The following is a 121,896-nucleotide window of genomic DNA, read 5'->3' on the forward strand; positions in this document are numbered from 1 at the left end:
ACAGCTACAGTATATTACTGCTTTTTACAGTGTACGCAGTGAATACGCTGAATACAGGTTTTTTTTCGAATTAAGGGATTTTGCGATATTTCAAAATGTGCATAAAATCATATGGAAACATGGCTAGTGGCTCCACATTGCTGTTATTTACATTAGCTTTTAGGCTGTCTGGTTCTTAAAAGGTCCTAAAACTGCACATGGAACGTTGGCATTAAAGGGGACATATGGAAATCTGACTTTTTCTATGTTTAACTGCTATATTTGGGTCCCTGTGCTTCTATCAATCTAGAAAATGTGAAAAAGAACAACCCAGTAACTTAGTTTTCTCTGCAAGCATGTGAAAAAATATGCCATTAAAAATTTGGCTCCCCTTGTGATGTCAGGAGGGGATCTTATTATAATAATACAGCCCCTTAATCTGCAGTATCCAATCACGGCACTGCCATTTAGTGCAGAAAGCTCATTTGCTTTTAAAGGACACACCCATAAACGGCAAATTATTGCTCAAACCTACAAAAAGGCAATTTTAACATGTTAAAATAAATAATCTGTGGGGTATTTTGAGCTAAAACTTCACATACGGTCTCTGGGGACACCAAAGATTTATTTTACATCTTGAAAAAGTTGTCTGTGGTCCATTGCAACAGACAATTTTACTTAATTATGAAATAAGAATGAAGTAGTTATATTCTTCTGTTTTTCAGCTGTAAGTTCAGATTTATATTTTTGTCTGTAGTAAATGACACTTGCTGTTTCAGTGAGATAGCATTATGTTCATGTTCATGCTCCTCTTTTCTCTGATGAAGTTAAAACACCTCAGTCAGCAATATAAAATGATCAGACATCAGAATGTTTTATTAATTCATACAAGTTAATAATGAGAAGTAAAAAAACATGAACAGACGAAACCAGCAGACGAATCTGTCACACTCTATCTCTCTCTCTCTCTCTTTTTAATTAAACAGCCCTTACAGTGATCCACTAATGGGAACCGTCATCTCTCTGCTTTTCTAAGAGATAATCTAATAATGGAAGATTTGTAGTTCTTTTTAAATCCTCTCTCAGGAAAATCTTTTAATAAGTGATAAAATCCCATCTCTCACTTTGCCTTGTTGCAATATATTGTCATGGGAAGGCTTAAGATGCCATTTAAATTTAATGCCAATCTTTCTGTATTAATGCAAAGATAATACATCAAAGGCGACTCCTTTTTTTGAGGGCGCACGATGTGAAGTTCCTTACAACATGTATGTAGCCCGTCATGTGTGTGGTTCGTCATTTTAAAATATGTGTTCGTCGCGTCAAGTTAACCTATGTGCATCACGTGTTTTGTCAAAATAAGTGCCTGCCGCAGATGCCTCTGGGTTTATGATAAAAGAGACGCTCGCGTTTGCCAGATACTCGCATAATCTCGTGCGTAATCAGAGTTTACTGTTTACTCTTTTATAATAAACAGTTTTGACGTGTGTGCAGCAGGCACTTATTTAGACAAAACACGTGATGTACATGGTTCACATGACGCAACAAACACATATTTTGAATTTGCGCCCCTCGGAAGAGCAGTCACCAGCCGTCACTGAGGTAGATGTTATTATTTTAAATGACATATATCCATACATACATACATACATATATAACACATAACATAAAATGCCATACATTAAACTTAACAATGGCTTTGTGCTGGCCAATTAAAACAAAACCATATTACGTGCTTTTATGCAACAGGTGAACCGGCTTACATTTTTTCAAATTGAATCAATCCATACAACAGCATGAACCGTCAAAATATTGATGAAAGGTGTTTTTTAAACAATTCCTCATGACAAACAAGAGTCTATCTTGCAATCAAATGCAGCCATTAAGGCTTGTATCGATTTCTGCGGGGTGATGCGTTTCTCTAAGTGGAGGGAATTTGAGCACTTTTGCCAGAAATGTTCTCTGTCTATTTAATGAAGGCCGAATAAAATGATTGCTTTTAAGACCATTTACACCGTAGGCTCTGTACTAATTCAATCAAACCCATCAGACAACACCCATCCCTCTATAGTCAATGATTGCTTTCAGTTGTATTTTACTTTTACTGGACGAGAAAACCCTTCGGGCAGCTTTCCACAATGAGTATAATCTATCCATCTTCTTACTTACATGACCTTTTTAATGGGTGGTACACTTTTCTGGTTCACAAATACAGTAAGACATTCTTAAAGGTCACATTCTTCCTGATCCCATTTTTCAAACTAAAGTTAGTGTGTAATATTGCTGTTAGAGCATAAAATTATACAGCTCATAGTTCACTGTCAGGCGATATATTTTCTGTAATAGAAGTCCCCTTTCAAAGCCTACAGCGAACGACCGGTTTGGACTTTCCAGGTTGAATGATGTCAATAAAAGGGTTTTTGACTAAACTCTGCCCACAGGAATATGTCAAACTGCACAATCAGAATTTATTACGTATTTCTGAAGGAAGGACTTCACAGAACAAGGAAGACATCAGCCCGTTTTTAGGACAGTGAAAACAGCGCTATAAAGATAAGTAAATTGTGTGAAAAATACTGCCTTTTTTACACTTGAAACATGAACACATGTTATATTGTGCACTGTGAACACAACCAAAGCTTCAAAAACACAGAAAGAACGGGACCTTTAATTTAAGCAAAACATTTAAAAGCTAAAATGAATTCTTGATAACAAGAATGGATGTGAATATAACCTGAGCCTTCAGGTTACTGCAAAACTGTACTTCTTAACCATGGCCAGATGTAGTCTAGTTTCATCTCTCGGACACAGTCAACATGTTCAATATCTGGTATTTTATTAGTTGCTTGTATTAATATGTAAGCTATAATACAATATATTTACAATTACATATAATAAATATACAAAGATGAGCAAATTACAACAGCATACAAATCTTAGCACTTTGTAACAGGTTTTGTTTTCATGATTCTTTAAAGATTGGAAAAACAGCAAGTCCCTGGTTGCATGAAGCACTGTTAAAGCGTTGACTGTTTATATAAAAATATGCAGATAAGAAGTGTTCAATGAAGCATATCGACTGTGGAATATTTCTGTACACAAATTAAGTGGGACACCTGTTAAACAATTACAAACATCTGCATGCCCAAAAATGTTAAAACATATCATGCGGTTTCATACTGTACATACTGTTTCAACAACATTCTGACTATACTGTACAGGAGAAATGTATAATAACACCATCAAACAGACCGTCACCTTTTCCAGGCCCATCTTCATAATCCTTTTAGCATCTGAATGTGGCATCTATAACGATGAATTATGTTACAATTTTAAACTCTGGGATCTGTTGACGCTGCAGCAATCCGAGGGTCGGTCTTTTTAGAGTCACCTTGTTACATGCCCCCTTTTAAAAGTCACATTTGTAGTCAAGGAATACGGATGTCTCTCCTATCTGATTAAACCTGAAAACCTTGTTACCGACCAAATCCTCAACCACAGGGCTGCCAACTATAGGGCTGATTGAGCCATTGCCCCAGGGGCTTTTATATCCAGAGATTGTTGGATACCCAGTGTTCTGTTTAATTAACAAAGTGTCTTAATAGCTTACAGTTTGCTATTGATGGCACTTCAGTAATTAGGTAATGCAGACGTGGACTTTGTTAGCTGTGGAGACATTTGTGTGATGCCCTGGAAATTTTAATGGGGAAAGTGAAGTTGTGGAGCTGCTAAGACAAGAAAGAAACTCAGACAGATGTATCAGATGTGACAGATGGATCCTGTCTAGCCAGCTGTTGAGTCAGTTTCTCCCTGCTTTTACTGCTTACATTATGCTCTCTTGCATTTCTCAATGCCGTGTAGTGACACACCTATATGGTATGTTTGTGATCCTGAAGAAGTGGTCCAGGGGGGTGTGCAGGTTGTCTGACATGCTCTTTTTGGTGGCACTTGATTCTGGCATGGGTCATTGCTCAACCCTCTATCACTCCCAGTCTCTCTCAAGCAAAAAGGCAAGGGAAAATGTAATACTGGATATTTTTGATATGGTGTCTGATGAAAGGATTTGCTCATAGGTGGAGTCATTCAAGCAGACAATAACAATGCTATGTGGAGCGACACATCCAGCAGATATAAGCCATTCTGATTGATCTGCGGGGTTTAACAGTTGGACCGTTACTGAATGACAACCCCTAAACAACCATGGATGAAATGATAGTAGGTGAAAAGCAAACTTTTACATTGCATTTAAAGGAAAACTACAATATTTTACTATGTTCTTACCTTAACTTAGACGAAATAATACATCCCTGTCTTTTTTCAATGCGTGCACTAGCACTTCAACTTTGTACAGCACGTTGTGAATGTGTTAGCATTTAGTCTAGCCCTATTCATTCCTATGGCTCCAAACAGGGATGAATTTAGAAGCAACTAAACACTTCTATATTTTCCCTATTTAAAGACTGTTACATGAATAAGTGGTACAAAACAAAACGTGGGATTTTTATTTTTTACTGCGCCAGAGCTCGAAGTGCTGCAAACTAAGTGCTCTTCTGCCATACAATATAGTTCTCTTTTTTTTATCCACTTAAAAAATGCCACGTTTTATTTTGCGCCACCACACTCACTCGTGTAACTACTCATGTAACAGTCTTTAACCTCTTGAAAAGCACCCCCACTAGCCCAAACCATGAAAAGACCTACTTTCACTAAAATGGTTGTTTTTACTAAACCATTTAGAGTATAAGCATAACTATGGTATTTTTAGAGAGGAGACACCTTGAGCTTCATTTTTCAGGTTCCAACATTAAGTAAAAAATTTAAAAAGTTGGAGAGGCTGAAGTACTTTGGAGTAAAACTTTTTTTGCATAACATCTTTTTTATTACTAAAAAACATAATGATAAATATGTGTTTGAAACCTAGAAATGCCATGATCCCAAAGCCACAAGTCTAAAGAAGTTATGTTTCAAGTTTGAGGTCAATAGGCCCAAAAATGTGGTTTTTGCAAGGGTTTTTGTAAGACTAGTGCCTTTTCTAAGTGCCAGTCAGCCCCAAAATAAAAGTATTTTGTACATGCATACACGTTCGTTATTATTATTTCCACGAAATAAAACGTCACACAAAGATCGTTGGATTCGTTATCTAATTGGCTACATGTTCTGTCTATCATTATTTTCCATTAAGTCATTGGAGGAACGAGCAAGTCAGATGACGTCACGATATTTGACAGCGCTGTTTGGATATTATGTATTATACTCTACTTTTAGAAACAAAGTTTGACCTTGGGTTTATGTGTTTAGCGGAACCTAAAGCGTAATCTCATGTACAGTGTTACGACGCAAATAGTCCTCAGATTGTATATTACATTCTATTACAAGATGTTCATGCGAAATCTGATGTAAACAACAGACTATATATATATATTTCATTGATTATACGCATTTGTGGACAAAAATGGTCATTGGATGTATTCTATTTGACCATTTTCATGGGTTATTCACACATCTGAAACAGACTGGATTCGACTTTCGATCATTATATCAACACAAAGGTAAGAAGTCATGTTCATATTTTGCATGTTGTCATCTGGACTTCTGTCACAAAATACTACATTTATGATGCTAGAGCATCTGTATCTCAAAACAGAGACCATGCACTGATGCTAAACCCGTAGACGTTTTAAACAATGTAATGTTAATATTTTTAATGTTTGTAAACAGTAGGCTATATAGATATTGTTAGCAGCGTTAAAAAAACTGACGTCATCCCGCACACGAACTAGTGCACGTCGAGAGGTTAAATAGGGAAAACACGGTAGTGTTTGGTTGCTTCTAAATTCATCCTTGTTTGGATCCTAAGGAATGCATGGGGCTAGGCTAAATGCTAACACATTCACAACGTGCTGTACAAAAATTAAGTGCACGCACTGAAAAAAGACAGGGATGTATTATTTTGTTTAAATTGTGGTAAGAACATAGTAAAATATTGAAAAGCAGTGTAGTTTTCCTTTAAATTATATTTTGGTTTACCCCAACCAACAGACAGTATTTTAAAGAACAATGGAAGTATTCAAAAAGATGATTTAAAACAAACACTGTAAAAATAAATTTTGATTGATTACTTGAATTATTTAGCAATAAAATAACATACTAGCATGTCTTTTTACTGTAACAATGTTATCCATTTTGAAAGGTTGGTAGGTAATGTGTGTGGGTTGGGTCTGAATGGGTGTTCTCTTCATGGTCTATTGGCTTAAGGACCTCAGAGTTCCTAATCCGTCCCCAGCTACTACCTCTACTTAATGAGTAAATGCCATCTTCAAAAAGCTGAAGCAGGAATATTTCCAAACACTCTGAATTGGTTTCACTCCAGAAGCAGTGAAAAGGCTTGTGCAGCTTTGTGCTTGTGAAGATTTAGAGTTTAGATGGCACAGTGTGCCAAAGCCCTCTCCCCTAAAAGTTACACAGATGCATATTTCATGCTGGCAAAACGTGAGTTTGTATTAAAATAACATTAATGTTTTTATTTCGTGCCACATTGTAGTAACATCATACAAGCAATGTATGATATAAAACACACAATAAGCAAATAGAGAAACACTGTCAGTAACATTCAATAATCATTACACAATAATATTGTATTTTTTTACCTGTATCATTTTATCCATCCAATGAAGTAAGCCAAAGTAATGGTTATGTTTGTAGATATCAAAGCACCTGTCTTGTCAAGACCCATAGTTCCCAATGCTAACATCTAACAAACAAATACACTGTCAAATGTCTCACTAAAATGCTGTCAAAACACACTGTGACAAGTTACACATTTTCTGCACTTTCACAAAAATCACAGTTCATGACAACCATTAACCAGTAGCACATTTCAACAAAGTCTTGCTTGCTTTCTTCTAATGCTTATTCACATTTCCGCCATGTCTCATAGACGCATTAAGCAATAAGCAACAAGCAGCAATGATAATATAATTATTTCATATGTAATTTGAGGTCGTAAACAGGTGGGTGGTTCAGCTTTTATACAAGGTACAGTACATGATGTATATGCATTTTGAAAAACATTCTGTCAAATCACATTTCCAGCACAAGATCCTACATGAACAAGCTTGCTTGCTTGTTCCTGTCTTGATTTTATGCACATAATTGCAAACCGTAATTGAAAGGCTATTGCAACCAGGAGGACATGTTCCCACAGTACACTGGCATGTGTTTCACACAAAAATAACCTTCACAAATGAGTACATTTGTGTCTGTCTAGCAAAGGGGTTTACATTAGAAATGGAGACAACAATAATCATTTATGATAAGAGATTTCTTCTACACCGAAATTCAGGATTATATAAAGCCCAAGATGAAACTGCGGACACGCATAAACATGAGATGAAATAGCATGTGACAGTTTGGACAGTTGCCATATCCCCTGACTCACTCTTCATATAGGAACATTCAATTTTTCATTGTCTCTGTCAGCTGATGACCTTTTTCTCGACAGAACCCTTCTCACATTCAGTAGTACATTTATGAGTCAGAAGAGATCCTCAGGCATTGTCATCAGTGTCACAACTAAAATCTGTTCTCTTACAGCGAACTGCTTTATGCTTATAAGGATTCACAGTCACCATAATCCTCAGAAATTCAATCCGAAATGATCTTTTGCTTATTACAATCAGTATGTCAACTGTTCTGCAAGAGAACTTTAAGTCTTTTTTTGACGTCTTGCTACTGCCAAGCTGGTTAATGAGTAAAATTGTTAAGTGGGTAATTTTACCAGTCATTTTAAAATGTGAACATGCCATTAACAAACTGCCGTCATATCACTACCTGGAAGGAGAGAATATACAATTGTATGCCCAGTTTAAGTTCCTTATTCAGGCACTTCAGTTAGTATGAGATGTGGCTTAGTACAGACGTTTAATGTTTTTCACAGAAATATCCATGTTGGTTGTTGCCATGGCATTGTGGGTTATTTTTTATGAAGCTCACAATTTATTCCTTGGGTTAGGCAGGGTGAATAGATATGACATCCTAAAAATGGCAGTGGGATTAATTGGGCAGTCAGTAAGATGTCATTCTCATCTTGCCAATATCTTTAAAATGTCCTTTTTTGTTTATCACGCATGAAGTTTTAAAGCCTTCAGCTCAAACAGCCTGTCTGGCATGATTATTGTCTTAAAATGTGAAATTTCAAGTGAGAAAAGCACATTTTCCGCAGAGATAAAAAAGAAGGAAATAGAAGATGAAAGATGAACTCTTAAAACTTCACGATGTCCTTCCAGCAATAAATCGGTCAAAGAGAAGGAAACATATTTTGCCTTTCATGAGCATCATCTAATTGCACAAGCTTTGACCATGAGGCCATCGAGCTTCTATACATCATACATAACCTGTGAAAAAATAGAAACAGTGGTTATATTTATGCCACAGTCCTTTAATTTACAGTATTGTCTTCACCAGTGGCGGCCGGTGACTTTTTTCGAAGGCGCTCGATTCGAAGTTTGGAAACCCGAACTGAGCCCGATGGGACCCAACGGTACCCGACGGGCCGGGTTCGGATAGATATTTAGAAACTATGTTCGGGTTCAGGTCGGGCTCTGCGCAATAAGGCATTTAACATTTGAAATTTAAAACAGCTTATTATAATATGTAGGTAGCCAATGAGCCTGTTTAAAACGATAGTTCATCTTAAAATGAAACACGCGCATTCACATCACCTTCTTATTCATCTAATGTTTAATAGCGGGTTGCGAAACAACTTCATACTGCCACTGCTCTCTGTGGATAGTGTTGTATTAGAGGTAAAAAATGATATAAATAATGTTCGGTTTCTCGCACAAACTGATCGTTTCATGTCTTAGGACATCGATGTGTCGTCACGAGCCGCAGGTTTAATTTGGATTTGTCTGTGCATGTTTTTTTTTTCGATTTTGTTACCATCCACTTCCATTATACAACTGACAGACTTAAATGGTTGGAGTTAAAAATCTACATTTGTGTTGTACTGAAGAAACAAAGTCACCTACCTCTTGGATGGCCTGGGGGTAAGCTGAGTTTCATTTTAAGATGAACTATCGCCATCCATCTTCGTGTGTGCGGAAATGTGTTTATGTTACTGTGACAATGCGACTTTTAACAGGGCTCGGGTCGGGCTCGGACATAAATATTAATGCCTGTCGGGTTACGGTCCGGTTCAGTTACTGCCCTGTCGGATGCGGGCCGGGCTCGGACAGAAAATGCATCCAGATCCGCACTCTAGTATGTAGCCCGTCATGTGTGTGGTTTCTTTTTTCAAAGTATGTGTTCTGCGCATCGAGGGATCCTATGTGCATCACATTTCTTGTCAAAATAAGTGCCTGCTGCAGACGCGTCTGAGGGGTTTGTGATAGAAGGGACGCTTGTGTTTGCCAGATACTCGCATAATCTCATGCGTAATCAGAGTTTACTATTAAAGGAGTGTCTTGCGTGTATTTTGTGAACGTGAGCGTCTCTTTGGTCATGAACAGTTTTGACGCGTGTGCAGCAGGCACTTGTTTTGACAAGACACGTGATGCACATGGTTTACATGACCCAACAAAAACATATTTTGAAAACGCAAGCAACACACATGAAACCCCGAACACTGTTTTTGAATTAGCGCCCCTCGGATGAGCAGTCACGAGCCGCCACTGGGGCCTCATTTATAAAACTATGCATAGGATCCTTACTAAAAGTCTACGTACGCACAAAAGCCGAAAATGGCATACGGCAAAAAATATTACGAATTATTAAACAAAGCAGTGTTCCCTTTATAAATCACAGATCACCTGCAAGTGTGCGTACATGAATCATCCTTAGATCCCACCCTGCAAGCCCATTCTCTTATCAAGTTTGTTTTTTATAGATCACAACCTTTGCGTGAGAACTGGTGTACGCACGTTTTCAGCCCCGTTTTGTGCGTACACACGCTTTATAAATGAGGCCACTGGTCTTCACATACAATAGCATGCATCCTGAAGCCACTTTTTCGTAATTTCACACTTTAGTATTAGAAACCCTTGTAGACGACTATGTAGGCTCATCTTTGTTCACACCATGGCAAACGAAAATACTTACGATTACGTTTTTTTTACCTGATGGAGGGGTTCTAGTAGACCAATCACAGCGCTTGCGGTACGCGTAGAACTGACGTGTTCTTAAAAAAACTGGGTGAGGTGCACGTCAGGCTACGCAGAGGCTACGGATAACCTACACACCTCACGCACGATTATAAAGTGGACTTAAAGGGATAGTTCGGCCAAGCACCGCCATCTTAAGCCGAAAGTATACTAGGGACGTCCGCGTATCCGCGCCGTCTGCATGACGTCATTTTCGTCATCAGGAGAGTCCGCGGCTGGACAGTGCGCGTACAGTCCGCGTACAACAGCGCATGCGCGTGAAAATATTTAGACAGGACACTCCAATATAAACAATACAAACAGCATTTGCACACACACTATCGTTTTTCTTCTTTAACTTTTACTTCTTCCAAAAACAGAAAGCTGTGGAGCATGTTTGTTACCATAATGTTTGATTCCTGTTCTTTGTTTTCTTGTTGTTTGTTCTAAACTGTGTTTGCAATGGTGGATCGGTTACTTTTCTTCACCTATCCTAATGTTTTAATGTAATGTAAATGTCACCAAATCAGTGGTGCCCTGACGGCCTGGTAGAGTAATAATTTGAATAAGAAATCATTTGTATTGCGTGTAGTGTCGAACGCGTGCACGCGCGAGCCGGACGCAGAAAAAAGGTATACCCTGGCCTTTAGACTCCTCTGTATTCAGGAGAGAGTATTAGCGTAGTGTACGCACTTTTCTTAGTGATGTATGACAAATTCGGAGGGCGGGGGCACAGAGCAGAGTAACCTCCGTACGCTGTGTAAAGCTCTGATCTTGAATGCAGACACGAGTAAGATGGGGGCATTACCGGAGTTATTTTGGTTTATAAAGTTTTAAATGTGGATATTTCTACAACGAAACTGCACAGATTACCCTCATAGGGACTTTGTTTGTCATCGTGGAGCCGTTTGGATTTGTTTTGTGAAGGATGGATGCTGATTTTTGGACTTGGGGGTCGTGGACCCCGTGGCTTCACATTTTATTGGCTGAGGGATCTAAAACATTTTCTAAAATAACTGAAAACGTCATCATCTGAAAACTGATGGACATATTAATCTCGGAGGGGTTCGGGGTGAGTAAATCATGGGTTTAATATCATTTTTGGCCAAACTATCCCTTTAAGAGGGCAAGAGCCAAGGTCTGCCCTGCTGCCGTTTTCATATGAAATTTAAAGGGAACTGAAGCAATCATGAATCCATGTACAGTTTATGGAACTAACAACAAAATTCTAGTGGGGGTAAAGACCCCCTAAAATGGCCTACGGACACCCCTGCACCAGAGCAATCAAGCCATGGTTAAGTAACAACAACCCAGATATTGGATTAAAACAACCAAGCATTGGGTCATTTTCAACTCGGCGGTGTGTTCTGTTCAATTTTGACCTAGCCTTGGGTTAAAAACAACCCAGCACTTTTCAGAGTATGGTTAGGTGAAATAAGAGATACATTTATCACATTTATAAAAAAATGTCTGAAGCCAAAGGTTGAATTGTCATCAGAAATATTGCATGATATAAAAACAATGATTCTCTAATGCACAAACCTTTTCCAGATCTTCCATGATCAGATCCTGTTCTTTTGTGTTTTCCTTGCCCGAAGATTGGCTGCTTTCACCAAGACTTCTCCCATTCCCCACCATCACCAGACCTTGGATAACACTTTGTCCTGCCCGAGGAGCTCCAGCCTCCCCCACAGCCTCTTTGGTCAGAGGCAAGTTGGCAGGTAATACAGCATTGCCCTGCAGTCGATGTGAGTAGGTCCACCTCTTTCCCGAATGGGCTGAGCAGAGCTGAAGTTTAAAGGCCGCCTTGAAACCTTTGCGAAAGTTCTCATTGAAAAACCCATAGACTATAGGATTGACGCTGCTGTTACAGAACGCCAACCAGTGGGCCAGAGGGTAAACATAGATATTAATAACCCGATGTTGATGTTCGCTCAAGCTGGCGTAGTCGCTTAGCATCATGAGTGCCCATAATGGCAACCACGAGAGGATAAACAACAAGGCGACGACAAGCAACATTTTAATTACCCGCTTCTTTTTCCGTGACACCATCTGACGGCTTTCGTATCTGCTTTGCTTTCCAGAGCCCGAGGTCTCAGTTTGGCTCGCAGAAGCCGGCATTGATGTCTTGAACAATGTGATCCCGATCCGGGCGTACATGATGACAATGAGGGTAAGAGGTGCCAGATAAATGTTAGCGAAGAGCACTGTGGTGTAAATCTTGCGCATTTCTTGGTTAGGCCAGTTTTCGCGGCACCAGTAGAAGGGTTGGGTGGTGTTAGATGCGCTTAGCAAGATGGCGACGCGGTGTTCTTTGGTGACCTGTAACATGACACCCGATGGGCACATGATGGAGATGGCCAGAACCCAGATGATGACAATGATGAGGGTAGAGGTGGAGATAGTGAGCTTTTGTTTGAAAGGGTAGACAATGCAGCGGAATCTGACATTTATGTATGAAAAGAAAGAGAGTGAGAGGGTAGGACGACACAGACAGAGGAGTATGTTAAATGAATGCATCACAGAAAACAGAGGTGCAGATGATGTTAGACGACACATAACACAGTTTAAGAAACAAAGTAAGATATTTTGTCAGTAAAAATAAAAAAGTGGTAAAAGTAAAAAATGCAGTAAAAAATAAGTAATTCCAGAATGTTGTGTTGCAAATTAAACACGAACGTGTAAATATATTATATCTATATATGATAGAAAAATAAATGTATTACTAAGAATTATATTTAAAAGGTTTAAAACGTTTATGTATTAATGCATACATGCAAATGTTTAGGATTATATTGCCAGCACTTTTTTTCATTATGCCATGATAAAGAACAATGACTTGTATTTTCTAGTACAATTCCAGAATGAATGTGTAATAAAACTTCTTGAAACTGACATACATCTTACTACCGAGCCCCTAAGGTGACATTGGAGTAAAAAAATTGAAAGTTTAGTTTTGCGTGCTCATGTGAAACTTTCGCGCGTGCACATGAAACTTTCACGTGCGCACGTAAAAGCAAATGTTTCACGTGCGCATGCAAAAGTTTCACGTGAGCACGCGAAACTAAACGCAGTAGTTTCACATATGCGCACGCGATAGTTTCACATGAGCACGCTGTACTTTCACGTGTGTGCACGCAATAGTTTCACGTGAGCACGCGGTAGTTTCACATGAGCACGCGGTAGTTTCATGTGCGCATGTGAAACTAAACTTTATTTCATTTTTGCTCTATGTCCCCTCACGTGAAACTTTCGCTTTCACGTGCGCATGCTGTACTTTCACGTGTGCACACAATAGTTTCACGTGAGCACGCGACAGTTTCAGCATCCATCATCAGAAAAAAAAAACATTCTCACAACACATTTACTTACAATACCTTTTTACCCACCTGTCCACAGCGATGGCCACCAATGTGAAGACAGAGGCAGATACCGATATTCCCTGCACCATCCCGCTCAGCTTACACACCAAGCTGCCGAAAGGCCAACCTACCAATGAAAAATGACACTGACAGCAGGCAAAAAATGCCTATAAATCACACACCATCTTAACATGCTAAAACAACCTCAGCAAAGAAATGTGTATTGTTCACAAAGGTATATGTGTATTTTATTGTCCACATTCGGAGCATTTCACCTGTAGAAACATTAATCTTTATTGAAAGTGTGTCATATTTGTAGGCGAAATGTAACATACATTTCGAATTTGGTGCCTATTTGACCGAGAAAAGGGGGATTTGTAGTCTCAAACCCTCAACAAAGATATTGGACTTCCTGCTTTCAATGATGCAAAATGATGGTAAATGGACTGCATTTATATAGCGCTTTCATAGACCAATGGCCATCCAAAGCGCTTTACATTCACCCATTCACTCACACATTCATACACTGACGTCGGTGTCAGCCATGCAAGGCGCCATCCAGCTCGTCGGTAGCAGCTGGGGTGAGGTGTCTTGCTCAAGGACACCTTGACACTTGGTCCGGTGGAGCCGGGGATTGAACCACCAACCTTTCGATTTGTAGACAACCTACATGAACCACTCAACCACTGCCGCCCCATGATGATTTTTACATTATTGAAAAAAGGAAGTGCAACACTGAAATCTGTATTTCTCCTGTCTTAGCGGCAACTGAGGAAATGATGCATGACCATTCAAAAACATGACTGGGGTTCTAACTATACAAAGCTTAATGCAAATGGGTGAAGTGTCCCTTTAACAAAACCATGTGTCTAAATTTCAAAGCACAACTGGTGGATAGTTATTAAGAAGGATCACCACTCTTAAAATGCCAAAGGATTAAAAACTAAAAATGTAATAAAGTGTATTATAAATGCATGTCTGTTTAGGCTGGTCTTTTAATCAGCGGTAATCACACATTAACCACGTATGTACAATACCGGATGTCAATGGTTAATGGAATCCAAATGGCAAACCTCACAATCATTCTAGTTATAATCTCTTTATTCCCTTATGTTCTCACTTAATATTCTTGTTTTCTTTAAATTGCTGTTTTTCAATTGTTGACACCATTTTAACCCAATCCCATGACTCTTCTGGCTTACAAAGTGTGGCTGGCATTTTGTGCGTTAAGTGGTGCTATCTGAGGGGATTATAGAGTAAGATGAAGAGAAGATCAACACTCAGCCATTCTGGGACCTGTTGTTTTTGTTCACCTTCTGTGAACGAACCTGGAAAATCCCCTTAAGAGGGCACTGATTTAATTTGGAGATATTGTGAGGCATCTGCTTTATGTGTGGGTTTGAATAATGATGTGATAGAAGAGAAGGATTTCATGAAGCAGATGGAGGAGAAAATTAGCTAGAGGAAGAAGGAAAGTGAGAGAATGATTGATTTATCTCTCTGTCTCTCTCTCTATATATATATTTTTTATTGGATTTACATTGGCTACTGTAGGCAGATACATAAGTCTGGATCATCATATCAGTGATTTGATTCAGTAATTTTTTGCTTCAGCTGCCAACAATTTTTTATGGAAGGGTAGTTGAATTTTGTTCAGAAACACTTTTTGTTATGCTGGTTGAAAATATCTAAACATCCAGATAGCAATCACTAAGTGGTGTAAATATATTTATACAGGGAGTGCAGAATTATTAGGCAAGTTGTATTTTTGAGGATTACTTTTGTTATTGTACACTTTCTTCAAGCAGTGGTACAGGAAGAAATCTGCATCTTTCAATAAGACTTTTTTATGCAAGACAACGCTTCAGCACATGCATCAAAGTACTCAACTGAGTGGCTGGCCAGTAAAGGCCTTAAAGGTGAAAAACTAATGACATGGCCCACTTCTTCACCTGACTTAAATCCTATTGGGACCTTTTGATCCCTTCTTAAGCGGGACGTTTGCAGTGGGGGTGGACCGTGCACCTCTCTGGGCAGTGTCTGGGGGGCTGTGGTTGCGGCTGCACAAAATGTTGGTTCAGACCAGATCAAGAAACTGACTGAATCCGTGAATGGAAGGCTTGTGACTGTTATCGAAAAGAAGGGTGGCTGTGTTGGTCACTGAGTCTATATTTTTTTTTGTTTTTTGTTGTTTTGTTGTTTTTTTTTGTAGATGTAGAGTTTGTTTGTTGTTCTCACTTTAACGGGTGAAGGAGGGACATGTGAGATGGTGGAGTCTTTGTTTTTCATTTGGTTGCCTGGTAGTTCTGCACACTAGTGGTTGCCTAGTGATGATTTACATAGAAATGTTCTCTTGGGGAAGCCGGAATTTCACTTTTACTGCTTGGATGTTCAGGTTTGAGGGTTTGTTAACATTTTGAATTGACCAAGAGCACTGTAGTTGTACAGTAGCAAAAGTAATCCTCAAGGGTACAACTTGCCTAGTGGTTCTGCACTCCCTGTATGAATATGTATCATCTGTGGAAGGCGCAGGACCATAACATGTTCGTCCAATTATTGCATTTAGTCCAAATGTAATGATAAGATGTCCTACTTGCCTGTTAAACTACGTACGTATTTGCATACCTCAGCACACCTTGCTCATACGTACAATCTCCTGTCGGAACTGAACTTTTTTCCATAGGTTAAATCAGTCAGCTGTCCGCTGTTTATCAGTTGTCAATCTAAAGGTAGGATGATTTTATTTATGATGGAAGGCAAACAGCAACTACATTACATTCCTCCTGAACCGACAAAACATGGCACAGAAGGCGTAAAAAACAATGACAGTATTAGAAATGGTTATAAAGAAGAAACGTCTAGATCAGTGGCAGGGCCTGAGTGGGACTCATTTTCAGCTCTGGAGTTTCATGCCTAACCGTGCGTATACCGTGCCTAGTTTGCTGCTTGAACAGTTTGAATGCAATCGCGCATGTAGACCGAAGTAGACACGCGGAAAAAACAAGCATTTGACGCGCGTCAGAGGCAAAATCCGCTTCTTGTGGGAGGGGCAAGTGCTATGCGGTTGTTTGTTTGCAAGATGACTGATGTTGATTTTTATCGAGAGAGTTACCGGTTTGTATTTGGTAACCTTACTATAGGGTGAACATAAACGGCACGGGTCGATAATCGTCACGTGACTTAAAAGTGAAATGTGTATTACAACTTACCAGGTTGCCCGATGTCCTCACTGACACTCTTCCAAGCAAGGTCCTTTTTATTCCTGTCTCTATAGAAATAAGAACTTTGTATAGCTCCGGGCGGGGCTGCCTCCACAGCAGCAAGCAGGCTCCTGATTGGTTAACGTGGTGCGAAATTCCGCCAAAGTTCATAACCTTCAACTCAGGCGTCAGCCGCAAATTCGCGTGAACCTAAAAAAGCACAAAAAGCACCATTCGCGCGTACCGCGCACAACGGTCAATTTGCGCCTTTCGCGCGAGCTAGATGCTCAAATGAGGCGGAAACGCGTCTTCCGTGTCACGCCAAACGCCTCATCCGCGCCGCGAGACCTCCAGATGCGCGTCAACGCGTCTTCACATTGACTTAACATTGAAATCACTCGCGCTTTATGCCTCTACCGCGGTTGGTGTAAACGCAGCATTAGACTGGCCCACTTTAGTTTATGACTGACTATATTAAAATAATATAATTAAAACCTCAGCAAGTCTGCAATAGTGTACTGTTCCCTGCATCTTTGCAAATTCATGGTTTTTTCAAATATATCATTTTCAAGTCAGTGCAAATACTGTAGCCTAAACAATTATGATTTTTTTTTCCATAATAGTGCAGGCCTGATGAATTAATGCATACCTATCTTTTTTCAATGGGTACACTTAATCTTTGTACAGCACGTCATAATTGTGTTAGCATTTAGCCTAGCCCCATTCATTCCTTAGGATCCAAACAAGGATGAATTTAGAAGCCACCAAACACTTCCATGTTTTCCCTATTTAAAGACTGTTACATGAGTAGTTTCACAAGTAAATATTGTGGCACAAAATAAAACCTGATGATTTTTAAAGCAGATAAAAAATGAGAACTATATTGTATGGTCGAAGAGCACTTAGTTTGCAGCACTTCGACCTCTGCCGCAGTAACATCATTAACACAAACTTATTTCTAAAAATCTGATTCATTGATTCAAATCTTGTCCCAGGGTCAACATAATGTTGCTCTGAGGCCATCAACCACTTGGCAAAATCAGGAGAGCTTCAGTAGAAGCATCATTCACCATAACTTCTGTCATTCATTTAACATTCAAATCTTATTTTACGGTTCAATGGACACCTTCTGTCCTAGGTGCATTTAGCTATCATGTAGCAGCACATCTTGTGGAAATTTCTATGTGACACTTCTAGCCAAATAGTCAAAATGCTGAATCTCGTTCAAATTCTCCACCAGCTTTTTCTTCACCAACAGGACTGCATCACATGAGCTGCTACTAGACAAACCTATTGTCATTCCAAGCCATTGGGAAGCCTGGTGGAAGGTGGTCACACATCCAAGTCAATTGACCCAGACAAAGAAAGAATACATTGCAGCAATTCACCATTGTACCTAGAACTAAAGATAAAAAACATTATACAGGACATCAGCCTGTATCCCAACAACAGATGTACAAAAGTCTCAAAACGTTGTCTGAGTAGTAATAGTTTTAGTTTTCTGTCTCCTGCAGTCGAATATCAAAATACAATATATTCAAAGGACTCCTAATCTCAAGAACATTATCACTTTGTATGGATCAACACAAGCAGTAGACCATAACAGCACCCTAATGGCACTGTTCAAGAGACTTGAAGAAAACCACCTCAAACTCATCTGCAGTAAATGTGACTTTAATACCGCAAGTCCATGCATGAGTTTGTCAGATTTGTGTTCTCAGCAAATTGCATATGCGCCCTTTTCAAATACGGTAATGAGTGTTTCCACAGTTTCTGTCCACAAGGGGTGAACAATATAGATTGAATAATACCTATTTGTTGTCATTTTTTATTTTTAGTTTACTATTTGTTTAAGATAGATGTAAGATAAAATAAAGTTAATTTTATCCCACTATGCCTTGGCATTATCGTGTAATGAGACTATTTTATTTCCGTCCCCAGAAATTGCAGATGTCAGGGTGGGACATTCAGTGCATCTGGATTTTTCCTAAGTCATTTCTTTCATGTCCTTTAATAAAATCCTGAATTTTGGTGTATAACATTTATGTCTTGTGTGTCTTATGTGTGTCTTCTACAAAATACTACTACTAACACTGAAAGTATGATTCTCTTAATCCACCACGATACAATGGAAACATTTACGAACATTTTTTACACCTTCTGTCCAAACAGTTACGAACGTTAAACTAAGGGTGCGTCTTATTTCTCTGTCTTACCCCTTGCCCCTACCCCTCGGTTTTGCACGTTCATGTGAAGCGAAGTGGCATCTCAATTTTCAGTTTGATCAAGGGCTAGGGCCAAGGCGTAGGGATACATAGCCCTTGAAACTAAGTGTGATAAGGACCACACTTGAAAGAGAGGGGTAAACGTTAACGTAGGAATTTCTCCGGAGAGCCGGCATCAAGATTTTTTATGGATCAACGTCGAACTGTCAAGGAGTCGCACACATGAAGTAACATTATTTTCAGCAGTTTAATTGAGATTATATTATGACACTCATGTTTTATGATACTTTGAATAAAATCTTCAAGTGGTTTTAATTGTAATGTTTTTGTTTTGAATCGCTAGTTAAGGCGCTAGCTAGCAGCTAAGATATGCGCTACTTGTTGAGCTCAGCTCAGGCAATCGATACTACAACCTGAGACGACAGCATCTTCTTTGTTTATGTCAACGCTTGTCTGTACGTAGCAGCCAGTTAGCGGCAATGGAAGGTGATGCAAACGGTAATCGAGTGGTTTCTCATTTTTTACCCCTTCACTCAGTTTCGAGGGGCAAAGGGAAGGGGAAGACAAAGGGGAAGGGGTAAGACAGAAAAATGAGATTGGCCCTATGATTCTAAAGGAAACAGAGATATAATTTTCCCAGTAATTCTATTAGTAGCAAAACAATAAAAACATCTTGTGTGGGTAAAATTCTCATATGCATTGCTACATGATATATTGTTAATAAATCGGGATAAAACAACGACAGAGATTTTCTGTCCAAAAATCATAACGCCAATACATTTTATTCTGACGCTAAATTTCCATCTCCTAATGTCTCAACGGTTCTCAAGTCAGATATAAGATTGTCCCAACCACTTATTGGAAGAATTCTTGTATTAGGGTCCATTAACATCTAAAACGCATGGAAATGCAGGACACGCATCTACTTTACAAAGCGCTCGCCTATGAACACAAGTTTTGTTTCAGTCGCGTCTAAATTTGAGTGCGCTTGGCGCGCGTCTAGATTTAAAATACATTTTAGCGCACCTTGATACAAACGGCCTCTAAAAGGAAAAGAATCTACAAATCATATTTTTTTAAATCTGAGTCATAGATGTAACAATGAATTGTCTGTGAATAGTTATTATTCATTGTTTATTGCAAGAGGAACAAAAATCTATTTGATGCAAAACTCTTTTTTCTTTTGGAAAAAAGTAAATTTCATATGAATATGATGTTTTCTCAAGTATAACAAAATTATTAAGTCCATTTATATATTTGTTCTTTTTTTGACACAATATATGCCGACATTATGTTATTTGGCAATATACATGATCTAAGTACTACAAAATTAAGGATTTTTATCTGCATACTTGATAAATCTTGCTTGTGTATTGTATATCAAGGGGTTCCAAACTTTTGCAACCCAACTGGCAATCTCAAGACCCACTATTTTTTTAATAGAAATATATGGGAAAACACACACATGTTTGTTCCCTTTCAGTAGTTTTTGAATAAGTTTACTTGAATAATATTAAAATGTCTTATGTGTGCATCAAGTTTATATGTATATGCAAGTTATTCACAAGTGTATATGCATTACTAACTTAAGATGTATTGGTATGATGGATATTGGATTTCACATTAGTATGCACACGTATTTCATAGGTATTTGCTTAAACATCCAATAGTATACATGTATATGCAAGTGTTTATATGTGTGCATGCTTGCTTTTATATATGTATTCATAAGTGAAGTATTATTTTCTAGCCGCGTGGCCCCTCATAGCGCACAGTAAGTGTATCATGACCTCACATCGTGACCATACTATGAGCCCACAGGGTGTGCCATATCATACCGTCCATTATAACACTGGTATAATTTTGTACATGATAAAAAAGTGTCAATGATTTTAATAATATAGCGATACAATGACGTATGCCGCATTGACGTTACCTAACCCGCACAGCAACAATACGTGAGAGCAAGAGCAGCATGATGAACATTCAGTACCAAAAAAGGGATCTACTTTAACAGTTTGGAAGTGCTTTGGTTACAAGAGGTCAGACCTTGTAAGCTGTTACAGCTAAATGTGGAAACACAACGAACTTGTTTCACCACTTGAAGTAAAAACACACCGTCGAATATAAACAGGCTATGAAGATACGAGATGAGGAGATAGTGGCAATCGGTGATGTGCGTCCCAAAAGTAGCGTTAAACAAATGACTCAACAGAGCATCGTTGGAGTACTTGCCAGTTGCACTCCATATGACAGGAAGAGTAAACAGCTGAACCATATGTCAACCTGACGGTGCACTGCATCGACAATGACATTTATTTTAATGAGAAACGGCTGTCACTTTCCCCCAAAACCAATGAAGAACAAATCTAAAAATCATAATCCTCTCTATTTTAACCCTCTAGCCTCATGTCTATCATAAAAGCAGGCAGTCCCAAAACAATTATTCTCATGGGTCATACTGAGGGAGAGAGAAAAGATGTTTTTGAAATTCAAAAATTGCCAGCGGTTTGCAAGAAAAAAAGATTGTGGCTGCATTTGCTCACAGCTGGAAGCGGCAAAGGGCACTTCGAAATGCTCAAGTGGAAATGGGCTTACCTCAGCACAAATGGGTCACAAAATCTCCCACACGATGGGGATCCAGCGGCTGTTGAAACAGGGTTTTAGCTGCAGACAGGTCAACCAGACATCTGGTGCTAACGTTGCAAGAAGTAGAGGTCCTTGATTATGTAAGTAAAGCTCTAGGTCCTCTCCTTTAATTTTCTGATGCATTCTCTGCTAAAGACTATGTCACCATCTCATGTGATAAGCCTGATATTGAGTTATTCAATAATAACATCCTACAAGCATAGGAGAATGACACAGACTCCACAAAGGTAATCAAGAAGTCTGTACTGGACTACATGAACCGCAGTTACAGAGACACTGTCACTGAGGAATGGATCGATCTGGCAACTCTGCTTGACCCACGTTTCCGCACTGCATACATGACCGAAAGTGAAAGCAAAGCCATTCAAGCCAGAGCAGCTAGTGAGGTGGAATGCCTTCTATCAGCACATACAGCTGCATCTGAACCCCCTCTTGAAACAGCAGAAAACACTCAACTAAATCAAGGTGCCATCAAGAGACCAAAGAAGACCCTTTGAAGCTTTTTCAAGGGTGCAGCAACAGAAAAACCGCTGTGTCTGGATAGAGAAAATCACAGCTGAATCACACAGCTACTTGAACTGCCCAACAGCAGACAGCGAGAGTGATCCTCTTATGTGGTGGAAGACGCATGAGGTGAACTTTTCTCAGATTAGCCATTTAGACAAGAAATACTTATGCATCCCTGCCACCACCGCTGCCTCCGAGAGGTTGTTCAGCACTGGTGAGAATATACAACAGTAACTTGTCAAAGATTAGCTGTTAAGCCAAGGTCAGTGAATATGCTGGTGTTCTTGACCAAGAATCTGAAGCTCTGACTGTGATCCGTCTGCCACATGGATGGCTATTTAACTCAAAGTGTTTACTTGTACAGTTCCATATTGTTCCATATTTCTTTCTATATCATCATAAATATTATTATCAAAAATTTTCAATTTTCGAAAGGCAAAACAGTATTTTATTGCTTTATGAAACCTAATGTTAAGAAAGTACACATGAACACTGCTGAAAGTAGAGCACGTGACCCCATTACAGTGTTGTTGTAGTCAACGATGACGATAACGAAATTATTTCATTGACAAACCTTTTTTATGACAGTAACGTGATGATGACTAGCGAAAAATGGCTCTAAGGTGATGAAAACATGACGAGACGTTTTTGAGTTTTCGTTGACGAGACGGAACGAAAATGATTATAAGTCTGACGTTCACAATGCATGTCAACTCTGCCTATTTGCGTGAAATCTGTCTGTTTTTAGCTAAATGGTATTGGCAATGTTGCCACTTCCAATCCTTGTTTTGGGTATGCCCACAACCCGGCTGCCACCATAGAGACAGAGCGCAGCGCGTCATAACCTGAAAACCACGCCCACCGGGGGGGAAAGCAATCCAACGGTCTCCATTGACTTTGTGTTGCGGGGGGCCGCCTCCTTGTCATTTCTGGCTTATAACAAAAAACTGAATAATGCCTAAAAGCTGCTGTGTGACAATATGTACAGCTAACTAGCCAAAGAACCCATAAATAAGTTTTTGTAGGCTGTCGAGCCGTAAAGCCCAGCCTTTAAGGAGAATAAAGTGGATCGCCGATTGCGTTTCCCCCTATTGGACGCGGTTTTACTAATAGGAGTAGGCCTACTATGAAAAGTTGCCTGTTTCCATTTCTGTGTCTTTAAACGCTCGTTTTTTTAAGTCGACAGCTTATAAAAATTTGTTTTTTTTTGGCTTGTTAGATGTACACCTTGTCACACAGCAGCTTTTAGGTATTATTCTGTTTTTAAGTTTAATCTGTAAATAAGTTTTTATAAGCTGTCGACCCCAAAAAACGAGCATTTAAAGACACAAAAATGGATACAGGCAACTTTTCATAGTACTCCTATTAGTAAAACTGCGTCCACTAGGGGGAAACGTAGTCGGCGATCCACTTTGTTCTCCTTAAAGGCTGGGTTTTACGGCTCGACAGCTTATAAAAACTTATTTCTGGGTTCTTTGGCTTGTTAGCTGTACATATTGTCACACAGCAGCTTTTAGGCATTATTCTGTTTTTGTTATAAGCCAGAAATGACAAGCAATACAAAGTCAATGGAGACGGTTGGATTGCGTTCCTCCCCGGTGGGCGTGGTTTTCAAATTTGCATAACTGCGCTCTGTCTCTATGCCACGCGCGCGCACCAGATTCCACACAACAACAACACACCTGCAGCTGTGGTGAGTTCGAAGGACTGTGGGGGTTAGGCCAATAAACGGAAACGACGAGATGATTTATGGACATACTTTTAGTATAATCCATCAGAAAGAAAACGGAATGCATATTGGGAGATAACCGTTAATGTGGCCACAAACTAGGTGGGAAGAATACCACCAACCCCAAGCAGCACCTGAAGGCTCATCACGCTAATATTTTTTTTTAAAGGTAACTAACAAGTCTCGCTGTTAACATATCATGTACATTCAATTTTTCTCGACAATCGGCTTGTGACACATTTCATGGTAAGCTTAAGGTTTTACATGTATCTACTTGTCAAACCTAAGCCCATTTCCAAAACTTTTTGTGGTGCATTTAAATAACAAGGCCAGGCACGCGCTTCTCAACTTTATAAGCGAGGTCTCAGCGTAACACACAAACTCAACATGAGGGTATATCAGGCTCAACTTTTTTGTTATGACATGTGCAGAAGGCACACCGACTAAAACAATGGCAAGCCCTCAGGGACAACCTTAATGCACATTTTTAGAAAGTATTAAATACACCACACTTTTTAACCTAAATTAATTTGTTAAAGACTACTTGACTAAAACTTTTCTGCGTTTTTATCGACTAAAACTTGACTAAAACCTTTCTGTGTTTTCGTCGACTAAAACTATCAAGTTTATAAGTGACTAAAACTAAAAAGCATTTTCGTCCAAAAGACTAAAACTAAAGGGCTGCCAAAAACAGCACTGCCCCATTACCATAATAATGCATTGCCATTGCGTGTTTCTGTGATGAAAATAATGTAATGTGTAAATAAGAGGTACAGTAAATGAACTTGGGCACAAATGTTCTGCGCATGTGCACAATGTATTTTGGCATCCGATTAAGAAAATATTACGATTCACGTGTTTACATGCATACTTTTCATCTGCTGATCAGATCACAGATCCAACTACACCACCCTTTTCAATACAATCAAAATTTGCATCCGATCAACCTCAATCGTACTTGAGGATTTAAAAGAGGAACTATATTTTATGGCGTAATAGCACTTTTGGGAGTACTTCGACTCGGCGCAGTAACACCCTCCCTCTCCCATTATGAGAGGGAGAAGGGGAGCGGACTTTTCAGGCGAGTCGAAGTACTCCCAAAAGTGCTATTATGCCATAAAATATAGTTTCTCATTTATATCCGCTTAGAAAAGCGCTACATTTTATTTTGTACCACCAAACTTGCTCGTATAACTACTCGTCTTAAATAGGAAAAACGTTGATGTGTTTGGTCACTTCTAACTTTATCTCTAAATGGTACCATTGAATGAATGGGGCTAAGCTAAATGCTATCGAAGTGTCGAAGCACGCTCCAGCGCTTACGTGCACGCACACAGAGATGATAGAGGGATGTATCAACAATTCTTAGTTAAGGTAATAACATAGTTTAATATTGAAAATGAGTAGACTATTCCTTTAATGTTTTTTTTCATGTCTTCAGATGCCACTGAGTGAACTCTTTACAGAACGAAATGCTTCTGAATTTAACAGGTATACAGTTATGTAGAAGAATATGGCAGTTTCAGGCTGTTCCTGAAATTCACTGTACTTGATAGGCTATATAAATTGAACCCAATTTCATGCATGATCACTTGCGTAATATCTGAACACCTACATCCTCTTGAAATCCTCATAAATGAGTGATGGAGCTATGCACACTAATCTGTCATAAACAAGATTAAGTAAGATGCCGTAAGTTTTATCAGAAATGCACACATGTAATATTCAGTCACAACTGCAAGACGACCCTTACCCGTAATGATGTTGTCGACCAGTGTTGTGGGCATGCAGAAGATGCCAACCAGCAGGTCACTGATGGCCAGGTTAAGAATGAAAAGATTGGTGACTGTACGCATGTTCTTGCTCCTTAACACAATGAAACACACCACTCCATTTCCCACCATGCATACAATGAAAATGAGGAGGTAGGACACAATAAAGATAGCGGACACCAAAGGCTCATGCAGGTAAAAGTCCACGTAGGTGACGTTTGGATAACGATATGGACGGGAGGAGCTAGAGTTCACTGAGAAGTTGTGGACATTCTCCACAGCAGAGAAGGCGGCAGATGGTGCAGTGGAGTTGGGATCCGTTAGCTTCAGCGCCATTTTATTCCTGTGGAGAGAGAGAATGAGCTTTAGAGGAGATACATTTAAAGACAAAAGTAGTGATTAGTCTTTGAAATCTCAAGTAACAATTCAGTATGCGATTCTGGTACGATACTGACAAAACAACGTACATTATGTTTTACATTATTGTAAATAAAATTTGTTTTCTAGTTTTTTAGTCAAGTTGGCAGTTCCTAAAATGCTAGAAACCCACTGTATTGTTAGCCATACAGCAGGCAATAGGCTTGAAAATGTACATATAAATTGTCATGCATCAATCATTTATGGTCTGTTGTGAAAGAACATCATCTGCGCTGATAGTCATCTTCACTTCTAAATTACTTTTGTCTTATCTGAGAATTTAAGTAATCCATGTTGCCCTAAATTGTAAAGGACGTAACCACCCCTATCCTCATATACAGTTGTGTTCAAAATTATTCAACCCCCAATGCTGTTAAGGGTTTTAGGGAATTTAGTGTACATTTGTAATTGTATTCAGAATGAAATCCTACAATGACTTCTTAAAGAACCATATGCAACTAAAATGACATCAATTGGTTTTGTAATATAGTAGTAAATGTTTCTTTTGTGAATTCTTCATTGACACAATTATTCAACCCCTTAAAGAACTACCACTCTGAAGAACAGAGGTTCATTGAACTGTTTTCAATCAGGTATTGAAAACACCTATGGATGTCAGGGAACAGCAATAAAGCCTAATAAGCACCAATTAGGCAGCTTTAAAATGACTGTGATACTCAACTCCTTCTAAACATTTACTGGTGTGGTTACAAACATGGTGAAGTCAAAAGAATGGTCCAGGAAGACAAGAGAAGAGGTGATTAATCTTCACAGGAAGGGCAATGGCTATAAGAAGATTGCAAAGATGTTAAACATACCAAGAGCCACCATAGGAAGCATCATTCGCAAATTCAAGGCAAAGGGCACTGTTGAAACGCTTCCTGGTCGTGGCAGAAAAAAGATGCTAACTGCGACTGCTGTTCGCTATCTGAAGCGTAGAGTGGAAAAAAGTCCCCGTGTGACTGCTGAGGAACTGAGAAAAGATTTGTCAGATGTGGGTACTGAAGTTTCTGCTCAGACAATACGGCGCACCCTGCGTACTGAAGGCCTCCATGCCAGAACTCCCAGGCGCACCCCCTTGCTGTCTCCAAAGAATAAGAAGAGTCGACTGCAGTATGCCAAAAGTCATGTGGACAAACCACAGAAGTTTTGGGATAGTGTTCTGTGGAAAATTAGAACTGTTTGGGCCCATGGATCAACGCTATGTTTGGAGGAGGAAAAACAAGGCCTATGAAGAAAATAACACCTTGCCTACTGTGAAGCATGGTGGGGGGGTCAATCATGCTTTGGGGCTGTTTTGCTTCTGCAGGTACAGGGAAACTTCAGCGTGTGCAAGGTACCATGAATTCTCTTCAGTACCAGGAGATATTGGATGACAATTGGTTGCAGTCCGTCACAAACCTGAGGCTTGGGAGACGTTGGACCTTTCAACAGGACAATGATCCCAAGCATACCTCCAAATCCACTAGAGCACAGGCGCGGAGCTATGGGCGGGCCTGGGCGGATTGACAGCTGGCCCGCCCAATCAGAAATGTAAAAAATACTACTCTGTATAGTTAGACATGTATACTACTTTATGTGGTGTAATTTATCTATTGCATGTTATGTTAAAAACAGTAAAATTATAAGTAAGCCTGATAACTATTTAAAAACTATTAAAGCAGTTGAATGTTGCGTTATAATGAAATATTCCCGAGCAGCTTTCAGCCATGATCACTTTGAGAACTTTTTTTGCAAGCAAGTAGAAAAAGTATTTTGAATAACAACACGTTATAAATATGTGCTGCGCGCTTTCCTCTCAATAACATAAACACACAACAAATATGACAGCGGGGTAAAAAATAGAAAGAAAACATCTGATCATAGTGATGTTGTTTGATATAGCGATATAGCAGCACTATAAGTCACGCCACGTTTATTGCTACACTTTATACAATATAGCCTATTGCTTTTAAGCAACAAATAGCCTATCATAACAACCTATAAGCCTACTGTGTAATTGAGACATTCATTTAAGAAATGCATTAAAGCAGAAAGACGTAGGCTGCGGAAATATAGTGGGTTCACTTCAATCCACACCACAGACGTTCTTGGTTTGCTTCTTATTTATTAAATCGAGGCAATTGTTTGATCAAACATTGATTAATATTAAGATACAATTTATACAAAACGAAATTCACTTTAAAGAAAGTCTTTCTACAAAACAAACCTCGCAAAATCGCTTGCCCGACGTCCATTACGGGCTATGGCGAATTCCTGTCGGGCTAAAAAAAATGCTGCGCCTTGGCCGTCGGGCGGAGGAAAAAATATTGTAATGTGTTTGCATTCTCTCAGATTTAGTTAGGTAATTATGTTGTATGTAATTCGGCGTCATCTTGTTAGCCATTACTATCCTCACTAACAAGTGAAACTGTCAATGAAGTGAAAGCATTAAATCCATTATTCCTTTCGTTCACGTCTGATATGCGCGCTCCTCGGCTCCGCTCTTCACGAGTAGGCTTGCTCTTGTGCTCATCAAAAAGTATATTAAATGTTTATTTATTTGTCATTTCGTTTAACCCCAGAGTTTAACATTATTCTAGCAATTCCCTTTTTCTTTCTTTATTTAGTAAGTTAACTTAAATATGTGAGAACGAAAATATATTTTTAGTGATTTGCATGAAGAGAATATGATGTTAGAAGCTTCATTTTAAGCATTTAGTAGCCGTATTTATTTAAACACTTTAATAGGTTATTTAAAAAAGTATAAGGTTTTTTTGGGTTCATTTATATTTCCTGTCACTGTGTGCAGGTTCTTTTTTGTATATGAGGGCCCAATATTTTTTTTACCAAAAAGGCTTAATAAATGTCACGTTGCATTACAATTTAAAGTATCAATAATGTCAAAAATGTGACGTGCAGTTCGGGTGTGTGTGTATGCTGTTTAAATTAGTGTTCTGAAGTTTTGACGAATTTTATAGACTTGTTATAGTTTCTTATTCAAAAGTGACACCCATAGATTCAGGCCCACCCGGACTTAATCCATGCCCACCCATATGTCACGTTCTGCATCCGCCACTGCTAGAGCATGGTTGCAGAAAAAAGGCTGGAACATTTTGAAGTGGCCATCGCAGTCACCAGACTTAAATCCGATTGAGAACCTCTGGTGGGACTTAAAGAAAGCAGTTGCAGTGCGCAAGCCTAAGAATGTGACTGAACTGGAGGCTTTTGCCCATGATGAATGGGCGAAGATACCCGTAGATCGCTGCAAGACACTTGTGTCAAGCTATGCTTCACGTTTAAAAGCTGTTTTAACTGTAAAAGGATGTTGTACTAAGTATTAAGATTGAATGTCACTTGGGGGTTGAATAAAACTGAAAATGATGTGGGCACAGAAAAGACATTTGTGGTTATTTCATTATAAATGTTATGTTATATTTGTCTGACCTACACATGCCTCTTTGATGTAATTGTAAGCAGGATGACTGAATGATCAAAATCAATGTCAAACCGGCCAAAACAATCAATTTCAGTTGGGGTTGAATAATTTTGAACACAACTGTATTAGCTGATAAAGGGAGAAAATAACCACCAATTTATGCATAATGGATCTGGCACTAAAAATTGTCCCCCCATTTCAAGTTTTCTTATTAAAATTATTGCCTTTAGATTAGTCGAACAGCAGATGTGAAAAAAGTAAAAGTTAAATAATAAAAAGCCTGATGAGCATCACTAAACCACTGTAATTTTGTCATTACTTTTACTTGATTCAAGCAAAGCAATACACTCAGATTGATAAATTACTGAAAATGAAAAAAGTTATAAGTGCTGCACAATTCTTTCATCCTATTCAGCTACTATTAAGAATTAGATTCAATATAAATTGGTCACATTTGCCATCATTGGAAGAGACCTTGGAATCTTAATTCATTTTTTCTTCTCATTCATTGTTCACACATTATTGCATTGGTGACATAACAGCAAATGTGTGTGCTATTTAAAATTTGTAAGCATATGTCTGGTTGCATATCTGGTAAACAATAAAGCACTGGTTGATTTGCCTAGCTAAACCCTTTTGCAGGGATATAATTTTTTCAGTAGGCCTTAAACCCCCTTTATGCAACCGTCTGTTCTTGCTTTCAAATGAGGGAAATGAATCATAAGAAAGTTAGAAAAAATATAATAGCACAGAATGTAGCTGAAACATTGTGACACTTTTAAGATTAATGCAAATTAGTGGCAACGGTCTTAGTCATGATAAGCTTAGGCAGGCATGCTCTGTGTGCCAGTTTTACATTATCACATTATCATATATAATACCTTTGCATTCATTTTCCTTTCACATGATTCATGTCTTTCAGTTACTGTAGAAAATTCAGTTGTGTTTGATAAAAATGGAGTAAAGAATAAAGAAAATGACTTGCATAATCATACTCTCTGAAATACCTTCTGAAAAGAAATAGCTAGCTGTGTTATGTGAAATACTTAAACCTAATGAAGTCAACATTACAATGTGGTATTCTTACAAATGCAAAACTCATGAAAACCCATGCATACAAAATCTTTCCAACCACCATTTATACATGCTATAATCTGCTTTCACTAAAGCCATGCACCTGAAGACAAAAAACAAAAACATGAAATTTCCTAAATGCTGGAAATACAATGAAAGTGGATCAGAGTCTCTATATGATTACATCACTGAAGTTAATCTGCTCCTATATTTTATGATTACCTTAAGTTAAGTAACCTTTTTAAGAATCAAATGTGACATAAAAAAGTAGCCTATACAATACAATACTGTACAAAGCCTTACAAGGTGTCTTTATTCGTGTTCCCTGGTTTCAATGACCTTTTATGCTGCTAATGCAATGCTGCCACTGAGCTATACATGAGGACCTTCTTATTGCCTCTCTAAGGATTTCATTTTTATTCTGATGTGGACAGCATTCCGGTACACTTCTGCTTTATTTCTCTCTATATAAAACTCCATGTTTATCAGGTTTTTACTGTATTCACAAACCCTTAAAGAGGTACTAAACCCAATAGCACTGTATTTTAAAGGGCTCATAGCGTGAAAATCTGACTTTTTCCATGTTTAAAGGAACAGTATGTAGGATTGTGGCCAAAACTGGTACTGCAATCACAAAACTTGTGGCTAAAACTGGTACTGCAATCACACAACTGGTGGCCAATACACAACATGACAACATAAACATCAGTTGAGGGCTGCAACTCCACTTTTTAAATGACAATATACTGGCCGGACCACTGTTGTCAGTGATACAAGTATTTGAAATGAAAATGATTTCTTAATGTCTAGTGATATATCAGGGCCATTTTATGATTACTTGATATACATTTCTTACATACTGTTCCTTTAAGTGCTATAATTGGGTCCCCAGTGCTTCTATCAACCTAGAAAATGTAAAAAAAAAACAGTAATATTGTTTGGGTAAGCCATTCTTTGAAAGCATGTGAAAAATTAGGTTGTTCAGATTTCAGATTTTGTGAGCTATGTAGCAAGGCCAATTGCAATAATACCGCCCCTAAATCTGCACTATCCAACCCCGGCCCTGCCATTTAGTGCAGAGAGAAAGCGAGAGAGAGAGAGAGAGAGAGAAATTTACAGCACAATTGCGTTTCAATTTCAACAAAACACCATTATTGCGACCAGTGTTTCCATTTTATCAGCTCATTTGCATTTTAAAGGACACGCCCAAAAACGACACACTTTTGCTGTTATAATTAATTATCTGTGGAGTATTTTGAACTAAAACTTCACATATGCACTCTGAGACACCAAATACTTATTTTACGTCTTTAAAAAAATCCTGTAATATGACCCCTTTAAGGGCATTCTGTCTTGACGCAGCACATTGAGATGTAATAAAATTGAGATGTGCTGCCCCCTACTGGCTATAATGCCCATTTAGCCTGAATGTCACAACATTTTGCATTTTGCTACAGTAGCCTAAGTAAACGCGATTGTTAGAGAAAATGACTGCATATGAAGAGAAGATAATAAAACGAAAACCCATGCCATGTGTATCCCTCCAATTGAGCAGTTTTACTACATAAAAAAACACTGAGTAGACTTATTGTGAGCTTAAATACAGAAACTAACTCTAAAAACATTTACTATAGCAACAATAATATACAGAGCGATATTTTATTATTGCCAATTTGTTTATTCAACTATGAAGAACATCGAATGGTAAACAAAGCTGTAGCATAAAAACTTATATTTTCAATCATATAAAGGTAACGTTATACCAATTCAACAGATCTCAATTGTCTTGTGAAGAAAAATCTTGGAATACATCCCTAAAATGTAAATCCTGTTCGTCTTTAGCATGTGGATTTTAAAAATCACACGTTCCCCTACTGATGAATCTATAGAAATAATGGAAATGCCTCACCTGTTACGCGATAAACTTTTCCACACGTGATTAAAAGGACACTCAAAATTTTCTTGAAGATAATAGTTAGAAAAGTTAAAAATGATAAAAAATCCTAAACCAGATGTAGACACAGTTTCTTATATGAGAAAACTTGGTGCCGTTTTCCTCCGCGCTCGTGTCAGGAAACTGCTGTTAGTGCACGAGATGCGCGTCAACTGTGCAAAACCTAGGGAAAGATTCCCGCCCAGCTGTTCTCCACACGAGCTGCAAATCACCTGAATGAAAAAAGGGAACCATTAAAGCCTTTGCACCTTGGCATTTACAAATAAAACTATTATAATGTATAGCCTATGCGACTTTGTAATGTCCTTAAACAGCTTATAAAATGAAGGCTACTAAGATATAAAACGAAATAAACTAAATAATACAATGTACAGAGAGTGTGCAAATATAAAGGGTGTTTAACCAGTTTTCACCTCTAAAGCTTTGTTTAAAAACATGTACCAACTGCAACCAATTATCTCAATAAATATAGTGGTTTGGTTTTTGTGCACCATCTCAAAATATCTATCAATTAATCAATAAGTAAAAATAGGATAAAATAAAACATGTACATTTTCATGCAAAATAATTTAAGGTTCGTATGTTTGAAGAGTTGACAATGTGGTATAAAGTAACAAATATTTATCCCATTCATTGTGCATTTTCTTTGAGGGCAACTTCAGATGTCCCATCACATTTAAATGAATGGTTAAAACGTTTGTACTACATTTTGAAATATGACAATGCGACCCTGGTACTCTGATTATGGATGGAAAATGAATCCCGGTGTAATCCCCTGCATCCAATTACAGTACATTTGTCTGACTACATAAGCAGAAAGTATTTAGCCTTTTTGTCTGGCTGTGAACAGAAACATGGGGTATGTCACTCAAATGGAGACAGCAGTTTAAATTAAAAGGGTTTCATTCGAAATTGCAAGTCACTACAAATTGAGGACATTGAAGTCCAGACTACACAGTTGAAAACAAACTCATAAGATGGCAAAACATAAAAAGAAAAATCACTTTAAAGATGAAAGGGTTCAAATGAAAGGTATGTTATACAAAATCAGCCACAATGGGTATCTTTGTTACAGTAATGCTTATCATATACAATATAGCTTTATGTGGGCTAAGCAGGTGGACGCTGTTATCCTCTGTGAGGGATGAATACACTGTGTTTCAAGTACTGCACTGAGCTTTCAAATAGAAATGTTGCTTACACGTACTGTCAGACCATCAAGTACATCCTTTGTTATTCTCATGTTACTTTTATATTGTGTTGACACGCAGGAGCTGTACCTAATACCACACATCTTTTTCGTGGCACTTTATGTATTGCTTTCTCAAATTTTTACCATTGTGTCTTGAAGTTGGGGTTAGAATAACTTTGTCACGTTTCAGACATCCAAACCCCAATTCTAACCCCAACTGCAAGCTACCATGATTTAAAAAATATATTTTAAAAAAATCAGGAGAAACCTGTAACCTGAATGTAATCAATAAAGAGTCTTGTGTCCATGGGGTTATGGGCAGTGTGACAATGGCATGGGATATCCATAAGGGCACTAAACCTGACAAATTAACACCTTAACCCAAATCTCAAATTTAACCCAAACCACAAGCGAAGCGACAATGTTTTAAAAAATAGAAATAAAATTGAGAGACCAATACATGGAGTGACACAGAAAGATGCTTGGTATGTGAAATGGAAGGCCTGGCGTAGTCTATCATATCCATCCATGCAAAATTGGACTTTGGCATATATTTTAAAAGCATGCTATTTATATGCAATTTATCCACGCACACTTACAGGAATTGAAAATATGTATGAAATGAAATTCCCTAATTCAGCTTATGGAATTATGCAGTGTGTACATGTGCCAGACAGTACTGTACGTTGACTTTGCTTGTGATTTCTTTTCCATATTCCATGCAATCTATTTTTTCCCCGTTCCATTTCTAGGCCATGTTACAATATTCAAAATAAAAGTTGTAAAAAGAATTTGATCTAGGCAAGCACATCTGCATATAATCACCTACACATCACAATACATTCAAAAGTAGCAGTATCATTATGCAACAACCAGAGGAATTTAATCTCTTGTGTAGGCCTACTCTAGTGTAATCTCTTTGTATCTCTTTTATTCTGTCTTTGTAAGTGTTGTTGAAAATGGATTGGAAATGCATTGTGCATGGAAACGTGGCTTCGTCATTGTTTCCTAATAGATAGTCACACAGTCCTTTGTTTTTCCATGACACCCATGCACCTATAGTATTGTGACAAAACACTTTGAGCACAGCTAGGGGTAGCAAGGTATACAGTAGGATCATAAGCAACCTGCGCAGTCCCCTAAAACTACAAAATCAGCTTGTGCAAAGCCTGGACTGATAAAAAAAAGTATGTTATGACTCCATGCCACCCACATGCATTGAACACATCTGTTAAAGACTAAAGAAAGCATGTTTCATGCCTTAGGAGGTTCGAAGAGAAATTGGGAAAAAATCAAGATCAGAAAACTTAATTGCATAGGGCATTTCACTGCCAGCAACTTTGGTTGAAACACAAAATGTCCATAAATTGATTAGTCATCAGACTCCATAAAATAAACTGCTATGAGGATATTTGAGATAGCAAAAGATAATCGACAGTAATAAAAAATCCTACACTGTAAAAAATGCAGCATGAATTTAAAACAACTTTTACATTTTTTACTATTCTTAAGTTTTGGCATGTGAAAAGTTGACATAATTTATAAAAGTTTTTTTTACAGTGTATAGACTCTCTAGAACCAGACAGGCAAGCAAGTGTTATATAGACTAGAGTATCATCTGGATAATAGAAAATGCACAGCATGAGTACTGCATACTGATTTTATGTCAGGAAGAAAATTAGTATGCAATTACCATTGCCTAGATGGTAGCCTATTTCAAACACATCCTGCTGCTATACTAATTACTAGTTTTCTAAAGATTATAAGTCAGATCAAACACAAATCCTAATGGAAAGATGTATATGGTGGTCATGAGGGGTTGGAAAGTGTATAAAAAAATCAGTGATTAAACCTAAATGCATGATGTATACTCTATCAGTGAGACAGATGTTCATGCTGCAGCTGAAGAATGTGGTTACCCAATTAAAAAATAAAATAAAAATGCTTTAAATAATTTACTATGCTTTACAACATTAAAAATCACACAATTTAATATGATGAATAGATATAAGCAGAGTTGCACAGCACTGAATTCAATAAACAACACATCACACTGGAGCAGCATGAAAGCCGAGTGGAAGAGAAAAGATTTCAGTATAGTGCAGAAACAGTGATAACAGTATTGAACAGTAATAATAGCTTCCTTGTGCTTTCTTGTGCTTTAAGTGGTGGCGAAAGAAGGTCACAACAAAATGGCAGAAAATGAAGATGTTTCCATGAAGTTGTCAAATGTCTGTGAAAATCTATGAATTGAAAACTGCATTTCAATCAACTGACATTGAGACAATTACTTTTAAGCATTTAGCAGACGTTTTTATCCAAAACAACTTACTAAAGTGAGGAAAACAGCAAAGCAATTCATCACATTTTTCATCATAGCAAAAATATGGTTGCCTGTAAAAGGTAAAAATTACACTGTAAGCCCATACAGGTTGATTGAACCTGAAACATTTATGGAAACTCGTTGCCCTAAAAAAGTTGATTTTGCCTGGTTGAAATAACAATTAATTTTAAGTTTAATGTACTTAATGTTTTAATTTCTTCCAATGCACTCTTAACCCAGATTATGACATTACTAGAAATGTGTGAGGAAACCTGTTGCATATAACTTTAGTTTTAATCACTTTATATTACTTTTGATGTTATAAATGGTATTATAACAAAAATTAATGACTGACTTTAAGTCAATCATTGAATAAACGTGATTCTCCACAGAAACACACAAAAAATGTGTTTTGACATACATTGTGAGTACAGTGGAGAGAAATACAATAAAATGTTTTGAACAGGGTTCATGTACGGAAACACTGATCACCTGAATGGTGACTTCACAAAATTATCATTTACAACAAAACAACATCAATAATATAACCTATGACATTTTATTAACAAATATTTGAATAGAGAAAGTTCTTATCAGTTTTTTAATTTGTGAAAAAGCAAAAAATAATCTAAATAGTCAGGCACAAAGGATTATGGGTATTCCTCACAACATGAACTAATAATTTTAAGTTCATTTTACTTAAATGTTTTAGTTTAATAGATTTTGTAAGGTTAACAGTTAAATCAACTAAACTTTTTAAGCTTTGGCTTCAAAACAGAGAATATTAATGATTTTTCCTTGATTGTTTGAGTAAAGACAATTTCTGGTTAACAGTGTAATCCTTGTTTTGTAAGTTTTCCATTTCCCATTTCTTTAACACGATTAAAAAGGGAATTAAAAGTGATTTCATTGTCATGAATAAGAGAGCTAGAGATCGAATTTTAGAGCTTTTTGACTAAGACTGAATCTGTTTATCACTAGCAAATCGGAATACATGTGCATACTTTGATCTGTTTAAAAATAAGATTATGTCATGACATCATTTGTCATCATTTGTCAAATATTTTCCGTTTGTCTGCCTATTTATTCAAATAAACACATCTTTCCTACCACTTTCAGATATTGATTAGAACAAAAAACATGCTACTTGTAAAAAGGAGTGGTTGGCTGACATCAGTTAGTTATGGCTGGTACATTTAGCTTAGCAGGTAGGGTAATTCTGTAAGAAGGCACCAGGTGTCTCAGCAAAGGGCTATTTGAGGGCTTAGCAGGCTATCAAGAGCTGTCTCAGTGGGTGAATAAAATTTTCTCAGCTAGTGGTAAAGCAAATGCCAGGCTGCATCTTTACTGCCAGCTGAGAAAATTTAATATGACTTGAAAACTAGGGGTCTCAGAGAAGTGGTAGAAAGTTTACTGTAGCCTACCTGTTTAAAGGATTTGGTGAAATTTTAACAGGTGTTGGGATTTGCATCTTTCTCTATATAATCTTTTAAGCACCCAAGATGCTCAAGATCAAGTTTTGGATAAACTAATTCTGGCAAATTTCTAAATGCACATTATGAATAAAATAAAATAAAAAAGAATGCAAAATGCAAGCATTTGTAGTAGTGGTCTCAGATTTTGGACCGTATGTGAATCAGCCTTTACAGTGTACAGGGCGGGATATGATCCTGATTCACATACGCAGACTTGCAGGTCATCTGTGATTTATAAAGGGAACTTTGCTTAATGTTCACATTTTGGGACATAGTTCAAACTGGAGTTTACTTGAAGGGATATTATGGGCAGTTAATGAAAGAATCACACCAACATTAATAGGGCTCCTAATGGAAATCTGTTACCAATTCTTGAGTGAGGAGGTGACACATAAATAACAGTGTTCAATGCATGGTCAAGTCTATTAAGAAACAGTTTATTTCTGTACCATAAAACAGCAGATCAATGAAGGTGAAAGGCTGTAATTAATTAGAGCGGACTAACGGCATAATGACCTGCAGTATAGAAGACATTATTTGTATAGGCTATAATTAAAAAGCTTTTAATGTTAACACATAAATGTAAGTTGCATATGCATATACAGTACATGAGTCATACATAGTCTACAATTAGAATGTTATAGAGTTCATGTCGAGCAAACCGAAATCCTTTCGAACACAACACAAGGATACATAAGCGGCTGTTGCCTTCATAATTCAAGCCATTCTTTTTATTCATGTCTTTTAAGTGTTAAATTTGATCAGTTAAGAAGACCAGGCACCATAAAACAGCTCAAGTGCGTGAAGCCATATATTACAAGCCAAACATGTTTATGAACATAAACATGAATTTCCTTTAAAGGGCACCAATTATCCGATTCACAATTTTACTTCCCTTTGTGTGTACTGTGTAAGTGTGTATTAGTACATGTGACGATATGGAAAAGGTACAAATCCCAAAGTAAACGATGACACAATTTATCGTTTCTAAGGTAAATCTCTTTTCTTGGACTACAACAAACATACGGATTGTAGGCAACAGTTTACTTGTAGGCCGGTTGACGTGGACACGAAGATCATTATCATAATTCCTCCCGCTGCTGACATACAGCCTGTTAGTATATGTTTTCATATTTAAAGAATTTACTTCTGACTAAACCATTAGTCAAAGTTTTGAGCAGTGCAGAGTAGGGCTTGTTGTTTGTCGTTTCTACGATCACAAATGCAGGCATGGTTTTGATGTTTTAATATCCTTACCTTACCAATCTGTTACGCCCTGCTCAAGCCGCGCTGTCAAAGTTGATTGATTAATTTGGTCATCTGTATTTTCTGAATCGGATTCGGCTCGTATTGATAAGCTGGTAAAGACGATATTAACTACTGTCAGCATTGCATTGTGAGCTAATCTTGAAAACATGGTGAAAAGTGTCACATTTCCGGCTGACGTCAGTGGTCTTAAGGCCAGTCATGACTTCTGGCCAATCGGAGGACACAACGCTTTTCAGAACGATGAGCTTTGTAGAAAATCAGTGCGTTTGAGGAAGGTAGGGATTAACTCTTTCGCCGCCATTGACGAGATATCTCGTCAATTAAGAGAAAACGCTTCTCCGCCAATGACGTGATTTTCCATCTTTCCACAATACCGCTATTATCCACCAGGTGGCACACTTCCACAACTTATACAACCCGGAAGTAGCGCCTCACGTGAAAGAGAAAGAACTCCGTGTATGTTTTAAAGATCGCTCTGCATCTGATCTCTATCAAAAGTCCTTCACAAAAATGGAATTATCTCAACTTTTTGCTCAAATTTGGGTGTTTTTGAATAAACCTACCAATTTTTGAGAGGTGATTACAAGAGAACTAATGAAGGTAGGATGAAAGTTTTTTTTTTGTTTGAAAAAAACTGTTCTTTCATCTGATATATTGTTTGTTTATATATTTAAATAATAACATTTTCTGGAAGGCATTAAACTTTTGTGAAAATCATGAAAAATGGTGGCGCTGGCTGGCAACTTTTTTTTAAAACGCTGGCGGGAAAAGAGTTAATGGAGCAACACAACACAGTCTCACGGGAAGTCGTGTTATAGTAACGAAAAATTTTGATTGATTTATTTGTGTTTGATTGCACGAATTTCCGCTGTTTTTCGTGTCTCTGGAGACGAGTGTCTTTTTCGTCCTACCCAGCACGAATTTCTATCAATGGCTAATCGTGTCTGTGGCATGACTTTCTTTGTCGTGTCATTTTATATTTTGTTTTCTCATCGTTGTTTCCTATTTTTAAATCATTGTCGCTTGGGGTTAGGGTTAGATCCGGGGTTTGCGTTAGGATGTTATTTTTTGCATTGGTTTCTACATGTTTTTCGTCCACTTTTAAAACTATTCTCGCCTGGAGTTGGGGTTAGAGCTGGGGTTTGGGTTAGGAAGTCGCAGAAAGTGATTCTAACCCAAACCCCAAGCGACAATGGTCAAAAAATAGAAAACAACGACGAGAAAACAAAACATACAATGACACGACACAGAAAGTCGTGACACAGACACGAACAGCCATTGATAGAAATTCGTGCTGGGAAGGACGAAAAAGACACTCGTCTCCAGAGACACGAAAAACAGCGGAAACTCGCGCCATCAAACACGAACAAATCAATCAAAATTTCTCGTCACTATAACACGACCTCCCGTGAGACTGGGTTGAGCAACAATAATATACGGTATGAGGAAAATAATGTTTTTTTAACCATAAACCACGCAAACACATTGTATTATACTGAATACAGAATATAACATTGCTTTTAGCAATGTAATAGATGCTCTTTAATGTATCACTGTTTATGCCGCTAACTGGCCACAGTATGCATGTTTAGGCCATGGTGTAAATTTATCATGAAATAAATCAAATAAACTACAGAGAGATCCAAGTACTTGTGAAAGCCATATATTGCTAAATATGAAAGGTATATTACTAAACATATTACTAAACCCCATTTGTTATTAATTTTAAAAAAAGTTTAAATTCTTAAAACTTATTTTTTGCAATTAGTAAAGTACAACAGTATTCCCAAACCCTGTTCCTGGAGGCACGCTAACACATATTTTCCAACTCTTCCTATTCAAACACACCTGAATCCACTCATCCACTGAATCCACTCATCATCTGATTAGCAAATCTTCCTGCAGGGGGAATCAAACCACTCCGAATGATTCAAATGCAGCAGCTCGACTGGCCGTTCAAGAGCCCAAAAGAGCTCAGTCTCACAATTTTTCATCTTATACCAGCAGATGCACGCATCAAGTTTAAGTCAAGTTTCACACATCAAGTTTACAAGTTCACTATGTGTTGTCTCCAAAGTTTGTTGAAACTTTATAACTTTGTTGCACTTCTCATATTATTGCCTACCTAAGTAGAATTGCTTTATTGTATTTCTTACTGTTGTAAGTCGCTTTGGATATAAACGTCTGCTGAATGCCTAAATGTAAATGAGTAAATCAAAGCTACCGTGACTACATGATACAGTATATGCACACTTGTGACTGCATGAATAAACTTCTAAATTAAGTGCCAAGTATACATATCTACACTACAATATAAGTTAGACTATTGAATTAAATTATTTGGTCTGAGAACTGTTTAATGTGATAATATTGTTGTTTGAAAATTATATTGTCATTCTTTTAGCTTGAACAGTAGCATATGGCACTAAAAATATGGATTGATTCCCATGCATGGGGCTGACATAAACTGATAAACTGTATATATTTAATGCAGTGTAATTGGCTATGGATAAATATGTCTGCTAGATGCATAGCAACTTGGCAGAAGCATTTTAGACAATAAATGAGGAGCTTGGATGCAAAACCCTCTAAGTGCACCTGACATGTTTTCTTGCAAATGAGTAATTTTATCAGGCTCTTATGTTTAGGTTCAGTAATTTTACACTAATGGCCATGAAAAGGTTATTAGTCACTATTTTGCGTCTAAAGGGTTTATGATAAAAGAGACGATTTTATGGGGTGGACATGTGTCTTTATGCAGCTAACAACCTCAAACGGGTGCATCTTAAGATGTGGAGGTGGACATTTTAAAGAAAGACTAACAGGTCTTTAAGGGTCAGAATTCTAGCTGATAGACAGGTGTTCAAATACTTATTTGCAGCTGTAAATCATATATTGTGATTTCTGGATTTTTTTTAGATTATGTCTCTCACAGTGGACATGCACCTCCCTTACGAAAATTAACCATGGTTTTATTGTGGTAAAAGTGTAGTAACCATGGTTTTTTTGGTCTATTGATTACTATCAGCAAAACCATGGTTTTACTACACTAACAATGGTTTAATTATCGTTTTTGAAAACCATGATTGTCAAAACCATGGTTATTTTGTAGTTACTATGGTTTTACTACAGTAACCATGGTTTTTTGGTTTTAACTGTAGTAAAACCATGGTTAAATTTCGTAAGGGCTACAATGACAATTTCAGACCTTTCCATGTGGAGAACTTGCAAAATAGCAGGGTGTTCAAATACTTATTTTCCTCACTGTATATAAGCAGCCAGTACAAACCTCTTTCTGTTTGTTTCTTTAAAAAGAGGAATAAAGATATAGAGTATTCATCCGGACCGTCTAGTGTGGTTCTCTCCAAAAAAACTATCTCTTATCACTACTGGTGCTGAAGGGAAGATGTCCTGAATGCTCTTACAGAATGCTGCAGACCATTTCTCTTGTCACACCTGATATAACCCACATAAACTAAAACCATCAAGGGCTGGCTATGGACCATGTGTAAGATTTGCTTAGTCTAAACCTTTGGATTATTTGCAGGATTTCTACATTAAATATGTTGAATAATTGAATTATTTTAAGGGAAATATTAAAAGTCTTGAATTTCATTTAAACAGGAAAAACATGGCAAGTGGATGTTTTTCTTCATTTGTCATTTATTTGTTTGACATAGATACATAATATTGATTGTTTACCAATCTAAAAAAGCTTTAACCAGGCATACGCATGGAGTGTTCATATTAAAAAATACTGGTAGGTAAAGGGTTAACTTTAATATTAGGCAAAAACATAATGAATTTACTTGATATGAAAGTATAAAATATGTAAAGTTTTGCCTGACATATTTGTATGCTTCAGTGAAAGAAGAACATTGTTTGAAAAAATGTGTCAAGGGACTTTGTCATTAGACAATGAAATTAAAAGAGGGAATGTTCATACTCCTTTGATACGCTATATAAGACATCTGTTACAGTGAGCTTGTAGCAAATTACAAAAGCCCTGAACTTTATTTCTGCAGAACCTAAAGACTCAGAGAGTTTCCTAAATAAAATGGAATGGTAATATATAATTATCTGTTTACCTTTTTTTCAGTAAGCTGTGGCACAGAAAAACTGTATGTCTTTCCAATTGTAAATTGACACAACAATGCATGTACTAAAAATGTTATTGTCTTTCATTAACAGATTAAGTTAACAGAAGACTAAAAACAAACTTCCAAAAGCTCTGTAAAGGAAATATAAACCGCATTATACACACTGCATCAGTTTCAAACATACTGTATTCACAATTGCGTGAATTTCAAACACCAACCTTTTACAGTTTGTCAACATTTAATGCTAATTGGACTCATTTAAATGACTTGGCCTGTCAGGATCCTGGTCATTTGTGATTTTTTTACTGCCTCACATCATATTACCACAGCACAAGACTATATAATTTAAAGTTTTATTCCTCATCAGCAGTTAGTGGATAACTACAGTGACATCAGTGACATTTAACATTCATTAAAGTGCTCTGTGTGTGTGTGAATGAGTAAGAGAGAGAAAAGAGAGAGAACATAGCAAACATGAAAGTGAACATACGTAATAAATGTACAAGGAGACACAGAACAAAAGGACTTCCTATTTATTACCTCATTATTTTAAACATGAATTATAGGTAATGATTTTGCCTTTGGCTTTGACTTTTAAGTCAATTTCACTTTGATGACAATGCCATTAAAATAAGATGAACTAACTTATTACCAGCTATATATGAGCAAGTGAGTGCAAGTGAGTCCAACTCATTTGTAATTTTTGTTCGACTTTAAAAAATTCATGATGTTTGTCCTGTCCACATGAGTGTGTTTTCCCAGAAACCTCTCCTCCATCCTTTGGGCCACATTGTTAACCTGAGCTCGGATGCATTGTGGAAAATGAATCTGCCTGGATGAGAATCATCTTTGTCCAAAAGATTTATAGCACAGAGAATGTTTGTTAGCAGTAAAGGACCAGCAGTGGAACAGATAAAGAAAGAGAGTAAGAGCTCATAAGCAGACTGTCTTAGATTTTAGGATCCTGCGCAGTTAGTTTTAGACTTATAAGTCTCGTTGTTATTCAAATTGAAGGCTTTATACACTCTCAGAAAAAAGGTACAAAAAGGTAAAAAAGTTGTCACTGGAGCAACTTTATAAAAGTACACATTGTACCGTCCTAAAGGTGCATATTGGTACAATGTACACATCTGTACCTTAGAGGTAGGCCTACATACTGGTACCTCAAAACAAAAGTACATATCTGTACCAAAATGGTACATATATAAGGGTCCCTTTTTAAAGGTAACGTCCTAGTGACAACATTTGTACATTTTTTCTGAGAATGTACGTTGTTAAGTGCTTGTGTGTTTGCTATTCATGTGTTCAGATCTAGATTTACGATTGTTTTTCTGAGAACAGGACACATGGGTGCTGATTAAATCGGTGTTGATTTGTGCTTCAAATTTGCAACATCATATCTTCAGTCATACTGAGACAATAAGGATGATCAATATGAAATGAGCTGTTTATGCAGTTGTGGAACTACAGCTCTGCATAAAAATGAAGCTTGTTTGTTAGAAAATGTTGTAGAGCTGGTTACAGATCAGAAACAGAATGTACTGTTACTTGTTGAATTTTTTATAAGACAATAATATTTAAATCTGTGCTGCCCACTAGTGGTCATAAAGCTACATGAACACTTTCTCAGGTTACATTTTCGTTCTTCTTTTTTTCTTTATTCTTCACGCCATTCCAGCCTCAATAGCTATATTCATGGTGAGAACTGGTTAATCCATAAACAGGTTGGGGGAGAGGGCAATTTGATATCTCCAATTCACATAATAACTTCCATGTTTTTGGCCTATGGGAGAAAACCGGAGAACCCAGAGTAAACCCACGCTGACACAGGGAGAACATGCAAACTCCACACAAAAAAGGCCACATTTTACAAGATAAAAATGTGAGAATTAAATTGGCCTTGGTTTAGCATCTTAAAACATTTAAAACATTATTTTTAAGTGACATACAGCACTGCTCATATAACAACAACTTAACGGCTATTGCTTTTTAAAGAAAAAAGGGCCTTTTTTAACAAGGTTTCACATGAACATGTTTTTGTCTAGAGTTTGGGATGCTTTTAAACACTATTGAAGGAGTTTTATGTATTCATGGACCTTATTGGCTGCTTTTTCTGAAGTCATCTATAAAGATATTTATTTTGTAATAGGCTATACTACCAACATTGATTCAAACTTGGTCAGAATAATGTTGAGACACATATGTTTAATTATAAAACTTTAATAATAGTGTTGCCATTATAAAACACATAAAACAAAAATACTATATTCAGGTTGGTAGTGGGGGTTCTGAGTCGTCTTCATACTAAAATGTTGCGTACAGTCACCAAACTTATGTACTGTTGTCATCAACTTTAAAAATCAGTCATAAGCTCGATGCTACAGGAAGTCAACCATTTGAAATATAGTGTGAATTTTTTTTAGGCTTTAATTTTTGCAAAACGTTTTTAAACACTTTGGATTTATGCAATTCTCACCAAATGTTTATCCTCATGCCAAGACATTGAAGATGCTGAATTATAAACATGTCTCTGATTGATAACTCAAACTGTTAAAGGGGACTTTTATAAGACTTTTTTAAGGATATCAAATAAATCTTTTATGTCCCCAGAGTACGTATGTGCAGTTCTAGCTCAAAATACCATATAGATATTGTAACATATTAAAATTGACACTTTGTAGGTGTAAGCAAAAATGTGCCGTTTTTGGTTCTTTCCTGTTAAATGCAAATAAGCTGATCGCTGCACTAAATGGCAGTGCCGTGGTTGGATAGTGCAGATTAAGTAGCGGTATTATCCCCTTCTGACATCACAAGGGGAACCAAATTTCAATGACCTATTTTTTCACATGCTTGCAGAGAATAGTTTACCAAAAGTTACTGGTACTTTTTCACATTTTCTAGGTTGATAGAAGCACTGGAGACCCAATTATAGCACTTAAACATGAAAAAAAGTCATTCTTATGATATGTCCCCTTTAAAATGGCAAGGAACTAAACTACTCATGAAGTAAGGGAAACAGGAAGCGTCATAATGTATCTGCTTGTGGTGTGTTTTATCTTTTAAAAGGTCAAGAGGATGTTTGCAGCTCTGAACTATAAAAACAAAATCTAAATTATTTTGTAAAATGAGCAGCCTTTTTTCATTCCTTGTAAAAAGTTAAATAAGAAGCTTTACAGTATACATATGCTCTACAGTCAATTTAATGTATCAATTTGCACTGTCACATTTTGAAAACAGGTAATTTAACTTTAATTTTTGGCAAAGTTTAGGAAACGACAGGAAAAACCGGTTTGGGACATGACCTAAAGGTGCACATAATAAGGTGTGTTGGAAATCTTTTTTAGCGAAGGCCAGGAGACTTGGCAGTATTGCAGATAGCGATGAGCATAAGTCTTCAAATCCGAGCTTACTACTAGTGGCACAATGCCTTCAGATTACAATATAAACATAAAAGCAAGGTTACAGTCACGCAATAAAGAGACCACTTCTTCATCATAAGGATAAAGAAAAGTTCACACATTGGCCCTAAGATTTAGTCTTGACTCAAGCTATTAATTGAATAATGAACAAAAGGCCACCAACTCACACAATGGAACAAAAGGCATCAGGGGCCAGGATAGCTTTGCTATATTGATTGGTTTAACTCTCAGAAATGATGAACCTAGGCTATATATACGATAAAATAAAGACCATTTCCACAGGTGCTACCCACTAGATGACAGATCTGACACACCAAGATGGTTCTGAGTAAGCATGACAAACACTTCAGAAAAATGTTTCATATTAACTCTTTTTCAGGCATACTGTACCGTAGTATTTGACGTTTATATTTTGTTTTACATTTTTCTGTGATCTTTTTAAAAACCTTTCATTTCTGACAGAATTGTGAAATTGTGGTGTGTTCAACATTACGACAAAGCTCGACTTGTTGGGTGAAAACAGTCAAGCAACACAGGAAGTGTAAGCGCAATAGAGTTGAGCACTGAAAGTTGAGAGAGTTGAGAGGGATGAGCATTAACATGGAAAGAAGAAAAGATAAAACATGAACTTGAAAAATGGCACATGACAGAACAAGTCCGAACCCCAACCTTGTTTTTTGGTAGCGTTCAAATAAGATGTCATGCATGTTTGAAAGCAACTTGTAAAGATATTTGACTAAAAAGTGCCAAGAAATGGGCCAAAGCATGTTTTGCTTAAAGTGAACAGGTTTGTGTTCAGGTTAAGAATGTAGAAAATACCATTAGCCTTGATGTCTATGAGATGCCCTATTAATATAGTAAAATGAACATGCTTGTGTTAGTTTGTGTGTGTGTGTGAGCGCGCGGATGTGTGTGCGCGTGTGCACGTGTTTATGTGTGTGTGTGTGTGTGTGTGTGTGTGTGTGTGTGTGTGTGTGTGTGTGTGTGTGTGTGTGTGTGTGTGTGTTAAAAGAGGTTTCATCAGCACACTCTTTCCTGGTCTTGAGGGCGTTGCAGCTTTTGGCGGATATATAGCACGTACATTCACAGCAAGACAGCAAGATGCAGAGAAAATAGAGAGAGAGGGAGGAATTAACATTTAAGGAAGACACATTCCTGCTTTCTTCTAGACAGGTATGCATGACTTATTAATGACTGTATGAATTCGTTTACACATAACAGTAAATAGTACAGTAGGCTACTGCCTATTCCATTTACAAATATTTGCAAATACAGCATCAATTGCATCAATTGCAAAGTGTACTGAACGTGAAAGCATTTAGCTTTCATACAGAATATGTGTCATTTGAATTGTAAAGGACATTAGGTGACAGATACAAAAACTAAGGAATCCATTGTTCCAAGGTGCAGTATTGGATGTGGAAGGGTTACACTTAATTGTCATTTTGGCTTGACTATATGCAAATTACCACACATGTGGAACACAATGTGTGTTAGGTTTAGTTGCCTGACTCTAAATTAAAGCCTACTTCTGTTTTCAGAGCAGTTTAATATGTGTCAAATCAAGAGTAACACCTTTGCTTTTTCACTAAGCATGATGATTTCCTGTCACCTAAACACAATGACGCAAATACTCTTAAAATACAGAACTGAAACCCATAATTGAAATTCACAGAAATGACATTTTGTTGAACTGTTACGTAAATGTTTTAATGCATTGTTAGTTTGTTTGATGAAACAAATATTTTATTGTTTCATTTATTGTAGGATAGTGAGATCCTATTGGTCTCTGCATGCACACAAAAAAGTTATCCTATGTTTTGGTAGGCAGTCATCTATAAAAATGCTTTTTAGTCATTAATACCTACAGTATATAAAAGTTATTTAACCCTCATAAGCCCTGATTTTCCTGTTTACACTAATGCCGCGTTCACACCAACCGCGTTAAAGGTGTCAAGCGCGAGTGATTTCAATGTTAAGTCAATGTGAAGACGCATTGACGTGCGTCTGGAGGTCTCGCGGCGCGAATGACTGTGGGTTTACACCAGACGCGAGTTCAACGATTTGCGTGAGTAGATTACATACAAAGTCAATGCAAAGACACGATCAGATGTGTCCTCGCTGGGCAATGCAAATGACGCGGTTTGCCGCGAAAAACATGCGCTATTCGTCTCAAGTTGAAAATATTCAACTCGAGCAGAAGATTCGCATGACACGAAGTTAAATCCCGCGAGTAATCTAGAGCGAGTAACGCGATGACCAGCTTTGGTGTGTACGTAGCATAAGGCGTTTCGCGTGGCAGACGCGATTCCACCTCATTCGCGTGTCTAGAGTTGAAAAATTTGAACTTTGGCGGAAAAACGTGCCGCGTTAACAAATCAGGAACTTGCTCTAGTAGTGACGTGATTACAGGAAGCGAGCGGAGTCGCAGAAGCCCCTCCCATGACGTGACTTTCCGCGTGAATGTCTCGATGACTAGAATTTCATGTGCGGCTTTCCCGCGTGAATGAAGCGAGTAAACTCAAAATGTTCAAGCGGCAAACTAGACTGCTGTGAACCCACGAGAAAGGTCCTTGGGGGTCAAATTGATAGAGTGATTACAAAAAATATATAAATATTTAATGATAATAATTATATAAAGGCTATGCAATGACGTCACTTTTCCACATGACCACGCCGGAGCTCACCCTGTTGAGTGGCAAAACGTTCAACAAAATGTCTGGTTTTTATAGCGGCTGTTGCGAAAACGCCAGTAAAACTGACTATTATCAGCTTAAATTGAATTGACCTTAACAGTGACCCTAAGGGGCTGGACACACCAAAACTTTTAAACGCGGCTGAAAACGCCTTGAGGACGCCAAATGCCAGCTGTTTTTCAGCTGAGTGCCAGCTTTCTTCAGCTAAGCGCTTTGGTAGCTCTGATACGTCAGCTGTGAGACGGTTGGTTGCTGTGATACTTGTCCCGCCCATCCTCCACTGTGATTGGACGGCCCCGTGAGAACTGACATTGACGAGCTGAGCTTTTCTTCCAAAGTTGAACATTTCTCAACTCTTGGCGCTCAGCGCTGAGTGCGGAAAAACCGCCAGGCGCCGGTTTTCAGTGCGGAAGAAAACCGCTAGTTGCTGGCTTATTTAAAAAACGCTGAGCTTCCATTGAAAACAATTGAAAACATGCGCCAGCCGCGGGCGTGAAGGCGTTGGTGTGCACGCCCCCTAACAACTTGCCAAACAACCAATAGTCTGTGGACATTGGCATATGGCCAGACATTGCTTTTCCTGACATATATGCTTGTCTTGCCTAACACTATTAAACCATACCACCTTTGTAGAACACAAGGCTCATCATAATGGAATAATGACGGCTCACTGACAAAACTTTACAATTACACAGAATAAGAGTATTCATTGGTGTATTTTTATAGGATTTTTAATCCCAAAACTTTTCATACCTGACATATGGCTACTGTAACTGATTTACTTCTTCTTTGAGTGTTTTTTGCAGTCTGAAAAAGACCGTTCCAAATTTTTGTTGAATCTGTTAGCACAGTCGATCAAACAACTAATTTTCTTATTTAAATTATGATCGAAATTTGATTTAAATAGTTTCTAGATATTGATCTTGATGTTATGTGTTGAATTCAGCCATCTGCTGGTTAGAAAATTACAGTTTAGGAAATAAATCATTTCGCCAGCAGTGGCCCATAGAGACATTTTGTGATTTTATGTATATATAAACATTAGAAAGGACATTTTCAGATTTATTCTGGATGCATTAATATTTTTTGACAAATAAAAAAGGGATTTTCTTTACATTTTCTATGTCCTTGGGGGTCCTTTTGCCCCCAAGGACATCTTTTGTGGGAAAAAAATGACACATCTTCAGAACGACCGAATCAAGCCCAGTTCTTTTAATATGAATATTGACAGTTATGTAGAAATGTAACAAAATCTCATCCCACTGAGATAAAGGAAACCATTTTTTAACTAAAGAAAAGTGGCTTGGGTGTCATTTTGACCCCGAGGGACTTATAAGGGTTAAGAAAACATATGCTATCAAGTGATTAAGAGGTAGAAGAATAGTGGTAAGCGTTTACACTCCCCTTTGTGTTCTATTGTCATGTCATTGTTCAATGTTATATTTTTTGGTTGGAAAATGTTTTACTATTTATTTAAAACAGCAATATCTGCATAAAGATTCACATTTAAATATATTCTGCTGTGCTTGAAGTCCACAGTAACTGTATGTTGTAAATTTTTTAAGGATATCTCTTTCATAGAAGCAGTGGGAGTGGTCCTTCTGTTAGATTTCTTATCTCTTTAAAAATGGTCATTGTGGTTCAACTGGTTTAGCTAAATGCATGTTTATCTTTTTGTTTCATAGTCTTTCACGTAGTTATATGGATGGCAGGTGAGTTTAGACTTTCTTCAATCTCAAATTTATTTCCACTAAATATATTTTGGCTCTATCATGGGATTAGCTAAAACATCTTTGTTACTTTAGGTCTCTTTTATTATCTCAGGGCAGTGAATACAACTACCCAGGAAAAATATCTATTTAAATGTAACTAAAGACAAGGACTATAGTTTTTTAAATGCCAGTTCATTTGGCTTATTTCTGAAAAGTGATAAAAATGTTAAAGTTAAAATTGAAACTTTGTGCACAACAAACTTTGTGTTCTTTCAGGAAGTAGCTTTGAGACCGAGTTCCTACAGACTCACAACACATACCGCAAACAACATGGAGCACCGCCCCTCGCCATAAACAGAAACCTGTGTCGCTCTGCGCAGGCATGGGCGGAGCACCTGCTGTCAATCAAGACCCTCAAACATAGCCAGAAGGACTATGGGGAAAATCTATATTATGCTTGGAGTTCAGGAACCACAAAACTCACAGGTCAGCTTTACAGCTCTGTTTACAAAATCCTTATAACTGTAGCAGGTGCATTTTTCTCCAAAATACTCATGAGAACAGGAGGCAAATCACTTACTTGATCAGTATGTGATCAAGTACACAGAAATAAATGAAATAAATCAAAGTTGTCACTGGATACCCTTTGCAAAATTCCTATGTACCATTTAGGTGCCAATATATACCACTGAGGTACAATGTATCTTTGAATGATTAATATACCCATTATGTACCATGCATTATGCAGGTCTTAAAACACTATTATTTAGTACCAAATTGGACATCTGTACCGTGTGAACCATTCTCATCTTTTAGCAGAATGTAAAATATAACTTTAACTTTGCTTTGTTTAGGACGTGAAGCAGTGGAAAGCTGGTACAAAGAAATCAAGCACTATAATTTTGGCAGACCGGGGTTCAGCTCTGAAACAGGTATTTCCCCCTGAAATTGTTTAAGGTGCCCTTTAAAAAAATATATGTATTTTTGCTCTTACATTTTTAAGTTTAATCAACTAGGATGTACAAGTCATTTTACCTATCTTGACAAGTGATGAGTTGTGGTAACTTAATAAATAAAGTTGAATTTGCTTTAGTTATGTCAACTTTATTTTATACACTACAGCAACTCATCACTAGTCAATACAGTTAAAATAACTTGTAAATCCAAGTTGATTAAACTTAAAAATTTGATTAAACTTAAAAAGTGCCAAAATAATTTTGTTACAGTGTGGTTTACAAAACTTTGCAACACTAACCAACACTAACATCTGATGCTTCTCTAGGTCACTTTACCCAGGTGGTGTGGAAGGACACAAAGGAGCTAGGGATAGGATTGGCCACTGATGGAAACACAACGTTCGTGGTGGGTCAGTACCTTCCTGCTGGAAATATATCCAATGCTGGGTATTTTCAGAGGAATGTCTTACCAGCCGGCTCCCCTGTAGACCTTAAATCTACTGGTACTGGTACAGGTAAGTGGTACTTCACATAGTACAGAAGAAGATTTAATAAAATTAAATAAATTAATAAAGTTTTAATAAAAACGTTCATAAATTCCTAAAATTAAAAGTGGTGTCCAAATTTTATATTATACGTTATATTATAAATGGAAGGGGTGTTGTTGGTTATTACATATATAATAAATATTTAAAATATCTGACATCACTTTTAGCTGACAAAGTGGGACAAGCACATGGTGCATCAAACATGCATTCAGACAGAATTCCTTCACATCCTCGCAATGCAGCAACATCACCACTAGGAGGTAGGAGAGAGCCTTGTGAGAACAGCACCTCCATGGGTAAGACCTAAAAATTAAATGTGTTTCTTATAAATGTTGATGTTGAATAAAAAAGTAGTATTTAAACTATTTATTGCATTATTCTAAATATTACACCATTTAAAGTGTTTACATTTTGTGTTCAGTACTCCAATGGTGTCCTCTTGTATTTATTACTACATAACGTGTATACTAAAAATGCGAAGATCGTGGGAAAACTCACCTTTATTTATCTACCTAGTACCTACCCTAAAAACAAACAAAATATTTTTGTTCATTTCTAGTTCTGTTTCTTTCTAGTCTGGCATTGAAGCTCGTCTTTCACGTTACGCTTTAAAGCATATAACAGATGTATTTTCAACATCCCATTCAGCATTGGATTTGTTTGTCTTTCTGAACATCAAATTCCCTTTTGTGTTTGTCTGTACCAGACAGAAGCTTTGAAACCGAATTCCTACAGACTCACAACACATACCGCAAAAAGCATGGAGCCCCGCCCCTCAACATAAACAGAAACCTGTGTCGCTCTGCACAGAAGTGGGCGGAACATCTGCTGTCAATCAAAACTCTCATGCACAGTACTGGAGAGCATGGAGAAAATATTTACTATGCATGGAGCTCAGCTAGCAAAAAACTTACAGGTTTGTGTCTAGACACTTGTTCTGCTTAATTACTTTCCAGTAGCCTAACCTCTTTATGAAAAACTGGATCTTGGTGGTTTGGTTATTTCGAAGCAATCCATCATCAGCCATTGTCTATTAGTTGACATGTTATTGTGTTTTGAATGTTTGTATGTGACAGGACGTGAGGCGGTGGAAAGCTGGTACAGTGAAATAAAAGACTACAGCTTCAGCAGGCCTGGATTCAGCTCTAAAACAGGTAAATCCACCAATAAGTGATGCTTAAACATTTGCTAGAGTTTCTTTTCTAACACTGCCCTCTGGTGGTTTTTCCAGGTCATTTCACACAGGTGGTGTGGAAGGACACAAAGGAGTTAGGAGTTGGATTGGCCACTGATGGTAACACGACGTTTGTGGTGGGTCAGTACCTCCCTGCAGGAAACATCAGCAATGCTGGTTATTTTGAAAGAAACGTCCTACCAGCAGGTTCCCCTGTAGACCTAAAATCCACCCCGTCTGCTGAGTCTTATGACTATAATAAACTCAGAGAATCTATGTGATATTAAAAATAGAGTACTGAAAAACTGCTGTAAAATAAAATATCAAATATGTTGTAGAGATTGTACAAAGTAAATGCAAAAAAATGCACAAGCAGCGCAAATGCATACTGATAAAATGCATATTGAATGTACTGGATGTACTTTGGATAAAAGCATCTGCATAAATGTATATCTAATTATATGCAAATAGGATTGTTTTGTTCTCTCAATCAGTCTTGACTGACATATTTTGTTGTTTAGCTGACAAAGTTGGACAAGGACTTGCTGCTCTCAGCATCAAATCAAATCTGTTGCCTTCAGCATCTCACGCTTCTGGACCACCAGCACATGATTCACATCCATCTCCAAAGAGCAACAGCCAAAAAGGTAAGACCTCAGACTGGATTAAATTGGAATCGGATTACAAAATTATTTCCATTCTGGTTGAACATCTGTTTCTCTCCATGTGATGAAGGTCACGACTTATCACAGTTTCGCCAGTCTCTCCTTGATGCACAAAACAATTACCGACGGCAACATGGGGCTCGGCCTTTCTCACTTTGCCCCACCCTTTGTAAAGAGGCTCAGGATTGGGCAGCACATCTGATTAGCATAAATACTCTGATGAACAGCGGCAAAGGCCATGGAGAAACGATGTCATACAAATGGACCTCCAACATGGTGCCTCCAACAGGTCGGTTGTACGGTATATCTTCCAAATATTTTTCGAGTATTTAATATACTTTAAGAGTTTAAAGCACTGATGAATGGTATTTTTTATATAAAGGAAAAGAGATTGCTGAATCATGGTACAAGGAAAATACAAAATACAACTTTACAACCCCTGGCTTTCAAAATGGAACTGGTAAGTTATTAATTTTCTATTCATATTGTTAAATAAAAAGGTAAATTATAATAAAGCTGTACAATACAATGACAAATATTTATTTAAAATATAACCAATGTTTTTAATGCTTGTTAATTCTTCATGTGTCATGTGTCTAAAATAAGACGATTTAAAAAAAAATGTAATAATGCATGATTTCAAAAGAAAAAAAATTATCATGTGTGTTTAGGTAACTTTACACAGATGATTTGGAGGTCCTCAGAGCAAGTTGGGATTGGTCTGGGATCAGATGGAAAGGGCAAGTTTATCACTGTGGCCTTTTACAAACCTCCTGGCAACATCACCAACCCTGGCTACTTTCAGGATAATGTCAAACCTGCTGGAAAGTGATCTGCTGAATTCTAAGCGTTTTACACATTTTATTACTAAATTAATTTATTATTTTATCACCCTCACATTTGCAATACCATCTGAATATTACATGAACATATATATTTTTGAATAGTCACCCAAAGAATATTTCAACTGCTTCATGGATTATTTATTTTCAAAAAGCACAAAAAGCTTTATAAAGTATTATAAAGGTAGTCAATGTGACTTGCTTAATATGCCAAGTCTTCTCAAGTCACATTTTTTGTGATAAGTTTTTTGTCATTATTCACTGAGGATGATGATGATGATGATGGCAGCTTTGCATGAAACTTGTGTCTAGCACTTCAAAGCACATCCAGGAAAAAGCACAAAAAAGAAAGGGTTTTTAAAAGTAGCATTTTACTTCTTTGCTGCTCACAAAGCCCTGGAGAGGTTGGGTGGGAATGCAAAACTGGACTTGCATGGTGTCATGTAGCATGAACATCTCTATTTCATTGTGTTGCTACAGACACAATAGTCTCTCTTGATAATCTCCTGAGCTTCTGCCTTTATTATGAATATACACATCCAGAACAACTTAAAAGTTATGCACAACTGTATTACATGCATGTTTACTGTGGTTAAGGACTTGTACTTGTTGAATACACTCTCTGAAAAAAAGGTTACAGAAGGTACAAACGTTGTCACTGGGGTGGTACCTTTTCAAAAGGTACACTTTTTGTACCTAAAAGGTGCACATTGGTACCTCAAAGGTACATACTGGTACTTCAAAGGTACATATTTGTAAAGGTACTGACCCAGTGACAACTTGTGTACCTTTCTTTCTAAGAGTGTATGCATGTAATAGAATAAGAAGTGGCTAACATCTTCTGGAGGCAATGAAAGCCAATGCATTTGTTAAAGCTGTCAAAAAATACAGATTTACATGTGTAACAAGCATATACTTGTTATTCTTAATAAATGTCTGCAAATTACTTTATTGCTGCACTTTATTTCTTGCCAAATTCACTTTTGGCAGGCTCACTTTGGGTTAATAACATTATGTAAAAACTTTATGTAAGTCTGCTTTGATACAACATGGGTTGTGAACAGATAAAATTATGACTTTTTCTTCCATGTGCTTTCAAATAAAATATTTGTGATCAAACCACTATCATTAAAACTGAATGATAAATTTACTTTTTAATTGGAAGTAAAATGCAAAACAATGAACAAGAACAATGCTCCAAACATTAATTTTAAACTACGTTTAAAGTTAAAATAATGAAAGTAATGGTAAAGAAGCTGCCTTTAATCCTAACAGTATTCATCATAAATGTATTAAAATAAAATATTTTTATATTATTATGAAGGGATTTACTGCATGTTTTCCTGCTACATCAAGGCAAAACTTTCTGTACGCACTGTATAGCCCAAACTGCACATGTACAGTACATTATGTTGGATACTCCAAACAGAAAAACAAGTTTTGTTTTGAGTTTCCTGGACACTCTGTATCTTTATGTGTCACTGTGAGCCTCAAATGAGAGGCTTGCACAGGGAAAGTTTCTATAGCACGTTTCTATAGAGCTCTTTGTTGTGCCAATTGAGGGCAATTGAGTTTTTTTTTTCCCGACTGGGTTAACTTTCCTCATAGGAATCACCAGCAACAGTAGGCAAGTAAAAGCAAAGTCAGGCATTATCCACATGCCTTGCCATATGAACTGTACCTGTAAGTCTGGTATAAGAAAAAGCTATAGTGCTCACTATATTTCAGTTCATATTTTGTAATTCTGTTGTTAAATTATACAATATTTATTGTTACTTTGTATAATCTTTTGTTGTCATCAATCATTTAATTTATCACAGAGGCAATTAAGTGTCCCCTTAATATATAGTAAAATTTTGCATGCCCAGCAAGCAATAGCCATTATTTCACCAAATAGGTTAACTTTAGACATGATTGATAGTCTGGTTATAAGTAACTCAGTTACTTCAGATGCTGTGATCAATTACTTTGAAATGTTTTGTATTTTTAACAATATTAAAGGTTGTTTTAGGTCAAGCACTGCTAGAAATGTTGCACCCCAAAGGCCTTTTTCGCCTATTCAAAATTTCTGGCAGGCACCTGCCGTGTGGATCTTTGTGTGCAAAGCAGCTGCTCCCATGTCGGTATTACACTTTGAGTGTTAATCAATAATGTAGTGCATAGTTTTACCTTACACGCTTCCTGCTTTTACACAACAAAACACAGTTAACTATATAAATGTACACAGTCTATCATGTTTGGGCTCCCAACTCCTCACTACCTGAGACATACACTGGTGTGCTATATTTCTGTCCTTCTTTAGTTCAGAGGTGCACAAACTAGGGCCCGCAGGCCAAAGTTGGCCCGCAATGACCTTGAATTTGGCCAGTATGTCACGTGAAATAAGGAAAAAGGATAAACGCAGATGTTTATATTTCTAATTAAACATTTTCTAAAACATTTTCTGTTGCTTATTTACTTTTTAAATATTAGAAAATTATAAATTAGGCCAACTCTAATTTTAATAGAACATAGCAACATTTACTTTTGGCCCATGGCCCTCAGTCAGGCCCTTTTTGGCCATTGGTTGGAAAAAGTTTGGGCACCCCTGCTTTAGTTGAATCAATGAACTTATTACATCTCATAACGTTTTTGGTCTGAAAACCTACTTTTTTGCAATAAGTGGAGAAAACATTGAGATCAGACTTGAGTTAATTCTGAACTATGCATAGAAGATGTTGCCAGGAAATTTTTGATCCTCCAATCAGGATCAGACAAGCCCTAACGTTACGCTTGAAGCTATTTTTTTGAAGAGCTTTTTACTAATATATCTTAAATGTTTTTGCTATGGCTGAATTTATTGTAATGCCTAAAACTGCCTGGGAGCAAGGCTGATCATTAACAGGTCTGCATGTCAACAATTTTCATGATCCAATGTCCTGTAATGTCATTAAGACTCCCTGCTGTTGAAAACCATCCTCCCCTTGCTATTAATCCCATTTTGTTTTATGCTAGCTCATCCTATGTCTGTTCCTATCTGATACATGAACTGAATCCCCCCAAAGTATGACACCTGTGATAAATAATTTACCAGTGTGTTGCATCCCACTTCTGCTGGGACACACAGTGCTTCTGACAGCCCAAAATATATTTGTAATATATTTATAGCAATGTGGATGGGTCATTTTAACAAAATTGTTTTTAAAATATTCATATATTTTGCTTTAGTCTGTCAGTAGAAAATGTTTCAACTGTAATAATTCATTCATGACTTTCTATTAGTGCAAATACAATTGCCATAATAAGCTGATATCCTTGTCAGAATAAAACATTAGCATAGATAAATTATGCCCCAGTGTTTATTTTTAATCATAAAATAATAATACATAATGCATAAAAATACATATTTTGGTTTAAAAAGATAAGATGTGCGTTCGTGTGTTTTCCTAACCAGCAACGACAATAATGAAATGGGAATTTGAGCTGTTGCCCCAACCAAAAGGTAAATCTGTACAAGTAAATAATTTATTGTTCATTTTCAGGACATAGAAGTAAGTAGTCAATTTGCTCTGTAAACATGTAAGTACAAACAATGTTTTTGTTTGTTTGTTTGTTTTTGAAAGACGCTAATACGTTTAAAATTTGACTTATAATTCTCATCAGGAAGTTCATGTGTAATTTAAATCCATTCATCAAGCAAGTCTAAACATGCAATGTACAGTTTAGTGCAGGTGGTGGTGCTTGGTAACACGATTCTCTCTAAAGGTTTATTCAATGATAAACGCGGGTTTGTATGCGTCTCTTGTTACCAATAGAAACGGTTTCTAGCAGGACCTCCAGCAGTTTTGTAACCAGTAGCAACCGATCAAAACACCGCTAACCCAATTAAAATAAGAAACGTCATAAGAACGCGTTTCCTTCAACCAATGAAAAGAACACAATGCGTGATTGACGTCTCCACCAACCACCTGTGTTTGCGTGTGACCGTTAAAACTGAGAACCGTTTTGTGAGTTTCGCATAGTTGGAGTGTGGCAGCAGAGCCAACGGAAAATACTTTTGTTATTTAATTAACGTGACTCTTTTGTTAACTGTTCACCATGAGAGAGATTGTTCACCTGCAGGCTGGTCAATGTGGAAACCAAATCGGTGCCAAAGTAAGTGGAGTTTAAATAACTTTAGCGGTAAATGAAAGGGTGATCGCGAGGGACATTGCTTAACGTAAACGTTGATATTTATTTTAAGCGTGCAACTAATGCAGGGTAGATAAGAAACATAAATAAAACGAGATTAAACTCTCTATAAATAACGTTAGTCGTTGATACAGTGTTGATTTCCTATTATTGTTTATTTAAACACCTGTTGACGGGCAACAGTTGACAGAACTTATCAAATTATTGTATGCTATGTATGTGTATTATTGTATTGTATGTAAACACGTTCGTTTTTGTCTAAACACGTTTTCTTTTTAGTTTTGGGAGGTGATTAGTGATGAGCATGGAATTGATCCTACGGGAACTTATCATGGAGACAGTGATCTGCAGTTGGAGCGGATTAATGTGTATTACAACGAAGCAACTGGTAAATATGAGTTTCCTGTATTTTTATAATAGATTATTGAAATAACAATGGGATAAACAATGCATTTTGTGTGGCAGGTGGAAAGTACGTTCCTCGTGCTGTTCTTGTTGACCTGGAGCCTGGAACCATGGACTCGGTGAGATCTGGACCATTTGGGCAGGTCTTTAGACCCGATAACTTTGTCTTTGGTAAGTCTGCCTTTAAATGTCACTTAAAGTCCTTAAAGGGACACTCCACTTTTTTTAAATAGGCTAATTTTCCAGCTCCCCTAGAGTTAAACACTTGATTTTTACCGTTTTGGAATCCATTCAGCTGATCTTCGGGTCTGGCGCTAGCATTTCTAGCATAGCTTAGCACACTCCATTGAATCTGATTAGACCATTAGCATTGTGCTAAAAAATAACAAAAAATAATAAAAGAGTTTCGATATTTTTCCCATTTAAAACTTGAGTCTTCTGTAGTTACATTGTGTAATGAGACAGACGGAAAATTAAAAGTTGTGATTTTCTTGGCAGATATAGCTAGGAACTATGCTCTCATTCTGGCGCAAAAATCAAGGACTTTGCTGACGTAACATGGCTGCAGTAGGCGTAGTGATATTACGCACTGCTCGAAAATAGTCCCCTGCTATTGAGAGTAACCAAGGGGACTATTTTCGGGCACTACACGTGATGCACACAGTATCTCTCGGCGCAGAACACGTATTTTGAAAAGAGGAACCACACACATGACACTCCGAACTCTTTTTTTTTTTTTAATTAGCACTCCTTGGTTGAGGAGTCATGAGCCATTTATTTACCTTAATATTATGTCTCTTTGGTCAGAGTGGTGCTGGAAATAACTGGGCCAAGGGTCATTACACGGAAGGAGCTGAGCTTGTGGACTCCGTTCTGGATGTGGTCCGAAAAGAGGCAGAAAGCTGTGACTGCCTACAGGGTTTCCAGCTCACACACTCCCTTGGTGGCGGTACCGGGTCCGGCATGGGCACCCTGCTCATCAGCAAAATCCGCGAGGAGTACCCAGACCGCATCATGAACACCTTTAGCGTGGTACCCTCACCCAAAGTCTCAGACACTGTTGTGGAGCCTTACAATGCCACGCTGTCCGTCCACCAGTTAGTGGAGAACACAGATGAAACATACTGCATTGACAATGAAGCCCTGTATGACATTTGCTTCCGTACACTGAAACTCACTACACCCACTTATGGTGATCTTAACCACCTTGTATCTGCCACGATGAGTGGGGTCACCACATGTCTGCGCTTCCCTGGTCAGCTCAACGCCGATCTGCGTAAACTGGCTGTCAATATGGTGCCTTTCCCCCGTCTGCATTTCTTCATGCCAGGCTTTGCCCCTCTCACCAGCAGAGGGAGTCAGCAATACCGGGCCCTTACGGTTCCTGAGCTCACCCAGCAGATGTTCGATGCCAAGAACATGATGGCTGCGTGTGACCCCCGCCACGGCCGCTATCTCACCGTAGCTGCCATTTTCCGAGGCCGCATGTCCATGAAAGAAGTGGATGAGCAAATGCTGAATGTCCAGAACAAGAACAGCAGCTACTTCGTGGAGTGGATTCCTAATAACGTCAAGACCGCCGTCTGTGACATCCCACCTCGTGGCCTTAAAATGGCCGCCACTTTCATCGGCAACAGCACCGCCATCCAGGAGCTGTTTAAGCGCATCTCTGAGCAGTTTACAGCTATGTTCAGGCGCAAGGCTTTCTTGCATTGGTACACCGGAGAGGGAATGGATGAGATGGAGTTTACCGAAGCAGAGAGCAACATGAATGATCTGGTGTCAGAGTACCAACAGTACCAAGATGCCACTGCAGAAGAGGAGGGAGAGTTTGAGGAAGAGGGAGAGGAGGAGCTTGCATAAGGAGATGATTTCTTTGAAAATGTCTGTTTACTGTTATTTATGAAGTTTCTGTTTACTGTCATTTTCCGTACAATTTGTTCGTTGACTTGTCTCTTCTGTCCTCTTTCAGTTTCACAAGCAACATAAAGCAATCTTCTAATAAAGATCTACTTTTGCTTAAAGTGCCTTTTTGTCTATTTCTTACATGAAAATGTAATAGTTTGCTTTGCTGTACAAATGAAGTAAACTTGTCTTTTATGTTAAAAATAGAAATAAAAGTGATTACAGAATGTAAACTGAAAAGTGTATATAATATAAAGGCTGTTTATATAGCTTACCTATCACAGTAATGCACTATATATGCTACACTAGAAGGAAACAATTTAAAATCAATAAATAATTGAACAATTGGGAAAATTAAAAAAGTTGACTTAAGTGAAAAGGCTAATAATAATTATTATACATATTAGACATTGTTTATTGATACTAAAACATCTTTGAATTGTTAAAGGAAGTTGCGTAAATTGTATTTACTCACCACTAGATGACGATAGAGAGTTACAGTAATGGTCACTCGTGACATTTGATCTTCACTACTGTTGCATTTAGTTACACAAATTGGGCTTGGACGTTTGGAAATGTAAAGGTGAGCCAGACTTTCACAGAAAATACACAAAGGTAAATTAAAGGTGTTTGTTTTTCCACATCGAAATTGGTTTTGCTAACTTAACTGTTTTTGTCATATTGTTGAATTGCATTATCTCATAATTGCGAACAACGCGTTTCCACACCCTTTTAATGTAAGAAGAGAATTTATTGAGCATTGATACCATTTAAAATAATAAATCTTGTCATCAAGACAGGCCTAATAATTAACTAGAAAGTCTTTCAATGCAACGGGGATTGCATTAATTAACAATCTGGCCCAATTTCATGGAACATTGCATGAGGGTTGAGAGGGGGAAGCACATTCATTTAATCAACTAAGTTAGCCGTGTTGTGAGTTGAAACAGAGGAGGGCTTCATTTATTGAGTAATGGTTAGCCTACTTAAGTTATTGGTTGTGTTTAGAAACGTCCATGGACAATTTCTGTTGCCTCCCTCTAAATGCACAGTAACATCAACAGTTGACTTTCTGTAAGCTGACAGTACAACAGCGCAACATTGACACACACATGTAGATGTACACATGTGTGTTATGTCAGTTAGACTATCATATTTTTTTAAATTGTATAACATCTGCTTTTAATGTGCTGTGTATATTACATGTTTTGTCATGTAACACAGGGCCGTGCACAGGGGGGTGGCACGGTGGCTACTGCCTTTCTGCCTTCATCGGCTGAGGTACCCTTCTCATCAACCGCCAAGTGTTCTGTTACTACTCTGCTGAAGATCCCGATAATCCACTTCGTGTGTCCGGTCTTTGGAGAGTGGAGACGACAGTTCCCCAAGTTTGTTGCATTCACAGGTAGATTCATTATATTACCTCAGTTGTTGATCAGCTGAATTAGTAATTTGGTCGTTTGTTTTTGTATTTCAGTCAGTAATGATTTGCTCTCTGTCTTCTAAAATTGCTAACAACTTAGCAAGCAAACATGTATGCCTGTAATATTTCTGCTAAAGAGCTGTTTTACATACATTCTAAATCAAAGATTTCTTCAATGTCTATATGACATATTTTAGGAAACGTCTCAGAGACGTATTGCAGATGAGCAAACAATAAAAAAAATTGCAGACATCAAATAGACCTCTCTGAGATGTATGTCCGCTAGTGTTGTAGTTCTCGAGACCGGTCTCGGTCTCAAGACCAGTCTCAAGACCACTTTTTAAAGGTCTTAGTCTTTGTCTTGGAATCAACCGCATTTTTACTCGGTCTCGTCTTGGTCTCAGACAAAGAGGACTCGGAATTTTATTTCAAGACTGGTCAAGACCACAACTGATGGCACACTGCAAAAAATGATTTTCAAGAAAAAAAATTCTTAGTATTTTTGTCTTGTTTTCAGTAAAAATATCTAAAAAATTTTAAATTAAGATGCTTTTTCTTGATGAACAAAACGACTCAAGAAAATAAGTCTAGTTTTTAGACCAAAAATATAAAATTTAAGTGATTTTGTGCATAAAACAAGCAAAAAAATCTGCCAATGGGGTAAGCTAATTTTTCTTGAGTTTTTTATGAATTTAGTGTTTAATAAAAAGGTTCAATATTTTTTGCTTACCCCATTGTCAGCACCACTTCCTGGGGGTCGAGTGTACTGCGCAGACTCAAACTGAGCTTAATGACGTATATGTCACGTGAGCAACCGGTCTGACAATTGTAAGTCTTCTGATAGCCGTGCCAATTTGTCCATTAATTATTTCTAAAGAAACACAAAAATGTATAAAATGCTCCATTACTATGCAGCTTACGTTATGGCCCAGTAGAAGCAGTTTTTGTAAAAATAGGCTACCGATTGCGTCATAACCTGCGACTCTCTGTCGCACAGTAGCGAAATTACCGTATGGACTGGAGGAGAAGCTCATAGGCAATTATTTACTGTCTATGAGGCAATCGGGTGGACGTGGAGACATAAAGTCAAGAAAGAATATTAATCAGAATACTTACCAAAATTTGCTCCTGTTCAAGCTCGCTGTCTCTGCAAGATTCGGTGGGTGATTTAAATTTCTCTTGGCACGGCTATCAGAAGACTTACAATTGTCAGACCGGTTGCTCACGTGACATATACGTCATTAAGCTCAGTTTGAGTTTGCGCAGTACACTTGACCCCCAGGAAGTGCGTCCTTCTAATTGACTTCACTTGTCTCCGTTGAATCCAATTGGGTCGCTGTGTCCCTTTCTTTTACTGTCTATGGTGTGAATGCACAGTTAGTGCCCCTTTTTTTTGGTTTGGGCCACTGCCCCTCAAAATGTCTGTGCATGGCCCTAATGTAACAGTTAGCTGGCTTTGAAGAAATCCTTGCTGAAAACAGCTAGTAACAAACTTAACCTCCCAGTCGGTCAAAGCTGGTATTCTGCTGGTTTTAGCTAGTGGGTCAGCTGGTATTCCAGTGGTTAAAACCCCTCTAAAGCCATCATATTAAACCAGCCGAGCTGACGCCGTTGGTAGACCAGCTACTGCCAGCCTAAGTTGGTTGGCTATTTCTTACAACAGAGACATGGTGCAATGTTTTGTTTTGTGAAGTTCTGTTAAATTTTGTATTTAGTATCTTATTATACTAAGACTTCTTTTATTCTTTTTTCAGCAGTAACAACATAAACACGCGACTTTCATGGTCATCACGTAACTTTCTGTAAACTCAGCGTAGAATAAATAACAACAAAGTCCTTTTAAAGTAGCTTATTTATATGACAAGCAAAATAAACAACACGTAGATTACATAGAAACCCAAAACATTTGTTATTTTCGACGTTTCGGTGTTTGTTTAAGAGTTCATTTTCAGCAACTAGTCAGACCATTAAACAAACAGAAACCGGAAGTAAAGTTCGGACCAGGCGCTTATCACGTCACCGCGCGTGCGCCCGTCTATAGACAGTCTATAGACGGTTTCAGCAGTAATAACATAAACAAATGGCTTTCGTGGAACACACGTAACTTCCGGTAAACTTCCACAAAGAATCAATAGCAACAGAGTCCTTCTAGAGTAGTTTATTTCAGATAACAAGCAAAATAAACAACAAGTAGATTACCTTAGTTCAAATCATAGCTAGAAAATCATATCAAAAACTACACTGAGCTTACGTTACTATGTAAAATGTGTACATAATGTATACAATGTTAACTACAAATAGGCTGCCAAAGCTCCCTTCACATAGCGTTGATCCATGATTGCCATCTCCCCTCATCTTTAGGAAAGCAAAACATTTGTTATTTTCGATGAAGTATTTGTTCCAGAGTTTAGTTTAGCCACTAGCAAGACCATTAAACATCAGAGACCAGAAGTTAAGTTTTGTCCACACGCGTAACAGCGACAAAGCGCCACCCTATAACCCAATAGCACCCTATCCATACCATGGTGTTCAATGTAGAAAAAAGAGATTTAAAGCATACCTATTTTTTATACCAGCTTTTAAACTGTTTAAAACAGATTCTAAAGTCGGATGCTGCGTGCACAAGCACATATGAGAGCTGTGTTTAATGCTTTTGTTGCCTCAGCCTTTACAATCTAATGCATGCATGGTATTCTTTTTAATTGGTTTTGCTGATTTTATGCCATCCATATGGCACTAGAAAAAGCCTCTGTCTGAGCAGCATAAAACATCCTCTCTGTTTTAGCACTACTATGTACACGATGTTGATGAAGCACTCTAAACAGATGATGGATTGCTCCTTAACAGCCAAAGCAACTTCACTGTCACGGGCGCTGGAAAGAGAGACAGGAGAAGAGAGAGAGAAAGAGAGAGAGAGAGATTATGTGCTATGGGATGCAAAGTGTGGCAGCAGAAAGATGTGTGAAACATAAATTAGGATGGTTTTAGGCTGCACAGATGGGCCTTTGCCACTCCATACTGCATACAAACACCTGGAGCCTAAGGTGGACATCTTCATAGAAAGAGATTCAATGAGATTTTGCAGAAATACTAGCTGGTCCTAGATACTGAAACAGAGTTGACAGGATTACAGTTGGGTACATAACAAAAATTTCAACTTTGCTGCAAAGGGCAGCATGAATCTAATCAATTCAGTTAAATGTGACATAAATCAAACATTTTCTGCCAATCTCTTTTCAATACCTATAGAGTAATATTGCATCCTTCATATCTCCAAAGAGTCTTTAGTTTTATCAGATTTATTATAAAAACAAATACAGCTGTACTGCTAACTTTATCCACTATACGTTTGTGTTAATTACATTACATGCACTTATGTGCCTATTGCCAACAAAACACAGACATTTAATGCAGTTTTACTTACCGCCTGTGATCTGTCTCATGACTGGTTCTTGTTTATGAAACATTTATCACCGAAAAGCTAGGAACAAACAAACATACTTGCAATCAATCTGCATTCATTGTTCCCGCTGGCGCTGGTTTTTGGAAGCTGAACGTGGTATTTCCTTCACAACCAACACACTTCTTTTGTGACACTTTTAATGTTGTGATCCAAAAACAAAATGACAACTATTGCCACGTTGCTGACAACTTCCATAACCCAAATGTTTATGGCCGTGCTCTTACCGTGGGTTCACACCAGCCGCATTTGAGGCGACAAATTCGCGTCTAGTTTGCCGCTTTGAGTTTTGAGTTTACTCGCTTCATTCACGCTTGAAATTCTAGTTATTGAGACATTCACGTGGAAATTCACGTCATGGGAGGACTTCTGTGACTCCGCTCGCTTCCTGTAATCACGTCACTACTAGAGCAAGCTCCTGATTGGTTAACCCGGCACGTTTTTCCGGCAAAGTTCACATTTTTTAACTTGTGCGTTTCCTGCGGCAACGCTCAATTCGTGCCATTCGCGCGAACTAGATGCGTGAATGAGGCGGAATTGCGTCTACCGCGTCGTGCTAAACGCCTCATTCGCGCCGCAAGGCCTCTAGATGTGCTTCAACGTGTCTTAACATTGACTTAACATTGAAATCACTCGCACTTGACACCTCTACCCCGGCTGGTCTGAACGCAGCATTACTCTCACTCTGGTTGATGTGTGCATGCGCTCTTTCAGGAGAAATGGCCATAAAAGGAATTTCACCCTTTATGACGTCATACAGGACCACATCCAAAAACTTTTCCGAAACATATACTGACAGAAATACTCTGCCATACTAGGGGTGTAACGGTACGCAAAAATCACTGTTCGATGCTTACCTCAGTTTTGAAGCCACGGTTCGGTTCATTTTCAGTACAGTAAGGGGAAAAATGCATACATTAAACTGCATACACTATACTTTTTTTAACAATTTATTTACACTTTTTATTAAATATATAATAAATAAAATGTATATATATGAAATAAAAAAGAATAATAAATAATAAATAAAAATAAATAAATAAATAAAATACTGCTGCAAAGTTTTCCACTAAATAACATACTTTTTTTACATTATTTTATAATAGTAGGTAAATCTTTTCTTAACCTTCTCTTAAACTTTTTCTACTAAAACCTTGCACTAAAACTAACAAATTCAATTCCTAAATACATTTATGAACTATTAGCATACATTTTTAACACCAAAACATGTGTTGCCAATGTAAGCTGTGACTTAAACTAACGAACCCCTCCGCAGCTGAGTAACAGCTGAGTAAGCCCGGGTTACAGCTCTTCTCTGTCCCGACTAACTAATCGCATTGTGACAATGATATCATAGACGACGTGAGAACTTTTGAAAGAACAAATCAGCGCGTTGACACGCGTTTAACGCGCGCGTTTAGATGCGACACGCAAACATTTACATCAATAATCAAACGAATATACAACTAAGTAAATAAAAATCTTTCTGCAGGCCGAATTATGTTATATGTTTGACAGAAGACTTGCGCTGAACGCGGAGACTTCCGCCACTTAATATGTTCGATTGGAAACACAAAAATTGACCTATGTTCCGCACACAAAAGATTGCATTCGGCCATTCGGTGCACATGTGCACTGTGCCAAAAGCCCTGTACCGAAACGATCCGGTACGAATACACGTACCGTTACACCCCTATGTCATATATCTTTTTTTTAAACTTTGCCCATGTTTAGCTTGAGAATTAAACTCTTTAACAGTGTTAATAAGTCAGAATGCACGTAATAGCATTGGACATCTCCTTTAAGGTTTAATTCAATTAATTTTTTTCATCCAAATTAAAGTCTTTTTTGTGATTGTCTGTTTTGGCTTTGACAAGGGCTATTAAAGCCATATGTGCTAAGTTTACCAGATAAAATTGATCTGGCATAGAGTAAGTAAGGGATAATGAAAGCTGGGAATATCAATTAGAAAACAGACTCATCAACTACAGACTTGTGGTGAAGGTAGCAATGAATCATTTATAAGCACATTAAACAGGACGAGGGTTAGAAGTGTCCTTACAAATACATCTTTTTAAAACATTTAGTTAGAGAAATAAATAAAAACTTAAAAACGATCATACAAATTTGTCAACAAAGCGCACATCTACTGAACTTCAGTAACATGAAATGCACACATTTATGTCAGAGGAGAGGTGATGGTAGAAAAAACTTAAATATTCTACATGCTAAAAAATAGTCCTGATAATAAAGAGCACATATTTCATTGCTAAAAAAACGTTATTTTGTGTATTTGGTATAATACAATGTGTGCGTGTGGTTTACGGTTCAAAAAACACATAATTTTCCACATACCGTACATTTTTGTAGCTCCAGATTTCCCTGTCTTCATGAAACGCACAGATTTTGTTCAAAACTGTCTCTGGCCAGGTAACTGGCCTGAATAACTCTGATGTCAGCCGGAAATGTGACGCTTCTTACCATGTTTGAAAGATTCGGTCACAATGCAATGCTGACAGGAGTTATCTTACAGGCTGTGAGTCCAAGCAGGAGGAATTATGATAATGTCGGTCTTGTCTACATCATCAATCCCAGGAAGTGAACTATTGCCTACAATCCGTGTGTTTGTTGTAGTCCAAGAAAAGAGATTTACATTGGAAACGATAACTCGCGTCATCGTTTACTTTGGGGTTTATACCTTTTGCATACCGTTAACATGTACTAATACACACTTACACACCAAAGAAAATGTAAAATCGTGAATCGGACATTTGGTGCTCTTTAAAGAATTATGAGTGGACAAAGGACTGGGACAAGACATTTAAACTCATATCATAGGTACATACATTTCTTCCTGATGATGCAGCATCACACTTTTTGCTTATCCTTTCCAACACTCACACAGTATCTTTAAAGGCCTGCAATTGTTCCCCAAACTGAGCCGGTTTGGGAAACATTGCAATGCCCTACTTGCTTTGTTCTTGACAGTTAGCTTTGACGTGAGAAGATTGTCCAAGCGGCACTATTTCCTCCCAGTCTCACTCCTCCTTGCCGCAGGCATGAGTGTGTGTGCGTGGAGCTGATGGCTTCCGTTGAGCGGGGTGCCGCACGCGCAAAAGGGGTCCTGTCACTCACTTGGAGCGGCCATATGTGTGCCTGCGTGAGCTCAATGCCAGCGGCAGAGGCTCCCGCCAGAAGACATTAGAGGAGCAGTGGGGCGTCATTACCCAGGCACCATGATTGATTAACCGTGAATCAGGAGCACCAGGGCCCCTCAAAAGCCCCGAGCCGATGGGAGGAGGGAGCCCCCTGCAGATGTGGGGGTGTAATTGCATCAAGGCTTGGCAGGAGGAAAGGCAGACAGGGGAGACAAACACACAGATGAGTGCCCTCATTAGTGGGGGAATGAGATCAGTATTTCTACTAATGCAAGCCGGTTCGGTATGTGTGTGGCACTGACTGAATAAAGCTATTTGATACTTTTGCGAATCAAAAAACTCCAAAATTAAATGAGGCAAAAATATCGGAGGCCTTTAAATGAATTCATTATTTCATCTCTATCTACGTTTTTGGGTCCACATTCACGAGGTGTCAAAAATGAGTCACACTGAGATGCTGAGCTGATCAGAAACTAGTGAAGAATAAGGGAACCTTTTTCCGCTCCGAACACTCTGATTCCTATCGGTAGGGAATCTCGGATGAGATGATGATCCCTTAATGGCCCCCTGCCCTTCATCTTTCCCGCTCTCCCTCACTTCTCCATGTCCCGGAGCCATGCAGCGCATTTGTGTGCTGCGGAGGGGTGACTAATGAAATCCAGCGAGAGGCAGCCAGCCCTGGGAATCGACGCTAATGTTTTGTTTGGTATTAAGATGCGCAAAGGCAACTCAAACACCCACTGACTTGGACGCGAAAACATTTGGAATGGGCTCATCAATCAAGCTCCACCACGCTGGAACTGTCTAATCCTGGGGTGCATCACGAGCCGTGGCAACACGCCGTACACGACACACACACACATTAGATGTCATTCACACATGTATGAATTCAAAGTGGCTGGGGAGTTAAAAAAGTGACTTACAAACTTATATTTGTAGGGACATTTTGGGGGTGTGTGACAAAAATAGCCCCATATTCTAGCATGGAGTCAGCTCCCAGGTGGTGGTAGGTGACTCCTCTCCTAAGATCATGGGACTGGTTTCGATTATGCTTCTTGTATAGGATTGACTTTGTATCTTACTGTATACTGTGACAGTATACAGTATTTTAATATTTTGGAAAAAGTGGCAAAACAGAATTGGGAAGAAACGAGATGATTAAGGGAAAAAAGCAATATCAAAAAGTTTAAATATACAGATGTAAAAGAGAGCAATATTTCTGTCACCAAGGGCAGCAATAAATAAAGAGATTACAATAAATGTAATAATGGTTAGTGTACTAGTAGTCAGTTGAAATAAAAATACTGTAGTTGGGTTGGAGAGGTGATGTACCACACACTTCAACAGCAGGGTGTAATCGAATTTAGCAGCATGGATGTGGTGAGTGGGTTATGGGACAGATATTGTAGTCCACCAGACAAAAAAACTCCAATTAAAAATTCACGTTATGTCAATTACGATCAAGTTTAATACATTGTCGGAAGTATTACATTTTTGACTTTACGGCTTTACATAAGTATCACTTTATAGAGATTTCATTTCAGATTATGCTCTTTGCTTTATTTTTAATAAGATACAGTACTAAATCACCCTGCAGTACTAAACTGTACCTTTTCTGTCGCTATAGGTGGAACCCTCAAAAAATCATTTTGGTACCTTTATGGGAAAAGAACACATTGAAATTTATTTGGGGTAAATATTATACCCTAAGGACATATTGTGTACTTTAAGGGACATTTTTGTACCAGTTAAATTTTAGGGGTACAAAACAGTTAACTTTAAAGGTACACAATAGATCCTTAAAGTAATGTACCCCAAAAGTTAGTTTGTATTATCTTTAGTATACATGTACCACCCCAGCGACAGAAAAGGTACAGTTTTGTACCTTTTTTCTGACCGTGTGTGATGATTATAAAATACATTGTTTGCATTATTGTAAATGTTTAAAAGCCTTAAAATGCCAGTATGACATTTGTGATGGCCTTCTTAAATAGTCCTTTAATATTACAGTCTTAAATTGGTTTGAATGTGACTACTCATCTCATTATTCCCTTATAAAATGGTCTCCTATTAAAACAACAGCTACCATGATGGTGTTATCCACTGGTAAATAACAGCAATGTGGGATAGGTTGAACATTGTCATGTTGAAAGGTTGTTATAACAACTTAAATAGCAATTTAGAATTTGCAAATTACATTTCCCAAACCACTGAGAAATTCATAACAAGTACTAGTCATAGTAAGACTCTTGTATAGTTCAGTGGTAGAGCATTGGATTAGCAGCACAAAAGGTCATGGGTTCGAACCCATGGAACACAAATGCTGATAAAAATGTATACCTTTTCATGCACCGTAAGTCGCTTTGGAGCTTCTGCCAAATGCATAAATGTACAGTAGTAATTTTTTATTTGCTTCACATTCTTATTACATAGTAAGCCAATATGTGACCACAAATACAGTAATTGAGATTTAATATGAAATTTGAATAGACAAACTTTCCATTGATCTATTAGAATAGGACAATGTTTGGTTGAGATACCAAAAAAAACCCTAAATATTTTCATGGAACATGATTATCTTGGAATAAAAAAATTAGGGATGCACCGATAGGATTTTTTGGGCCGATACCAATTTAAACAGACAACTTCTGGCCGATACCGATATTTAACACTTGTATACAATACTATACAGTTAGTCTATTAGCTAGTTTATTTCTGCATCAAATTATTTTTGCTGAACATGGATTGGATCTAATTAACATTCAACTGACCAACATAATAAGAGAGGCACAAATTAAGCTAAAACAAATATAAGAAGACAGCATGACAACCTTCAAAGGTGGTTTTTGCTATTCAGCATTTATTTTATTAACAACATTAACTAATTTTTAACATATATTTCTTTATGCAGTTCATTAATAAACAATCGGTATCGGCCTTTCTTGTGCTATTGACGATATGCCGATGGTTTCAAATTCATCAAAAATTGGCCGATAAATATCGGCAGCCGATACATCGGTGCATCACTAAAAAATCTATTATTTTGACCCATACAATGACTATTGCTACAAATATATCCATGCGCCTTAAAGACCAACTATCGTCCGATTCACGATTTTACATTTCCTTTGGTGTGTAAGTGTGTATAAGTACATGTTAACAATATGCAAAAGGTACAAACCCCAAAGTAAACAATGACACGGTTTATCGTTTCCAAAGTAAATCTTTTTTCTTGGACTACAACAAACACACGGATTGTAGGCAACAGTTTACTTCCTGGGATTGGTGATGTAGACAAGACTAGTGTTTTTTTTGGCAGCCCTTTTAGTTTTCGTTTTAGTCTTTTGGACGAAAATGCTTTTAGTTTTAGTCACATTTTAGTCACTTGTAAAATTTATAGTTTTAGTCAAGTTTTAGTCGACGAAAACGCAAAAAGGTTTTAGTCAAGTTTTAGTCGACGAAAACGCAAAAAGGTTTTAGTCAAGTTTAAGTCAATTTTAGTAAAAAAAGTATTTTTTAACCAATGAATTTAGGTTAAAAAGTGTGGTGTATTTAATACAATTAAAATGTGCATTAAGGTTGTCCCTGAGGGCTTGCCATTGTTTTAGTCGGTGTGCCTTCTGCACATGTCATAAGAAAAAGTTATGAATAAAAAAGTTGAGCCTAATATACCCTGATGTTGAGTTTGTGTGTTACGCTGAGACCTCGCTTCTAAAGTTAAGAAACGCGTGCCTTGCCTTATTTAAATACACCACAAAAAGTATTGGAAAAGGGCTTAGGTTTGACAAGCAGATACATGTAAAACCTTAAGCTTACCATGAAATGTGTCACAAGCCAATTGTCGAGTAAAATTGAATTTATATGATATGTTAACAGCGTGACTTGTTGGTTACCTTTAAAAAATATTAGCGTGATGAGCCTTCAGGTTCCGCTTGAGATTGGTGGTATTCTTCCCACCTAGTTTGTGGCCACATTTACCGTCGTCTCCCAATATGCATTCCGTTTTTCTGTCTGATGGATTATACTGAACGTATGTCCATAAATCATCTCGTCGTTTCCGTTTATTGGCGTCACCACTACGGTCCTTCGGTGGTGGGCGTGAGCGTGAGTGAGATTGTGTTGACCCAAAACAAGGATAGAAAGTGGCAGCATTGCTGATACTTTTGAGCTAAAAACAGACAGATTTCACGCAAAATAGGCAGAAATGACATGCATTATGAACGTCAGACTTATAATCATTTTCGTTCCGTCTCGTTTCGTCAACGAAAACTCGAAAGCGTCTCGTCATGTTTTCGTCAACTTAGAGACATTTTTAGCTAGTCATCGTTGCGTTAGCGTCATAAAAAATATGTGCGTCAACGAAATCATTTCATTATCGTCATCGTTGACGAAAACAACACTGGACAAGACCAACATTATCATAATTCTTCCCGCTTTGATTCACAGCCTGTAAGTAATCTTCTGTCAGCATTGCATTGTGAGCGAATCTTTCAAACATGGTAAATAGCGTCACGGCTCAATCTTTCAAACACGACTGACGTCAGAGGTATTCAGACCAATCACAACGTACAGATTAGCTGGCCAATCAGGGACACTTTTCAGATCGATGAGCTTTGTACAAAACCAGAGCGTTTGAGGAAAACATTATATCTGGAGCTACAAAAATGTACGGTATGTGGAAGATAATGTGTTTTTTAACCATTAACCACGCAAACACATTTTATTATACTAAATACACAAAATAACATTGTTTTTAGCAATGAAATAGGTGCGCTTTAAGTCCAGGGTCACATTTGTGAACGCAATAACGTTTGTAAAATTCCTGAAAGCAATCACTCTCTCAACAGTCCCTGTGCGAAGGCCGGTGCTTCTCTGGAACCTCAGTCAGCTGAGATTAGGGCACGTGATGACAGATTTAGGTAGACTGGAGCACACGGTGTCACACCTCTCTGTGGTGGGCTTAATCAGAACGGTACACATTACTAATGGCATACATTGATTGATGAGAATGCGTTCTCTGGATGCTTGCCCTCCTGATTGTGCCTTGCAAAACAATGCTGACTTTGTGTTTCACAATCTATTCCGCTTTCTTTCACAATGTAGCGTAATGAGGCCATGATTGCGGCGAAGTTCACTTTTGTGAAGTAAAATCATTTAGTTTGCTGCAGTGGACTTGCTTTTTTAGGTGCCTTTGCTTATAAAGGAGGAGTTCACCCAAATTTTAACTTATTCTCACCTACTGTTAATAGCACATCCCTAAGAAATATGCTATTTTCACTTAGTGTATTTAGCATCTATCGCTATTTGCACTAAGTGTAAATAGTATCTAACACTGTTTGCACTTAGTGTAAATAGCCACTGCCTAATATATGTCTTCTGAAGCAAACAATACATTTAAAAGATAAAAAAGGATTGATATTTTGAGCTTATTTGGCGATCAATACATTGTGTGTTATTGTAAACATACAGATCATACAGTGGCATACAGTGTCTAGCTTCGGCTTACTGTGTTAATGCTATATGCATGTTTTGTCACGAGATAAGCAAGAAACAATCATATTCGAACTTATCAACATTTCAAATGCTAATAGACTTAAAATATTAATTGTTTTCTCTCACAAAAATGTAGTTTTTCTCCAAAACATTTATTAACTCCTCTGAGTAATCTGAATTACTTTAATAATGGCTATATGTGTCTTAGGGAGCTAAAAATGTTGTGCCCTGCATGTATAACTTAGTGGTAGAGCCTTGCGATAACAGCGCAAAAGGTTGAATCCAGGAAACACGCATATCGATACATTTTTTTTAAATTGCACTGCAAGTTGCTTTTTATAAAAGCGTCTTCCACATGCATAAATGACAATGTAAATAAAGAGATAACATGACAGCATTTTCTTATAACATCATTTGAATTTGTAAAAAAAGTAAGTCGTACAGTATACATTTGGGACGACATTAGGGTAAATAAGAGAATTTTGATTTTTTTATATTTATATTTTGGGTAAACTGCTACTTTTAAAAACACTCAGAAAATCTGTCCGTTTATGGAGTTAACTGTGTTGTTATTTAACATATGCTGGATTGTATGCTTGCTTAGGTGATGGTTTAGTTTAGGCCATATTTAAAGGGACACCATGAAACTTCTGGCCACTAGGGGGTGCTAGACACGTATTTTTCACTTCTAGCGCCCCTAGAGTCCACAAGCGCCGCAGCACTGTCGCAAAGGAAAGGAACTGGCCAACCTTAAAACTAAACTAAAAACTAAACATTTAAAATGCTAAACGATCAACATTTTGAGACAACAGGGAGAAACGCAGTCATGTTACAACTTTCTGATGAGGAACTCGTCGTGGCAGAAGCCATTTCTCAATCTGAAGGTTGCAGCCTCCGGATGTCGTATTTCTAATACGTCATCAAGACTGTCTTATTTCACAATATTAACAATTACAAAGTTGACTATTATACTTAGTTAATCGTAAATTGTTGCAGTATGCTTATGACTTGCGAATGTAATGCTCAGTTTACCTTAATAAACCAGGCTTGATGACGTGTGCAGCCTGCATATTTGACCTCCGGAGGCTGCAGCCTTCCAATTCAGAAACGACCAGACGTATTTCCTTGCCTTTTTCCAAACAAATATTGTTGCATCCTCTCTCTCTCCCTCTCCACCAGGATTTTCCGCAATGGCGCTCGTTATTCCTCTTTTTTGTGTGAAAATCGCTCCAACTCCAAGTAAACCGATGCGTTTAGGTCTGCCGCTTTGTAATACGTCACGCGAGTGACAGCGGAACGCAGCAAATGAGGAAGAGAGAAGAGAGAAACGCTCGGATCTGATTGGTGAATGAATAGGGTTTGGTTTTACACTGTGAGCAAGTTTGAGTGCTATAGCATCCTGGATTGTAATGTAAATATCATAGACACAGTAAAAAGAAAGGTAAATACGTGAACACAGCATCTGAATACAGGGAACTATATGCAATATAATCGCCGTAATTTATAAAGAACATCGCATTTATGTATGAATCAACAGTTTATATAAAAAATTGCCTTAAAGGGGAATCGAACCCGGGTCGCCCGTGTCATAGGTCCGTGACACTAAAGACTGTGCCACACAATCACATAATAGAAACTGCTCTCTACACTCCTTAAGTAGCCTACAGCAAAATTCACGTTAAAAACAAATTGTGTGGAGGAAGTGACGTATGCCGTAAAGCAGTCGAATTTTGTAGTTTTTTTTGTGCTCTGGTTACTACCACAAACCCTAAGTTTTAAAATACGAGTAAAAGTGATACAGACCCCGTCAGGCTATGGTAGACATGTCATTCAACCTATTTAAAGTCGATGTACTATCACAAGGGTCTTGAAAATGTATTATGAAGGTTGAAAAATTACATGGTATCACTTTAACATAGGAAATGCAATTAATGAAACTTTAACAACACACCATCATGATTGCTTTTCTTTCTAACCCGATTACTGCATGTTAAGCATTTTTACAAATCCATATAATTTGTTATGCTGCCATGATTGATTCATTAAAAAGACAATGGTAGATGCTTAATGGACCCTGATGATACGCATGGCAGCATCATTTCGACCACCAGGAGGCAGCGGCAGGCAGACACTGGAGCGGGCTGTGATAAACTGAGCTGCTGGTGTAAATTAGCCGCTACTAAACACACCTGGAAAATGATCTGTTCTGGGTTGTTTCTCTTTAGCAGGCTCATTTTATAGCTGGAGAAAATTGGTATGTTTGCATGCCAAGAATACTCAATTACACACCGCACACAAAAGGCATATTAAGGCTTGCAAATATTAAACTCATGTTTTTTAAATTTGAAATGCTCACGGCAAGAGAAACCAGTCTGGTATACATCGTATTAATCATGTGAATAGATCAAAGTTAAGGTTTAAGTTAACATGCAATCAATATTGACCCTATTTACTTTTTAATGTAAACATATACTAAATGTATACTATTGAACTAACTTGCTCTTGCTCTTCCATCACAGATCCCTCTTTTTTGGTTTCGCCTCCTTCAACCACATGGCTCCATTTGGTATTTAACTGTTCACAATCCAATCAATTCCCAATGGATGAAATCAAATATCACACCACATTTCTTCTCATTTAATACCTGTTTCACTTTAAATATGTCAGCATCAGATTACATGGCTTAAAGGGACACTTTTTTTGAAATTGTGCTCATTATTCAGCTACCTTAGAGTTAAACATTTGATTTGTACCGTTTTGGAATCTATTTAGCTGATCTCCGGGTCTGGCGCTAGCACTTTTAGCATAGCTTAGCACAATCCATTGAATCTGATTGGACCATTAGCATTGCGCTAAAAAGTGGCCAGAGTTTTGATATTTTTCCTATTTAAAACTTGGCTCTTCTGTGGTTGCATCGTGTACTAGGACCGACATAGAATTAAAAAGTTGCGATTTTCTATGCAGATATGGCTAGGAAATAGGCTATACTCTTATTCTGGCGTAATAATCAAGGACTTTGCTGATGTAACATGGCTGCAGCAGGCGTAGTGATGTTACGCCCTGCCCGAAAATAGTTTCCTGCTATTGAAAGTTACTAAAGGGACTATTTTCGCCTGTTGTGTAAGATCATTCCGCCTCCTGCAGCCATGTTACAGCAGCAAAGTTCTTGATTATTACGCCAGAATGAGAGTATAGTTCCTAGCCATAACAGCCTAGAAAAGCGCAATTTTTAATTTTCTGTCTGTGTTAGTACACGATGTAACTACAGAAGAATCAAGTTTTAAATAGGAAAAATATCGAAACTCTTTGGTTGTTTTTTGGCGCAATGCTAATGGTCTAATCGGATTCGGTGGATTGTGCTGAGCTATGCTAAAAGTGGTAACGCCAGATACAGAGATCAGCTGAATGCATTCCAAAACAGTAAAAATCAAATGTTTAACTCTAGGGGAGCTGGAAAATAAGCATATTTTCAAAAAAAGTGGAGTGTCCCTTTAAATGCAACTTTGCAGCGATACATATTGTAAAAAACACACTGTGAACGTTTTATGCCTGATTAAATAGAAAGTGGCTTGATGTCAGCTCAGTTCAACTTATTCATCCTGATAGCCTAGATGTGTTACCCTAAACAGCTTTCTCAAGGGTCCTTCTTGAATAATGCAAATGGCCGATCTCTGAAAGCTCTCATATAAAGCTGATTCATCTGTACTGTCTACAGACTGTCCAGCAACCGAGACGAAGAGCCTCGTGGGTGAAAATAGAATAAGGGGATTCAGGCATTTGACTTCAATGACATCCTTTAAGATACTGCACCAAAGAAATGTCAGAACAGATTTTATCTGTGTACTGATAAGAGAAGAGCGCCCCCTAGGTAGAGCTCGGCCACTTTTTACTGAAGGTCAGAAAGGGGTCAGGCTGGCAGGGCAAAGGAGATGTGGCAACAGAGGTCCAGCACTGGCCACCCACTGTGTAATATCCAGTTTCAGTGAAGGGATGGGAATGGAGGAGAGACAGACGGGAGAGAAAGAGATCGAGTGTGAGGGGGAGAGTGGGCTCGAATGCCCCCTTTAGTGAGAGATCCTGAAGCATCCCTGTCCTGTATCCATTCACTGAACGCTCTGTTCTGTCTCAATCTCGCTCGCTCTTTTTTTTCTCTCTCTCTCCCACGCTGATTATTTCCTGGTCTGAAGCCCCTGTGGTTTCCAAATGATTTTAAAATGGATTTCATTTCCTGTAGGGGGGGAGGTGGTGATAGCAGTGGGACAAATCCAAATGGTAGTTGTGTGGGAGAAATTAGAAAGGGAGAAGATGGGTATGTGTAAGAGAGAGGGTGCTGCTTTTCCTGAATATGAAGTTTTGGGTTTTGCCCTCAGGCCCTAACACCACGCAGCATTCTGTTACATTGCTCATTTCCTCCTTGAGCACTCGATCAGAGACCTTGGCACCATTCTTCTCTTTTCCTTCTAGTCCCTTTTTCTGTTAAATGCTGGGTTGGTTTTAACCCATTGGACAAAGCACATAAAAATTACCCAATGCTGGGTTGTTGTTACCGAACATGGGTTGTAATTGGAAAAACTAAAAATATTCCCATGCTGCTATTAACTTTTGTTACATCACTTTATATAATAAAGTTGCTCCTGATCCTGTAATTTGCTGGGCCATGCAGAGTTTAAAAAAGGCTGATATTTAGTATAATGAAAATAAATCTAAAAATGTTGTAAGCACAGACCCGGTCATTGTACAAAACAGCAATCATCCCAAATCGGTTAGCAGTATATCATAGTACATGAGCAGTTTGGAAATGGGGCAAGGTTGTATGATTTTGGCTACAGTGTAAAATCATCTGTGCAGTACAACAAAACACTTGCTTTAGTGATGTTGCTTTTTTAAATCCAGGCCAATATCTAAAGCCAATATCTAAAGCCAATGAACCATGGTTTTGTGTCACCTCCATTAAACAAGATGGCGCCAGTGTGTTGGTCGGCTTGCCGTCAGTTTCTATATTTGTTTGTGTTTGTATTGCTATTTACGTTAGATAAGCACTGTTCCGCTGCTACATGGTCTTATGACCGGAATACTTTGCTGGATCTCCGAAATGCATGGGTAACTCCTGCTTTTCGCGACGGATGTCACCCTCCGTTTATTTCTCCAAACGCTGAGTGCGTAATTCGGCCACCCTGCTGTGTTTCTAACCGGAGGAAGCGCCGCAGACGCCGAGGCAAACGTGGAGGCATCAGGGTGAAGATCAGGAGAGGAGCGAGTGTCTTTCATCCACAATTTATTCGCTGCCAGTTCTCTGAGTCTGAAGACATTCTAGGTCGGAAAGATCTCTACTTAGCTCGACGCTCGTGGGACTTGAGGTACGCCTGTCATGTACACATTATGCTGCATCGACCCCAAATGCCCGCTGGCCCGGCTCGACCTAGACTGCGTGTCCGTAGCGGTGGGGTAAACTCGCTGAACATCCGCGCTTTGGATTATTCCCGCTGCCCCCAGACTGCGGTTGTTACAAATGTAAAAGTTGCCTTGGTAAATAGTAGGTCTGTGTCAAACAAGTCTTTTATTCTGAATGACTTTTTTTCTCATCATAAACTGGATTTTCTATTTTTAACCGAGACTTGGATTAACGCTGGACCTGGTCAGTCATCTGTTTTTACTGAACTATGTCCATCTAATTGTTCATTTATTAGCACACCGAGGTGCATTGGAAGAGGTGGCGGTGTAGCTCTTGTTTTTAGGAACAATTTTAAACTTCGGACACTACCTGCACAGAGTTTTGTCACCTTTGAACTGCAATGTGTAATTGTTGAATCCATCACATCACCAGTGGTCTGTTTACTGATCTATAGGCCTCCTAAACCTGACAAAGATTTTATAACTGAATTTTCTGATCTTCTTTCCCATTTTGTGTCACTGTATGATCGTCTCCTTATACTTGGTGATTTTAATATTCATGTTTGTTGTCCAGAAAGATTTATGGTTAGTGAATTCTGTGGTGTGATAGATGCCTTTGGCTTTACACAACATATAGATAAAGCTACTCATAAACTAGGGCATGCACTTGATTTAATTTTATCATATGGATTTAATGTTGATAACATTGTGATTGAGGAGGCAACTTTCTCTGACCATAAACCTATTATATTTGACATTAACCTCCTCGGGCCCCTGCAAACTGTCAGAGTTCAGGATCACTATTCTCGTCATATAAATTCCTTTACAGCAACTAAGTTTTCTGATAGTTTTTTGAGTGGAAATGTTGCATCTATTATTGCAACAGCGGCATCATCATCCTCTACCCCGGATAAATTAGTTACCCTTTTTCATTCTTCTTGTTCTTCTATACTTGATACTGTGGCACCGTTTACATACACTCGCTCTAAATTGAAATCTCAATACTGGTTAGATGACGACACGCGCTCTCTTAGGCACGCTTGTCGAAAAGCTGAAAGGAAATGGAAAAAGGATCATCTCGAGGTTTCTTTTCAAATTTTTACATCTTCATTAATTTCTTTTCAGGCAGCAGCAAAAAAAGCCAGAGTCAAACATCTCTCTGATTTGATCAGCAAGCATTCAAACAGACCAAGAATCCTATTCACTACAATAAACTCTGTTATCAGTCCTTCAAATCTATCGGTTGTTGATGCCTCTGCTGATACCTGTGAGAAATTTCTTAAGTTTTTTACTAATAAAATTGATAGCTACAGATCAGTGTTGATTCCCACATCATCTGCTACTGTGCCTGGCTGTTCAGGGGTATTAGCTACTTTTAACCAATTTCAGCCCATCTGTCTTACTGAATTGAGGAACTTAGTGTCACATATGAAACCCACCACTTCTTTTAATGATTCTATTCCCTCTTTTATTTTAAAGGATGCTTTTGAGGTAGTCGGTCCCTCCATTCTGGTTATTTTAAACTTATGTCTTGTATCTGGCATTGTCCCAACAAGCTTTAAGCATGCAGTTGTCCAACCCCTGCTTAAAAAACATGATCTTAATGTTACATGTTTGAATAACTATCGTCCTATCTCTAAGCTTCCTTTTATTTCTAAAGTGTTGGAAAAAGTGGTTTTATCACAGTTTCTCCCTTTTTTAACCACTCACAAGATATTAGAACCTTTTCAGTCAGGCTTTAGATCACTACATAGTACTGAAACCGCCTTGCTTAAAGTAGTCAATGACCTTCTTCTTACATTAGATTCAGGTGATAATGCCATACTGATATTACTGGATCTAAGTGCCGCTTTCGACACTGTTGATCACAACATTCTCCTTACTCGTCTTGAACAGCAGGTGGGCATTAGGGAGACTGCATTACTTTGGTTCCGTTCTTATCTTAATGATAGGACTTTTTCAGTATCTATGGGCAAGTTCACCTCATCCTCTGCCTCTGTTTTATATGGGGTTCCTCAGGGGTCCATTTTGGGTCCTATGCTTTTTAGTCTGTACATGCTACCATTGGGTGATATTATACGGAAGCATAACATCTCTTTCCATCTTTATGCGGATGATTCACAATTGTATCTGCCGTTAAAATCTAAAGACTCCTTACAATCTCTTCTGGCCTGTCTCGAAGACATCAAAATTTGGATGGCTGATAACTTTCTCCAATTAAATGATGACAAGACAGAGGTGATTGTTTTTGGTTCTCCTACGGCTAGATGCAATGTGGTTCAAAATTTGGGTAATTTCACTTCATTTATAAAACCTTATGCAAGAAACTTGGGTGTTATTTTTGACTCAGAACTCTGTTTCAACAAGCAGATTAGTTCTGTTGTTAAAAATAGCTTCTATCAGCTTAGGATGATTTCTCGCATTAAGTCATTTTTATCTTTTAATGATCTTGAGATAGTTATCCATGCCTTTATAACATCACGGCTGGATTACTGCAATTCGCTCTATTTTGGGCTCTCTCAATCATCAATTAGACGTTTGCAGTTAGTACAGAACGCAGCAGCGCGTCTTTTAACTGGCACTAGGAGGCGCGAGCACATAACCCCCATTTTGGCTTCCTTACATTGGCTCCCTGTACCTTTTAGAATTCAGTTTAAAATTTTACTGTTTGTTTTTAAGGCACTTAATGGGCTTGCCCCCACCTATATTATTGATCTTTTACAGCCATATTCAGTTCGAAGGTCACTAAGATCCTCAAATAAAGGGCTCCTGCTTGTGCCACGTTCACGGCTTAAGCAGAGAGGTGATAGAGCTTTTGCAGTTGCTGCTCCACGTTTGTGGAATCAGCTCCCCCAGGATATCAGATCTGCCCCCTCCATTGATGTATTCAAATCTAGGTTAAAAACTCATCTCTATTCTCTAGCCTTTCTTGTTCCTTAAATTATGATTTTTATTGGTTTTATCTGTGTTGTGTGCTTTGACATGGAAGACTTTAAATTTATTATGTTTTATATAATCATGTTTATTAGCTATGTGTTTTATTTTATTGTTTTAGTTACTCATTGTACAGCACTTTGGTCAGTTTTGCGCTGTGTGTAAATGTGCTTTATAAATTAAACTTACTTACTTACTTACTTACTAATATTTTATTCAACAAGATGTCATTCCAAAAGCAATGCACATTACGCTTTGTTCAAATCACCAATGCATCTTTCATTCCCTTCTTCTCCCATAAGTCCCAGCGAATCAGCATGACACAAGCGCCTTCCCGTGAGGCAGAGGTCGGAAGACAGAAAGAGCGGAGGAAGAGAGAGAGAGAGAGAGACGGGCCTCGATAAGAGCCGCTATCAGAACGCACCCAAACACAGCGTCCGGCTGTTCTCTCTTGTGCACACAGAGGAAAACAGATACCCTTAGCAGGTTTGGGCACTTTTCCATGCTGTCTTTTCCCTCTTTTGTCACCCATTTCAATAGGTAGGACTCAGAAAGGATGTCTGTTAGGATGTTCGTGACAAAGAGTAAATACGGCAATTGTCTTTTGCACAAGAGGCTTTATCGTGTGTGAACCTCTGCAGAGCAAACGAAAGATCTCCGTCCTCTTATGAAAACTGAAAAATAGGGAAATGTTGAAAGGAAATAAAGCTGGTGTTTCTCACGCCAAGTTATGATTGCAATACGATAGCAATGCAATGCGAGTTGATATCGAAAAGTGTCTGCCAAATGCCTAAGTGTAAAGATATGAGCACACCCCTTTCACTTTCATTTATTTTCACCTTTAAAGTCTTCAGATTCAACTAGAGTCTTGTAATGAGCAGAAGCTCTCTCCTAACCTGAGCCACCTACTACCTGTGTCTAACAGCTAATTACCATCGGATTGTCAAAGCTTATGCAGATGAAGCTCACTCAACCCCCCAGGAATAGCACCTCTCACAAACTAGTGTGAAACAAGTCAATGTCAGCGTGTTATGGTAGGAAAGAAAAATCACAAATGAGATCTATTTAATATCTCAATTGTTTTCCAAAACAGCAATGAGTTTAAATTGAGCGCAAATTGAGACGTTTGCTGAAATCTCCTGCCTGCTTCAGAGACTTTTGTCATAGCACTGTGCTGAAATTTCCCAAACTAAATAAGCGCACTCCTTAAATAGTAATAATTGGCTGTTTGCTGAACAACACAAAGCGGAAAACGAGTCTCATTGCTTTCACTTCTCGAGAAAATGTTAACAACAGTATGAACTGATCACAATATCTATAAACTTTTAAGGTATTCAGCTAACCTATAGCTAGTTGTTTGTTGCATTTATTTTATTAGAGTCCAAATGTCAGTGAGAAGTTTAAAATATCAATCTGTATAACTTGAGTTAAACATCTCTATAGGCTATTGACTAAAGCACATACAAAAGACCGTTAATTAAGCGGACGTGGACGTGCTGAAACAGATGAGTCGCAGTTGATTTTTAATGTTTATAATGTTTCTCGCAGATACTGTTGATGAAAAACTTTCATATCTAAATGTCCAGGTAAGAGTCAAGTGTTCAGTCAGTTAATAATAAAGCCACCGGCGTTTTGGGCCGCAGCTCCCTTATTCATGGAGCGGACGCTGTACACAAAGAAAAAAGCCTATAAAGGTTTTTATTTTAAGTGGTTTTAATGCTGGTTAGCAATCAGTTATATTATGGCGCTTTATATTTGTGTTGATCAGTTAAATTAAAGTAATTGAATTTACGCTACAGTTATTCTGTCATCTTAGTTTCACTTTTGCATAGTATTACATTTTGAATAGAAATGTACGAAAAACAAGTTACTCTCTTAACTCTTTCTGTTTTGCCTTTATTGTACATATGATGTGAAAAACAAGAAGGGCATAGCTATATGAATTTAACGTGAAAAGCCCGGTTGTGCGTTACTTGTCATCAATGTTGGGTGTAACTAGTTACTTTTATTTTTCTTGTAATCTAATTACAGTTACTTCTGATGTAACTAAATACTGTGTATGGACTGTAAAACAATTATGCATACTATAATACAATAGTGGATTTAACATGGTTTTAGTTTACAATTGTCACAACTAACTGGTCAATTATTAGCATTATTAATAATTAGATGTTGGCTGTTTATAAAAACTTAATAACACATATTAATGCCTGATTCTGCAAAACCTTATTCTGCATCCTTAACCCTCCCCATTTCTACCAATACTTAAAATGAACAACTTCTTTGGTATTAATATGCAGTAGTTGGAGTATATTGAGGGAAAAGTAGTTCATAGTTAGTTTATAGAGAGAATTAAGTGGGACCAGAATAATTGATGTACTTATATATTATTTCTTCGAGCCATTTCAAGCCTATCCTTGTATAATGTACTAAATAGGATTTCAAAGTAATTAGTAATAAGTAATTAAATACTTTTTGGAGAGAGTATTTGTAAAGTAATCTAATTACATGATTAAAGATGTAATTAGTAACTAGTAATTAATTACTTTTTTTAAATAACTTACCCAACACTGCTTGTCATCCATGCGGTTAAAGGTGACATAGAATAATTGAACGGGGTATTTATCCTTGTTCTGTGATGTGACATGTAGACAAAAAAAAATTTGTTTGGGTCTGTAATGCCTTAGAAGCTTCCTAAAAACCTCTCTCAGATAGCTCTATTAGGGTGGGGGATTTTGCACCTATTTGGCTCCCCTACTGGCTTAAATTGCAATCTCATTACTGATTGGCTGACTTTGTTGCCACTCAAAAAATGTAGCCAATTATTTTAAAGTGGAGCGGCAGTTAGATGCATGTGATGTCATAAGCATCAGTTTTTCAGATTGGGCTGTTTTCTGGCTGCCATTTCTAAAAGAGGAATTTCTATGAGACTGAGATGTTTAGCATGTCTAGAACTTTTTGTATGTTCGTGAATGCGGGTAGACTACCATTATTCAACAAAGACAAGGTAAAAATGTTTTTTCATTCTCTGTTCCCTTTAAGTTTCTCAGTGCTGCTACTCATTGGTTACATAACACTTCCTATTCGACTATGAGGTTCATAGTCGAATCAGACCTCTCTGAATCGAATCCTCGAATCCTCGACTATAAGAAGTCAGCCCTAGTTAATTGTTAATAATTTGGGACAAATATGATGTTATTTAATGTTTAACTATGTGAGTGGCGCTCTGTGGCGGGACAGGGATTTGAGCAACTTCCGGAGTCAAAGCTGGGCGCCGCGGACAGGCGTCACCTGTCGGCGCCGGTATGCATATACTCACAGAACACAATGTGTTCGATTATTTTAGAATGGCGTGGCGCTGAGATGCACATCCGGTGTGCGACCCCCTTGAGGCTCATGCCAGTAGCTCACATTAGTAAACATGTAGTTGGGGCGTACTTCTCGACTGTTAAATCACAGTCAGTTTTATGTTGAGATTGGCCTGTTTGCCTGCGGTCTTTTGCTTGCACAAGGTTCACATAAAAATGAGGAAACAAATGCGTTTGAGGCTCAAGATATGTTATTACCATGTACAGAGCTCTTATTATTCATCTATGCCTAGGTAAATACAGTTTTTTATTCTATGGCACGGTTGGCACCTTTAAATTACACTAAAACAAGGGCAACGTAATAAAGGGTAACCAGCATTTTATATTCTCTAAATCTTTATTTTCATTCTTTGTGGTTTGTCTTAGGGGCTGGACACACCAAAACTTTTAAACGCGGCTGAAAACGCCTTGAGGACGCCGAGTGCCAGCTTTCTTCAGCTGAGTGCTAGCTTTCTTCAGCTGAGCGCTTTGTTAGCTGTGATACTAAAGCTGCGAGCCGGTTGGTTGCTGTGGTAATGTCCCGCCCCTCCTCCACTGTGATTGGACGGCCGCGTGAGAACTGACATTGACGAGCGGAGCTTTTCTTCCAAAGTTGAACATTTCTCAACTCTCGGCGCTCAGCGCTGAGCGCGGAAAAACCGCCGGGCGCCGGCTTATTTGAAAAACGCTGAGCTTCCATTGGAAACAATTGAAAACATGCGCCGGCCGCGGGCGTAAAAGCGTTGGTGTGCACGCCCCCTTAGTGTCTGTCCTTTGTGCCCTTGAAGCATAACAAATTCCTTTGAGTATACCTGGCAAAAAATGTTTGTTCATTCATTTACACAATTTATACCACGGGGCTGTTGAATGCTTTATTCTGATTGGTTTAGAAGTGTTCCATAGTCCATAGTTGTTGATTATTTTTCAATAGCTGCACACCTAACCTTTAAAATGTCTTAAAAATAGGCACCAGAGCAATATTTTTGGTAACAGTGGTATTAGTGGAATAATTGAGTCCGGGGTCCTTTGAATTATAAGAAAATAATGCACCCACGGTGTAACGGCACAACACGAACCACCTTGGGTGTGCATTATTTTCTTATAATTCAACGGCCTGTGCCTGTCGTCAATTATTCCTTACTTATACAATGAACGAAACCTATTAGGCTTACATCTGATGAACCCTGACAAAACAATTGTTGCGCTAATCTTTGACAGAAGAAATCTGACTGTGTTTAGTTAAACTGGGAAAATTCCCTCTGCAATGGCCAAAATTTTGATTTGAAACAGAAAGTACACCAACTGTCCCTCACATCTATAACACAGGAAGTATGGCCACCCTAAAACTGCCTTTCAAACAAATGCAACGAGGGCTATCCACCAGATATTTTTATATGTTGAATTGGAACTTCTGTTGATGGAAGGAAACCCATCTGACATTAAGCGAGTGTGTGAGAGAGAGAGACATAGAGCAAAAGCAGGAGAGAGAGAGACAGCTAATGTCTGACCTTGACCGCCAGCATAAACAGGAGCATCCTGTGAAACCGGATTACATTCACAAACTGTGTTTCAGTGGTCAACCAACAAGAGGTTCACAGGTTCAGCTTTGTTTTTGAAGAATAAAGGGAAACGACACCTTTACTCTTGTGTGACCCATGCCTGATGTTCTTATCAACAGAGATAATGGACGAATGAGTGACTGGTAAACTCCTTTTTCTCGGATTAGTCAAAAAGCAAATGGAGCTACGCGTTCCTTCCTTTAGCGTCCTCAAGGTGGAGCAGGCATTCGAAAGGAGAATCTTGCAAATGCACAAAGATCTCAGTCAGCAAGGATTTAGGGATGGATGTTGGCTGTTAGGATTGGGGGGAGGATGGAGGGTTGGCCTTGGCTGTGCTCGGCGGGGTTTGATCAGCCTGGCTCAGGGCTAATCACACTCGCGTTGATTAACAAGCTGCGCAAACACACAGGGCATGATTGAGCTGCCCGGGTAAAGAAAATAACCGGCAATCTACGAGAAGCCCAGGACACACATGCCTTTCACTCGTCTTTCCTCAGCTCAAAACAGTCTCACACACATTAAAAACAACTCTCTCCCTTCAGATTCCTTTAATACCTTTAGTCAGACTTGCAGAACTCTTTCTGTCCTTCCCAATCACTGTCCGGTTTGCTTTAATGTGACAGGCACAAAGCACTGAGGTAATCTCATTCTCTATACTGTAGTTTATCATTGGCTGCTTTTTGTGTCTTCCTGATGGTCTTCTTGCCTTTATCTCACCATTATTGACCGTGACTTGACTTGTCTAAGCTCACTGCTCATTTTGGACTTTTATACTCTCTCTGTCTTTCTCTCTCTATTTCTCTCCCTCTCACACATACACATACACACACTAGCCAGTTTTTTTGGGGGAAAAAGAGGGTGCACCTTCGCCCCCTCACTCTCCTTCACATCCCCTCCTGCTTTTAGAAGCTGCAAATGAAACCAGATGGACTCATTTATTGCCAATTAGCTCCAACGCTCTAAGTGAAGCCTCACCTATACAATTTAAACTTTTTTATTGGAACCTCCCAGCATCTCTAACACTGCATCTTAATAAGAGTGTCAGACATCTTCATACTTTAAGTTGTCAAAAATCCAGAGAAGAGAGAGGCAAGAATCTTTATTTAGACATTATTACGATTCCAATTAACCTACAGTATGATTTTGCCTTTTATATGTTTGTAAGGCTAAAAAATACTGCGATAATCCGTATTTTCACCCAAGTGTGGGCTTTTTTTAACTGATTCAGGTTTGCATTTTTAATCGAATTTTCTCTAAATTATGTGATTCTAAAAATGAGGCGGCGCTGAAGTAAAAAAAATCTGGTGGGAACTTAACACCAACATTAGCGAGCCAACAGGAAATGGCTAAAGAGGAGTGAACATGTGTCATTTATCCATAGAGCCACACATTTAGAGTTCCCAAGAGGACAATTTCCTATTAACATGACTTTTTAGTCATTTAATATGTACACTCCGTACAGGTCTTGGACACCAATGGTATTTTTTTCATAAATGTAATGATTTTAGGGTTAAATTGTTATTTTTTTGAACATATCTAACACTTGCTTGATCTTTTCTGTGGTTGTCTTAAAGGGATAGTTCACCCTAAAATGAAAATTCTGTCATCATTTTCTCACTGTCATGATGTTACAAACCTGTATACATTTCTTTGTTTTGATGACACAATACTCGTGAGGAAAAAGAATACTATGGAAGTGAATAGAGCTCATGAACGGTTTGGTTACAAACACTCCTCAAATATCTTCCTTTGTGCTCATCAGAACAAAGACATTTATACAAGTTTGTAACATGGGAGTGAGTAAATGATGACAGATTTTTCATTTTTGGGTGAACTATCCCTTTAATTGTGCTGCCTGATCATTTTATTTGTTCGTTTGGCCAGTAGTTTAAATTCTTAAAGAGGGACATATCATGAAAATCTGAAAATGTGAAAAAGATCAAGCCAGTAACTAAGTTTTGGTAAACCATTCTCTGCAAGCATGTGAAAAATAGGTCATTGTAATTTGGCTCCCCCTGTGATGTCAGAAGGGGATAATACCGCCCCTTAATCTGCACTATCCAACCACGACACTGCCATTTAGTACAAAGATCAGCTCATTTGCATTTTAAAGAACACACCCAAAACGGCACATTTTTGCTCACACTTACAAATTGGCAATTTTAACATGTTATAATAAATTATCTATCTATATGGTATTTTGAGCTAAAACTTCACATATGTACTCTGGAGACACCAAAGATTTACATCTTCTGAAATGTCCCCTATATAGGTGCAGTGTGTACATTTTAGCGGCATCTAGTGGTGAGGTTGCGAATTACAACCAACGACTCAGTCCGCGGCTCACCCGTCGCTTTTGAAGCACAAAGAGAAGCTACGGTAGCCGCCACTGGACAAACATGTCATCGTCAGTGACAACTTAGTAAAAAATGTCCTTTAAGGGCTTCTGTAGAAAAATGACAGCACAAAATTGCGACTTCCATGTAAGGGGACCCTCGGTGTATGTAGATAAAAAGGTCTCATTCTAATGTAATAAACACATAATGGTTCATGATGAAAGGTCTTTATACACCCCTGATAATATAGTTTTGTATATTATTTTGCATTTCTGTCAAAAGATCCTTCTAAAAATTACACACTGCACCTTTAAATATGACGGACCAAACAAAAATATCAGTAACTGTTTTACTGACAATGAGTGCGCGCTTACACAACAATGGTTGTACTAAAAAACAGAAATGTTTTTTACTTGACATACTACAAAGGCCCTGTCCCAAATGACGCACATCATGTGGACTTTCAGTCTCGTGGCCTTATTGCGCGTGCTCGCTTAGTCTACGAGTCCGTAGGGTGTCCCATCCATAATTTTTACGCTCCGAAGTGTGCTCATTAGCGCCCCCTTTGCACCCTTGATGCGATCTTTGCACTTTACCAACCCAGAAGTCCTTGCGAAGAGCATTCAGATGAATCAGATGCAACTTATCTTCCTATGTCCCAAAATACGACTCCGGTGCGTCCTCGTGGATTCGCGTCAAGGGTTCCTAAGGTCTGCACTACATGATGTCATCAAAGTGTGGACTCTGAGGAAGTCCACAAGTCCGGAGTGTGCCATTTGGGCAGGGCCAATGTTGTCAAACGATCCTCATCAAAACTAAAAACATTCTGTAATGTGTGCTAGGCCAGTAGTTGGCGATGTTACTTTGTAAAGAAATACTACACGCCTGCACACATACAGTATTCTTCTCTACAGAGTGATAAATACAAACAGTCAATACGACATTTTGTTTGGATAATGACCCTACCTGGACTATAAAGCGACAACATTTTATAAGCTTTGTTGTAGCAGTGGCCCTGTTAACACCTAGTATTAAAGGTCACGTTCTTCCTGATCCCATTTTTTTAAACCCTAGTTAGTGTGTAATGTTGCTATAATAGAATAAATAATACCTGTAAAATGATAAAGCTCAAAGTTCAGTGCCAGGACGATACAGTTTTTTTACAGAATTCCCCTTTCAAAGCCTAAAGCGAACGGCCGGTTTGGACTTCCTGCTTTAATGATGTCAGTAGAACAGTTTTTTGACTAAACTCCGCCCACAGGAATAAGTCAGTCGCCAGCTAAGCTAGCGGCAAGCTAAGCTAACGGCAAGCTAAGCTACTATCGAATCATAACACACTAAACAAGCTTCGCAATCAGAACTCGTTACGTATTTCTGAAGGAGGGACTTCATAGAACAAGGAAGACATCAGCCAGTTTTTTAGGACAGTGAAAACAGCGCTATACAGATAAGTAAATTGTGTGAAAATAATGCAATTTTTTTACACGTGGAACATGAACACATGTAATATTGCGCACTGTAAACACAATCAAAGCTTCGAAAACACAGAAAGAGCAGGACCTTTAAGATGCATTTTGATCTAATTACAAGTGGACGATGCTAAATACATGTAATGCGCATGACATCACTGTTTTAACTGTTTTTGTAGTCTACACTAAAAAGACAAAAAAACTCGCACTTCAAAGGTTTACGTTTTCACGACACCAAAACATCATTGTCGTGTAAAATGTAGTTCTAAACGTAGGTTCGGGAGGAGCCTAAACATTCAGGCCTGTCAATCATCATTATGGGCGTATATAAGGCAGACTTCAGGCCTCTGGGTCCAGCTTCCTCTGTGCAGTTTCTGTTGCTGGGGGTAGAACTTGGGGCTCGAGCCCGGCCTCAGGTTCGCTCTCCCTGAAGATTCAGCGCTCCGTTGCGGAGCTCCCTTCGAGGACAGCAAGCCAAGTTTGTTTATCATTAATCATTAAGACCTGCATGCGCAGGCCAACTAGTAAACAAACAGCCAAAGTGCACAAAAAGTTTCCAGTTTTTGGTTAAAAACGTTGTGTAAATGTGGCCTGAGATTCTGTGGTCCTCACATTAACTGACAAACAACGTCGTCACATTTTTACACAAATGCTGCACTATATTAATGATAGAATTGGACTCCATCTGGACCTGCTTCATACTCTTCAGGTTTTGCTACCTCCAAATCAGAACATCTATTCATGTTCCACATACAATTTAATTAGTTAAACCTGTGAATTCTCACGTCACACATGTCTCATGAGATTAATTAAAGTATTGTGCCAAACCACTCAGACTGACTGTAATACCCACACCCAATCCAGAAATACAAAGCGCTCGCACATTATTTCTCAATCGTTGTCTACATTCTCAACGCGTGTCGATGGACAAGAACCATTAGCCTCATGTTCCATGTGACTTCTCTCTTGTTTTATTTTTCTCTCCGCCCTCTCTAAGCAAAGCCATATGTCTGCTGCCTTGCACGTCACACGGCTCATTGGCACGCAGCCCCGCCCATTAACATGCGCTGCCCCCTCTGCTCTTCTTCAGCGAGTTTGCTGCTAACTCCAGTCCAATGCAGTGAGCATTTGGAAGTCATTATGTCATTTGACTTGACAATGCTGCTGAAGGAGACTTTCTAGATCAGATTCCTAATCAATGGTGTTGGAAAAGCTTTGCAAGTGCTTGAAAAACAACCTACGCTTGAGTGAACTTTGCAGGTGTACTTGTTTTGGTATGAAGGACAGCACAGGGACTAAGCTTTCATGTTATTCATGAACACGATGAGGGGAACATCTCTGCGTGTGTGTGCTCGAAAGGAGCGTGTCGTTTCAGTGGTCTGAAAATGATGAGGAAGAGGTTATTTTCAGAGGTTATATTGAGAGTGGCGCTAATTGTCCCTGCAATGCTAATCAGTTCCGCCAATCCCAAGTGGGCCAGAAAGAGAGACCAATTTTCCTGTTACTGATCTCATGAGAGCACATATGCGTGGCGGAGGGGTATGTGTACGAAAGTATGTGTGCAAATAGTATGCGTGTGTCATTTTACATATAGTAAATGTGTGTGTGTGTTAGTCAAGGAAGTGCAAAGCACCTAAAGTGTTCCTTTGGGAATCTCGGTGTAGGAACATGATTAGATGTAGGTCTAGCTCGTGTGTTAGAGGTGTATGTCATTTTAAATAGGATTTTTTAAATAAAGTCTGTCAGCTGGCGGTGGTGTAATTTAAACACCATTTTACAACCCATTTTAATATCATAAACTAATTCTCAATGGACGATCGGGGATTAACCTGATCTAGGAACTGAATTGCTCTGTGGCGAGTCAAAAAACTGCATTACCAGATGGATCATATTATTTATGTAGTGTTGACAGTTTCTGTTTGAGAGCGGGGCATGGGTGAAACTAACATTAGATATTTTAAATTTGGGTACGCCATAGCAGCAATTTCAATCTGGTCAGCCAGCTGGATTCTCCCTGGAGGATTTAGGACTGCAAGTCCAATTTATGTCTGACAAACTATCACAACACATTACGGGACTACATAGCGCTTTATACACGACACGCCCGATAGCTACTGCACAGATGTTACAATCACAGTGGCGCTTGTATATGTGATATCTGCTTTCAGTCTTTATTAAGTCCCTTGGGACATACCAAGAGGAAGATTCAAGTACGGTATTGGTAGTATGAATGCATAAACCGACATCACATTTGAATCAAACGTGTGGTTTATATATGTGACTCTGTATGTGAAAAGTTATTTAATGTTTTCTACATAAAATCATCCTAAATAAGGTAAAGAACACTCTGTAAAAATATAACCTTGATATTTTTAATATTGACCAGGTCAAAGATCGAAATCATCAACTTTGATGCTACTAATCTCATAATTAGATAGAGACTTTAGCTTTGAAATTACAGACAGGGTTTTATTATGTGGCACATATAACACAGAGGGAAGTAGCAATCACTATAAGGTTGTTTTCCCCACTTTTGGAGAAATAATCAATGTGTTACATAAGCGTTTTGGTTGCCATGCAGAAAAAATCCCTCTTTATTTTTTAGAAAGTCCTTTTTCACCTGGAAACACATAAAAATACAGACAATCTCTCTCGCTCTCTTTGTTATATCACCCTACTTCATTTTAATAAAAGCTGTGAGTACAGGGTGATAGGCAGCTGATGGAAATGAGACCTAGAAAGGCTGATCATTACCAGATGACTGGATATCGTCTCATGAATGTTTTAATCAAGAGCAAAACATAACACATGGTTACTGATGCAAATCATTTGACGCTCGTGGAATCTTTTTGTGTAACGTTACTTCACAGTCGCACTCTTTGGACTTTATTTGAACTTGCTCTTTGTAGTCATAGGATCCTATGGCTTATGTCGTTCAGTTATCTTATGCAATGTGTCTGTACGTTTGTGGATTTACAGTAAGGTAAAGTGCAAGATCTCCTTTATATTCCATAATAAGTGGCTAACAACACTTTTCGGAAGCACACTTTCAGGTCCTGGTATTAAAATCCATAATTTGTTATTGGATTGTGTGAGTATGTATGGGATTTTCTATTCATTTTTATCAAATGTAGCCTATATATTTTTTTGAAGTCACATTTAATTGTTAAAGCTTAAAGAGCAACTATTTCATTGCTAAACAACAACGTTATTATGTGTATTTGGTATAATACAATGTGCTTGCGTGGTTTATGGTTAAAAAAACACATTATTTTCCACATAGCGTACATTTTTGTAGCTCCAGATTTCATGTTTCTTCCTGAAACGCACGGATTTGAAATGCTTTGTGTCCCTGATTGGCCAGCTAATCTGTATGTTGTGATTGGTTTGAATACCTCAGACGTCAGCCGCAAATGTGACATACCATGTTTGAAAGATTTGGTTGCTAACAGGAGTTAGTCCGATGCGGGAAGGATTATGATAATGTCGGTCTTCTCTACATCACCAATCACAGGAAGTAAACCATTGCTTTCAATCCGCGTGTTTGTTGTAGTCCAAGAAAAGGGATTTATGTTGGAGATGATAACTCGCGTCATCGTTTACTTTTGGGTATGTACCTTTTGGATATTGTTAACATGTACTAATACACACCTACACACCAAAGAAAATGAATAATCGTGAATCGGACCATTGGTGCTCTTCAACCCTTAAAGCAACACCAAAGAGTTTTTTTACCTTAAAATAACGCTTCCAAAACAGTTTCAGTCGTTCATCCACTCTAAACAGGGTGAACAGCACTTTCACATTCGCTTTGCAGCCCTCTATGGGCCAAAACCGCACTAAAGAAGTTTCCAACCGTCGGGTAGCGGTCCTGTAGTCCGAGTGAATACTACAAAAACTTGCTTTACGGCAGACCTACAATCCAATCAGAGCCAGCTATGCCTCAGTATTTATGACAGTGGGTAATGGACAATTACGCTTCTAACCTGTAGGGGGAGCAAAGAGCCAAAACTCTTTGGTGTTGCTTTAAACGCTCCTCGTTTTCTGTTTACACTACTGGCCCTTGGGGTCTATATAACCCCAAAATTGAAAGCATAATTGTAAGAAAAATATACGTTTTCAATAATATACATAATATATCTTTTTTTGTTTACTTATCATCTATACAATAAAGCTTTGTTTTTAGAGATTTGAAGGACTTTTATACTTGTTTACCACTAAATTTCTCAACTAGCTTGTCTGAAAAAGATGACATTTTATGAAAATTTACATAAATTATGATCTAAATTGAATTTTAATTGTTTTCAGATATTCATATAGGTGGTAAGTGTTGAATTCAGCCATCTGTTTTTAGAAAAAAAAACATAAAAGAATTACAGTTTAGGAATTAAATCATTTCGACCAGCAGATGCCCATAGAGACCCATTCATTTCACTGGATGTGGCCAACTGCTCAAATCACTACTTTATTAATACATTTTGTGAATTTATGTTTATATAAACATTAGAAAGGACATTAAAAATAAATATTATTTCAAATAGTAATTTTTGTAGTTTTTGATGCATTTTTAAATGTCTGTTTTTACAGAATGCCACAGAAATTTAACTGTGTGTGTGTGTGCGTGTACAAAGATAGGAATACCAGTGTTTTTGTGACCTTGTGGGGACATTTTGATGTCCCCATGAGGAAACAAGCTTATAAATCAAACAAAATGATGTTTCTTGAAAATGTGAAGTAGGAGAAGCGTTTCTGTAATGGTTGGGGTTAGGGAATGGTGTAGGTTAGGGGAATAGAATATACAGTTTGTACAGTATAAAATGCATTGTGTGTGTGTGTGTGTGTGTGTGTGTGTGTGTGTGTGTGTGTGTGTGTGTGTGTGTGTGTGTGTGTGTGTGTGTGTGTGTGCGCGCGCGCGCATGCGTGTGTGTTTGTTTGTGAGTGTACATGTGCGTGCATAGGTCACACCCCTATATATCTTATTATAGTACCAGGCCTTTATTTCTGTGTCAAAATGTTCAGATTTATGCTGCATTTCTTGATATTTATTTTTTGAGAAATTGATTTTTTTTTTCCCCATTCAATTTCAATTGGGGTCATAACCCAGGGTTGGGTCAGTATTGGACAGAACACTGCTGGGTTGTATTAAACTCATTGTTGAGTAACAATAACCCAGCAATTGCGTTAACAACCCAGCAGTTGGGTCATTTTAACCCGGCAGAGTGTCCAGTAGTGACCCAACCCTGGGTTAAAACAACACTTTTAAGAGTGTATTTTGTATGTAGATAGATAAATGGATAGACAGACAGGCAGGCAGGCAGGCAATTAAAAAGACAGGCAGACAGACACAAGACATGCCAACAGTAACCTATTCTGTATCTAGATAGTCGAAAGACTTATAAAAATAAAGGTGCTTAAAAGATTCCCATAGAAGAACCATTTTGGTACCTCAAAGAACCATTTAGTCAAATGTTTTTAGAAGGACCATTTCTTTTATAGATTTTTATAATTTGAAGAACCTTTTTTGAAAAGGGCAAGTTCTTCAGATGTTAAGGGCTCTTTATGGAACCATTTAGATTCGAAAAAAAAATTATTCTATGGCATCATGAACCACCTTTATTTTTAAGAGTGTAGACAGACAGACAGACAGACAGACAGACAGACACGAGACCTGCCAACAGTAGCATATGACGAGTGAGGATATGTAGGATGACAGGAGGGCGTCAGCTGTCTTAATGAACAAATGACTGTAACACTATTGTCAGCTCAGGCCCCTCTCATTAAAACATTCCCCAAACTGCCCACGTCGCCTGTAAAGTCCCCTCTTTATTTTTAGGTGTCTAATTAGGGGCCTTTGGCTTAGCCTTCTTACACTCTGTGTCGACTTTAAAGAGGTAATTAGAGAGATTATGTCTAGGCTGCTGTGAGAGTGTAGGCAAAACAGACCAAATGGACCAAGCTGGAAGTTTGGAGCATGAGGAAAAACATAAGATTTGGTCCCTTTTGTATACCAGTATGGAAGTTCAGATAGGCCTAATGAATGCAAACTCTATGTTTTTCCATTAGAGGAAATATTTTTGTATATTTATTTATTGCTGAAAAGTAGCGAGTAGCAAGCGATGATGTTATTGACGTGCCTTGTGAATGCATAAACGCATTCTATATGCGATCTTGAAAGCGCAATTAGCAAATCCAGTAGAAATTCCTGCCTTGTCTTAAACAGCATGCATGCTGTTTTCAAATACCCAGATAAAAATTCCTTGCAATTTCCTTTAAATTCCCACAGGGATGTCTGTGGAGGTACTCATTACAAACTTATATATGGACGTTTTTTAAGAGACAGCTGAGTCAAGCTAAAATTCGGTGCTAAATAAGAAGTCTGTTTCGTTCGAATTTAAGTCCTCCGAGAATCAAACTATTTATTAAGTAAATTCTGGCTTTGGCTCCGGAATAAAGAAAATCAACACAAGACAGACAGACAGAAAAAACAGGGGTTGATCGGAGAAGGTGGCAATGGACCAACATGGTGTAATGGATTTGGAAGTGACTTTAATTACACATGTGGCTATGTGAGTATGTAAGTGTGAGGTGCGTACAGAGAAAAAGAGACAGAGAGACTCAAATATGAAAGAATCAGCATAATATTACAATACATTTATGAATTTGCCAGACGCTTTCATCCAAAGTGACTTGCGGTGCATTACAAGCTTTTACATTTTATCAGTATGCATGTTCCTTGTGATAAGATCTAATGCAACAAACACTGATAAAATGGCATCACTTATCATTCCAAAGTATAAAAACTGCTTAAAATATTCAGAAACAGAAAGCTTGTGGACAAAAAATGGTTTAGTAGGCAAATAGAAAAGAGGGACGAAGCACAAAAACAGGCAGGGAGAGAGGAGTGCTGCTTGGTGTGGGCCCCGTGCTGTAAATTGCATCTGTTCCTAATTAGGGAGTGCTAATGAAGGCCTGTGTTCGTCCCGGTCCCACTGAGAGACGGGCTGGCTCACAGCCTTCATCACAGAGATTGAAAGCGAGAGAGAGAGAGACCGACTTTAATATCATTCGGTTACTTAACACAGTACCAACTTATTCCAAATGAAAGACTGCAAAATAATGTAGCCGTAACTACGGAAGTGATTAAAATTCAGATCCCGATTCCTGTTTACTTACTCGGTTATCGTGTGTGTTTTGTAGCGAAGACTTACTAGGCATAAAGGCTCACACGCTCGGTTGTGTAGGTGTGTGTGCACGTTTGTAAGCAGCAGGCGTAATTAGCAGGGATTTCTCGGATAACGAGTTTTTCCTCCAGCAGCGGGGGACACTGTAAGGTCAGGCTGAGTCGGACATTCCCACACCCTGTAGTGAATACAGGTGGCCTTCCTCTGCACCACACCCTCCACACACACACAGAGACGCTTGATCATTATTGTTGACCGTGAGCTCATCGCCAACAAAATTTACCATACAGCTTGCGCAAGAAGAAACTTTGAAGACCTGAAGACTTTTACTGCCTGAAAACCAAGAATGCAACCCAGCGTGTAAAGCTATTAGTGTGGCCCGCTCATGGTCCAGAGTAAAGGTATTCAGCTCTGACAAAAGGAACAGCTTGTGCACCTCCCCTCCCAATTACTGACCCTGACAGGGGTAAACAGAGTTCCTCTCCAATCTTTCCTACATCTCCCACCACCCAGGCCAAGCTGCGGCCCTTTGATCAGCCTGGAGCTCATTAATGCTCTTATCTGCTTTAATTAGCTCCCAGGGTCACGCGGCCCCTTTAAAGCTGACCCCAGACCAGCTGTTCAAGCAGTCAGTTTTCTGTATGTCGTAGACAGATATCTGGATGGGAGTTCTCCAAAATATTGAATCGAGATACATTTTTTTAGACTACACTTGTGGTTGAGGTGAAACAGGGCCTAGATCAGAGCACCGTTATTTTTGTACATTTTATTGTATTTAAACATTTTTAAAAAATGCTGGGCAGTTTTCAAGGATTGAACCCAACCCATTGGGTGGTAATTTTAACCTATTGTTTCAACTCAAAATGCTGGGTGGTTTAACCCATTATTGGATCAAATGTAAACATTTTCTGGGTTAATTTAACCCAGTGGCTTTGGATTTGACCCAACACTGGGTGATTGAAAATAACCCAGCATGTTTTGGGTGCAGGGTCAAATGTAATTCCATATACCCAAGTTCATCCTCCTTTTAATTTGACTGCTTTTGTGAAGCATGTGACTAAATACTTGTTAAGGCGTTTTTGGAAGCTTAGCAGAATTTAAAGATTAGGTCATCCCACCCAGCGTTAGCCAACGGCCAAGAGTGCACACTATTAAGTTTCATGAGACATCTCATAATGAGGTCCGTTGCCTGCAAAAGCTTACAAAGTTACTCAAGCGTTCAGCTGCGCCTCTGAACTGAGAAAAATATTTCTGGGATTTTAAATGTGTTGGATTCAAGCATACATGTATGCGAGCATGCGTTGGTCTATTGTTGTAAACAAGCAAACTGCTTTCCACAAGAGAGGGGAAAAAACCATCAAAACCGAAGCAATTAATCCACAGTATGGTCTCATGCTGCTCTGTAGGACAAACTGCCTTTGAGGTAACCCACAAAATTAACTGGATGAATCAGGTCTGGACAGAGCCCACAGACGCAATGGCACAGAGAACTGGGATGACACTACATGGATTGCTTTAAAGGGACACTCCACTTTTTTTTGAAAATATCTTTATTTTCCAGCTCCCCTAGTGTTAAACTTTTGATTCTTACCGTTTTGGAATCCATTCAGCTGATCTCCGGTACTGGCGCTACCACTTTTAGCATGGCTTAACATAATCCATTGAATCTGATTAGACCATTAGCATCACGCCTAAAAAAATAACCAAAGAGTTTTGATATTTTTTTCTATTGACTTCTGTAGTTATATCGTGTACTAAGACCGATGGAAAATTAAAAGTTGCGATTTTCTAGGCAGATATGGCTAGGAACTATACTCTCATTCTGGCGTAATAATCAAGGACTTTGCTGCCATAACATGGCTGCAGGAGGCGCAATGATATTACGTAGTGCCGAAAATAGTCCCCTGCTATTCAAAGATGCTAAGAAGACTATTTTAGGCTGCTGCGTCTGACATGTTTTCTTGTGAATTCGCTTTTTTTATCAGGCTCTTTAAGTTTAGGTTCAGTAATTTCCCTTAAATGCAATGAAAAGGTTATTAGTCAATAACTCAAATGCCTTATTTTCACAAATGTCACTTGAGTCATTTCATGGGTATGACTTGGTATGTCTTTCGCTGCAAAACCCTCTAAATGCATGCACAATTTTTGGCAAAAAAATCCACTTATAACAAAAATCCAGTTGCAAAATCACTAAAGATTGCGAATTATTAAATTCAGAATGTCAAAATTAAGAAACTGAACCACATTGTGGGGGGCATTGTGATCCTTGTGGCTGCCACATTCGGGTTGTATTTAGGTCGTTTCTCATCCCATTGTTGATCCAATTAATCTTCTGTGCACTTAAAAGACTTTGCTAAAAAATAACGTTTAGTGGATTCTGCCAACAAAGCGGTATTTCTGAATGACCTGAGGCCGGAATTAAGCGGATTTGAAGTGAAGGTATTCAATGTAAGGAATAATTGACGACGGACCACTGAATTATAGGAAAATAATGCACACCCTTCGCGTTATTTGAAATTATTTTCAAATAATTCAAAGGAGCGAAGTTAATTATTTCATACCATGGTTAACACAAACTATTTAAACTGCCTATTTTTAAGGCATTTGACAAGTTAGGTGTGCGGTTATCAAAAAATAATGCATACCCATGGAACATTTCTCAACCAATCAGAACACAGCATTCAACAGATCGGTGGTATAAGTGCCAAGAGCATTCGGTTAATATTATCTCATTTTTGATGGAGGTGGCGTTTAGCTGCTTTTGCATTTGAGCTCCTCAAATATTGTCAACACTGCGTGCTTCAACGTGTATCAGAAATCCAATTAAATTTGCAAGTGGAACTATTTAAAGCTGGTGATATGAAATAGATTTATGTACATGCAAACATTTGGCAGACACTTTTATCCAAAGTGACTTTAAGTGCATTCAAGGTATACATTTTTCATCAGTATGCGGTTCCCCGGGAATCAAACCCACAACCTTTGCACTGCTAATGCAAGTGAGCTATAGGATGTAATACCAGAGACTCATTTCTCTCCCGCTTTATATAACCACCACACAGCTATTCAGTCTCTTCATCTTGGGAGTGTAAATGACTGAAATTATCACTCCAGAATTCATAGTGAAATGAATTGTATGCATTTGGCAGATGCTTTTAAATCCAAAGCATCTTAAAGGTCTCGTTCTTTCTGTGTTTTTGAAGCTTTGATTGTGTTTACAGTGCGCAATATAGCATGTGTTCATGTTTTACGTGTAAAAAAGCGTCATTTTTCCACACAATTTACTTATCTGTATACCTCTGTTTTCACTGTCCTAAAAACGGTCTGATGTCTTCCTTGGTCAGTGAAGTCCCTCCTTCAGAAATACGTAACGAGTTCTGATTGTGTAGTTTGTTTAGTGTGTTGTGATTCGATAGGAGCTTAGCTTGCCGTTAGCTTAGCTGGCGACTGAAGTATTCCTGTGGGTGGAGTTTAGTCAAAAACTGTTCTATTGACGTCATTAAAGCAGGAAGTAGAGGGATGTAGTCCAAACCGGTCGTTCGCTGTAGACTTTGAAAGGTGACTTCTGTTAAAGGAAATATATTGCCTGGCCTTGAACTTTGACCTTTATCATTTTGCAGGTATTATTTATGCTCTAACAGCAACATTACACACTAACTAAAGTTTGAAAAAGAATGTGACCTTTAATAATCGATTTTATCAGTATTGTGCTTTCCTTGGGGATCAAATCTGCTACCTATGTGCTACATTATAAACAACGCTGGGTTATTTTCAACCCACTGTTGGGTCAAAGGGGCTAGCCTGTTGGGTTCTAATTTATCCTATGATGGGTTGTTTCATTTTGAAATTAGTTGGGTCACATATAAACATTTTCTGGGTTGATTTATCCCAAAAACAGTAACCAAAAGTAAATGAAAGATGGAGGAACAGCCACAAACACACACACACATATACACGCACTATCACTGAGGTGAGTCTACACTTTGCTCTCAGTATCTGTAAGCACCTGCCACAACTTTGTGACAGTGTATCAATAATGACTCATTTCATTAACAGGAAGACATCTCAGGTACTCGAATATAAACGTGCAGCATGTATACAGAGATATTCGAGAAGCGAAGGTGGGAGGAGGGCTGTTAAAAAAAGTGACGCGACGACCCTCGATGTTGCTAATTCATTTACAGATTTAATTAGATGGATGGAGCCCCTCGCAGTTATTAAAACAGAGGGGAGAAAATGTTGCCAGCACCACAGCACTTTTTAATTATGACTCCAGATCCCTGCTTGCTGACGTCTAGGGAACTGCTTAATTAAAATCCTCATTATTTTACTTTTAATTAGTTCCCCCCTCTTTTGTTTCTTCTCACCATATGGCCATGTTCCATGGTCAAATCAACTTAATTGAGCTAATTTAGCTGATCAGTTTAATTATTCAGAGTCCTCTGATTGGATGGAATTGTTGTCCCTGCACCCCCCTCCCCATCACCCCCAAACCCCTCCCCCTAAGTATTTTTTAATCATTCTCTTCTCCTCTGTTACAACTAGAACTAATGAATTACACTTTGTTCCTGTGGCTCAGTTGAGAGAGCACTGTGTTAGGTTGTGGGTTCGAAACACACACATACTGATAAAGATGCCAATTGGACATCAGTTTTGGCCACTAATGTAAATGTATTTGTGGGCAAGCTGATGGGACGACAGTCTATTTGTGTCTCCCTGATGTGCGATACCACCACATAAATCCCCTGGTACTAAACTGAGCTGCCTACCAAGAGAGTAGCCCATTCAAAGTCTTACAATACTTGTGTCCTGATGTAATCCAGGCTGACCGGCCTGAGTAAAGCAGTTAGCCTTGGTCAGCAAAAGCACGAACCGCTCTTCTAATCTACTAATGAGAACCAATAATGAGGACTGATCTGTCTCTCATTTGTGCCAGTAACACCTCAAACCTTTCTTTGTTCCTCTCCCTTGTTTAGTTTCGAAAAGTTTTGGAGCATTTACCGTGAGGCATTTTCCATTCAGTAGGCTACTCACAAAGACACACTGTACGATCAGCATTCAGGTAGTCTGAACAGATCCCAAAGTTTGGCCGCAGTCTCTTTCTCCCTCTCTCTTTGGTTGCATTAAGCTGTTTGGCACTCGTCTCCACTGCTTCTCTACCAGCGAAGCCAAACAGCTGTGCTGGCAGCCTAAAAACAGAAAGCCAAACAGAGAGGCCTGCCATATGTGTATATAGGCTATATAGGCTTTATTTTTGATATATATGCATGACCTTTAGTATATTACCATTTGATGGTTGGTGTGGTTTTGCAGAAGTCTAAATGGGCTCCCTCGCAATCAGTTAAAAAATATCCCTCCTTCATCTGTTCTGCTTTTTCCTCATCTTCACACAACATGAGGTGAGGAAACAATGTAATTACACCAATTTGCATGTGTTAATTGGATTAATTAGTGAATTTGAAGAAACGAGAATAAAGTCTACACTCGTCCTCGCAGATAAGGGCTTCTCTAAATCAGTGTACTTAAAAATAAAGTTTTCTCCTTCCTTTACAAGTTGGCAAAGCCGTGTGGTAGAGCTCTGATTTGAGAAACCGTTAATTGGCTTTTGAATATGTCAAACTAATTAGAAATGCACAGTTGACGCATGATTGGGCTGAATGCAAAGAGCTCCTTGAATGGCCAAGGGAGTTTTTATTTTATTTTCTGAGATTCACATACCCCTCCTCTTACTTATCAAGATTTAGAGATAATTGCAATTAAGATCATTTGCATAAGTTAATGAATTTTTCAGCCGCTTTCCTTAACAATGTCAGGCCACAGAATATATTTATGGCACGCCAACACTTACACAGTACACAGACTTAATACGTTAATATGCATGTGATCAGAGGTTAGAAACATATAGCTTTGGTCGTTGATGCTGATATAGCTATGGTTTATTCAAAATAAAGCACACCTTTTTATATAGCTCTATAATTATACATACTATCATTAATAAGGTATACATACTATTATCATAAAACCCTCTAAGGGCATCTAACGCGTTTCATTTTGTAAATGAGCATTTTTTTTAATCTTATGTTTAGGTTCCGTAATTTCACTTAAATTGCAATGAAAAGGTTATTAGTCAGTGATTCAAGTGCCTTATTTTCAAAAATATCACTTAAGTTATTTCATTTAGAGGAAAACACTACCATTTTCAATATTTTACTATGTTCTTACCTCAACTTAGACGAATTAATACATACCCATCTTTTTTCAATGCGTGCACTTAATCTTTGTACAGCATGTCGTGAATGTGTTAGCATTTAGCCTAGCCCCATTCATTCCTTAGGATCCAAACAGGGATAAATTTAGAAGGCACCAAACACTTCCATGTTTTTCCTATTTAAAGACTGTTATGGTGCATTCCCAACAGCCGTGGTAGATGCGTCAAAAAAGCGCTATTCGCACGTAGTTGGACGCTTGAACATTTGAAGATTCACTCACTTCCTGTAATCACGTCACTACTACAGCAAGGTCCTGATTGTTTTTGTTTTTTTAAGTTATGTTTTTGTGCCGTTTTTTGCCTTTATTAGATACATACTATGGTAGGAGAGGACAGGAAACTATAGGGTGGAGAGAGGGGTACGGGATCGGCAAAGGACCTCGAGCCGGGATTCGAACTCGGGTCGCCGAAAGTGCGTCTGCACCATATGTCGGAGCACTTGCCCACACCACCATCGGCTCCGACAAGGTCCTGATTGGTTAACATGGCACAGAAATCTGACGAAGTTCAGATTTTTCAACTCGCGTGTATTCCGCGGCAACGCTCAATTTGCACGTTCCGCACGTTTTGTGTCATTCGTGCCGCAGGATGCCTAATCGCGTGCTCCCTGGGATCGAACCTACAACCTTTTTTGCTGCTAACACAATGAAGCTACAGGAACATAGTATCTTACATATACGTATCTTAGTACTATGTATTCTAAAAAACAGTGTTTTTTCTTATGTCTTTATACATTTTACAGTATTTTTAAACAAACTAAACACTTTTTTCAAAATGATCCATCTTCTCTTCTTATAAGATCCAACAAATATACAGTACGCTCTTAATAACGAAGGTGCTTAAAGGTTTCTATACAGCGATTCCATAGAAGAACCATGTTTTTCATACCTTCTTATAGGAACCTTCTTTATGAAACCATTCGAACAAAAAAATTCTTTGCCAATGTAAAGCACATTTATTTGCAAAAGAATCATTTGACTTAGTCACAGCTGGCTTTTACACTTCCAACCCTCCCTCACGCTATATGTACACACTGGCTTACACATATAAACAACCATAATGAGGTATTTTTGGCTTAAATTTCTCTCAGAAAATAAGGGAAACTTTTTTTATTCATCATAAAAGTAAATTGGAAAGGAACACCTTGTGATTGCAGGCCAAAGGTAGTTGAAAAAAAGAGCCACGGGTTTAATTAGCTAATTAAATAAACAAGATATGAGGGAATTTACTGCCAAAAAGCAATTACAGGAACACCATAATGAGAAAACTTCTCAAACCTCAGCAAATCAGATTTAGAGGAAGTTATGAATGCTGTGAGGAGGGCCCAGATAAAAGCAAAAAGCAGGAAAGCATATTGCACATGTGTGTTTTTTTTTGGGTGCAGTTAACGCAGTTGCAGGAGACCTGCTCTGTAAGACCCACAGATTGAAATCAAGGCAGGAGAACGAAAAAGTGCCAGCCCAAATGCCTTTTTATTACTCTCTTTAATGATGCAGATGCAGGGGTTTGTGTTGAAATCTGAAGGGTAATGAACCATGTTTTAGCTGAGAACTAAAACACGTCAAGCCAAAAACAACATATGATGCACAGTGCAATATAGACAAGAAGACTGTATTTGGGATGGTTATAATCATTTAATTAAGTACTTTTCTTTTTACAGATATCTTATAACATTTTTCAGCATCCTTCGTTTGAACGGAGGATGCTAGGAAACAGACCAACCATTTAACACGGTACAACAGCACATAAAAGAAATATATACAATTTTCACTCTCCTTACCAACCCGACCCTACTTTCCCAGCTTTTAAGCAAAACTCTTGGCAGACACTGAATACCAGTCTCTATTAGAGAATATGCATACATACATATAATTTAATCTACAAAACCATTGGAAAAAACATGCCTCTACAGACTATGGCGCTTTCAATAAGAACGCTTCATAAGTCATTAACTTGAGCAGACGAAATAATACATGTTCATGTATTTGTATTGAGCATGTGTATGATTATTATCTAACAGGATGTACATGACAAAGGAGAGAAAACTGGACATGAAACGTTTTGTGGCACTAAAGGTGCCAGAAATTAATTAAAATAAAATAAACTTACACTTAAAGTGAAAAGGGCTAAACAAACAAAACCACCACTCGAACAAAACCTGAACAATCATATGCTTAATGATGGAGTAAACTATGAAGTGATATGAATCATCATCCATACCATCATCCACCAGTCCATACTTGGGTTTCGTCCATCACATCTCGAAGGAAAAACTTCTCGAAGCAAAACAAACCATGTTGAGCATCACCCCCAAGAACTGCTCATTAATAGAGTCTAAGGCTTTTGCGTTACGCAGTACCAGCCATAACCAGGCAGGCCGTATGCGGGTGCGCATCATCCGTTTCTTTCATCAACTTGATTTTGTTTCCCCTAGTCAAGGGTGATTGTCTCGCAAGTGACTCGTAGTACTCGCATAATGTTGTATACTTCTAAGGTGGCTGGATGCATAAAGTGGGGTGAAAGGTCTTGGGTGTGGGGGACGTTCACAATGAGAAGGGCAAATGAGAGGCAGGAGTCAAAGAGACAAGACAGATGAAAAGAAGGCACACTGCAAATTACAAATCCAAGTTTCCTCAGCACACCTGCGTAGAAAGAGATAAAGTAGCCGATCAGTGGACGTTGTGCAATGCACTCATACGGTTGTGTCAAAAGCTTGTATTCTATATCAATTTACATAATAATGTCCTAACCATATGCAACACAAAGTGATCGTTTAAAAGTGACCTTTTCATTTCGTGCTTTTATTTGAACCAACCATTTTTTATGACCAAGGCTTAAAGCTTTTTGTCATAAACGTATTCCATCGTAACAGTATTTATCCAAAATTCAACTTTAAAGGGACACTCCACTCTCATTCTGGCGTAATAATCAAGGACTTGCAGCAGGCGCAATTATATTACGCAGTGCCCGAAAATAGGCCCCTGCTGTTGAAAGCAACCAAGGGGACTATTTTCGGGCACTGCATAATATCCATTGCGCCTGCTGCAAAGTCCTTGATTATTACGCCAGAATGCGAGTATAGTTCCTATAGAAAATCGCAACTTTTAATTTTTTGTCGGTCTTAGTACACGATGTAACTACAGAAGAGTCAAGTTTTAAATAGGAAAATATTGAAACTCTGATTATTTTTCAGCATGATGCTAATGGTCTAATCAGATTCAATGGACCATGCTAAGCTATGCTAAAAGTGGCACCGCCAGACCCAGAGATCGTCTGAATAGATTCCAAAACGGTAAAAATCAAATGTTTAACTCTAGGGGAGCTGTAAATGAGCAAACTGGAGTGTCCCTTTAAATAGCTGTACTGTATATTAAAGGTGCACTGTGTAACTTTTAGGGGGATCTCTCGACAGAAATTCAATATAATGTAACTATATTATCAGTGGTGTATAAAGACCTTAACTTATGAACCATTATGTTTTTATTACCTTAGAATTAGCCGTTTTACTTACATACACCACGGGTCCCCTTACACGGAAGTCGCGGTCACGTTTCTACAGTAGCCCTAAACGGAAAATCTGAGCGTGATTCGTCACTACATTGTCTCAGATGACGACATGTTTGTGCTGTGGCGGCTACCATAGCTTCTCTATTCGTTTCGAAAAGGAGAGGTGAGCCGTGGACTGAGCCATTGTTTGCAATTGGCAATCTCACCGCTAGATGTGACTAGAATCTACACACAGCACCTTTAAACATTATAAAACAGAAACAGCTTGAGTAGTTGATTATGATTAGTTGGTTTGAAGCTCCATAAATGTACACATGTGACTGCATTACATCAGTATTACTGCAGATGTATTGAGCCACTTTGCTGAATTATACAGAACAACACTGCTTGGCGAAAGAATTACGTTTTTATTTTTTAATATCTTTGCATTTTGTTGCTCCATTTAAATTTTTTCTTGGGACTTTCTTTATCAAATATACTCTGGCTATGATTTCCCACATTAACAGCCCTGGTGTACCTTTTGGTCAGGCAGGAGGTTGTTGCTCTGCAGGGGCGTCAGGTGACTACTGAGCAAAGCTCCACCTGGTCGGTCGTGCTCACAAAAGATGGTACCATTAACGTAGTGAAACCGGTCACCGGGCACCAAACGATTTCGACATGTGGCACAAGTGAAACACTGTGAAGAAAAGAATCATTTGTTAAACTGAAAGGAATGCACTACTAACAATGTTGCTCTTTAAGCTCAACTGGTAGTTTGGTGCTAGCAATACCAAGATCATGGATGCTTTTATCTTGAATCCACCGTAAGTCACTTTAGATAAGTGTCTCTCAAAATGTATAGATTCAAGATATTGTCCATTTTATTAAATAGTAAACAACAGATATTTAAAGACAGGCTTTGAATTCGCTTTAAATTATAGGGTTTTGACTCCTGACAGAAAAATTGGAGACAAAGGATACGGTAAATTTGCATTGTTCGAACAACCTATTACACGGCAAGCTCGTATTTCTTCAGAAATTTAGTCAGGATACAGTTTCCCAATTTTGAAAACTTATGCAAACATGGACCACTAGGGAAAGTGAACAGATCCACTCAGCTTAATCAGGGAACGGTTTCCTTTTTCAATCAAATATTATTAAGGCAGGTTGACACCTACACCACTATAATTAAGGAGGAAAGTGTGGCGCAGTTGGGGAAGCTGATGAGTTTCGGTAGACATCTCTTGAGAATATCCTGCTATTCGTGTTCAGCAAACACGAGACATGAACTGTCACAATTCAAAGCGAAACATATTTCCCTAAATACAGGCTAGGTTAGGTGTATACAGATGTTTTCCGTCGAACCAAATGGTGAGAGGCATAAACATATACACTTGAGTCAGAAGTAATTAGGAACGGTCTTTGACTTCTCTTCCAGGATACTTCGGTAGGATAAATTGTCTCATACTTGCAGTGGAAATATGGTTATGAGGGTGGTCCGAGTCAATGTTTTGCAAGACAGTTTGAAATTTCCAGTCGTATGGGAGTAATACAAAGAAATTTCACAAATCTCACAATGATGAAACATGGTCTCAACCTTACATTAAGCAATTCATAGTGGCTTTATCATAGTAAAAAACATGCGTGCCCATGTCAAAAGGAATTAGCTAATTGCTCGTCACCAAAGAATCGCTCATGTTTGGGTATTGGGACATTGTGCAAGCTAGGATAACTGCATAACTGGTTTATTTTCAAACATATCCTAAAGCGCCACAATAGTTTCGTTTATAATAGTTTCCACCTCATGCATTCAAATCCAAATAAATTGTTGTGTTTTCAGCTAATAATTCACCAAGAATGAATTGCACCTGCTGTTATTCCCATTTATTTGCATGAGCTGTGTGTTTTGGTTGTAGTCCCAGAGTCACTAAAAGATGCTTATCATACAAACACACCCTAAAAATATCTTCTCCTCAAATGTTTTTTTATGAAATAGTGCAGAGGTCTGTAAATGATAACATTGCGCTATTTGCTTGGTGCAAGGCACATCTATAAAAGATCTCATTTACATAGAGAGGAGAAATGTTTGCGCCGATAAGAATGACAAAATGACTTAATTTAAATTTTCATAGTGCGGCAATACATCAGCACACTTGGGTGGGTGGTAAGTGAATATGCAGTAATGCATCAGGCAAAAAGTGGCACAACTTTTTACTAAATTTGATTTGTAGTCTTTGTTTGCGTATAGGCATTTATTAAAAGCCTTATGGACATTTTTGCACATATTAAATTTTTTTGGTGAATAAAAATATTCACTTTTTAAGTGTTTTATGACAGCAGACTGCAGCTTTTTACCTTTAGATGGTAAACGTTACCCTGAGCCCTCATCACCATCTCACTAGCAGGGATGGACTGTCCACATGCACTGCAAGCACCACTGTGACCAAACAATCTGCAGAGAAAAGCACAAAAAAAGAAAATTAATGTTAACGATACAATATAATCCATTAAAATCAAAGAGCTTATATGATAAAGGCAACACTAATGCACACAAGCCTTTTTTTATTTCTTGCAGTCTATTAGAAAGCTGTACTTTGTATGTCAAAAGCATAGTTAAGGAGTGTTTCACAAACATAACACAACACTGGTGTGTTAAAAGAGCTTCACATGGCCCCGAATGGCCGGTCACCAAAGCCCCTCTAGCTCTGTGACTGAAGCCTATCAGTTAATCTGAAGTGGCATTGTAATTGGTGGCAATGGGTGGGGGGGTGTGGCTACAGGAGCCTATGATCCCCCCTTGGCTCCTAATTAGGGTGCACTTGATTACTCTGCTGACTGAGCTCGGGGTTGTTATGGGCAATTTTAAGAGGACACTCAAGTCTTGGCTCCTGATGAGCTAAAGAAAAAAAAACATTGACACACACGCACACACTCGGACATATGGAATACACACACTATATAAACAAACTACATGCAACGTACATGCCTCCCACTCACAAACAACTTGTTTTTATTCAGTCACCTTGTCACCGTCATGTTTCAGGAGGAAACATTTCCTCCGCGTGCTCTCTGGGGTCTTTATTGTGATGGTAACCAGACCAGTTTGGCAGCTAATTCCAACCACTTTCTCCCCTTCCATTCCGCCCCTCAACCCCTCCTCCTTCGCTATCACTGTCCCAGCTCTGACTGCTCTCAGTAATGAATTTTTGATCTTAATCCAAACAGTAATTTAATAAGAGAAGGCAGAAAGAAGCCCTGTTCTCCCTAATTAATGCGCCCTGCTTTTATCAGACCTCAGGCTCCATGCTGTGTCATTTGGTAATGAAGCTCTGCCCTTTTGATTAGCTGTATTATACATATTTAATAAGCTGCAGATCTCACAGCACTTCGCGTGGACTCTTAAAGAAAATATCCATAAGACCCCCCTTGACATATTTGCTAAATTACAGTGCTCCATGTTAAAAGATTTGCTTTCCGACTTGGCAAGTTCAGGAAACTAAACATAGGTTGAAAGTAACTGCATAGCTTCACTGTTGAGTAGGCTTGAACGGCTGAGAAATTATTTTTGTTGAATGTTTGAAAAAGCAGGTGGAGATTCACTGAAAGTGTTTGTAAAATGAAAACAAAAATATACAATGCTATCAGGTAGTTGCTATGAAATCACCTCTCACTAGATTATATTGTATATTAGATCTGTGTTACATGGCTATGTTCACACTGCAGCTAAATACGGGCATCGTCTCACAGAAATTCGTAGGTATTTTACTTAGTGGCTAAAGATAGAAGTATAGTCCCATCAGAATAGTATGCGCGCACTGCCAGATTTTTTACCCACGCTTACTTTGTACGTGTAGCTTGCGCATGAATGTATAGACGGTTTCAGCAGTAACAACATAAACAAGCAGCGTCCGTGGTCTACACGTAACTTCTGGTAAACTCCGCTAAGAATAAATACAACAAAGTACTTTAAATGTAGTTTATTTATATAAAAAGCAAAAAACAAGACGTAGGTTACCTAGGAAACCAAAACATGTTATTTTCGACGAGGTATTTGTTCAAGAGTTCAGTTTAGCAAATAGTCAGACCATTAAAAACTGAAACCGGAAGTAAAGGTCGGACTAGACGCGTATCGCGTCACCACACGTGCGTCCGATGAAACGGTCTATAGGAGAATGTCGTATGTAGCCCAGGAGATGCATTGCATTTTGTCACAATACGTATGCATTTGTGTACACGTATGAATCAAATAAACTATGCTTTGCGAGGCTGTGTTCGACCACGCACGTACGTTCCCACATAAATAATTCGTACAAATTATACAAAAAAGTCTAATTAGAAAACATTTTGATTTTAAAGTGAAATCGATCAAAATTAAGTCACAACAACCTCAAACTTCAACTTAAAAAAATATCATCGTCGATTCTGCCACACCCCCATTTCACGTCCGGTCAGGAAAAAAAACAAATGTTAAGTGCTGCGAGCCAATCTCCTCTAACTTAGCTAGCTACAGCCTATCAAAAGATATCATGGCAGATCCAGGAGACACCACGCGAGCTGCTCTTTACATGGGGAACAATGGCATAGCATTTTTTTGCACTTTCAAAAAAAGTAAAAACCGAGAATCAGATCGAATCGTGACATTAGAATCGAAAATGTAACCGAATCGAGGATTTGGAGAATCGTGACACCACTAACGCCTATTCTAATCAAGTGCTGAATCCATTTTAGTCCAAAGCGAAAACACTTTAGAAACCTAAAGCCTAATTTATACTTCTGCATCGGACCTACGCCGTGCCCCTGAATTCTCTAGGCTACGCGTCAGTTTTCATTTATTCTCCGGCATCGTTGTTCGCATTGACATGCTGGCCGCTAGTAGGCAGTGTCGATGGGCTTGTTACTGGTGGAATCTACAGTATCAAAGTAAAATGTCCATCTTTGTTTTTACCATTGCCAGCAGGGAAGCATATAAGAAAATGCAATGCTATATATATATCACTTATTTTTTTACCTGAAGTAGAGATTCTAGCAAAGCAATCGCATCGTTTGCAGCCGTCTAGAATTGATGCATTATTACATTTTTGGAGAGGTACACGTCAGGGTACAGAGTATGGTTTGTGGCTATGCATTGGCTACACTGCACACTCGATGCAGAAGTATAAATTAGGCTTTAGATTTGCAAGTTATGCGAGTTATAAACTGAATTTGGTAATAGACCTCACACAACTGAACTGAGGTAGTGACAATGGCATTTTCATAAAATCCCTGTGGTGGGTACAGATTCAAATTAATCTCTGTCAACAAAGGTTTACAAAAATACAAAACGTTACTATAGCTAGTATCACATGATCATGAAAAATTTTGGAGTTGCTCCTGTACTCTGTAAACAGACATTAAAAACGTTAATGTCATTCCCAAAACTTTCCAGTTGTTTGTGTGGTCTAATATAAATATTCGGTTGGTAGTGGTTGTTTTAAATGCAAAGGCAGGACTACATAGTTTCCATGCGAATTTGTTTTGTTTATAGGCCTGTGAGAGTCTTGAGAGCGGGTAAGGCTGGCACTTCCAAAGCAATCACGGGCAAAGTAACATCTGTTTGGCAATGCCAAATATTCAGACATCCTTGGTTATGGTCCAAACAGACCAGTGCGGGTCTAACAGGCAACAATGCCGTGCCGTCACAGACCGATGCACCAGCGCACATATCCAAACACACAGAGGTCAATTTCAAAGCCTCACCATTTATAAACAAATCTAATCTCTTCACCCCTGGAAACTTCGGCCCAAAATATACAAAGAAACAAGAGGCCAAATTCAATCAAAGAACTATGTAATCATCATACAGGCAAACAAACAACCATAAACCCCTGCTAAAACCGCAGTTATAAAAAAAACGAAAGACTTTTGGAAACATGAAGGTTATGGCTGATTTGTAGACTGGTCAAAATTTATGACAAAATGACAAATCTTAGCTGAGGTCTATTTTGATCACTAGCTATGTGGTTAAACTGTACTTGTAAACCGCCTGATTGAAATAGCCATCAAACACAGGGCAAAAGCTTGAGTCGGCACATGAAAGATTTGTGGGAAGTCTTTGAGGAGTATGGCTGCTCCAGATGTCATGTTACACACACCCACGCCCTTCCTGTCATAATCGGTGTAGTTTTCTTGTTCTGTGTTCATACAGTAAAACATTTCAGCGAGTAGCCTTGAAAAAGGTGGCAATGACAATACGACAGACACGGTTTCACATTACATAATGTCCAGAGAAATGTTCAATCTGCTCGTTTTAGACCAAATTATTTACAGAAATAGAGTACATGATTTGATTTACTTTTTGAAATGACAATTTTAGCCGATTTTTTTTTTAAACAAACCCATGCAAGTTCTTCTAAATATCTGAACCAATTGGATCCTTTGGAACCAATAATATTAAATCAATATTAAATGTATAAATGGAGAAAATATGTGTAAAAGAATATGAAATTAATTTGTTTCATTTGAAATTACTTAAAGGATTTGTCCATTTTCTTTAAAAAAAATGCAGATAATTTACACACCAAAATGTTGATGTCTTTCTTTGTTCAGTCGAGAAGAAATTATGTTTTTTTAGGAAAACATTTCAGGATTTTTCTAATTTTAATGGACTTTAATGGACCCCAACATGTAACAGATTTAATGCAGTTTAAACTTCCAGTTTCAACGGCATTTCAAAAGACTCTAAACGATCCCAAACGAGTCATAAGGGTCTTATCTAGCGAAACGACTGTCATTTTTTACAAGAAAAATAAAAAATATGCACTTCTAAACTACAACTTCTCATCTATCTCCGGTCCTGTGATGCGCCAGCGTGACCTTGCGTAATTGCGTAATGCTGTGGAAAGGTCACAACGCACATTTGCTGACCATTTTAAACAATAAACTGACACAAAGACATTAATTAGTATCATTCGACATACAACAATATCGGAACGGTCCTCTTTCTCCACACTTGTAAACACTGGGGCATAGTTTTGCATTCTTCATCCGTGACCTCTTGATGTGATGACGTATTGCGCAAGGTCGCGCTGGCGCATTACAGGACCGAAGATAAATAAGACCCTTATGCCTCGTTTGGGATTGTTTAGAGTCCTTTGAAAAACAAGTTTAAGCTGCATTAAATCTGTTACGTGTTGGGGTCCATTAAAATGAGAAAATCCTGGAATGTTTTCCTCAAAAAACATAATTTCTTCTCAAATGAACAAAGAAAGACATTTTGGATGACATGGTGGCGAGTAAATTATCTGGATTTTTTTTTGCACTAATCCTTTAAACACAACAGATTGTTGTATTCGTTTTTTACTAAATATCTATTCCGTTGTATTACCTGATGTAATCGTTCCTGCAGAGGATCATGCCTCCTTTGCTGAAGCAGGTACTGCCGATTTCTCCCAGCTGCGCCTGACAGCACGAGCACTTCAGACAGCGTGTGTGCCAGTACCGATCCATGGAGAAGAGCAAGAAGCGATCCGCAATCCGGCCACCACATCCCGCACAGGAGCGCACCGCTCCGCCACCACCTCCTGTTACCGCCACGGCGGAGCTTTCCACTCGGCTGTTCACCATCGCCTGCCTGCGGGGTAAGAGCAGAAAGCTTGTGAATCAGGAGATCTGAACTGTGTTACCCAAAGTATGAAAGACCAAAGTCTATTCCAACAAATCAGCTTTTTGTTAGGATCCTTTGAGAAAGTTTCATTGTAGTATAATGGGACATAAATACTTTCCAGATCCAGATATGGCAACTGTGCTGGTTTTAGTACAATGCAAAATTGTTTGAAAAGTATAACCGAGTGATTTAGGCTTATAGTAATAACAATTTACCTAACTAAATTGAGAATAAAATGTTGGCTAAAACCGGAACTGCAAGAAGTTATTAAAGCTGACAACAAACAGAAGATAAAAACTTTCTTGATTACTTGATGTATTTCTTGGCAGTGTCTTACAACAATAGATGTACATAACTCTTGCCCGGAAACTTAGCAAAAGAGAACCAGGTGGAATTGAAAATAATGAATAATAGATAAAGAAATTGCTTTATGGCCATTAAGTACGTATATAACTTGATAAACAACCCACAATCATCATATTGTTACAAATGTGATATTATTATAGACAACAGTTCAAGGATGCATTAAAGGATCCTTTCTTTTTTTTATTGAAATACAGTTTGTGTAAACATTATGGTGTTAAATATAGCATCTACAGAATATATAACTCGTGCCTTATGCTATAAAAATTAAAAAAAAATTAAAGTTGAGATTTATACAGATATAAAGCTTTCCATTAATGTATGGTTTGTTTGGGATAGGACACTATTTTGCCGAGATATAACAATTTGAAAATCCTTAGCGACTGCATCCACTCACAAAAATAAGGTTTTGATATATTTGCGGTAGGTAATTTACAAAATATCCTCATGAAGCATGATCTTTACATAATATCCTAATGATTTTTGGCATAAAAGAAAAATCTATAATTTACCCAACAATGTATTTTTGGCTTTTGCTAGAAATATACCCGTGCAACTTAAGACTGTTTTTGTGGTCCAGGGTCACATATATGCATTATCAGTTTATATCTACAACTCATTTCCAGAATATTCAATGCAAATACGAGTAGAGATCAAGCCCAGCTGGATACAAGGCTTCTCTAACAGGATCCATATGGATAGCAAATAAGGTCTGTTTCCTTGATCCAGAAACAGTGGTTTTATAAGAGCACTACTTTAGAAACAGCTATCTGAATGGGACTTTAGAAACCTGACCTTGTTTTACCTTGCTTCATGCTGGTAACTGTTATACTTGCAAATTTATACTGCAAGCTTTCCAATAGGGAGCTTTCCATTGTGCATTACTGGTCACCAGCCGTTCCTCTCCAGAAACGAAGAGTGAAACTATACCCGCTCTCAATAAACAAAACCCTTATGCCGTCTGACCACTAACCATCCTCACCACACAAACAACACTGCCGTTTTAAATGTCTAGCAGCTAGGCCGACAACACATTACCTTTTCTAACCTGATCTAAAATAAGCAAACGGACTGCGGTTTGAGACCATCAGACCATTCAAATTAGCGAAAAGATCTTCGAGGCAAAATAATTAACCTTTTTTTGCACATTAGGAACTAAAAATAACTTTGTGTCTTTTCAGAAACAATGCAGTGATACAAAGCCAGCATCTCCGCTGCATCCTCAGCAAAAATCACCCGAGTACCAGACAGCCGGTTTTCCCTCTTCTGAAGAGGCAGCAGCCTGAGGAAGAGGAAAACGTGGCTTTGGACATCTGGCTTAGGCCGTATCACTTGTTATTTCCTCTCTCTGTTGTTCTGACGCAGAAGTCAGTCGGCAGCAGACTGGAGATGGAGGCCAGGTTAAAGGTCACAACTGAGCCCTGTTGATTGGTAGGGTCGACGTGGGGTCAGCGAAGGACAGGAAAGCAACAGGAAGGTTTTTTGTGCCTTTCTTAAAGGTCCTATCTGTTATCCCAGTCTTGTGTCGGACATAAGATACCAGCCAATCGTGCGTTTCTCACAAAAAAAAGAGCATGAACACTGCTATCAGGTGTACAGACAGATTTGCATGGCTTTTGTAAGTGGCTTACACTTTATGACACACAGATAGCTGCAATAGCTCAGTGGTAAAGCATTGCATAGCTGTGCAAAGGTTCATAGGTTTGAACCCAGGGAACACATACTGATATACGATAAAGTTTATTAGGAAAAAAGCATCTGCCAAATGCATAAATATAACATGTAGACAGGCTGATTTGCATAGTTATAGTTGATCTGCAAAAAAATTATATCCTCAATTTGGAAACCAGTCCAATTATGAGGAAATGTGAATGCACATTTTCTTTTTGCAAGAGAACTTGCACATGCATGTGCTTTACACCCCCTCACTTTACCTGATAAAACTGGCTAAACAAGTTTAACACTCGGAGAGCTGCATAAGCATTTTTTTTTTTGCACAATGAGGGTGACACTTTGAGTATCCCGAAACTGACATGAACCTACATGCCTGAATACCTATTGAAGAATTTGCCGTTTGAATCATTTTCTGACACCCTTTGCTCTAAATCTTTGCATTGTCATAGTCGAGCATATTTGTTAGTCGTAAACGAACTATGAGCCTGATATTAAATGCTTCGGGACCAGCTGTAAGAGATTATAAATCCGAGCCAAACCTAAATTTATTCAGTTCTACTACACAAACAGATTTTGCCTCGGGACCTTTTCTCTATAACTGACACGGGTAACAAGCACCAAACGCTGTCTCTCCCGTGTGCCGTTCTAAAGCAGGTTGCCAAATAACTTTGCTACCGGTAATTTCATGAAAATGCAAATCCCCCATTTTTTAATAATCCTTTCCTGCAGACCTGAGAGTGAGAGAGACAATGCCGCCGAATGGGACCCTGGGGGAATATCACACGCTTAGAGGCTTGGCTGTTCCAATACAGAACAATTACATTATCCCTCTAATAAGTTAGGTAAGTTAATCCTTCACTGAAAAGTGAAAACGTTTGGCAACAACCTTTTTTTTAAGTTATGAGGCTTAATGTAGTGTCTTATCACAGAGCAGCAGAAGTTTGTGAAGCTAGGGGCCTATCTGTGACTGTGCAGTGCTTTTGCGACCAATTCCTTAATTAAAAAGAGAGCAAATGGCACATACCTGAAGAGCACAACGTTTTTTTTAAAGGTCAGTGATAACAAGCACATCTGTTCATACAGTTGATTTACAGGCAAATCTGTGCACATTTGTATTAAAGACCTTGACATATTAGATTTATACATACAGCAACTTACAATGCATTCAAACTATACATTTTATCAGTATGTGGGGATCGAACCCATGACCATTGTTAATGGAATGCTCTAATACAAAACATGTTAATCTCAACAAACACTTGGTTAATGAGTGTATAATAGACTCACTTTACTCTTTTTGACTTATTTATAAAACTGTGCAACCCGGACCCCACAATTTAACTCTATCCTTTGTAAACTTAATGAAGCCGCAATACTCTGCAAGTTTACAAAAAGTACTGTTAGTTTGAAGTAGGAAGCAAACTTTCTCTCTCGTTATTTAAATGCTGTCATCAGAAAGGTCACAGAGAGGGAGGCTCGTTCAGTTCCACTTCACTGTTCCACTGATTGATGAAATAAGAGGCAAAAACAGGAGCTAATGAAGAGAAACACAATACCGACGCTGTCCGAGCGCAGACTGATGGATCGGTGTCGGCTTCACGGAGCAAATGATGGGTCCACGCCAAAAGACAAATCGCATACCATCAATTACCAGGCTAATGATGTGGAGACTTAATACACACTATTGTGTTTATGGTTACGCGGCCCAACGTTTCCTTCTGCAGGAGCAAATCAACCTCGTGGTCGCATGCATGAACTCTTGGACAGGAACGTCACTGTCTTAAAGTAACGTGAAGTTCATTTCTAATCGGTTATAAGAACAACAGCGCTTAGAGCTCGAGTAAGTCGCTCATAATTAAAATAAATGAGCGTAACACCATGCTTCACAGCCTCTAAAAATAGTAGCGAGTCCAGTGAGCAAATGACCAAACCCTGGTTGGCACCGGCGCAGATTAGCAGTATATCCTTCTCTTTTAATAATGCGCCCTGGGGCCATATAACTACACGCTTCGCCGTTTCATTAAAACGGGTCTCTTTTTAATTAACACTCCGCGCACAACTCCCCATTGTGCACAATCCTCCGCTCCAGTGACAACACACTTCAATGCTGTATCTCAAAACATTGCGCGAAGCCTTTATTAAAGCGTTTACAGACAGTTTTCAAATAAGCTGACTAAAGTTGTCAAGCTTGCTGAGATTTGAAATACAGCCATCAAGTCATGAGTTAACTGTTACTCATCATTCAGTCAAGACGCACAAGTGTTTGGTTCGGCCCGGTTAATGTTTTAGTTAGAAATCTGAGGCTTAAACACAGGGCAAATCCGTTATGTTGTTTTATGCGTTTCGTTACCATGGTGATTTTAATTTGTATTCCATTAAGTACACTAACCTTGTCAGATCTTAACGTATGACTTCAGATAACAAGTTTCTGTAACGTGGCCCCATCTGAGGTTTCAGGTTACGATTCCATAAACGCGATATTTGATGTTTTTTATTAAAACAATTGGACTTTGATAAACGTGTGCGCTAAACAAGCAGAAATGATAATGAAGTAATTTCATAGAAGCCATTGCGGTGATGCGCGTGTCTGAGCACGCACAGAGGCGAAAACTGTTAAGACAGCAAGGCATGAGAATTGAGGTTAAACGAGCTGTCCGAGGGGAAATCGTCGAAACAACAAGACCACTCAAACCTAAAAGAGTTAACATCTGTTTGGTATTAAATATGTATAATATTTTGACTCACCGTAATTTGAACGTGTTGTGGAAAGAAGTCAAACGGTTGTGGGATCACTCGCAAAGTTATTGCGCGCTATTGATTGATCAAAGAGAGATTATCTGTCCCTCTTGTATTATGTATTCGTCCACCCGAAAATCTTTTTGAGGAAAATGTGCTCCTAATAATCCAGTGTCGAGTTTTCCAACAAACTTCAAAATCGTTCCTCTTGGTTGAAGCGCTCCAACGCATTCGTGTTTCAATTTCGAAGCGTATTCTGAAAGCTAAGTTAGTACCTATTACACTTTTGTGCTCTAGTGCCTAAACCTCCGATTGAGTAACGTTTCTGATGTTAGTTTACGCTTAAATTACACACGACCGAGCAGCAGGGAGAAATATTTGAAGTCACTCCTCTGGTGACGTATCATAGGTGCTGCCCCCGCGGCCAATCAACGGCGAGGGGCGTGGCATTTGACAGGATGATGGATGGTTGTTTGGGCAACTCTAAACTATTTTAAACTAATTTAAATTGCCTATAATCACCACGGCTGAGTTATGCTGAAAGGATATAGCCTAACAGCCGTCTCACCCACAACGTTTAAACCTACTGACCAGAGGCGTGGTTGTGTGAACAGGTTCATTAATTATTCACCTACTATTACACGATTAGACAAGTCCTTTGTATGGCGTCAGTCTATAAATAACTATTTAATAGATACAC

General features: G+C 38.3%; 4 protein-coding genes and 2 long non-coding RNA genes across 7 annotated transcripts; 4 read left to right on the plus strand and 2 right to left on the minus strand.

The window, feature by feature from the left end:
- Nucleotides 1–5,997: 5,997 nt before the first annotated feature.
- On the minus strand, nt 5,998–32,646 carry LOC129440292 (neuropeptide FF receptor 2). The gene is made up of 5 exons (XM_055199540.2): nt 32,381–32,646; nt 25,544–25,905; nt 13,508–13,607; nt 11,661–12,561; nt 5,998–8,372 (listed from the first exon to the last, which is right to left on the minus strand). The coding sequence occupies exons 2-5, from the start codon at nt 25,896–25,898 to the stop codon at nt 8,355–8,357; spliced, it is 1,374 nt and encodes a 457-aa protein (XP_055055515.2). The 5' UTR covers nt 25,899–25,905; nt 32,381–32,646; the 3' UTR covers nt 5,998–8,354.
- Nucleotides 11,723–13,737, plus strand: LOC141358867 (uncharacterized). Its single transcript, XR_012365377.1, has 3 exons — nt 11,723–11,839; nt 12,203–12,291; nt 13,518–13,737. It is a non-coding gene; the product is annotated as an uncharacterized lncRNA (long non-coding RNA).
- A 14,553-nt stretch (nt 32,647–47,199) lies between the features above and the next one.
- glipr2 (GLI pathogenesis-related 2) lies at nt 47,200–55,742 on the plus strand. 2 transcript variants are annotated; one of them, XM_073860507.1, is made up of 13 exons: nt 47,200–47,376; nt 50,585–50,611; nt 50,888–51,097; nt 51,466–51,543; nt 51,894–52,076; nt 52,283–52,411; nt 52,822–53,031; nt 53,192–53,269; nt 53,347–53,528; nt 53,810–53,936; nt 54,025–54,243; nt 54,337–54,414; nt 54,626–55,742. In XM_073860507.1, the coding sequence occupies exons 2-13, from the start codon at nt 50,605–50,607 to the stop codon at nt 54,784–54,786; spliced, it is 1,662 nt and encodes a 553-aa protein (XP_073716608.1). In that variant the 5' UTR covers nt 47,200–47,376; nt 50,585–50,604; the 3' UTR covers nt 54,787–55,742. The 2 variants fall into 2 exon arrangements, with proteins under 2 accessions (XP_073716608.1, XP_073716607.1); XM_073860506.1 differs by having other exon boundaries at nt 47,203–47,376; nt 51,894–52,082.
- Nucleotides 55,743–58,585: 2,843 nt separating this feature from the next.
- LOC129440289 (tubulin beta-4B chain) lies at nt 58,586–61,395 on the plus strand. The gene is made up of 4 exons (XM_073861092.1): nt 58,586–58,930; nt 59,246–59,354; nt 59,432–59,536; nt 60,168–61,395. The coding sequence occupies exons 1-4, from the start codon at nt 58,874–58,876 to the stop codon at nt 61,232–61,234; spliced, it is 1,338 nt and encodes a 445-aa protein (XP_073717193.1). The 5' UTR covers nt 58,586–58,873; the 3' UTR covers nt 61,235–61,395.
- Nucleotides 61,396–61,792: 397 nt separating this feature from the next.
- LOC129440288 (uncharacterized) lies at nt 61,793–119,501 on the plus strand. The gene is made up of 4 exons (XR_008643071.2): nt 61,793–61,891; nt 62,501–62,681; nt 83,438–83,621; nt 117,968–119,501. It is a non-coding gene; the product is annotated as an uncharacterized lncRNA (long non-coding RNA).
- On the minus strand, nt 106,910–121,566 carry lmo4a (LIM domain only 4a). The gene is made up of 5 exons (XM_055199537.2): nt 121,206–121,566; nt 116,145–116,390; nt 111,137–111,233; nt 109,320–109,478; nt 106,910–107,937 (listed from the first exon to the last, which is right to left on the minus strand). Exons 2-5 carry the CDS (start codon nt 116,381–116,383, stop codon nt 107,929–107,931), a joined length of 504 nt encoding a protein of 167 aa, XP_055055512.1. The 5' UTR covers nt 116,384–116,390; nt 121,206–121,566; the 3' UTR covers nt 106,910–107,928.
- Between the last annotated feature and the right edge of the window lie 330 nt (nt 121,567–121,896).

Source organism: Misgurnus anguillicaudatus, chromosome 22 (genome assembly GCF_027580225.2).
Source record: "Misgurnus anguillicaudatus chromosome 22, ASM2758022v2, whole genome shotgun sequence".
Taxonomy (NCBI): Eukaryota; Metazoa; Chordata; class Actinopteri; order Cypriniformes; family Cobitidae; genus Misgurnus; species Misgurnus anguillicaudatus.

Bases quoted from the DNA above. Each gene is read 5' to 3' on its own strand.
- lmo4a (XM_055199537.2), bottom strand. From the start codon at position 116,383: ATGGTGAACAGCCGAGTGGAAAGCTCCGCCGTGGCGGTAACAGGAGGT. The intron at 111,234-116,144 runs GTAATACAACGG...TTTTCTCTGCAG, and splicing joins TGCAGGAACGATTACATCAG to ATTGTTTGGTCACAGTGGTG. The intron at 109,479-111,136 runs GTAAAAAGCTGC...TTTTCTTCACAG, and splicing joins GTAACGTTTACCATCTAAAG to TGTTTCACTTGTGCCACATG.
- LOC129440289 (XM_073861092.1), top strand. From the start codon at position 58,874: ATGAGAGAGATTGTTCACCTGCAGGCTGGTCAATGTGGAAACCAAATC. The intron at 58,931-59,245 runs GTAAGTGGAGTT...TTTTCTTTTTAG, and splicing joins GAAACCAAATCGGTGCCAAA to TTTTGGGAGGTGATTAGTGA. The intron at 59,355-59,431 runs GTAAATATGAGT...TTTGTGTGGCAG, and splicing joins GTATTACAACGAAGCAACTG to GTGGAAAGTACGTTCCTCGT.
- glipr2 (XM_073860506.1), top strand. The intron at 53,529-53,809 runs GCTGAGTCTTAT...TTTTGTTGTTTA, and splicing joins ACCTAAAATCCACCCCGTCT to GCTGACAAAGTTGGACAAGG. The intron at 54,415-54,625 runs GTAAGTTATTAA...ATGTGTGTTTAG, and splicing joins TGGCTTTCAAAATGGAACTG to GTAACTTTACACAGATGATT.
- LOC129440292 (XM_055199540.2), bottom strand. From the start codon at position 25,898: ATGGCGCTGAAGCTAACGGATCCCAACTCCACTGCACCATCTGCCGCC. The intron at 13,608-25,543 runs GTAAGGGTCGTC...TTTCATTGGTAG, and splicing joins GGTCGACAACATCATTACGG to GTTGGCCTTTCGGCAGCTTG. The intron at 12,562-13,507 runs GTGGGTAAAAAG...CATAAATGTCAG, and splicing joins GTGGCCATCGCTGTGGACAG to ATTCCGCTGCATTGTCTACC.